The following is a 144,179-nucleotide window of genomic DNA, read 5'->3' on the forward strand; positions in this document are numbered from 1 at the left end:
ATTGCAAACTAGGAGAAAACTGCAATTAAGAACGTGAATGTGAAAGTTTAGAGAAAAAAAAAAGTTAAATTGTACATCCTGATATACACTCACCAGAAATGTGATTATCTGTAAGATGGAACCCAGGAGAATGGGTCTGTTTCCGGACTACCATTCCTCAAGTTCTCCAGAGGAAAGAAGGGGCCTTAAGACTAGGTTCAGACTACGGAATCTCCAGACGGAAAATTTCTGCGAGTATTTTCCGTTCACAAATTCCGAAGTGTGAATTGGTGAACGTAAAATCCATTCACTAGCATAATACATTTTATCAATAAGCAGAATTTCTGACTGCAATTTCAAACCAGTAGTCTGAACCTGCTATAAAAGAGATACATTTTTTTTATAGCACACCCTGTGAACCAATCACTATACTACAGGGAGGGAATGCAAGAGGTACTGTCACTGATTCCAGTAGATCAAATGAACATTTTCTATATCACTCAAAACAGTGCATGACAGAGATTTCAGAGGAATTATCCCTTTATAAAAAAAAAAATATGCAGCCCATAACTAAAGCTACGGCTTAGTGTTCACCCTAAAAAAGTCAACGCAAACCTCAAATGTCTACCCCGTTACCCACAGAAGTACTGGAAAGAGCCTGTACCAAAAGACCCAGAGCATCAAAAAAAAAAAAAAAAATTAAGGCAGTTCTGGGCCTAGGCAGTAACATGCTGATGTTATTTAGGCTGGGGAAAGACAAAAACAATGGTCCTCTCCCACCCTGGTAACATAAGACTGTTGCTGCTATAGAGATTGCTGTTTTCCTGCATGTTGCTTGCTGGGCAGAAGGTATATAATGCATACCCCTGCCCAGCCTGAGCTGTACCCGTAGCTATATAGCTGTGGGCACAGCTCAGCCCCGCTAGGAGTAGGGACTCCCGTCACTATAGTGACAGGCTCCAATATTGTAGTAACTGGTGTCTCTTCGACCCCAGGTGAAAATTCTCTTCACTGAGTTGGTGCTGGGGGGGGGGGGGATGGAGGGTCTTTTAACATCTTTGTTTCCTGTTCTATTTAGGTACAAGGAGGCAATTTCTCTTGTGGGCAGTTATGGTGGACAACTTGTAAAAAACTGTTTATCCTCTTTTTTTTCCTCATCTGAGGAACATAAATCAAAACCATCACCATCATTGTACATCAATCTATCCAGAAAATTTCTGCTGGAAATATCTGAGAACTCAAATTTACCAGAAGTTTGAGCTGGAAGCATTCCTAGGATTAGTAAATCTTGCTTTAAAGGGGTACTCTGGCCCTAAGACATCTTATTCCCTATCCAAAGTATAGGGGATAAGATGTCTGATCGCTGGGGGTCCAGCCGCTGCAGGCTCCATGTCTGAAGCCTCCTCCCATAGACTTGCATTGAGGGGGTGTGATGTCACAAGGGGGCGGAGTCGTGATGTCACAATACTCTGACCCATGAGGCTTCAGACACTTAGCCTCCAGCGTTGCAGCAGCGGAGACAGGTGAGTGCTGCGTGAGAGATTGGGGGGTCCCCAGCGGAGAGACCCCCGTGATCAGACATCTTATCCCATATGCTTTGACAGCGGCAATCTAAAGGGTTAATAGCCAGCCGCAGCGATCGTCACATGCTGGCTATTAGCGGCTGCCCCTGGCTACTGAAAACAGCTGGGAGCTGCAGAGTACGGAGCGGGCTAGAGTCGGGAACCCAATCCATACATCCTGAGTGCCGCCGCGCTTGTCAGGTACGGCCCTGCTTGCCTGAAGCAGGGCTAACAGCCTCATAAAAGTTGCCATTGATTTACCCTTCCTTCATAGTAATGATCCTCTGGAAGAATAAGGCAGGCTCAGACTGCATGTACACAGTCCAGGTTCCCTTTACATTGCACAAAGCCCATATGTAAGCCCTGCCCCATTTCCTCTTTTCCATCTTGGTCTTTCTGTTACTAAAGACTAACAACAGGTAGTGGACAGCAGGCAGGAAGGAAATAAATATACACACATAAATGTACAAATGTGACAAAGGAAAATCATGGCATAGGTATGCTGTACACCAACACACAGTCTCACCTAGACTCTGTGTGCCCTTGTACAGCCTCTCTGCTGTTTGCACAATCAAGCATAAAACCACCTTAAACTTTTGATTAAAAAAATTACCTACATATGATCCCATTCAGCACATCACAATAAAATGAAAGAAAAAGAAATATGCACAAATATTTTATTTTTATATTTAAACATGAACTATCTTGTGTATAAAAAGAATAGAAACTAACTTTAAAATGAAACCTAATCACCAAAAACTGTCTTTTTGCCTTGGAATACTGCAATCTGGGACTGCTCTTTCCGTTTTCTGCTTGCTTCCCATGAAGGGTGTAGAGTCTGCTCTTGTACTTTGTTCTGGTTCTGTTGTTTTACAGCTTTTACATGCTGGGGTTTTCTTGACAAAGTACTTGCTTGAGGGAAAACTAAATTGAAACAAATAAACAGTTATATGCGATTCTATAACAATACTATTAACACATTGCCGACTGTTTACAACAATTTAGCCTTCTTGGCCAGCTTTAAAGGAAAACTGTCAGCCTGCTCACCCACACTAAACCTAATACACTTGGTTATGTGAACAGGAGTCCAATGATGGGTCACTTACTTAAAGGGGTTATCCAGGAAAAAACTTTTTTTTATATAAATCAACTGGCTCCAGAAAGTGAAACAGATTTGTAAATTACTTCTATTAAAAAATCTTAATCCTTTCAGTACTTATGAGCTTCTGAAGTTAAGGTTGTTCTTTTCTGTCTAAGTCCTCTCTGATGACACCTGTCTCGGGAAACGCCCAGTTTAGAAGCAAATCCCCATAGCAAAACTCTTCTAAACTGGGCGTTTCCCGAGACAGATGTCATCAGAGAGCACTTAGACAGAAAAGAACAACCTTAACTTCAGAAGCTCATAAGTACTGAAAGGATTAAGATTTTTTAATAGAAGTAATTTACAAATCTGTTTCACTTTCTGGAGCCAGTTGATATATATAAAAACGTTTTTTCCTGGAATACCCCTTTAAATATGTCCAATAGGTCCCGAGATGTCCCCCAGAAGATCCTCTGCTAAATTCAGTGAATCATGCGAAGGGGCGGTGCTTCACCGGCTTAATTTACATATTGTTTGCCTGTGACTCCACATCCTAGTTAAAGGGGTACCCACACTATCACCCAGTATATTGGGTTTAGTGTGGGTGAACAGGATGACAGTTTTCCTTTAACCCCTTAAGGACGGAGCCCATTTTCACCTCTAGGACGAAGCCCTTTTTTTGCAAATCTGACCACTGTCACTTTAAACATTAATAACTCTGGAATGCTTTTAGTTATCATTCTGATTCTGAGACAGTTTTTTTGTAACATATTCTACTTTAACATAGTGGTAAATTTTGTGGTAACTTACATCCTTTCTTGGTGAAAAATCCCCAAATTTGATGAAAAAATTTAAAATTTTGCATTTTTCTAACTTTGAAGCTCTCTGCTTGTAAGGAAAATGGATATTCCAAATAATTTTTTTTTTGATTCACATATACAATATGTCTACTTTATGTTTGCATCATACAATTGACGAGTTTTTATTTTTGGAAGACACCAGAGGGCTTCAAAGTTCAGCAGCAATTTTCCAATTTTTCACAAAATTTTCAAACTCACAATTTTTCAGGGACCAGTTCAGATATGAAGTGGATTTGAAGGGTCTTCATATTAGAAATACCCCATAAATGAACCCATTATAAAAACTGCATCCCCCAAAGTATTCAAAATGACATTCAGTAAGTGTTTTAACCCTTTAGGTGTTTCACCGGAAAAGCAGCAAAGTGAAGGAGAAAATTCAAAATCTTCATTTTTTACACTTGCATGTTCTTGTAGACCCAATTTTTGAATTTTTACAAGGACTAAAAGGAGAAAATGTATACTTGTATGTGTAACCCAATTTCTCTCAAATAAGCACATACCTCATATATCTATGTAAAGTGTTCGGTGGGCGCAGTAGAGGGCTCAGAAGCGACAAGGGGATTTTGGAGAGTACGTTTTTCTGAAATGGTTTTTGGGGGGCATGTCACATTTAGGAATCCCCTTTGGTGCCAGAACAGCAAAAAAAATGGCATACCATTTTGGAAACTAGACCCCTTGAGGAACATAAGGAATAAAGTGAGCCTTAATACCCCACAGGTGTTTCATGACTTTTGCATATGTAAAAAAAAAATTTTTTTTTCACAAAAATTTTGGTTTTCCCCCAAATTTCACATTTTTTAAAGGGTTAATAGCAGAAAAGACCCCCCAAAATTTGTAACCCCATCTCTTCTGAGTATGGAGGTACCCCAAAAGTGGACCTGAAGTGCACTGCGGACGAACTACAATGCTCAGAAGAGAAGGAGTCATATTTGGCTTTTTGAGAGCAAATTTTGCTCGGGGGGCATGTTGCATTTAGGAAGCCTCTATGGTGCCAGGACAGCAAAAACAAACAAACACATGGCATACTATTTTGGAAACTAGACCGCTCACAGAATGTAATGAGGGGTACAGTGAGCATTTACCCCCCACTGGCGTCTGACAGATCTCTGGAACAGTGGGCTGTGCAAAATTTGGGGCAGTGTACGTGTGTATATGTAGTGTTTTACTCTTTATTTTATGTTAGTGTAGTGTAGTGTTTTTAGGTTACATTCACACTGGAGGTAGATTACACTGAGTCTCCCGCTAGGAGTTTGAACTGCGGCGGAAAATTTGCCGCAGCTCAAACTTGAAGCGGGGAACTCACTGTAATCTGCCGCCAGTGTGAATGTAGCCTGTACATTCACATGGGAGGGGGGTCAAAACTACAACTCCCAGCATGCACTGACAGACCATGCATGCTGGGAGTTGTAGTTTTGCAACAGCTGGAGGCACACTGGTTGGAAAACCTTGAGTTAGGTTCTATGACCTAATTCAGTATTTTCCAACCAGTGTGCTTCCAGCTGTTGCAAAACTACAACTCTCAGCATGTACTGATTGCGAAAGGGCATGCTGGGAGATGTAGTTTTGCAAAGGCTGGAGGCACGCAAGTACAACTCCCAGCATGCCAATACAGCCTTATGCTGTTCCTGAATGCTGGGAGTTGTAGTTTTGCAAGATTTAGAGGGGTTCAGGTTGTAAATCACTGTCCAGTGGTCTCAAAACTGTGGCCCTCCAGATGTTGCAAAACTACAACTTGCAGCATGCCCAGACAGTAAACTGCTGTCTGGGCATGCTGAGAGTTGCAGTTTTGCAACATCTGGAGGGCTACAGTTTGAGACCACTTAGTGATCTACAACCTGAACCCCTCTAAATATTGCAAAACTACAAGTCCCAGCATGCCCACACAGCAAACAGCTGTCTGTGCATGCTGGGAGTTGTAGTTTTGCAACATCTGGAGGGCCACGGTTTAGAGACCACTGTAAACTGTGGCCCTCCGGATTTTGCTAGGCAACAACTCACCTAGCAGGACCCGGATGTATTACTGCCACCGCACGTGGGGGATCTCCGCATGGAAGATCGCGCTCCGGGATCCAGGTAAGGGACCTACGACGCCGACCTTCCCTGGACAGTTCCCCCGTTTTGCCCGGGCACCGATAGGTGGGCAAAGCGGGGGAACCGAACTTTAACCCCCCCCCCCCTCCCCCGGTCTGCTATCGGTCGGTCGCTTGGCCGACCAATAGCAGGGATAGGAGGGGTGGCATCCCCGATCCCTCTTATTTTCCCGGGTCACCAGTGACCCGTATGACCCGGAATCGCGCAGATCGCAGGTCTGAACTGACCTGCGATTTGCGCCCATTGCCCTAATGGGGTCATGCAGTACAAGCAGTCATCCTGGCCCGATCACCGCTACCGGTGACGCGGCGCTCCCGGAACCCCGTACATGCGCTCCAAGTGACATTTCGTTGTCGTGAAGGGGTTAAACATGCACATAAATTGTACTGAACTACGATCAGTTCAAGGATTCTGTTTATTAATCTTCTTGTTGGAATGGACAGCTAGATGTCAGTACTGTGACAGGCCGTGCACTTAGGATACTTATTTAATAGATACCTTTTACAGATCTCCATTCCTCAGAAGGTAACATTACATTAGCTCCTACCTCCATGAGATGCTTTGTCCCGTTTTCATGCATGGGACCCACACTGGGAAGTGCTGTAGTGCAAGCCTTTTTATTTTCTGCTGACTCTGACCTTTTCCATCATTCTTTGCGGCCAGAGACAATATGTCATAAGTCACATGGTCTTCAGGGTGTGTGGCTATGCTGCCGGGGGTAGCAGGGTGAATGGATTTACTAAAGTACTGCTATCCAACCACCCACTGCAGCATAGCCACGCTCTCTGGAGACCATGTGATAAGACTTGCAGTACAGCACTTCCGAGTGAAGGTCCTGTGCATGAAAACAGTACAAAGCAGCTCACAGAGGTAATAGAAGCATATTACACAGTATTATAACTTGGCATCATGGGTTTAAAGGCTGGAATACCCCTTTAACTCACAGGCTGCAAAATCTTTGCACTTTTGAAAAATACCAATAAATCTTGATTTAAAAAGAATCATATTACTGTCACGATCACACCCTATCGGTCCAGCCGAGACACTAGAGAGAGTGTGATGGTGCAAGGGTTAAAGCCGCCAGACCTCTGGGTATCCACTACTAGTCCCAGCAAGTCACCAAATTAACCCTTAGATAAACGTGTTTCACCCGAGCTGCCTTCAGAAAGGTGAGCTCATATATTTAGAGATCAAAGACCAGAGCTGATTAATTAAACATTTAATCTGATAAAAGGTATCACAGTGCTGACTCTATAAAAATACAGGAACAAATTACATACAGTTACAAAAATATGAAAGAATTTAGCAAGGCAAGTTCAGAAAACAAAAGATGAAGTTCTTACAACATTATGATATAGCAGTACCAAGAGAGTGAGTTTCATCTGTTCTCAGGATGGTCTTGTCAGCTTGTTGCACAGCCTTGAACACCTGAGTCTAGCATTGTTAAATATTATATATCTGCTTTTTTGGAGGGAGAGTCCATTCCCCCCTCCCCTCTGATCCTAGGGCCTCTGACTTCAAAGGAGATACAGACAGCCAGACCCCCAATAAAATGCAATACACAAAAGGACACACCATCTGAATGACCTCTCACCCATGTCCTGGACAATCCATCACACACAGTCATAACTTATAATACACATATACAATAAAAACACATGTATGTTTCCATAATCAGGCCTTGGGCCTGACACCTCCCCCTTAAGATGGAGACAGAGAGATCTTGCCTTTCCAGGCTAATAGATCTGTCTCCATTACTCCTCTATTTCTCCCTGACGCGATCATACCAGTACTTCTGCCTGGACTGGGCTGCTGTGAGGTTGTCATGTACCAGCCCAGTCAATGTCTGCATCCTGTCCCTGAATCTCAGAACATACTCCACCACAGAAGTCTAAGGGGCATGTAGCCCCTCTTCCCATTTTCCCCTAACTAAATCTAGGGGTCCCTGCACTTTGCGACCGTGCAATAACTCAAAGGGCGAGAAACCTGTAGACTCTTGGGGTACCTCCCTGAAAGCAAATAACAGATGGGGTAAAAACTTTCCCCAGTCTCTGCCCTCCGATTCTACAAATGTTTTTAGCATTTTTGCAAAGCCCAGACCACAGCTAGACATTCCTTCTCTATGACCGCATAGGCCACTCCTAAATGTCCTGCCAGGGGGGTCTCATGGGCCAACCTCAGCAGCTCTTTCCTGTACTGCCTAGGAACCACTAACTGCCTTTCTCTCTCCTGGGCCCCTAGCATGCCTTTGGAAAGGGACTCCCAGTACAAGATATCATTTTCCCAATATACCCGATGCCCATCTGTGTCAACACCTGTATGTTCAGCACGTTGTCTCAGCCCTTCAAGGGAAGGGTCACTGCGCAGAGCTTCCCGGAAATGCTAATTTCGCTCCCCCCATCTCGTGGTATCAGGGAGCACATTTCCCCCAGGTGAGCTAGCATCTCCACCTTCCTCTGCTGGGGCTTGCAAGTCACACAGCTTGCCCCTTGCATCACCATCCTCCCTTCCTTTTAAAGCTGCAGCCCTGGCATGCTGCTGACGCGTTAACACTTCCACCATTGGTATGCCTCCCTGGGGTTTACCTTCCTCCCCCTCAGTTCCAGACATAACAATACAGGCATCATACACAGGGCTATCACTCCTTCCCTCCTCCTCCTTAGGCTCACAGGATTGGGGCATATCACTTACTGCTGGTCCCTCATCCTTACATGTCACCATGGGTACACCAACCCCTCCCCCTAGCCCATCTCCACTAGGTTTTGGCATTGGCAATTCATTGTCACCACATTTTACAATACACCCCATTTCACTTTTGGAAAACATGACTGGTTCAGTCACAGGTAAACAATTATCAATCCCCTGCACTCCCTCCCAGTTACCACAGTTCACAGTGTCTCCCAAAGTCTCGCACAGTACCTCAGAATGAACAGGGCTCTCTCCTAGCCCATTCGGTGTGCAGGTAGTGTCCTCTGGAGCATAATGACAGAGCATCCGACCCAAATCATTCCCCAGCAGAACATTAACAGGGATGTCCTCAGAGACCCCCACCTCCCACAAACCTTTGCCTGTACCCCAATCCAGGTACACACGGGCCATGGGCACAGCAGGCCGCACACCTCCAATTCCATTTAAAGCCATGGTTCTTGCAGGAATGATGTCCTCTGTATCCACCACTTCAGGCCGCACCAAGGTAAAGGAGGCTCCAGAATCTCGCAAACCCACTGTCACCCGGTCACCCACAGTTACACTCTGCAGGTTATCCGCTCTTTTCTCCACCACTCCGGACACCAGAAGAACGGCTGTGTGTCCTCCAGCTACTGGTGGAGAATTCTTTTTGTTGGGGCAAGTGGCACTCAGGTGCCCAATATTGTTGCATCTGTAACATTGGCGGGTGTCCCCCTGACCCACTGTGGCTCCTGTTGCTTTTGGGAATGATGGCAAGAATTTCTCAGCTGACCTGGTGGTGCTTTGTGGTTGTGTGGCTCCCCTCCAGGTACTTGCTCCAGCTTGTGCAGATCCACGCTTTGCTGCTGGCGCCCGGTTGTTGGCAAAGTCATCTCCTAGTTCTGCTGCTTCCAAGGCTGTCTTGGGCTTGTGGTCCAAAATCCACTCTCTGGCTTCAAAGCTCTGTGTTTGGAGAAACTGATCAAGGACCATCAAGTCCTTCAGGGCCTCATAGGTAGTGACTTGTAGGCCCCCAGTCCATAGCTTGAATGCAGTCCTTAGCTGACCTGCATGTTGAGTGCAGCTTTCTGTGGCGCTTTGTTGCAAAGTCTGAAACTTTTTCCGATAAGTCTCTGGAATCAGATTAAAACTTTTTAGCAGGGCATATTTTATTGCCTCATAGTCTTGGTCACTCTCAGAGGAAAGAGAAGCAAACACATCCAGAGCATTCCCTCGCAGCCGTGGGGTTAGATATCGTCCCCACTGTTCCTTAGGTAGATGGAACTGCCGGCAAACCTTTTCAAATCCCCTCAGGAACACATCCAGATCACCATCCTTTCTCCAACATGGGGAAATGTTCCAAGCGGGGTTTGTGGTCTCCTTGATCCTGAAAAAATTACTAAAGCCCGGGGGCAAAGGAAGCCCAGGGCACAAGATCCCTATTACAGGGAGACTTCCCTAAAACGTAACTTTTAATGGTGCTCTGATAAAATATTTGTGACCAAAAACGTTAAAATCCCATGTCACGGTCCACTGTGTTCTGATAACTGTGAATAAATTCACTAGTATAATTGTATAGGGAACTGCAGTTTCCCTTTATCTAAGTGGGCCGAGACAGATTTAAAACACTATCATTGCCTTGAGGGGGGCAAATGATAGTGTTTTAAATCTGTCTCGGCCCACTTAGATAAAGGGAAACTGCAGTTCCCTATACAATTATACTAGTGAATTTATTCACAGTTATCAGAACACAGTGGACCCTGACATGGGATTTTAACGTTTTTGGTCACAAATATTTTATCAGAGCACCATTAAAAGTTACGTTTTAGGGAAGTCTCCCTGTAATAGGGATCTTGTGCCCTGGGCTTCCTTTGCCCCGGGCTTTAGTAATTTTTTCGTGAAAGTGATCCCTGACTTCCTTTAATGACTAGTTGTGTAAACTCCTTGATCCTGCACATCACTCCGTGCGGATGAAGTATCCCCTCTCAGCCTCAGAACCTCCAGTTCATGCCTTTTCTGGGCCTCTCTTTCTGTGGCTCGTGCCTGGGCCTCTCTTTCTGCGGCTCGTGCCTCTTTCACTGCAGTTTGGTACTGGAGAAACAGTTGGAGTTTCATATTGACATCCACATTCCCAAGGTGTTGTAAGGCAGTCCGCATATAAGAGTCCAAGGCCTCATGGGGAGTACTGTCCTGATGGGGAGTAATGTTATATTCCCCAGGAGATATCAGTCCTTGGATCGCAGTTCCAGCTGCAGGACTTTGCCTCATGTCACTCAGCTCTTCTGCACGGCCATCATACTCCACAAGATCAGCAATAAGTGGTTCCTTGTTCTTTCCTGCAGTAGGGATGTCATTTTCTTGGCACATTAGCTCCAGTGCAGGCTTGGACTGCTTGCGATATGCCTCCATATTTCCGAGATGAGACAGAGGAGGTAAAACAGGAGATGGGGAGGACAGAACTGTCTTGCACTCTTCATGTATGTCTTTTAAACCAGCACCAAGCTCTGTCCTTGGAATTTACACACAAGAATATGTATGCAATTTATTTTAAGTGCTAAGATTTCCTTACAGGTAAAATCCAGCAAGCACTAAAAATCTCTAAATATATCCCGACGCTGCCACCAGTTGTCACGATCACACCCTATCGGTCCAGCCAAGACATAAGAGAGAGTGTGATGGTGCAAGGGTTAAAGCCGCCAGACCTCTGGGTATCCACTACTAGTCCCAGCAAGTCACCAAATTAACCCTTAGATGAACGTGTTTCCTCCAGAGCTGCCTTCAGAAAGGTGAGCTCATATTTAGAGATCAAAGACCAGAGCTGATTAATTAAACATTTAATCTGATAAAAGGTATCACAGTGCTGACTATATAAAAATACAGAAACAAATGACATACAGTTACAAAAATATGAAAGAGTTTAGCAAGGCAAATTCAGAAAACAAAAGATGAAGTTCTTACAGCATGATGATATAGCAGTTCCAAGAGAGTGAGTTTCTGCTGTTCTCAGGATGGTCTTGTCAGCTTGATGCACAGCATTGAACACCCTGAGTCTAGCATTGTTAAATATTGTATATCTGCCTTTTTGGAGGGAGACTCCATTCCCCCTCCCCTCTGATCCCACCAGGGGGGCATCTCTGTTGCTTCAAAGGGCCTCTGACTTCAAAGGAGATACAAACAGACAGCAAGACCCCCAATAAAATGCAATACACAAAAGGACACACCGTCTGAATGACCTCTCACCCATGTCGTGGACAATCCATCACACAGTCATAACTTATAATACACATATACAATAAAAACACATGTACGTTTCCATAATCAGGCCTTGGGCCTGACAATTACAAACCCATATCTGTGCATTTTCAGCAACACCAGGCAAATTGCCACCACCCAGCACTTTACAATCATGCGCACCTTTATGCAATTTTGCAGCAATGTGTAATATTTTGTGCATGACAATTCTGTAGTTGAAAGCCTAAATCAAGCAGAAAGCCTAAATCAAGCAGAGCCTGATACACAGAGCACTTTCTAAAAAAAAAAAAATTCAGGCTGTGCAGAGTTGATATAGGTTACGCATTTTTTTTCATTTTCTTATTTGGGAAAAGAGGAGGGGCTTAACAACATTTTGAAATAAGGAATTATTAATGGCAATTTTTCAATTGCTATTACTGTTCAGTACTATGCAATGGCATAGCGCTGATACGCGTTAATCTATTTGTACCGCCTGCCTGCGGCAGACTATACAAGTTGGTTCCCAGAGAGCAGCACTGAGGAGGGAAAGAGACCTCTGGCCACCATCTTCACTCATCAGACCTAGGTAATTGTGCTGTGGGTAGTCTGGAGAGAGTCCCCACAGCCCTGCAACCGAATTTCCCTTGCTTAGATGCCAAGACCAGCATTGATAACGCAATCAAAAGGGTTAATGGTGGACATCAGCATGACTGCTGATGTTCGCCATTTTTTATAGTCTGAAATATAACGTAAATGCAAGTGACCATACAACTTCTGTCAGTATGACTAAGACTGGGCCTCCAGTCGAAATGCGTCACTCTGCTGTCCACATCATGTAATTGTGTTTTCTTGATGAACATTAATAAAGAAGCATAACCAAGAGCTGCTGCGCTGGACAATTTCCTAACTTTTGTCAGTACCTGAGCTAGCACATACAAATCATATACTTAACCTACCTGTTTTCTTATTTCCGACAGGTGGAAACTTAGATTCTCTGGAAAAAACAAAAACAGCAATTTAGTAGTTGACAAAAAAATATAGCATCTTTATAATGGAGTAGCCATATCGATAAATGGAAGCCTGGACTTAAATGATCATACAGAGTAAAAACATGGGAGATGGGGAAAGAGGAGAGATGAAGAAGTTGTGAGAGAGAGAGAGATGCCATAGCGATGTCGGCCGCCGTTTTGTGCGGTGGTCGACACCTGCTATCTGGTCGGACCCCCGCGATCTCAAACTTATCCCCTATCCTTAGGATAGGGGATAAGTTTTTCACCACTGAACTACCCCTTTAAGTAAATATAATTTTTTAGTAACTATCGTGATGAAAGTTTTATTGGGAATTACTTGGCTACGATGTGAGACTTATGGAACAAATGGCCATTTATGGCCAATCATACTTTGTCATACAGCATTGTCCATTATTGACATCACTTTTTGCTCTTCATCCAACAAAGGGGATAAAAGTCCAAAATGTTGGAAAGAACCTTTACTAATACAAACCTGCATAAACATTGTAACTGCATTAAATAAAAAAAAAATAAAAAAAAAATATATATCTTATTAAATATAATGTATATGATACTCGCATGGCTGTAATCTAAGAACTACCACCATCATCTTTCTGTTTTGCATAGACATGGGAAAATAAATCAGTGTATCTGTATGAGATGGTTTTCTGGTATGCTGCGCTGATTATGAGTATGGAGCTTCTGCATCTTGTGAGGCCAAGTAGTGCATGGGTGGCCAGGGAGTCCCCTACACAGACTGTCCACATGAAAGTTTCACATATTTGCTTTTTAAGCAGAGCCCTTACCTTTTCATAAACGATGACTTCTGTTTAGTTTTAGATAATGATGTGCAAAAGACCGATTCCAGTTTCACATTCTTAGGGCCTGCGCTTGCCTTCTTCTCTTCTGTTCCACTAACTGAGGGTTTTAGATTTGCTTGTGGAAGTTTGTCCTTCATAACATGGTCTTCATGTCTGCTTGATTTTTTCTTTTTTGTTTGTCTTACTTTACCAATAAAAAAGTCATCTTCGCTGCCACTATCACTGTCCTCAAATCCAGATGTCTGCTTTAAAAACCTTTCTTCTGTACTGTCATCAAAATATTCCTTATCTTCTTGGTCTGAGTCTTCCAGATCACTAGAATCGGATTCATTTGTAGATGGCACTTTTTGGTCAGGGATATTTTGTTTAACTTTACTGGTTTTATTTTGCACGGTAGCTTTTTCTGAACTACTCTGTAATACAGTCTTTTCAGTCTGAACTTCTGGAACGGCTTGAGAAACCTGTGCTTGTGGCGTGGCTGGAAAAGGGGACTCTTCATTACTGTGGCTACTAGCTCCAAGGTCTATCTCCTTATCTACCATTTCTACTACAGGACTGTCAATGACTTTATTCTCCAGTTTATTTACCTCAGGTTTGCTTTTCTGCTTTGCTATAACATTTTGCTTATCTACCATTTCTACTACAGGACTGTCAATAACTTTATTCTCCAGTTTATTTACCTCAGGTTTCCTTTTCTGCTTTGCTATAACATTTTGCTTATCTACCATTTCTACTACAGGGCTGTCATTGACTTTATTCTCCAGTTTATTTACCTCAGTTTTCCTTTTCTGCTTTGCTATAACATTAATCTTCGTATCTACCATTTCTAATACAGGACTGTCAAGAACCTTATTCTCCTGTTTTGTTTCCTCTATTTTTCTTTTCTGCTTTGCTTTCCCTTGCTTGGGCTTGTTCTCAGCTTCTTGGTTTATGCTTTTTGCAGGTATGGAGGGTAAAGAAGGTTGTTGTTGTTCAAACCCTTGTATTGCTTGGTTCATTCTGGTCTCTTTAAATTTCTGAACAGCATCTATAAAAAAATAAAAAATATATAAAAAATAAAAAAAACACAAAAAAATTAAGGAATCATAAGGGTTATGCTAAATAAAAAATATGTTGTTTACAGTTAGTCTGTGTTTGTGTAAAGGGAGTAGCCATAATAAATGTGTTGTCTACATCTAACAACACATAATGATATATTTCCCAATTAGGAAAATATATCCTCCATCTAAAGGATAGGAGATAAGTGTCTTATCGCGGGGGAGGCTTCCGAACGCTGGGACCCTTAGCAATATCCTGTACAATGCTCCAACTCTCCTCGTGTATGGTCGACAAGCCACACCATGCATCTTTATGGGAGAGCAGGAGATACACGAGCAAACCAGCTCAGGCACAGGAATCAGTTAAGTGAACTGCCAAGTACTTACCCTTGATATGTTCAGTCACATTTAGGCTCCTCTACATTAACCAAGTGTATGCCATTTAAAAAATATATAAAATGCTCTATTCTACTGCAGATTTTTCCAACCGCAGAAATCTAAAGGGAATACAAAATTAAGAAATATTCCTCCTTCCTATAAAGGATAATCTGTCCAGCTTGAAAAGGGATATACTGATCTTATGCATGTGTGGCATATTTACTGGATATGCCATAAATACCTAATTATTGTGGGTGTTATCCTTACAAATCAAACATTTTGAGGACACCCATGTGTAGAACCAGATACCCACTTGCTTATAAAACTGTTACATATAAGATTTTTAAATCCCAAACAATAAAGAGGTCTGTAAGTATTGGCACCAGAAATCCATAGGAAAATCTGCACGTGTTACATTTTGCTGCTACATTTTATTCCTATAAACTGAAGATCTAAAATCTGCTGTGCAAATCTGCAACAGAAACTGGCATGCTTTATCCCCCTCCATGGACTTACCATAAAGCAAAACAGCTCTAATAAATTGCATAATTCATAAAGGTAATTGAAACATGAAACTGATATTAGAATACAGTTTTAAGTGGAATGATAAGAGACATGCACACATACTTTAAAATGAGCATGAGAAATAACTAAAAAAAAAAAAAAAAAAAAATCTGAAGTGGAGCAAGTAGTACGTGACTGGAAAACTGTGCCGAGGTTATGACCGACAAGGACTAATAGAAAACAAAACAATAAATGGAAAGAAAAATATGAAGATGATACTACGGGAGGCAGAAGAGGGGAAAACGGCCGCGGATGTGCCAAGAGGAGACATTTATGATTATTTGTTTAACAAATGCTTAAACAATTGTGCTCTGGCAAGCTCCTACATACATGTGGGGTTATAAACTTAATAACTGAATATACAATAAAAACACGAATGATGATACAGGAAAAGCTATAATCCTTTTTCTTCATGTCATGGACCCTGCCCCTACATTCTGGTGTTTAAAACGCTGAAAGAGGATATAATCTGTAATCTCATGGCAGGTTAGAAAAAAGATGAAGGAATTCAGAGTTTCTCCCTAGAGCGATTTCTCACATAAAGAGGAGAAATAAAATGAAAAATTATTTTAGCAATCCTAACTCTCTAGTCTGGAAATCTTCAAAATCCAGACTACACTAATCACACTACATTTTGGCCATACGGCTGCCGGATCCGGTGTGGACTGTTTTTAAATTTCCTTGCTGGATCCGTCAGCCGTATGCCCAAAACGTAGTGTGAATGCAACCTTATGTGGATTTTGAAGATTTCCAGACTAGAGAGTTAGGATTACTAAAATTATTTTTCATTTTACTTCTTTTCTGCGCCGCATCCCATTCATTTGAATAAGCCAGCTGGAGTCAGATAGTGATCTGGTCTGCTCATTTTTGCACCATATCAGTTTTTTATAGCAAGACTGAAAACTGCAGACGACCACGGTTTTCAGTCCAGCAACAAAACCAGATACAGTGCAAAAATGTGCCAACCAGAGTCACTATCAGACTAGTCCGGCTCATTTAGATGAATGGGATGCAGTGCAGGTCTAGTAGGGATATGGCAGTGGCCATCTTTCAAATTTCCCTGCCAGATCCAGCAGCCCGATTGTTAGAGTGTAGTGTGAGTGTAGCTTTAAACAAGAAAAAAAATTTCATTCTGGATTAACCATGGAAATTAACTAAGAATCCAGAAATGTCAACTGTATCTATCACTACTCAAGACGGGCCTTAAAACACTATCTTTGGCAAAAATGGTATGTTTAACCACATAGCGTTACCTTTATGAGCCTTAGGATACAGTAATAACATTATATTAGGATACTATTACAGCAATTTTTATCTAAGGAGAGCAAAGAAGACAAAATATTCCAAGGCCAATATTGCAGCCATATAAGAACTACAGGGTCTCCAGCTTACCTTTAATAGCAGATATCTTCTGTTTGATAAGGGGATGAGTGACTAATCTGGTGACGGCTCGATTTTCCACGGTGCTGTCTGCCTATCCATACAAATTTATGATTTTAGTAAAGATGCAAAATGTACACGAATGGTACAAAATTGATATAAAAAAACATGCATCAAATAAAAGCAATGTACTTTATCATTGAGAGATCAGATTAGTACAAGGCAGAAACTTGGAAGGGCTATTTTTTTTAAATGTATTTATTTTTTTAACAAAAGGAACAATTAGGAATCAGTTCTGTAGTGTTTTTTGTTTTGATGGCAAGAACTGTAATACATGCTGTACTATACATGTCTAACAAAATGGAACTGCAGAATAAGGATTAAACAGATAAAACGTCTTTGAAAGCAAGGAAGGTCAAAAATAACTTTAAAAAGAGTACCTATCATGATCTAAACTCTCCCTAATCCCGCCCCCCTATCTTTCCCTGACTGTCACTGACACTATCCCCGTGTTTCTTTTCATTCAAATCCCCCTCTTTCTACCTGATTTATTGTCTTCTTGGCTGCTCATTCAGCCATCCTAGTGTGAGAGAGGAAGGGGGCGTGGTACAGCATAGAGGCTGTGAACACAGCAGCTGGCATCTCTGAATCTTCTCCTCTCTGTTTACAACTGCATGTGCAGAGAGAAGAAAGATCGTAGCTCAAATAGTAAAATGAATGAGGGCATGCAGTAACAAAGAGTCAGGAGTATGCCCTGCTGTGCTATGAGCACAGTGCTGGCTCCTGCCTGTCTGATTCACAGGCAGGTAGCATTGTTGAGCTTGTCTGTGTCCAGGCTGCAGTCTGAGATTTAGGACTCCAGAATGAGTCTGAAATCTATAAAAAAAAAAAAAAAAAAGGCTTGCGGCCAGGACTGGTAGGGAGACTCCTAGTGGTCATTTTTTTCAAAGTGGAAAATTAAATAGAAAGAAGCATATTTTTTTAATAACATGCTATTGGAAAGTTATTCTGCATACAATGATCTATAATATATCAAGTTTTTTGATGAAAGGTACCCTTTAAGATTTAAAGGCTGTATATGACATAGCATAGGTACAAAGCTGCAAGGTAATTTTTCAGCCAATGTTTAATCGCACTGTCTAAAGAGAATTCAGGTCATCTGCTTAAAATAGTAGCAGTCTACAGAATTGACTGTTCTGGATGAGCAACTGTAACTTATACCTTTAAGAAACTTTGAAATTCCCTTTATTGGTCTAAACCGGCCTACACTCCAGCATTGTGTTGGAGGAATCACATCATGAGCTCTATACACGTGCCATGACATGGGGTAAGCCACGATTTTCATATCTGCTGTATTTACTTGGAATCCATGTGATCTTGTATGTAATACATAATCCTTACTGTATATTCCATTCAATAGTTTTTATTGAGTTTTAAAAGAAAGAGCAAACCATACAAATCTGACAGTCGCAGCTGTTAACATATTTTTTTGAAATAGCATATAACAGACACCTTGGAAGGCGCAAAGAAAGTATAACACAAGAAAAAAAAAAAAAAAAAAAACAAGCATTAATCCAATCATAACCCCTTAACAACGAAGGGTGAGGTGGTACTTAATGCACCAGGACGTACATTTACGTCCTATGCATAACCGCGAGCATCGGAGCGATGCTCGCGTCATGCGCGGCAGGTCCCGGCTGCTGATAGCAGCCAGGGACCCGCCCGTAATGGCGGACATCCACGATCGCGTAGATGTCCGCCATTAACCCCTCAGATGCCGTGATCAATACAGATCACGGCATCTGCATCGCGGTACTTTGAACGGATGATCGGATCGCCCGCAGCGCTGCCGCAGCGATCCGATCATCCAGCATGGTGGCCGGAGGTCCCCTCACCTTGCTCCGGCCGACTCCTGGGGTCTTCTGCTCTGGTCTGCGATCGAGCAGACCAGAGCAGAAGATGACCGATAAAGCTGATCAGTGCTATATCCTATACATAGCACTGAACAGTATTAGCAATCGAATGATTGCTATAAATAGTCCCCTATAGGGACTATTAAAGTGTAAAAATAAAAGTCAAAAAAAGTCAAAAATAAAAGTAAAAAAAAAAATGTGAAAAACCCCCTCCCCCAATAAAAACTTAAATTGTCCCATTTTCCCTATTTCAGTCCCAAAAAGTGTAAAAAATAAATATTTTATATACATATTTGGTATCGCCGCGTGCGTAAATATCCCAACTATTAAAATAAAATGTTACTGATACCGTACGGTGAACGTAAAAAAAAAAAAAAAGGTCCAAAATAGCTGCTTTTTTTATAACATTTTATTTAAAAAAGAATTTATTAAAAAAGTAGTAAAAGTTTTATATAAGCAAATATGGTATCAATAAAAATTACAGATCACGGCGCAAAAAATGAGCCCTTATACCGCCGCTTATACGGAAAAAGTTATAGGTCTTCAAAATAGGGGGATTTTAAACGTACTCATTTGGTTTAACAGTTTACGATTTTTTTTAAGCGCAACAGTAATAGAAAAGTATATTACCATGGGTATCATTTTAATTGTATTGACCCAAATAATAAAGAACACTTGTCATTTTTACCGTAAATTGTACGGCGTGAAAACGAAACCTTCCAAAATTTGCAAAATTGCGGTTTTCTTTTTAATTTTTCCACACATAGTATTTTTTTTGGTTGCACCATACATTTTATGGTAAAGTGAGTGATGGCATTACAACGGACAACTGGTCACGCAAAGAACAAGTCTGTAGATGAAAATATAAAAGAGTTATGATTTTTTGAAGGCGAGGAGGAAAAAATGAAAATGTAAAAATAAAATTGTCTGCGTCCTTAAGGCCCAAATGGGCTTCGTCCTTAAGGTGATAATAACAGTATAAGGAATAAATCATAAGTAGCAATATTATCATGCCTATTACCTATGAAAGAGAAAAGGATAAATAAGAAATGGTAAAAGGAGCAATCTTTTTTTTTTTTTGCAGTTACGGTGACCGGATACAGCTGTGAAAACCAGGCAGTCCCGTATCCTAGCCGGACCCGGCCTGTATCTCATTCATTTGAATCAGACTTGCTGGCTGGACTGAAAACCGTAGCATGCCACGGTTTTCAGTCTGGTCAGAAAACCGGAAACGGGGCAAAAATTGGCTGACCAGAGTCACTACCTGACTCCGGTAAGATCATTAAAATCAAGGCGATATGGGCCAGGTCTGGCTGGGATACGGAAGCACCCGGTTTTCACATTTCCCAGCAGGATCCGGTCACCGTAACTGCAAAATGTGGTGTGAATGCACCCTAAGTCTGTTACTAAGCTCCAACTGTAATGTTGCATTTGGGTAGAGGAATCCTTCAATTATCCTTACAGTGAGGAGAGGTGAACATTTATTAGAAAACTTTTTCATGGTGCCAGAGACCAACACTATGTTTTTATTTATTTATATATATATATATATATATATATATATCTGTGCATATAAAAATGTTCATTTCCTAATACAGGCTGAAATGGCAAACTACAAATGTAATGATATCACTCATCTGAAAATGAAGTCTGAGATGGCTTGGGCAGGATCACACTCATTCATTGACTGCCGTCATTACATCACCAGACCCACTCCCTGGAATCACCCAGTTCACATTCAGTAAATAATTTTCTATTTATTATGACTTGGAAATACTGTTTTCTGTAGACAATGGCACCTTATGCTTGGTGTGCTTTTGCACAAACTAGTCTTTAATGGCACAGAGGCTTCTATGGACCCAAACTTCCCATATCCTGTAAATAAACATGAGGCAATGTATTCCGACTGCTGCAGGAGAACAGCATTTTGTGCTTCACTTTTGCACATGAACACATTTAAAAAAAGAAATTGTACCTTTCCAATGAATAGAACAGTAATGGAACGCTGATGAAACCCACTGTGATATGTAGTACATTTCCAGAACTCCATCACACAGCCTGTAAAGTGCTTGTATACCAGGAATTTCTTCCTCACATCTTCCTCTCAGGAATCCATTGTGCAATTCCAAAAGACATCTACTATTATATTATCCCCATGGCATAGGCACAAACGAAGAGTCATCCAGTTGGCTGAACTAACACTTATGACAAGCTTAGCAATTCCCCAGGTATCAAATAAGAAGTAACATTCCGTATTTATAACAAATGTAAACTACGAGAAAAGTGGTAAAATATATGAATCACTTGTTTCTCAGCCAAGACACAGATCAACTACTGAGCTGATCGCTGGTAAGGCAGGAGGTTGCTTTCTCAATGAAGTATACACTTATATAGAATGTGCATTCATAATGTGCTAGTCAAGTTCTTCTTTTAAATCAATTCATAATACCTATAATCATATTATTCATATTACGGTACTTAGTTTACACAAAATGGCCATGGTCTTTAAAATACATAAATGCTTAATATCAACATGGACATATACCAAATGGCCAGTTCATTAGAGAAGACCATATAGTAATAGTTTGGACCTTCTTTGACCTGCAGAACTGCATCAATGACGATGAAAGTGTCCTGATGGAATTTTGGACCACGTGGACAAATGTATGACTGTTTCTGGATGCAAATTAGATCCAAGTGCTGACTCTGAACCGCCAGTTCTACTGTGCCCCAGAAATGCCCTGTAAGATTAGGATCTAGAAGCTGTAAAGGCAGAGAAGGGAAGAAAATAAAATAAAATATATGGCACAGATAGAACTGCAAGGTATACTGAAAATTGGCATAAACATATATAAAGTGATCCCGACTAATATTTCTCGGTTTGGCGCCCAAATTGTGTGGTATGTTTCATGCGCCAGGTTTTGCGACCAAAAACCTGAACAACTCTCCGTTTTACTCGGAAACCAGACAGAAAAAGGGTGCATGACAGTTTAAAGAAATCCCAATAAACTTACTAATGCTCCTAAATAACCTGTGGTGAATTCAAGCTCTCGAAAACCAGACAACTCAAAGCAGTTGTAACAAACAGCAACACCTTGGGAAAAGCACCAAACTAATAAATACAATGGAAAACTACCTGTTGGAAAAAAAATCCACAATGAAAACTAAACTGCACTCTTAGCAGATTACCCCCATTATCTGTTTAGTACTATTCCTTGCATACTTCTTTACTGCTATTTTCTCACATTACTTTACAATTTGACTAATTAATTTTGTTCCGGCTTTCACGGTTTGTTTTTTAAATTTTTAATACTTTTTTTTATAGGTTTTATTGTTTTCAGAGAGCAATAAAAAGGCAAAAACAGATGGAATAATACAACAATATGTATAGTAAACAATTCGAGCAACCCCATGTGAACAACACCCCTACATCCCAACGGTAGACTTGTTGCAGTACAGTCCCATCAGTAGTGTAGTTAAAGGGGTACTCCACTGGGAAACATTTATTTTTAAATGAACTGGTGCCAGAAAGTTAAACAGATTTGTAAATTAATTCTATTTAAAAATCTTAACCCTTTCCGTACTTATCAGCTGCTGTATGTTCCAGAGGAAGTTTTTTTATTTTTGAATTTCCTTTCTGTCTGACCACAGTGCTCTCTGCTGACACCTTTGTCCATTTTAGGAACTGTCCAGAGTAAGAGCAAATCCCCATAGCAAACCTCTCCTGCTCTGGACAGTTTCCGACATGGATAGAGGTGTCAGCAGAGAGCACCATGGTCAGACAGAAAGGAAATTCAAAAAGAAAAGAACTTCCTGTGGAGCATATAGCAGCTGATAAGTACTGGAAGGACTAAGATTTTTTTTAATAGAAGTAATTTACAAATCTGTTTAACTTTCTGGCACCAGTTGATAAAAATAAAAAATAAAGTTTGGAGGAAGGTCAAGCAAGGATCCAGAGAGGGAACATTAAGATGTTTTTAGTTATTATTGTATACCAAGTAATTTGTTCTATATTACTTATTTGTTTATTCAAAATATTTTTACCGTACTCATCAGTATGTACTGCACTGGAAGCGTACCTTTTATTTTATTTATTCCATAAATAAATAGAAAACAACACAAAGTAAAGCAGCAGATTGAATTATTAATACAAAAATACTATTACTACGTGTAAACCCTTAACTAGAGATGAGCGAACTTACAGTAAATTTGATTCGTCACGAACTTCTCAGCTCGGCGGTTGCTGACTTTTCCTGCATTAATTTAGTTCAGCTTTCTGGTGCTCCGGTGGGCTGGAAAAGGTGGATACAGTCCTAGGAAATATTCTCCTAGGACTGTATCCACCTTTTCCAGCCCACGGGAGCACCTGAAAGCTGAACTAATTTATGTAGGATAAGTCAGCAACCGCTGAGCCGAGAAGTTCGTGACGAATCAAATTTACTGCAAGTTCACTCATCTCTACCCTTAACATATATATAAAAAAAAAAATAACAATAATAATTTAAGTCAGTTTGCCAAGCAGGCTTAAAAAATAAAATAATTCTTAACAACTCTGTATGCAGTTCTCCAGCAGGCCTCCTATACAATCTGCATCTCAGAGATGTGTACTTAAAATAGACCTATCACTTCCAGATGTTCTGTATAGTTTTATTTTACTAGAGCAGTATGATGGAAATTATAACTGCTGCACAAGCCCTGGCGTTTTATGTGGTTACTAGAAATGGAAGTCACTCGAGATGGATTGAAACCACAGTTCCCCAAGTAACAATGGGTTTATATAAGGATAAAAAACATTTACAATAAAATTTGGATGTCATTGTTTTAAAAAGTATCTACTACTATAGTCAGACATGTTTTTATGTTTTGCATCTGTATGGAGCAGCCTAAGAGTAGTCCTTAACCCCTTAAGGACCAAGCCCATTTTCACCTCAAGGACCAGGCCAATTTTATTTTTGCGTTTTCGTTTTTTCCTCCTCGCCTTCTAAAATCCATAACTCCTTTATATTTCCATGTACAGACCCATATAAGGGCTTGTTTTTTGCGTGACCAATTGTACTTTGTAATCAAACCTCTCATTTTACCATAAAATGTACGGCGAACCCCCCAAAAATTTTTTTTAGGAAGGAGATTTAAATGAAAACCAAAATGTTGTACATTTTGGAGGGTTTTGTTTTCACACTGTACACTTTACGGTAAAAATGATAGGTGTTCTTTATTCTGTGGGTCAATATGATTAAAATGATACCCATGGCTAGATACTTTTATATTTTTGTACCGCTTAAAAAAAATCTAAAACTTTTTGTACAAAATCAGTAATCTAAAATCGCCCTATTTTGACCACCTATAACTTTTTCATTTTTCCGTATATAGGGCGGTATGAGGGCTCATTTTTTGCGCCGTCATCTGTACTTTTTTTTTAGATACAACATTTGCCTATATAAAACTTTTAGATAATTTTTTTTTTTAATAAAATGTGACAAAAAAAAAAGCAGCATTTGTGGACTTTTTAATTTTTTACGTTTACACCATTCACTGTACGGGATCATTAACCTTATATTTTGATAGTTCGGACATTTATGCACACGGTGATACCAAATATGTTTATTAAAAACAATTTTTTACGCTTTTTGCGGGTAAAATGGGAAAAACTGTCAATTTTCATTTTTATTGGGGGAGGGGATTTTTTACTTTTTTTTACTTTTTATTTTTTAATTTTTCAACTTTTTTTTTTTTTTTTTTACACTTTTTATGTCCCCATAGGTGACTATCTATAGCAATCGTTTGATTGCTAATACTGTGCAGTGCTATGCATAGGACATAGCACTGATCAGTATTATCGGTGATCTTCTGCTCTGGTCTGCTCGATCGCAGACCAGAGCAGAAGACCCCGGGAGACGGCCGGAGCTAGGTAAGGGGACCTCCGGCTGTCATGCTGGATGATCGGATCCCCGCGGCAGCGCTGCGGGCGATCCGATCATCCAATCAAAGTGCCGCAGATGCCGTGATCTGTATTGATCACGGCATCGGAGGGGTTAATGGCGGACATCCGCGCAATGGCGGATGTCGGCCATTACCGGCGGGTCCCCGGCTGCTGCTAGCAGCTGGAACCTGCCATGTATGACGCGAGCACCCTTCCGATGCTCGTGGTCATACACAGGACGTAAATGTACGTCCTGGTGCGGGAAGTCCCGCCACACCAGGACGTACATTTACGTCCGTGGTCGTTAAGGGGTTAAAGGAGTAGGGCAGTGAAACATAACTTCTCCCCTATCGAAAGGATCGCGGTCTGACCCCCGTGATCTTCTGAACGGGGCCCGGCAGTCTGCCGGATACGGCCATTCAACCCCCACAGGAAGCCACGGCAGGCATGCCCTCTCCATGCATCTCTATGGGATACATGGAGGGTCGTGTGGGCTGCCACTCTATGTGGGGGTCAGCATGCCCCCTTCCAGCAGACTGCCGGTGCCCTGTGCAGGAGATTATGGGGGGTCCCAGCCGCCAGACCCCCCACGATCTATAACTTATCCCCTATTGCTTTGGATAGGGGATAAGTTATATTTCACTAAAGAACTCCTTTAAATATTTCTCCACTGTTTGTGGCTTTTTCCACTTGTAATACTGCTTCTAAGCCAGGGTTTTTGTCAACTAAAAACATATGACTTGTTGCAGTCTCGGCTGCATTTACAAACTTCTGCTGGAAACCGGGTTCACATGGCAGAATGTCCATGTAGAATTCTGCAAGAATCTTCCGCACGGACACACTGCAGCAGCAGAGTGCCATAGATTTCAGTGGGATTCTGCTGCTCTGTTCACATGGCAGAATTTCCACGGCCGCAACATCGGCCACAGAAATCCTGATTCCAGTGTTCACAAAAACTTTGAACATTACCCCAAATAAATGCATTGCCAAGCGGTCCTAATCCAATGGAGCTGGCATAGCTTTGCTATAAGGGTACGTTTATATGTAAATAATTCACTGCAGGTTTCAAGCCGAGGGATTTCGCAAGAGGACTTTCCTACCCATTGACTTCCTCAGCGCCAAATCCGCAAGGGGAATTTCAGCTGTTGGCAACTTGCAGCGCATTGTCTCCGTGTGAATGTACCCTAACTGAAAGCCTTTTCACTAGTCAAGGCAGAGCCTAAGGGTATGTTCAAACTGAGGTTTTGATTCTGCCAAAAGATTGAACATGTTCATTCTTTCAGGGGATCAATTTTTGCTGCAAATTTTAAGCTGCTGAATTTCCACAGTGTAAATGGGTCAGTGGAAGACCAATTCACACCAACATTTAAGTTCATGTAATGGAATTCCTAAGCACAATTCAGCTTGCAAAATTCCATAGTGTGAACCACTGTCTAGGCATGCTGGGAGTTGAAGTTTTGCAACAGCTGGAGGTCACAGTTTGGAGACCACTGATCTATATGATCAACATATAAAAATATTTAAAATGTCTACTTAAAAGATGAGCTTAACAGACACTTATTTATCTGAAGTCTTTGCTAAACCTTAGAACCTGACAGTAACTAAAGCTTTCCACTCACTTTCAACAACAGGTTCACTAACTAAATATTGGTTTAAAAAAAAAAAAGTTTAGACATTCTTCACTTTTCAGATCAAAATAAAATGAGAAACAGATCCCTTAGACGGAAACGTCCCAGACATAAAATACAAAAACTTCAACTTGATATTGGTTTGATTTTTGGAAGAGAATTAAGCACAAAATGTTACTTACAATGATGGTATAAATGCATTGAAATAAAACGACTATTTAGATTCACAACACCCTATGAACACTCTGAGTGCTAGGATATGTACACATTGGTTTGAGTATAGATACATGGATAGAGAGAGCATAGACTGCAGCTGGAAAAAAAAAACTTAAAAAGGGAACCTGTCATCACTTTCATGCTGAACCATGAGTGTTTTGGATGCATTCCAAGTGACTGCTCTAGGTTGATGTCCTGAGGCAAATTAGATAATACGTGCATGGAGAAAACAGGCTGACTCTCTCATTGGGTCAAACAGTTCTCTGGTTTATTGTATTGTGTACACACAAGATATATCCTTCAGTGGGGAGTAGCACATTGTGTAAGCATTCTAACTCTGTTAGCAGACTACTTTACTTAAGCATTCCATCATATTTTCTGTGCCAAGCAGGGTGGTCACAGAGGGCGTGAAACAGGATGTAACCACCATTTAAGAAGAATGATCTTCATTTTATATCTATTATCCATAACATGAGTCAGAGGGGCAGTTCCTGGTGGCGTCTCCCCTCCCCACAAGCCTTGACGGATATAACTCACTTTTTTTTAGGAATAGGGAAAGATCTATCAACCAATACTGCTAGTAAAAGCAGAGGCGACTATGAACCGCCACTGTGACTTATGGTTCAGACAGCATAAAGTGATGACAGGTTCCCTTTAAACCTGACAACAGTTAAACATGGGGCACCGTCCTAAAGTAATCTAGAGAACAGGTGTATACAACACAACAATTCTAGGATAAGAGAAGAACTGTAGCTGTCATGGGGTGGTAGGTGATGAACTCTAAAATAAATATTTTATTTGTTACTTTTATTCATAATAAAAAAAAAAGTTCATGTGGACCTTTGGCATCTTTGCATCATTTAACCATCACAGTAGCGCTCGGAGGTCAGAACCCCCGCATTTTCTGCACTTAATTTCCACTAAAATAAATATTGCAATTTTAAAGGGGTACCCCAGGAAATATAATCTAAGAGGTCTTCAACGATCTTTAGAATGGTGGTCCCTAAAAGGCCCCTTTTATTGGGAAAAAACTTAAAATCAGTAACATAAAAACTCTGCAAAGTGCGAGAGATAAACATATTCACACAAAAAGAAAGTTTATAACGTATTTTTATTCTCAGGAGGAGAAAATGAGCTTACGTTATATACTACGAGTTACTGTCATCAAATTCCCTTTATGGGTAAAACACAAACAATATTAAGCATCAGGACAATAAACAGAAGGGGTTTTCTGGCTACTATTGACTATGCAGGCGTGCAAAATATTCACTGAAGAAAGGGATAAAGGGCTGTCGGGTAATCGCTTGCAGCACTGTAGCCTGTACGACACTACCTTTACTAGCATCTTAGAATGCCAGGTATGTGAACTTCACCTTGTTGATAAATGATAATTCAGACTGCAGACACATTTCAATCATCGCTTGAGCAGAGTAATTTAGTTAGATTGTTTGCTATGTGTCAAATTAAAAACATGACAGATACGAACAACCAATTCAATTTCTAGGTTTAACCACTTTGTGGAACTTATGTTTTCATTAAGAATGCTCAATTACAATGACAAGTAAAGAAAAAGACTAGGTAGCTCTACAATATTAAAGTGGACAAAATGAGAACTGGTAAAAAAGGTTGTGTACCCTGTACAACCTCAAGAGAAATTGCAAAAAAGATGACCATTCTCTAGAGAAATTGCGTTCTTACTAGAGAAAAGTCGTCTTCCTTTTTTACAATGACATGTAAACTGATCAGCCACTGAAAAGAGTGCACTATAAAAGGCACTACATGGTCACTTTGAAGGGGGATTCCCACCTCAACTTGCCAAGTTCAGGCTTAAAGGGGTACTCTACCGGAAAACATTTTTCTTTTTTATTTTTTTTTAAATCAACTGGTGCCAGAAAGTTAAACAGCGTTGTAAATTACTTCTATTACAAAATCTTAATCCTACTATCACTGAAATTGATGAAGTATACCAGCCACTTTAGCTAGTTCCAATCCATGTAAACTCTCAAAAAATAGCTAAAATGTAACACTTTATTACAAAATACATCTAAAAGCCCTAGTACAAAAATACCTAGAAAAGCAATACAAAAGATTGGTAAAGTTACAACGATAAGGCACTCATATCATGATATCCTTTAAGGGTCAATCCCACATACTCCCGATGCGTTTCCCCATATATCACATATAGTTACGGTTCATCAGGGGATTAGACAGTGAGAAAGTGAAGATTTCAAATTGTCTACACATAAGATTATTCCATCCTATAAAATGGACATACTACTATGCATAGATCAGCTATAGACAAATAATTATTAGTAATATTGGACAGGACATAGGTAATGTGGCAAACAAAAAGCGAAAAGCAGACAGTTGCTAGTAGTGCAGAGTTCCATTAGTACGGTGCCATTATTCAGAAACTATTTGGGCATACCAGGTATCTCCGAACCTGAATGTGTTGCCTGTTAGAATGAGGTTTAAGGAGTCACAAAGTCCACGTAATTTTGGCTTTTATCCGACAGTAACAAAAATTCCTTTATGGATTGTACAGCCCTCTCCTGTGGGATACTTGTGAAAAGACTCTCAATATCAATGGAGGCTAAAATGCAATTTTCTGGCCAGCTCAGGCCTTCTATAGTGAGTAAAAATTAATTTGTGTCTTTCACTAATGCGGGTTTCTCTGCTAGCAGAGGGTGCAAAATCCAGTCAATAAACTTAGATAGGGGTTCTGTTAGTGACCCCACCCTGGAGACTATTGGTCTCTGCTGCAATACTTGCAAGTCTTGCTGCAATGCGAAGCCAGATGGATTCTCAGGACAAACGCACAGGGAGGGTTAGGTCTGAATGACCGGCTAGACCTGAACGTTTTTTCCTGAGAAAGCCGAAGTTTGCTCGCATACTATGAAGTAGGAGGTTAATCATGCCGAGATATTGCTGCAATGAAAAGTTTTACAAGTGCTGATATTTTCTTGTTTTTAACATTATTGTTTTACATAGAAGAGGTTACGCCGCTTTCCCACTACATAATTACTCCGTTTTCAAAGTTCCGACAGAAAACCGGCAGTTACAAAATCCTATACGGCCGTTAGAAAATCCCATTATATAGTCTATGGGATTTTTCTAATAGCCGTTTTAACCCGTTATAGTCTGTTCTTAATAACGGCTGTTATTTTGTGACGGAAGATAGTAACGGGAGAAATAGTTCATGAACATGAATAGACTATAATGGGATTTTCTAACGGCCATATAGGATTTTGTAACTGCCGCTTTACTGCAGATTTTCTGATGAAACTTCGAAAACGGAGTAATTATGTAGTGTGAAAGGGGCCTTAACACCTACACATTGAAGCATCATAGGTCAGATGGAATTTACCTGGTCATTCACTTCGCGATAGGCGTGGTCTGATGAAGCACCGGAGGTCTGGCGCAAAATGGCTATAACCATGACACTTATTTAATCCTGGCCCGACGTCCACTGCTGGAGATTTTATGCACCACGAATAAAAGAAGTTTGCGCAACACCAATACCATGAGTGCCTTCCGTTACTCTTTTTGTTGCTGGAATTCTGCTTATGCTATAGAGAGAGAGCACCACCATTCAGTGCATTCACCTGTGTTCCCCTGCTCTCAACTGAAGTTTGGATTGTGTGGCTACATAGTGCCTAACGCTGCTGAGTCAGTGCCGATCACTGTTTCTACGTTGGTAGAATTCAGGGGAGTACCCCTTTAAAGGGGTCTTGAGACAGGTGCAGCGCCAAAAGGTAGGAACTGCATCAATCACACATTCATAATAGATCTGGTGGATATGCTCTAAGTTACCAGAAAGGAATAGCCCTTTGAGGACAATAAAAGGGCAAATATATGGTACCTAACAGCCAACCAGGTCTGGCGCACATTTGAACTCTTCCCAGAGCTTCCATTTGAAGCACTGTTCTGGAAGACTTCATAAAAAACACCATATAAATGTGCACGACTAATGGGGTCTACCGCTAACATCCTGCTGGAAAGCTGATCAGATTGGAGGTTGAGTGACACATTTGTAATTTTCTATATATTGTCATAATTTCTAATGTTATTTTACTGTAACATTTGAGACCTTTAAACATTATTTTATTGAATACAAAATCTAAAATCATGTAAAAACAGACAGGTAAGATAAGTGTGTGTTCCTCTACAAACCAAATCATCTTAAATGTAGATCTGAAAATTCTATGAAATGACTATTTTTATCCCTTTTATCCTCCAGGGAAGTAAAAAAGACTGAAATGAACTCCGATCAGTTGCCAAATTACCATAAATTACAGGAATTACATTGCCTACATAGACCTTCTACGTGGCTATCTTTCCGCAGTCTCTTTTCAGCTTGTTAAAACATGTTACAATGCAAAAGTGCATCTGAGGTTATGTCATGTCTAACGTTTCAGAATGCAAAAATGGTTGGCATTTCAAAATCTAAGTCACAAGACTTAAAAGCATATACCTCAGATATACATATTTTCAAGTCAAAACTTTGAAGAAATAACCCCTGGGGAGGATAAGAAATTAATAATAAAAGAAAGATAAAGATGGAGGAAAAGATAATATGTAAGAAAAATAACATTCACTCGTGAAACAGAAAGGAGCATAGAAGGGAATAAGGACAGGTGTAAGAAGAAAGCTAAGTGCATGTGGTTAAATGGAACATAAAAAGAGGACTATAATGTAAATAAGAGGATTTTAATGGAAAAACTATGACAAATATATAATTATCCTACACTACACAAATCCTACACTGCACATATAGCATGAATTATAGGGTAAATTTCCATTCACCATTCTGAAGGCTTCAGTTGAAATCTCCCAGAAAAAATTGCAGTTAATGTCTGTACAGAGCTTTCTATTGGTATTTGCATTATTAATACAGACACTGTAAAGTCAGTTAATGCCAGGCCTTGTGCCAGAAAAAAATAAATAAATAGTCGTCCCCCCTCCCCATTATTCTGCACTCAATACCCCATAATGATGGCGAGAGACCTTGAAATGGCTGTCCACGATGGTCCCCATCCAACTTGAGGATCTGCAGAGAAGAATGGCAGAAAATCCCCTCATCCAGGTTTGCAAACTACAGGCTGCAATCGCTGCCAATAGTGCTTCAACTATGTACTGAATACCCATATTCATGCAAAACTTTAGGCTTTCCATTTTAGAAAAATTAGCAAAGGTTTATAACAGTCTGTAATGAGGGCATTACAGAGTAGAAACCACAAAGAAACATATATGCACTCACTGCCTAGTAGGTGTCGAGACGCTCCGGAGTCCGGGCAACAGGGTCTTCAGTACAGACGCATATCAGGAGCGGTAAGAGGCAACGCCGGCAGTTTTGCACGTCAGAGCGTACTTCTTCCGGCCTCACAGGCGAGGCCCGAAGAAGTACGCACTAACGTGCAAAACTGCCGGCGTTGCCTCTTAGCGCTCCTGATATGCGTCTGTACTGAAGCCCACGTAGCCCGGAACGTCTTGACACTATTAGACAGTGAATGCATATATCTTTCTTTGTGCTTTCTATGATTGATACTTTACCTTAGTATATGCACCCCACAGGTGTCATTATTGCTGGATTATTGAGGATTGCTGCTAGTTCTGCATAAACTTATGTACCAAGGTGGAACCCGAGTTGGAGTATGCTGTGTGTGCTCTCCCTCTTCTGTCTACATTTTTAGGGCATTACAGAGAATTTAGTTTTATTCTGTTTGTTTTTTAAAGGGGTATTCCAGTATATCCTTCCAAAGGATAGGGGATAAGATATATGATCGCAGGAGTTCCACGCGATCTCGGTGCAGCCCCCGGCATTCTGTGTCAGGCGTTGCCTCCAAGACAGGGACGTGACGTCACGGTGACTCCCCCTAGTGACGTGACGCCACACAACGCCACGCCCCTTCATTCATGTCTAACAACATAACAAAATATAAAGACAATTTAAATGGAAACCACACACCAGCCGTATCTAATGTGTATGCTATTCTCCCCTGATGGCCAATGACAGTGAAGAGAAAAACGGAGTATGGTGGGTGTCAACAGCCCGATCCTTTTGTTCTTGAGGAAATAAGCCACCAGTAAAGGAGTCTGGCAGCAGCCTTTTTCCTCTTTTTCCCTATTCAGAACACATGAACGCTCAGCTAAGTGTGAATATTTATGGGAATAAATCAGAAGAAACAGTTGTTCTGCCGACAGGTATATTATATGAATATGGTCAGCTCAAGTAGTTAGTGATTTTTTTTAGAACTGTTAATGCAGCCCCCGACTTCAACTCCTTATCACTACAGAGATTGTTGGCAACTCCCCATGCCTTTTAGTAGCCATAACTATGTTTATATTTTTATCATCAACGTAGCCATATAAGGGCTTGATCCATTTTTTGTACCATAAAATACACTGGGAAAAATTGTGTCGTAAACAGCATAACAACGGTACTACACTGTTTGAGCAATTTCCATTATGTCAATGGATGTTAAGCAAATTGTGCAAGAGGATTTGGCTGTTTTCGGCTTTCCAGCTACCTCAGGCAGCTTTAATACCTATTTTCCCAATTTTTTTTGTGAGTTTCTGTGAAATGTTATCGATCCTTCATCTGATTTCATGTGTCATTTTCTTATTAAGGTGGTTTAAATTCTCTGTTGGCCTTTATTCTTCATATAATAAGTTACTTACGTCTCTTTTAATTGAAAAACTTTACATAATTTTTCTTTTTTTTCTTCTTCCCCCATTTTCTTTATTTCCTTTACATTATGTGTATGTTGTCATGTCACGTTTCTTGTTGCTTCTAATTTCAAAACATTCAACAGGGACATGTTCCTTTCTACTAGTTTTTCTTTATGTAATGTAGGGACTGGAGACTCATTTATACTTGCTTTGGTTTTCTTCATTATAGCACTTGAGGATGGTTTCTTTACAGTATATATTACAATTGATTTGGAAAATGGAAGAGGTGCGAGTTGAGGAACCTCAGCAGCCTGTGTGTCTGACACCCTAGCAAGTGATGATATGCCAACCTGACCATGGTCTTAATAAAGGGGAGGAGTGTTGAACATAAGCAGATCTGCAAATGTTCTCAACTTAAAAGGGGTACTCCGCCCCCAGGCCGCTTATCCCCTATCCCCTATAAAATGTCTGATCAGGGGGGGTCCCGCCACTGTGGATCTCCCGGCTGCACCCGGCATTCGTTGAGAGTGTCGGGTGCAGCGCTGGAGGCACCTGACGTCACGGACACTCCTCCTCAATGCAAGTCTATGGGAGGGGAAGTGACAGCAGTCTCGCCACATCCCATAGACTCGTATTGAGGGGGCGTGGACAGGACATCACAAGCGGGCGTGACTGTGACTTCACAAGCTTCCACCCCGCATCGCCAGTCAACCGGCAGATAGCGAAGTTTGCCCCGTGCAGCGGATGTCTGGGTTGCCGCAGCCAAGATCGCAGGAGTCCCCAGTGGTGGGACCCTTCCTTTGGAAAGAAGATAATATGTCTAGGGGCAAAGTACTCCTTTAAGACTCTTCCTCATGAGAATCACCATGTGAATGCTGTAGATTATAGAATGAACGGAGATGGACACACTAGCCAGAAGCTGGACATGAGTTTTGAGGCAAATCCCTAATCTTTTCCTCCTGTTTACAACTGGTACCTTTCTATATAGCATATGAACTTCTGGCTATTCAAAACCTTTTCCATCTATTTTTGTCTTTTACATGAAGTTCTGTTAGGGTGCTGCCTTTCAATGAATGAACGCCATGTTGCTTTGCACACATCTCAATGTATGCGACTCTCTGCCTGCCTGATTATATAGACAACAACATGGCTGTTCAGGCCTCTCTATTCCCTCTCTGCTCAAATCTCTATAAGTACCGAAAGGAGACAAAGTTACAGAGGGAGCTAGGCTAAATCCTAGAGAGGTTTGTAGCCACTGGACAACCGATATGCAGGATTAACCCTTGATCCTTTTTTTTTTTCCGTTTTACTATAGTTCTATGCATTTTGAAATACAACACTGATGTAATGTCCTATTTTAGGATGGAGACTGATTTATCAGAAGTTTAACCCCTTAAGGACTCAGCCCATTTTGGCCTTAAGGACTCAGACAATTAAATTTTTACGTTTTCGTTTTTTCCTCCTCGCTTTCTAAAAATCATAACTTTTATATTTTCATCGCCAGACTAGTATGAGGGCTTGTTTTTTGCGCGACCAGTTGTCCTTTGGAATGACATAACTCATTATATCATAAAATGTATGGCGCAACCAAAAAACACTATTTTTGTGGGGAAATTAAAAAGAAAAACGCAATTTTGCTAATTTTGGAAGGTTTCGTTTTCACGCCGTACAATTTACGGTAAAAATTACATGTGTTCTTTATTCTGAGGGTCAATACGATTAAAATAATATCCCATTATTACATACTTTTATATTATTGTTGTGCTTAAAAAAAAAATCACAAACTTTTTAACCAAAGTAGTACGTTTATTTTTTTTATTTTTCCGTATAATCGGCGGTATGAGGGCTCATTTTTTGCGCCATGATCTGTACTTTTTTTTAAAACCACATTTGCATATAAAAAAACTTTAAATACATTTTTTATAATTATTTTTTAATAAAATGTATTTAAAAAAGTAGCAATTTTGGACTTTTTTTTTTTTTTTACGTTCACGCTGTTCACCGTACGGGTTCATTAACATTTTATTTTAATAGTTCAGACATTTACACACACGGCGATACCAAATATGTCTATTAAATTAATTTTTTACGCTTTTTGGGGGGTAAAATAGGAAAAAAAAATACTTTTTTATTGGAGGAGGGGATTTTTCACTTTTTTTTTACTTTCACTTTTACATTTTTTTACATTTGAATAGTCCCCATAGGGGACTATTCATAGCAATACCATGATTGCTAATACTGATCTGTTCTATGTATAGGACATAGAACAGATCAGTGTTATCGGTCATCTTATGCTCTGATCTGCTCGATCTCAGGTGAGGGGACCTCCGTGCGGCGTTCTGAATGATCGGATCCCCGCAGCAGCGCTGCGGGCGATCCGATCATTCATTGAAATCGCGTTCTGTCGCAGATGCCGGGATCTGTATTGATCCCGGCATCTGAGGGGTTAATGGCGGACGCCCGCGAGATCGCGGGCGTCGGCCATTGCCGGCGGGTCCCTGGCTGCGATCAACAGCCGGGATCAGCCGCGCATGACACAGGCATCGCTTGGATGCCCGCGGTTATGCACAGGACGTAAATGTACGTCCTGGTGCGTTAAGTACCACCGCACCAGGACGTACATTTACGTCCTGCGTCCTTAAGGGGTTAAAAATTTGTACATCCCAAAAAATTGTCAATAAAATGGCTTACCTTATTAAGTATGCTGTCAAAGTTAATATCTTCCCGTAATGCAGTTTTAGTCACGTCATCTGGTTTTAGCCTCTGTTAGAAGGAAAAAAAGGGAATTAATAAGCAACTCTGCTTATTTGCGACTTTTTCTTTGTTTACATCCCACCGCTCATCTTGATATCTTGCTCACGTAGACGTTTTTTCACTTTTCACTTTCCAGTACACCGTGCTTTATCAGCTGCGACTGTCGCAGATCTAGGAGCATCTGATTAAAAAGCTCCAGGAATCTACACCAGCTTGAACCTTGCTTATGTTTCTTTTTTTCTGACTACCTGATCACGGATCACACTGATTTACATCCCCACCTTGTCTCCCACCCGCCCGTGCCGCACATCTCCCATCAGTCTGCTACCTGTTGCATGACCAACTCCCAGAATGCCCTTACAGTGAGGACATGTTGGGAGTTGTAGTCTTGTAGCAGGTAGCAGGCGGGAGATGTGCGGCGCGGGAGGGTAGGAGACAAGGGGGGGGGGGGGGGTGTAAATCAGTGCCCCCGTCATTAAGTGAGGGTAGCGGGGATAGAATCAGATGGAGCCCGGGCGGCTGCAGAGTGATGTCACTCACCCGCACATCTACCGCACCACGTGACTACAACTCCCAGCATGTCCTTACTGTAAGGGCATGCTGGGAGTTGTAGTGGTGCAGCACGGGAGATGGGCGGGTGACAATAAATGTATTAAACCTAGTTTTCTTTATTTAGTTTAGTTTTTAGTTTGTTGGGTACCGGCTGCCACTAGAGGAAGGATGCCCGATATCATCTGTGTTGCCAGAATTGGTGTTTGATGTCAGGTAGGGGGACCAAAGAATCAAAGATTCCTTGATGCCTTATAGGATTTTCCTATTAAATATAGGCAAAGGACTGCTGCATACATCTGTGAAAACCAATAGTGCGATAGCCGTATCATTCAGCATGTACGCCCCTACACTGAATACAAGCGTGGCTGTAATAAAAGAGCAGAAGGTGGAATTATATTGTCGGGAAGTAAATGAGGTCACTTGGTCCCATGTTTTAGCATTAGTGAATTAATGAGGGAAGAACAATTAGTGACTTGTTACAAAAAACAGGGATAAGACTGGTCCTCCAAGGTGCAATCTGTACTAGAAAAGCTTGCTGTAAGAGTTGGACTCCTTACATAATGTTGACTTCACTGAACAGCAGGTACTGAACTCATGAGGATGAAAATGAATCATTTGCCTCATAAAGGCTTTCAATTTTCCACAGTATTTAAGTTCCTAAATTCTTCCGAAGACAAGACGTGCGAGAGCCTGAGGAGCTTTCCTTGTATGAAACTGTATTATATTCAAGGGGTTTTCCTTCATTATGAATGTAAATAATACTCCTACGTCTATCACATTCTGCTGTCAGAACCTGACATTACACAGAAATGAGGAACTCCATAAAAACTACTTACCTACTTATGTCTTCCTACAGATGTAGCTGATTGTGTTTGTAGGTAATTCCTTCACTCGTGTTTATCAGTGATTGACAAGTTAAGCGCTCTATCAGGGTAATGGATACATGCTACCTTTTGATCTTTTTTTTTATTCCTTTTATTCCAAATTTTGGACCAAAATAAGTCAGTCATTCACCGTGCGGGATAAATAAAATTATTGTTTTATTGTGCAAGTCATTCTTTGTTTTTTTTTTTGTTTTTTTTAAATTTATTTATTTTTTATACTTTTCACTTTTCAACTGTTATGCTGTGTTGCAGCATAGTAGAACTGTCAGGATTCCTGACACTCAGCCTATGCGATCCTTCTGCTGCCATGGCAATTAACAGAACCCCGCAATCTCATTGCTCGTTCACCGTTGGTGAAGAAGGAGAGCCCTTTCCCCCTATCAATCACATAGATGCCATCATGCCAACAAAGATCACAACATCTATGAGTTTAATTCAGGTAGAAAACAGACATGGTGCACATCTACAATCTTGTATAATGATCTGATTGCTTCTCAGCATAATATCAAAAACTAACAGGTTGTTAGTATACATTTTTGATCAAAAAGTACAAGCCCACTCGCCACGTCAAGGCCACCTATTTAGAGTGGGTCCCTAACATCCCTAGCATAAAATGGCGTAGCACTGGGCCGCGACACCAGTGCCCACAGGGGGGGGGGGAACGACCCAATGGCAGAGCGGCCCCAATGCCACTCAAACCAGTCTATGGCCCGCACCTCCCCACAGACCCGGCGCCACGGCAGCAATGGACGCCGCCCAGCACCACACCAGTGTGAACAAGGTGTAAGGGCTCACTTATCATGCTCTCCCAGTCAGACTGGGAGGCTGCTAGGAAAGAAATGGCCCAGGTGTAGCTAACTACTACTTATATAGGGTTGGGCTGAGGGGGTGGGGAAGAGTGCAGACAACATGTTCAAACAAAAAAAAGGAGGGGATAGAAAACACAGTGTGAATTCGGGTAGAAAACAGACATGGTGCACATCTACAATCTTGTATAATGATCCGATTGCTTCTCAGCATAATATCAAAAACTAACAGGTTGTTAGTATACATTTTTGATCAAAATGTATACTAACAACCTGTTAGTTTTTGATATTATGCTGAGAAGCAATTAGATCATTGTGCAAGATTGTAGATGTGCACCATGTCTGTTTTCTACCCGAATTCACATCTATGAGTTTAATGCTGCCAAGTCTGCGATCTCAGTAAGCATAAAGCAGCCTGGGCCAGAGTACCCCTTTAATCCCTTAAGGACGCAGGACGTAAATGTACGTCCTGGTGAGGTGGTACTTAACGCACCAGGACGTACATTTACGTCCTAAGCACAACCGCGGGCATCGGAGCGATGCCCGTGTCATGCGCGGCTGATCCCGGCTGCTGATCGCATCCAGGGACCCGCCGGCAATGGCCGACGCCCGCGATCTCGCGGGCGTCCGCCATTAACCCCTCAGGTGCCGGGATCAATACAGATCCCGGCATCTGTGGCAGTTCGCCATTTAAATGAACGATCGGTTCGCCCGCAGCTGCGGGGATCCGATCATTCATAACGCCGCACGGAGGTCCCCTCTCCTTCCTCCGTGCGGCTCCCGGCGTCTCCTGCTCTGGTCTGTGATCGAGCAGACCAGAGCAGGAGATGACCGATAATACTGATCTGTTCTATGTCCTATACATAGAACAGATCAGTATTAGCAATCATGGTATTGCTATGAATAGTCCCCTATGGGGACTATTCAAGTGTAAAAAAAAATGTAAAAAAATGTAAAAGTAAAAGTAAAAAAAAAAGTGAAAAATCCCCTCCCCCAATAAAAAAGTAAAACGTCCGTTTTTTCCTATTTTACCCCCAAAAAGCGTAAAAAACATTTTTATAGACATATTTGGTATCGCCGCGTGCGTAAATGTCCGAACTATTAAAATAAAATGTTAATGATCCCGTACGGTGAACGGCGTGAACGAAAAAAAAAAAATAAAAGTCCAAAATTCCTACTTTTTTAATACATTTTATAAAAAAAAAAATTATAAAAAATGTATTAAAAGTTTTTTATATGCAAATGTGGTATCAAAAAAAAAGTACAGATCATGGCGCAAAAAATGAGCCCCCATACCGCCACTTATACGGAAAAATAAAAAAGTTAGAGGTCATCAAAATAAAGGGATTATAAACGTACTAATTTGGTTAAAAAGTTTGTGATTTTTTTTAAGCGCAACAATAATATAAAAGTATATAATAATGGGTATCATTTTAATCGTATTGACCCTCAGAATAAAGAACACATGTCATTTTTACCATAAATTGTACGGCGTGAAAACAAAACCTTCCAAAATTAGCAAAATTGCGTTTTTCGTTTTAATTTCCCCACAAAAATAGTTTTTTTGGTTGCGCCATACATTTTATGATATAATGAGTGATGTCATTACAAAGGACAACTGGTCGCGCAAAAAACAAGCCCTCATACTAGTCTGTGGATGAAAATATAAAAGAGTTATGATTTTTAGAAGGCGAGGAGGAAAAAATGAAAACGTAAAAATTAAATTGTCTGAGTCCTTAAGGCCAAAATGGGCTGAGTCCTTAAGGGGTTAAAGGGGTTGTGCGCTGCCCTGCCTTTCGGAGCTCCGCTCGCAGCGTCCGGAAGTTCATTACTCCGAACGCTGTGTGCGGGCTTCCATGTTTGCGGCCGCCCCCTTGTGACGTCACGCCCGCCCCCTAAACGAAAGTCTATGGGAAGGGGGCGCACAACCCCTTTAATTAAATAGGATGAATGTACAGTGATCCCTCAACTTACAATGGCCTAAACATTCAATAGTTTCAACATACAATGGTCTTTTCTGGACCATTGTAACTTGAAACCAGACTCAACATGCAATGTACGGACAGTCCAGTTCTGTGAGACATGTCACAACTGGAGAAACTGACCAATCAGAATGGGCATTTCACTGGTAAATCACCTGTATTACTGAAGTGCATGCACTGACTGGTGTCTGGTAGCGCCCCCTACAGTACAGGGAGGAACTACAAGTTCTGTACTACTCCTTACCTGTGCCTGGGTTAGCTGCTCCCTTGGACACCAAGTAAGGGTGGCTCTATTAAGGACACTGGGGGAGATTTATCAAAACCTGTCCAGAGGAAAAGTTGCTGAGTTGCCCATAGCAACCAATCAGATCACTGCTTTCATTTTACAGAGTCCTTGTTAAAAATGAAAGTAGCAATCTGATTGGTTGCTATGGGCAACTGGGCAAATTTTCCTCTGGACAGGTTTTGATAAATTCCCCCCACTGTGTGTATTTTACAGGACCCTGAAGAAGCTCCTGTCCTCTACATAAACCATTGTTTCCCAACCAGGGAGCCTCCAGCTGTTGCAAAACTACAACTCCCAGCATGCTGGGAGTTGTAGTTTTGCCACAGCTGGAGGCACCCTGGTTGGGAAACACTAACATAGACAGGGATAACAGCTCCCAGCAGATGTTTCTTACATTTATATCTAAGGACTTGTTTTATCTATATTAGTTATCTACTTATTGTTGTTTAATCCTCACTTTTTCCTATTTTTGGATGACATTTTGGGGCTTCAGAACCAATTATCAGTTTTCCATAGAGTTATGGTCTCAATATACAATGGTTTCAACATACAATGGTCATCCTGGAAGCGATTAATATTGTAACTTGAGGGACCACTGTAATTTGGTCATGTATTCTACATTTGGTGTTAATATTGAAGATGTATTCTTCATTTTCAGGTGCTTTCCCTATCCTTTCCTATTAAGAGCAATGTGCGAATGCCTGAACTTTTTTTTTTTTCATTCTAGTTGCTTTGTACAGAGAATGCCAGAAACACTTTTCAAGTCTATAATTTGAGGACGTGGCCAGCTTATAGGAACTAGCTAAAGGGTTATGCTGAGACAATATTGTATAAACAGATTTCTGCAATCTCAGCATTCAGAATATTTGCAAATACAATGACAGGTAAGGGTGCATGCACAGTTTTTTTTTTTTTTTTTCTGCTGGACTAAAAGCTTAAAGGGGTATTTCAGGCAAAAACTTTTTTTTATATATCAACTGGCTCCGGAAAGTTAAACAGATTTGTAAATTACTTCTATTAAAAAATCTTAATCCTTCCTGTAGTTATTAGCTTCTGAAGTTGAGTTGCTGTTTTCTGTCTAACTGCTTTCTGATGACTCACGTCCCGGGAGCTGTGCAGTTCCTATGGGGATATTCTCCCTTCATGCACAGCTCCCGGGACGTGACATCATCATTGAGCAGTTAGACAGAAAACTTCAGAAGCTAATAACTATTGGAAGGATTAAGATTTTTTAATAGAAGTAATTTACAAATCTGTTTAACTTTCTGGAGCCAGTTGATGTATAAAAAAAAGTTTTTGCCTGGAATACCCCTTTAAAGGGGTACTCCAGTGGAAAACCATATTTATTTTTTTATCAACTGGTGCAAAAAAGTTAAAACAGATTTGTAAATAACTTTTATTTTAAAATCATAATCCTTCCAGTACTTATCAGCTGCTGTATATTACAGAGGAAGTTCTTTTTTTCTTGAATTTAATTTCTGTCTGACCACAGTGCTCTCTGCTGACACCTCTGTCCATGTCTGGAACTGTCCAGGGCAGGATAGGTTTGCTAGGGGATTTGCACCTGCTCTGGACAGTTCCTGACATGGACAGAGGTGTCAGCAGAGAGCACTGTGGCCGTGAAAGAAAAGAAATCCAAAAAGAAAATAATTTTCTCTGTGGTATACAGCTGCTAATAAGTACTGGTAGGATTAAGATTTTTTTAATAGAAGTAATTTACAAATCTGTTTAACTTTCGCGCATCAGTTGATTTAAAAAAAAAAAAAAATAGAAAAAAATTTGTTTTCCACCAGAGTACCCCTTTAAGCATAAAGCGGTTTTCAGTTTAGGAAAACAACTGTATAGTCTGAAAATGGCCCGATCAGCTGACTCCAGCCAGCTCTCTGAAGTGAATAGGGTATGACTGTACATCATAGGACTCCGTAACACGAACTCCTAACCCTAGAGGTCTCTATTACCTAGTTTTCCCTGGTGCATCATTTGCAGTCTGCTTGCATCATTTCTGACCTTCTGACATAGGTACACACAATACAAGTTTGTGCACTGTACCAAGTGTAAGAATTTCCTTTAACCCGATAACGACCATGGACGTCTATACTCGTCCAATGGCCGTTACCGGGGTATGACGCGGGCTCCCGACTCGAGCCCGCGTCATACCGGCCAGCCCCCAGCTGATTCCTGTAGCTGGGGGCCGGCGTTAATAGCCGACATGCGGCGATCGCCGCGGCCGGCTATTAACCCTTTAGATCGCCGCTGTCAAAGTTGACAGCGGAGTCTAAAGGTGCCTGTATACAGTCCCTGGTGGTCCAGTGGAGTGTATGGCCCCCCCGCAGTGCGATGGCGGGGGAGCGATCCACTACTGAGGTAGCCTGAGGGCTTACCTCTCCTTCTGCGTCGGCTCCGGTGCTCTGAATGATAAAGCCTGGCAGAGCCAGGCTTTATCAATGTAGCGCAGAGCACGCAGATCATTGTGGTTTTATGAAACCACAATGATCTGTATGAGGAATCTAATGATTCCTCCTAAAAGTCCCCTAAGGGGACTAAAAGTTTAAAAATAATAAAGTTTAAAAAAAGTTTAAATACACAAACATTAACCCCTTCCTTATTAAAAGTTTAAATCACCCCCCTATTCCCAAATTCCATATTAAAAATATGTAACCATAATAAAAATAAACATTTGTGGTATCGCCGCGTGCGTAAATGTCTGAACTATAAAAATATATGATTAATTAAACCGCACGGTCAATGGCGTACACGCAAAAAAATTCCAAAGTCCAAAATAGCGTATTTTTGGTCACTTTTCATACCATAAAAAAAGGAATAAAAAGCGATCAAGAAGTCCAATCAAAATAAAAATGGTACCGATTAAAACTTCAGATCACGGCGCAAAAAATGAGCCCTCAAATCACCCTGTACGTGGAAAAATAAAAAAGTTATAGGGGTAAGAAAAGGACAATTTTAAATGTATAAATTTTCCTGCATGTAGTTATGATTTTTTCCAGACGTACGACGAAATCAAACCTATATAAGTAGGGTATAATTTTAATTGTATGGACCTACAGAATAAAGATAAAGTGTCATTTTTACCGAAAAATGTACTACGTAGAAACGGAAGCCCCCAAAAGTTACGAAATGGTGTTTTTTCTTCAATTTTGTCGCACAATGATTTTTTTTCCGTTTCGCCATAAATGTTTGTGTAAAATGACTGATGTCATTCCAAAGTAGAATTGGTGGCGCAAAAAATAAGCCCTCATATGGATTTTTAGGTACAAAATTGAAAGGGTTATGATTTTTAAAAGGTAAGGAGGAAAAAACGAAAGTGTAAAAACAGAAAAATGCTTGGTCCTTAAGGGGTTAAAATCCAAAAAATTAAAGGGTACTTTGGTGGAAAACATATTTTTTTTTTTAAATCAACTGGTGCCGGAAAGTTACCGTATATACTCGAGTATAAGCAGAGTTTTTCAGCACGATTTTTCGTGCTGAAAACACCCCCCTCGGCTTATACTTGAGTGAACTCTCCACCCGCAGTGGTCTTCAACCTGCGGACCTCCAGAGGTTTCAAAACTACAACTCCCAGCAAGCCCGGGCAGCCATCGGCTGTCCGGGCTTGCAGGGAGTTGTAGTTTTGAAACCTCCGGAGGTCCGCAGGTTGAAGACCACTGCGGCCTTCAACATCATCCAGCCCCCTCTCACCCCCTTTAGTTCTGTACAGTACTCGCCTCCGCTCGGCGCTGGTCCGGTGCTGCAGGACTGTCCGGAGAGGAGGTCGTCCGGTGGGATAGTAGTTCCGGGCTGCTATCTTCACCGGGGAGGCCTCTTCTAAGCGCTTCGGGCCTGGCCCCAGAATAGTCACGTTGCCTTGACAACGACGCAGAGGTACGTTCATTGCCAACGTACTTCTGCGTCATCGTCCAGGCAACGCCTCTATTCCGGGCCCGAAGGGCGGAGAAGAGGCGCCCCCAGTGAAGATAGCAGCCCGGAACCACTATCCCACCGGACGACCTCCTCACCGGACAGCCCTGCAGCACCGGACCAGCGTCAAGCGGAGGCGAGTACTGTACAGAACTAAAGGGGGTGAGAGGGGGCTGGATGATGTCGAAGGCCGCAGTGGTCTTCAACCTGCGGACCTCCGGAGGTTTCAAAACTACAACTCCCAGCAAGCCCGGACAGCCGATGATGAAGGGGGGTGGGGATGATGACAAGGGGATGATGAGGGGGGGGGGGGGGGTGGTATGATGACAAGGGGATGATGACAGCTGATGATGATGAGGGTCTGGATGATGACAGGCGGTGATTATGATGAGGATGTTAATGACGGGTCTGGATGATGACAGGGGGGGGGGAATGATGTATTTCCCACCCTAGGCTTATACTCGAGTCAATAACTTTTCCTGGGATTTTGGGTTGAAATTAGGGGTCTCGGCTTATACTCGGGTCGGCTTATACTCGAGTATATACGGTAAACAGATTTGTAAATGACTTCTATTAAAAAATCTTTACCCCTTCCAGTACATTTTAGCAACTGTATGCTACAGAGGAAATTATTTTCTTTTTGAATTTCTTTTTTGTCTTGTCCACAGTGCTCTCTGCTGACACCTCTGTCCGTATCAGGAACTGTCCAGAGCAGCACAGGTTGCAATGGGGATTTTCTCCTGCTCTGCTCAGCAGAGAGCACTGTGGACAAGCCAAAAAAGAAATTCAAAAAGAAAATTTCCTCTGTAGCATACAGCTGCCAAAAAGTACTGGAAGGGTAAAGATTTTTTAATAGAAGTCATTTACAAATCTGTTTAACTTTCTGGCACCAGTTGATTAAAAAGATAAAATTTTTAAGATTAAAAAAAAAATGTAATAAAAAAATAATAATAAAGTTTTCCACTGGAGTACCCCTTTAATTACCCCTTTAATTAAATGGGCACTGTCACCAACTTTATTTTTTGATATGTTGTAGTACTTATGTACTACAACATATCTCTAATATACTTTTATAATTATTTTTTTTCCATTTAAAAAAGGTTTAATTTACATTTAAAAACCGGCCACTGAAAAAGGACTGATTTTGGAGTGGCAATCAGTCCTTTTTCAGTTAGGCTGCACTCGCTCCCTGCCTGTCAATCAGACAGGCGGTAGCGAGCGCATTGGCTCCCAGGCCACTGGCTGGGAGGCCACTCGTCCCGCACATCGCCGCCGCCGCCTCGTTGCTGCCGCTGTCCCTGCACGCCCGCTGCCGGACTCTGCAGTACCTGCAAGTGTAATGAGGGAACGGGGTATGCGGGGCAGGGGGGAGGAGGAAACGGGCCAGTGCCGTAGCGGGGGGGTGGGGGGGGGGGGGGGGGAACGGGCTAGCAAAAAAAAGGTGGTGGGAGCTACCCTTTAAGGAAATGTTCTTCAACAAGCCATTTTTAAGTCTTGACAATTACATTATGAACAAACCAGAAGCAAATAAAACATAAAAAGTATCTTATTTCCATCTGCAAGCACATTGTACTGATGTACCCATCTGCTATTACAAACCACAAGCCTAACATGGTAATCTAAAATAAAACGACCCCTCTAATTTACCGTACATTAGCGGGCCAGCACATGGATGACATATGAGCTTTATATAGCCCAAGAATTAAAGATCTCATTCTAAATTACAGAAGCAGCATTACCTTCAGGATTCCCTTATTACCAAGTAGAAGAAGCCCACAGCTGAGACATTAAAAACACAGCAGGGTTTTCTGCATATTTATATCCATCCGTCTTCCAGCTTTCTGTAAACAGACTTCATTAAACATTTCCTATCATATAATGCAGCGTTTCCCCAACTAGTGTGCCTCCAGCTGTTGCAAAACTACAATTTTCAACATGCTTGGACAGCAAGGTTGTAGTACAGTGGTCTACAACCTGCGGACCTCCAGATGTTACAAAACTACAACTCCCAGCATGTCCGGACAGCCGTTGGCTGTCCGGGCATGCTGGGAGTTGTAGTTTTGCAACATCTGGAGGTCCGCAGGTTGGAGACCGCTGTTGTAGTAGTTTTGCAACAGCTGGAGGCAGACTGGTTGGGAAACACTTAAAATGAAACACTTAAAACACCACACAAATCTATTCGCGTCCATGGTAACAGGCTACAAATAAATTGTGTAGTTTAATACTGTAAAGATACTTTCTTCTTCATGTCCTACATCTTGCTATCTAAGACATACAAGTCCTTTTTTTTCTGACCAATTTTAATTTTTAATGGCACCTTTCATTTTAACATAAGGTGCAACGTTAAATAAAAAAAATTATAATAATTGTTGGGTTTCATTTTTATTCCATTCACTGTTTGGTAAAACTGATGTGTTATAGATTTATAGAAACTGCTGAGTTGCCCATAGCAACCAATCAGATCGCTTCTTTCATTTCTGAAAAGGCCTGTTAAAAATGAAAGAAGCGATCTGATTGGTTGCTATGGGCAAAATCAGCAACTCTTCCTCTAGACAGGTTTTGATAAATCTTCCCCAGTGTGTGGAGTCCTAACAGGGGCTCCTTCTAGTGTATCTGTACTTCTCGAATCTGACAGAAGACAAAATTGTGGCATGCTCAGGCAGATACCATATGAACAGATATTTACTCGCTTCATATTTGTTTGCTTCATTAAAGGAGATATGCGGCGGAAAAAAACATATCCGCTCCTGTAATGACGTGCCACACCCAGAAAGGAAACAATTCGACACAGGCCCCCCTTCATTCATTTCTATGAGAGAGCGGGAGATGCCAAATTGCTGTACTTGGGGCTCTTCGATGTTGCGATAAAAATGAATGGAGCGTGTGCTGTCTACCGCACATGCTTCTTACTGAGAGCCAGGGTCCCACTCCAAAAATCACGGGGGTCCCAGAAGTTGGACCCCTTGCAAATAGCTACTTATCCCTATCCTGTTGATAGGGGATAATCTAGTTTTCACTGAACAACCCCTTCAAAAAACTACATTTACCATGATCTAGGAAATTTAAATGGAAAATGGAATAATTTATTTTAGTCAGAGTATTGCCTACTTTCTTACATATTAAAAATGCAAATCCTTTCTCAACATGGGGGGAGGGGGCTGGTGGGGTTAAGAAATAAAATTTATTTGAAGTGATTTTTTTTTTTAAACATTACCATTTCAGAGAAATTTTCCAGTTATGGGTCAGAATAGCTCCAATGTGACTGAATAGCCTTTCACAATATAAAAAACAAACATTCAAAGACCAGTGTGGTGGTGATAGTGGGGGGGGGGGGGGGGGGGTGTATACTTCCTATGGGCACCATATCCACATAGACAAATTAAAAAGTGAAAAATTGGTAACAATGTTGTATTTTTGTTTCCAAGCTGCAAAGGCTTGCTTCTGATGAGGATAAACGGATCACATGGAATTTTCCTGTTTGCGTTGAATGAAAAGATCATTTTTTGGTTCTCAGATAAAAGTATGCATCGAAAAGCCTTTATCTTATTGTCCACACGTACATTTTTCCTCCTCTAATAAATGCACACTTTGAAAAGAGAAACGCTCTCAGGCCTGCCAAACCACAATTGTGTATTTTTTGCTCCATGGATAGCTTTTAGTAAACAAAATGTTCCTCTGGCTAAAACCCAATGGTCGAACATGCCAAAGCCGATCCAAAACAATAACAAAAGGCTACAGTTTAACGTGTTACTTTTATTTCACTAATCTACCTAGAGACAGTTAGTCCATCTATACCGAAGATAAATTATAAATCTGGCCTCTTCAGCTCTCAGTACACAACTTTTCCTAATACAAATAAAAGTAAAATGACAAAACATAAAAACAACCCAAAAATCTGCATTCAGAATCACAATAATTATACAGGGATTAGACAAAATAAATACACTGCTCAAAAAAATTAAGGGAACACTAAGATAACACATCCAAGATCTGAATGAATGAACTAATCATATGAAATACTTTCGTTATTACATAGTTGAATGTGCTGACAACAAAATCACACAAAAATTATCAATGGAAATTAAATTTACCAACCCATGGAGGTCTGGATATGGAGTCACTCTCAAAATCAAAGTGGAAAACCACACTACAGGCTGATCCAACTTTGATGTAATGTCCTTAAAACAAGTCAAAATGAGACTCAGTAGTGTGTGTGATCTCCACGTGCCTGTAGGACCTCCCTACAATGTCTGGGCATGCTCCTGATGAGGTGGCGGATGGTCTCCTGAGGGATGTCCTCCCAGACCCGGACTAAAACATCTGCCAACTATTGGACAGTCTGTGGTTCAATATGGCGTTGGTGGATGGAGCGAGACATGATGTCCCAGATGTGCTCAATCGCATTCAAGTCTGGGGAACGGGTGTGCCAGTCCATAGCATCAATACCTTCCTCTTGCAGGAACTGCTGACACACTCCAGCCACATGAGGTCTAGCATTATCTTGCATTAGGATGAACCCAAGGCCAACCGCACCAGCATATGATAAGGGGTCTGATAAGGGGTCTGAGGATCTCATCTTGGTACCTAATGGGAGTCAGGCTACCTCTGGCAAGCACATGGAAGGCTGTGCGGCCTCCCAAAGAAATGCCACCCCACATCATTACTGACCCACCGCCAAACCGGTCATGCTGGAGGATGTTGCAGGCAGCAGAACGTTCTCCATGGAATCTCCAGACTCTGTCACATGTGTTCAGTGTGAACCTGCTTTCATGTGTGAAGAGCACAGGGCGCCAGTAGCAAATATGTCCATCTGTGGTGTTCTCTGTCAAATGCCAAACGCCCTGCATGGTGTTGGGCTGTAAGCACAACCCCCACCTGTGGACATCAGGCTTTCATACCACCCTCATGGAGTCTGTTTCTGACAGTTTGAGTGGACACATGCACATTTGTGGCCTGCTGGAGGTCATTTTGCAGGGCTCTGGCAGTGCTCCTCCTTGCACAAAGGCGGAGGTAGCAGTCCTGCTGCTGGGTTGTTGCCCTCCTACGGCCTCCTCCACGTCTACTGGTAGCGCCTCCATGCTCTGGACACGTCGCTGACAGACACAGCAAACCTTCTCGCCACAGCTCGCATTGATGTACCTTCCTGGATGAGCTGCACTACCTGAGCCACTTGTGTGGGTTGAAGACTCCGTCTCATTCTACCACTAGAGTGAAAGCACTGCCAGCATTCAAAAGTGACCAAAATATCAGACGGGAAGCATAGGAACTGAGAAGTGGTCTGTGGTTACCATCTGCAGAACCACTCCTTTATTGGGGGGGGGGGGGGGGGGTCTTGCTAATTGCCTATAATTTCCACCTGTTGTCTGTTCCATTTGCACAACAGCATGTGAAATTTATTGTCAATCAGTGTTGCTTGGAGTTACATTGTGTTGTTTAAGTGTCCTCTTTATTTTTCTAAAGCTAAATTGAACTCTCACACACTGGTAAACCCCATTTTTATTTATTTCTTGTGCTGTACTACAAATCTGTATTTTAGGGGTGTGATATGAAAGACCTGACAGAATTACACATTGGAACATTTGTTGGTGTACAAATGGTAGGGGTGTCTGACGTCAGGGATGAAGAGCACCTCGAATTGTAGTAAAAAAAAAAAAATACCTTAGCCCCACAAATTACTGCAGAGTTCAATGTATGTTTAAGGGTGCCAGAAACAGTAAGAGAGCACCGCCAGATTTTGGCATACCTATCTGCCAGTACTCTGACGTACACCTAGACATGCTACTCCATGACATACTCCATTGACAGACCGGAAGAGGTTTTCCACCGGAATACCCCTCCTTAGTGTGAATGAGCTCCTAACTAGTGGTACATTACTATGGAAAAATGAAAGCTGCACTGTAATCTGTATTTGTAGGTAACAAAAAGACTTTTCTACTTACAGTCCATGCACACTACAGAAATTATAAGCGGAGAATCTCTAACACTGCACTAGACTTCCGTTGCTTAGTGCACACTATGGAATTTAGGCAGCAGAGCTTTCCGCCACTGAAATTCATCCGCTGAAAGAATAAACATTCTCTTTCAGAGAAACACAGAGAGGAATGTATTGCTGGCTATGGGAACACCAACGTTCGTGCGGTCCTAGCACCAAGGTAGATTGGGGGGATGAAGAATGCAGGTGAGTATAATGGTTTTTCTGTTTTAGTTAACCCAGCTGGTCTAGGCTCCTGAAGAGACTGTATGTCTGTGTGGTACTGTGGCTGCCTGTCACCCAGCTTTCCCAGTCTCCAAAAGAAGTCTCTGTTTAGTTGGGAGACAGGCAGTACACAGTACTTTTCCAGCTTTTAAAGGGGTATTACCATCTCAGCAAGTTATCCCCTATCCATAGAATAGGGTAACATGCTGATCAGTGAGGGTCCACGCACTGGGACCCCACTAATGCACAGTGAAGGGCACATAGCGCTGTGCATGAGTAGCCTTTGTGGGCAATGCAAGTAGCCTTTGTGGGCAATTTGTTCTCTTTGGTGCCACTGAACGTTCTGAGATTGCAAGCGTTCAGCTGCTCCATAAAGAATAAAAAAAAGCGCTGCCTGCTCTTCATTCCAGGGGGACTTATATGCCTGTTCTCTGCACAGGTGGGTGTACCAGCGATCAGACTCATCAATCAGCATGTTATCCCCTATCCTATGGGTAGGAAGGTAATCTCTCCGTCTCACCCCCCACATACTAAAATAACACATACCTGTCACCCAGGGTTCCCAGTCTCCTGTAGAGACCAGGGGAGAGATTCATCAAAACCTTTTAAGAGAAAAAGTTGCTGAGTTGCATATAGCAACCAATCAGATTGCTTCTTTCATTTCTAAAAAGGCCTCTGCAAAATGAAAGAAGCGATCTGATTGGTTGCTATGGGCAACTCAGCAACTTTTCCTCTTAAAAGGTTATGATAAATCTCCCCCTATTTTTTATATATATATATATATATATATATATATATATATATATATATATATAAAGCCCTTTCCCCTAGAATGAGAGGTAACATAATTTTAATAAACAGTTCACATAATATTGATGCCAATTTATCTTTTGCTGTAAAATAATCATTTTGTCATGTAGACAGTACACCTTACAGACTAACATACTGTAGACAGAGGATCTGTCAATAAGTGCGATACACTACTGGAAGTTAAGAGCAGGACTTCACAAGTCCAGGTGTGAAAAGGTCATCCTCAGACCTTCCCAAATTTGAGTGATGGCAGACGCTGTGTAAGGTGTACAGTAAGGAAGGCAAAACAAACAGGTGGGGGGAGAACGCTCCTTTTTCATTGGTAAAGGGTTGATTTGTGAGATGTTATTTGATCCTTCTACATATTTTAGTGAAGGTTTACATGTACTATACTATACACTTACTAGCCCCTTTATACGGTACATCTGTTCAATTGCTTTTTAACACAAATAGCTAATCAGCCAATCACATGGCAGCATTTCAATGCACTTAGGCATGTAGATGTAGTCAAGACAACTTGCTGAAGTCCAAACATCAGCATAAGAATAGGGAAAAAAGGGGCTATAAGTGACTTTGAAAGTGGCATGGTTGTTGGTGCCAAACAGCCTGGTCTAGGAATAAAAAATAAAAAAAACTGCTGATTTACAGGAATTTTGAAGTACAGCTATGTCTAGGGTTTACCAAGAATTATCTGTAAAAAAGAGAAAAGGTCCAGCGGGTTGCAGTTGTGTGTACAAAAATACCTTAAAGGTCAGAGGAGAATGGGCAGTCTGGTTCGAGATGACAGAAAGGCAACAGTAACTCAAATAACCACTTGTTACAACCAAGATATTAAGAATACCATCTCTGAATGCACAATACGTTGAACCTTAAAGGGGTACTCTGGTGAAAACCTTTTTTCTTTTAAATCAACTGTTGCCAAAAAGTTAAACAGATTTGTAAATTACTTCTATTAAAAAATCTTAATCCTTCCTGTACTTATTAGCTGCTGAATACTACAGAGGAAAGTCTCTATTCCCGCTGTGGCATTCAGATAGCAGGGTAAGACTTTGGTGTAAATAACATAAGGAAAGGATCCATCTTTCCTTGTATAAATGGTTCAGTCTGGTGGTGGTGTAATGGTGTGGGGGACAATTTCTTGGCACTCGGCGGCGGCGTTAGTGGGGAAGTTGTGGGAATTGGAGTTTGGGGGATTTACTCGCTTTTCACTCAGAAATTCTGCTTTAAATGAGATATATATATTAGGGATCGATCGATTATCGGTATGGCCGATATTATCGGCCGATAATCACGATTTTGGGCATTATCGGTATAGGCAATTACCTTGCCGATAAGCCGATAATACCCCGCCCCCCGCACCGCGACCGCCCCCCGCATCGCGACCGCCCCCCCCAACCCACCGCACCCCCCACCGTAGTGCTGGGCGGTATACCGGTATGAATTTTTGCCCATACCGCTATACCGGTCGGGCCCCTCCCCCACCCTCCGAGTCAATGAAAAAAAAAATTAAACTTACCTGTAATGGGGGTGGTCCGGGCCAACCATCCTTCCTTCCTGTAGTGTCCTGCAGCATTCCGGGTGGAGGGTGAACCGGTCCGGGCTGTCCTTCTCCGGGGGTCATCTTCTCCACTCCGGGCAGGCTCCGGCCTAGTACGCTGCATAGACGCCGCTACGCCATGACATAGGGTGCGTCGCTGCGCACGGGCGTCACTGCGCAGCGGCGTCTATGCAGCGTACTAGGTCGGAGCCTGCCCGAAGTGGAGAAGAGGACCCCCGGAGAAGAAGGACAGCCCGGACCGGTTCACCATCCTCCCGGAATGCCGCCGGACACTACAGGAAGGAAGATGGATGGCCCGGACCACCCTGACAGGTAGGGGGAGAGAAGCGGGTGGCGGCGGCCTATGGCACCGCAAAAGCCCGCTTTAAATCAATGAACTGCAGCGGTGTCGAGGGGGGATAAATAGCTGATAACTTATACCGGAATATCGGTATAAGTTATCGGCTATCGGCCCAAACCTCCACCGATTATCGGTATCGGCCCTAAAAAAACTATATCGGTCGATCCCTAATTATATTATATATATATATATATATATATATATATATATATATATATATATATATATATATATATATATATATATATATATACACACACACACATACACACACATATACACACATATACACACACACACCCACACGTATATCCCAGAGCTCAGCTTTTCTCCCTCTATATTAACTAAATGCTATATAAATTATATATTAAATAATAATAATAATAATCCTTATGCTCGTAAGCCATAGTGGGATATGGAGGGCTTCAAACTACACTAGACCATGTCCAGAAGGACTTTTCATTAGGACACATCACATAGATGAAGTTCTCAAACACAGGTTTTGACGCTATGCACTGTACATTGTGGAATCTGTCAGTTTACAACAACACAGGGAAATAAACCGTTCACTCAATCTATACATATATAAATATATAAAAAAAACTCAGTGGCCCTCATTTACTATTGCAAACTCGACATGTTTTGTCGGGTTGTGCGCCAGATTCTACGCCAGATTTTGAGCCAGATTTTGTGCCGGAATTTTAAAAAACCCAGAATAACTCTCCATTTTGCTAAGAAACCCCCCCCAAAAGGGGCGTGCCTGATGGGAAAAGGGGTGTGTTCCCGACATCTTCACAAAAAAACTACATATTTACTAAGGTTTCCACATAAAATGTGGTGGAATTGAGCTGAGGAAAACCAGACAGATCAGAGCATCACCTCCAAACAACTAAAGATATTAACATGAAACTTGGCACATGTTACTTATATGTCAACAACAAACATAGGATAGGTAATTTAACCCTTACTCACCCCCATTTGCCAGGGGCAGGGTTTTTGTTTAAAGTCCCATACAAGTCTATGGGAAATATATGTTACTGCATAACTTCCAAACGGCTGGATATATTTCAATAATACTTGGTCACATGTTACTTATATGTCCACTTAAAATATAGGATAGTTAATTTAACCCTTAACTACCCCCATTTGTGAAGGTCAGGGTTTTTGTTTAAAGTCCCATTCAAATCAATGGGAAATGTATGTTCCCACATAACTTCCGTACGGCTGGAGATATTTCAATAATACCTGGTCACATATTACTTATATGTCAAATAAAAAGATATGATAGTTAAATTATCCCTTACCTACACCCTTATATAAAAGATGGGTTTTTGTTTCAAGTCCCATGCAAGTATATGGGACTTCCAGTACCTTACTCCATAAGCTCCGCTCTATATCTCCTAGTGAATGTGTCAATCCGGCTTGCAAGCCACAGCCAATCTCACAAAGACACACCCACATTTTATGTCCCACCCCTTTAATTATCTACCCTTTTTGTGCATCGGTCTGTCTTGCAAATCACAAATCACGGCCAGTCCCACAAAGCCACGTCCCCTTCTATTTTCAGCTTACAAATACCTTCATCACAAATCAGTCCCACCTGAGGACAGGATATGAGAACGGGACATAACGAAGGGATATGAGGTTGAGATAGGACAGGACACGAGGTTGAGATAGGAGGTGGGGATAGGAGGATGGGATATGAGGTCGGAATATGAGGATGGGATCCTAACAAGGATTAGGAAGGAAAAACAGGGCAACGCCGGGTACTCAGCTAGTGAACAATATATGTAATGAAAAGTCACAAAGCACTTAGGCTGGATCAACATCTGTGTATGAGGCTACATTCTGAGTCTTCACTTCAGATTCGGAGCTGGCTGGTGTGCTGCACGATGGGCACTAACAGAGAATGTGAAACCCCACTGAGTATTAAGGAGTTTCCAGCTGCGGTACCTGATTTTTACTAGATTTTAACTGGAAAAATATACTGCAGGTGTCATTTGTTAAACGAAATCTGGGATGGAAGCTCTGAATAGAGCAGATGTAAACACAGCCTTAGATATCAGAGGGGTTGGTATGTTACACTTTTAGCCACTTGCTCATAGGTGGAAATTTATCAATGCTTGCACCAGACATACATTGGATAAAAAAAATTTAACAAAAATTATTTTAAAAAAAGTCACAAATGTTTAGCAAAATAGAGCTTGCACAAAAGTTTTCGATTCCAGAAAACCTGCACGCTAGCCTTAATATATTTCTCCCATATACTATTACTGTTGATGAGCTTTCCAAACACAGGGACTCCAAACACAAACACAGGGCCTTTTCCTCCAGTCACTAAATGCTCTACAGCAGTGGGTTTCCAACTGTTGACCTCCAGATGTTGCAAAACTGCAACTCCCAGCATACCCGGACAACTTTTTACATGTTGAACATCTTGGCAAAACATGAAAGCCCAACTCTCACCAGACTACTACTACGATAGCACTGTTTATAAGAAATGCAATGCAGCCATATCTTTGGCTGCACTTTTTCCTTGGTTTATCAGCCTGAAAATCATTTTATTTTGCAATTAACAACAGTAAGATAGGCATGCCTGGGGTTCCCAATACCCAGCCACTGCCACGCCTATCCTCCCCACGTCAGCGCTCGGACCGCTGTGTAATAGACACACAGAAGTCCTCAGTGCATGTGCAGGGAACTTTACATCTACAGCCTGGTGTGAATTCACAGAGCGAGCGCTCTCTCTTTCTTGCCTCTAGCACTGCGCACAGTTGTCAGGCAGCGGGAGTGAGCGCTCTCTCTGTGAAATCACGCAGGGCTGGTCATGTAAAGTTCCCTGCACGCATATCCAGGAGTGCATGCTCTGAGGACCTCTGCATCTATGACACAGTGGTCCCAACACTGTCATAGGGAGGATAGGCGTGGCAGTGGCGAGGCATTATGAACCCCCAGCCATGCCTATCCGACTGTTGCTGAATGGAAAAAATAAAAGGATTTTCGGGCTGATAAACCAAAGAAAAAGTGCAGCCAAAGATATGGCGGAAATTGCATTTCTTATAAACAGTGCTTTCGTGGTAGTAGTCTGGGGGGTATAAAATTGGTGACAGTTGTGCTTTAACCTTTCGAATATACCTTATAAAAAATGTATGTCTTTTTTATAGAAATCATGGCTTTTATAAAAAGACCATTAGAGGCCCCCATACCATCCAGAACATAATCCTAACATCTGCAGCATTGTCCAGGAAATGTGTACTCCCTCTTATACTGTCTATCAGACTACTGTCTGAAAACAGAAATGAGGGGTTAGAGCAACCTGTAGTAATTGGATGAAAAGACCCAGAACAGCAGACTCAGGAAGTGAATGCATGGGGAGTGAGGGTGGGCTCAGTACGGAGGGATTTGTGAGCCAAGTACAGAAGCTAGACACATAAAAAGACATGTAAAGCATCTGCATGATCTAGTGAGTATTATAAGTATTATTTTTCTGTGCTATAACAGGTACACTTTAAAGTGCCCCTGTCATTTAAAAAGACTTTTCACGTGTGTTCGGATCCGGGTGTTCAGAACCCCAGTGATCTCTAGAACAAGTGGGGAGAAGAGCTCGGCTGAACACTTATCTCCACAGATTGCTAGAGGAGACTGGATCCATAGACTTACTATGCAGTCTGTCTCCTGCAGCGAGATGTTGGGAAAGAAGGGCACAGCTGCGCGCTTCTCCTGACTCATTCTAACAGTGGGGGATCTGAACACAGGGACCATATCTTTTTGACATGCTTAAAGTTTTTTCAAATGGCACTTCAAATCCCCTCTACATGCTGCACATGATATGGCAGCATTCATCGGCTGACAGGTTCACTTTAACCCTTTGCATATTTAAACTTCAACAATTTATAGCCAGAAAATAAAACAAACATTCACAATCCATAAATGCAGAAGAAATAAGGGTACACTACAAGTGCCCACGAGCTGTAGGAAGGCATGTGGCCCTTATCTTCAGACAGTCTTTAGCACATTTTTTATTTTATTCCAAATTGTCCAGATTTTCCTGAGCTCTGGGCACAAAGTGGATAATGACAACATCTTCTAAAAATGCATAAAAGAACTGGCTATAGTAGGAGCATGATGTCAGCATACACTTCTGCTATCCACGAGTATACTAACACAGGAACTTTACTCCTTTTCCTGAGGACTTACAGCAAATACTCCAGCCTTTAAGAGAGTGCATGCATTCCGAAAAGAAATGTACATTTAGCTTGGCAAGTATGTGTGCCAAAATAAGCCAAGATCACAGAAGAAATAGAACAAAAACATGGAAAATGTTGGATTAAAATAACTCAAATGTTCCAGATGATCTGTAAGCGTGCGTTACGAGGAGTGTAACAGATGGCACATGGAAGAAGGGTTATATGGCGCAATAAACACATCTTTTACCTTCATAGTTAGTATTTCTTCGAGAAGTCTTTGTGCTCGTCTTTGATTTTTCAGTACTTGTTCTTCTGTTCCCCTGATAATGTAAATTAATGGCGTAAGCAGGATAAATAGCAAAATAAGGGCTACATGAAGATCTAAGCACCATACAAAATCACTTACACATTGTTTTACTGCTAATAAAGCCAAAAACATACAAACTGAAAACACAAGAGCTGCTGGTAATGTACAATAGTCTTGGCTGTACCTTCTTGTTCTACCTGTCACTACACAATCGGTGTGACTAGGACTAGATGTGATCTTAACTATACTCACTATTATTAACCACTTCTTGATATAAAAAAAATCATATCGGTAACATTTTTATTTAGAGTAGCGTCACCCGTGCCGTATTTTGCTGCTGCGTATTCTCCTACCCATTGGAGTCAATGGGTAGCAAAAATCAGCTGCAGATTTTGCCAGCTATTGACTTCAATGGGTAGGAAGATACACAGGAGCAAATATGCAGCAAAATACGGCATGTTTGACCCTACCCTTAATGTTGCAACTGCATCATTTTTTTTTACTTTACATAGCTTATCGGAGCTTGTATTTTGCTAGACGAGTTGTATTTCTTCAAACAGAAGCAGAGATGGACTCACGGCACTCTATGTGGATGCAATTCAAACTTTATTCCCGGTTAAAGGGGTAGTCCAGTGGTGAAAAACGTATCCCCTATGCTAAGGATAGGGGATAAGTTTGAGATCGCGGGGGGTCCGACCGCTGGGGCCCCCTGCGATCTCTCTGTACGGGGGCCAGGCTCTCCGGCCAGATAGCGGGTGTCGACCTCCGCACAAAGTGGCGGCCGACACCCCCCCTCAATACATCTCTATGGCAGAGCCGGAGATTGCCGAAGGCAGTGCTTCGGCTCTGCCATAGAGTTGTATTGAGGGGGCGTGTCTGCCGCCGCTCGTGCGAAGGTCGACACGCCCCTTTCCGCGGGCTGTCGGGGCTCCGTACAGGAGATCGCAGGGGGCCCCAGCGGTCGCCCCCCCCCCCGCGATCTCAAACCTATCCCCTACCCTTAGGATAGGGGATAAGTTGTTCACCACTGGACTACTCCTTTAAAGGCATTACAAAGACGCCAGGAGGGGGAGAATTAACAGGACTATGTCTGTTTTGCAGCGTGTGCTACTTCCACTGGTCCCTACGTCACTTCTCCATTCTCCACCCATTTAACACAGTATAATCATTGCACCTGCTCAGCCCAGCAGTTAACCCTTAGGTTCTGCTGGACGGTGCCAATCACTGTTGTGTAAAACGCACAATGTGAATGGTTGTTGTACATCAATAATTCTAATTAGAAAATATAATAAAAAATACAAGTAAACATAAAAATAAATAAAAACATCTCTACAAGTAGCAGTGTCCGATGGGTGGTAACATTCGCTAGATTCAGTACATGTCCTGCACTTATACTCACATACATAGATATCACTGCAATCATCCAGTCCCAATTGTCCTAGGGCTTTTTTCTCAGTACAATAGCAGTTTCCTTTTTCAATAGCAGGGAATTCAAATCCCGCCCCTCCCGGGATGCCGTCTATTCGCACAAGCCCCATAAAGGACATGGCTCTTATATCGCCTCCATGGATCTCACGAATATGCTTTATTCATCTCCGAGATCCCTTTCCCATAGTTATAGATATATTATGCTCGGAGAACCTAACATTTAGGGGTCATAAAACATGCCACACAAACACCTGATGGCATAAATAACTGACTTCGTGCGGCACGTAATATGCCGGTCAACACTGAACAATTCACCACCCAGTTGTACTGTCTTACTCGGATACATATAGCTACACCAATTACACGACCCACATCTGAAACTTCCTGTCAGGACACATTTAGTTGACCAGTTCGTTTGTGTGGTATTCACACGTCCCCTAACAGACTTATACCTTAAATTCAAAGTTCTGCGGAAGGATATGAGTGGTTTCTTTCTCACAACATCCCGCAGAACTTCATCCTGTGCCAATAAAAACCAATTCCTGCGAATCACATTTTTCCATACCCGATCCATAGGACTAAATTAAAATTCAAGTGCAGGACATGTACTGAATCTAGCGAATTTTATCACCCATTGGACACTGCTACTTGTAGAGATGTTTTAATTTATTTTTATGTTTATTTGTACTTTTTAATTCTTTTTTCTAATTAGAATTATTGATGTGTAAAACGCACAATGTGAATGGTTGTTGTACAACAGTGATTGGTACTGTCCAGCAGAACCTAATGGTTACTGCTGGGCTGAGCAGATGCAATGATTATACTGTGTTAAATGGGTGGAGAAAGGAAGCAGCACACGCTGCGAAACGGACGTTGTCCCATTACTTCTCCCCCTCTTGACGTCTTTGTAATGCCTTAACAGGGCATAAAGTTTGGATTGCATCTGCATGGAGTGCCATTAGTCCATCTCTACCTCTGTTTGAATTAGGACCCAAAGTCTACTTCTGTTTTGAACCACAGAGCACCGGATTGTTTGATGCACTCATATGAGGTCCGTGTGTTGCTGGACTAGCGTTCACATGACAGGTGTTATATGTTGGGAAACTAGTAGTGCCAACTGTGTTTCTACCTTTGTTACTGGAGTTGTATTTATTGATGGCACCATTTAATGTACTATATCATGTATTAAAAAATGTTAAAAATGCTTGTAGGGTGGAATTAAAAAAGACAACAAATAAAATATCTTTGGGGTTTTGTTTTTATAACATTCACTCTGTAAAAAAAGATATGCTATGTATATTTTGCAGATTAGTATGATTACAGGAATGTAAATTTATATAGCTTTTGCCACTTTTACAACATAAAAACAACCAAAAAATAAAATGCTGTGGCCCATCATTATCTGAGAACCATAACTTTTTCTGACTATTCTACAGATGGACCTGTGCGTGGACTTGTTTTTTTGTGGGGTAAGAATTTTTATACCCTTTGTTTGTGGAGGCGAGCAGCAATTATGGCATTTTTTTTTTCTTTATTGCTTTTTTCCTTAATATGGCATTTACCGCATGTGCTATTTTAACAGTTTAGTTCAGAATTTTATCGACATGATACCAATTATATTTATATTTAAAGGGATTATCCACCATAAGGTGATTTTAGTACGTACCTGGCAGGCAGTAATGGACATGCTTAGGAAGGACCTGCGCTTGTCTTGGTGCTAAATGGCTATGTTGTGAGATAACCATAATACTGTGACTAGATTTTTGTGAACTGGTATTTCCTGTTTGAGTTTTCTTATTTTGCCTACAAATCCCATGTTCCTCCCTCCCACACAGCAGCCACCCCACCCATTGAAACATAAATGAGCTGGTTACTAAGGTCCATCAGATCTGTAGATTTGAAGAGTTGTGTCATAGATCACAAAGGACACATGATAAATTCCTGAAGGTATGGACACCTTGATTGTCCTCTGAATATCATAAACAACATAACCCTAGTTAGATTCTTGCTCCCTTAAGAAGCTAGTGATTCTCTCAGCATTGTACATGCATTGATGGCTGCTCCATTCCCTTCGCCCTTCCCCACTAACCCTTCTCCCATCCTCTCCCCTCCTTTCCATCCAAGTTTTACATGTATTTGTGAATTTTCACATAAGCTTGTTTATCTTATGTACCCAGACACAGATTATGTCGCATTTACTGCTTATTCTGTAATTCTGTGCAAATTGTTAGGTCCTCAGGCTATTGTTTTATGCCTATGTTGGCCTGTTTTTGTATGTTGGTTAATGAAAACCCAATAAAAACTGATTTGAAAAAAAAAAATAAAGAAACATAAATGAGCTGCATCCATTCAAAAGACCTATGGTTTTCAATCTTGGTGCCTACAGCTGTTGCATTAGTTGCAGATTGATCTCTCTCCCACCAAGCGATCGCTCCACCCATTGAAGCAGACAGGCTCCCTGTCATCAGCTGACCAGTGAGTCAGGTCTCGGCCGCATTGCAAGCTGGGAAAAATCTGAGAAAGCAGTCATTTTGTATGCTGATAAAATAAATATATGCAGCTCAGAAACATAAATGAGCTGCATCCATTCAAAAGACCTGTGGTTTTCAATCTTGGTGCCTACAGCTGTTGCATTAGTTGCAGATTGATCTCTCTCCCACCAAGCGATCGCTCCACCCATTGAAGCAGACATCAGCTGACCAGTGAGTCAGGTCTCGGCCGCATTGCCAGCTGGGAAAAATCTGAGACAGCAGTCATTTTGTATGCTGATAAAATAAATATTGGGGTGAAAATCAAAGAAGAATTGTAAGAAAACCGTCACACACAGGTACAGATACTATATTATGAACTACACTAACTTTACAGCCACTGTAGTATAGTCAAATGAAAAAAAGTCCCGGAATACCCCTTTAACTTTTTATATAAGAAAAAGTTTTTAAACTTTTAGTATTGGTGATTATGAATCAGACTCCTGCACTCATCACCTGCAGGCTCTCCAGACTGCTTTAATATACAATTCCCATTGGGAAGAGGCTAAAGGCTATGTCCACCTTTACAAAATTTTTAGTGTCTCAGTATATAAAAAAGGAAGTACTGTAACTTTGTAATTAGTCTTAGTTTTCAGTAATTTTGTACTTTTTTCTACAGTTTCTACATGCATTTCCTTGGTAACAGACAACACAAACTCTGTGTAGTCTGATCCTGCAGTCATATTCCCTTCTTTTTGAACTCTACTATTGGCTAACCTGTCAAATGTACGTTAGCATGAAGTAGGGGGCAAATAGAGTAGAAAGTACAAGACGGCAACATTGCAGGATTACACTTTGCTGTCTTTCCATAGAGACGCAAACAAATACAATAAAGTCTGTCACAAAGCTGTGGAAAAATAATTTATGTCTTTTCATTGCTGATGCTGAAAAAGTCATATGACCCTTTCATTTCCAGGATTTCGGGGGTCCTAAAAAGGTCAGACAACCACCAGGCTGAAAATAGGAAAAAAAAAAGGTACCGTATATACTCGAGTAAAAGCCGAGTTTTTCAGCACTATTTTTCGTGCTGAAAACACCCCCCCTCGGCTTATACTCTAGTGAACTCTCCACCCGCAGTGGTCTTCAACCTGCGGACCTCCAGAGGTTTCAAAACTACAACTCCCAGCAAGCCCGGACAGCCATCGGCTGTCCGGGCTTGCTGGGAGTTGTAGTTTTGAAACCTCTGGAGGTCCGCAGGTTGAAGACCACTGCGGCCTTCGACATCATCCAGCCCCCTCTCACCCCCTTTAGTTCTGTACAGTACTCGCCTCCGCTCGGCGCTGGTCCGGTGCTGCAGGACTGTCCGGTGAGGAGGTCGCCCGGTGGGATAGTGGTTCCGGGCTGCTATCTTCACCAGGGAGGCCTCTTCTAAGCGCTTCGGGCCCGGCCCCAGAATAGTCACGTTGCCTTGACGACGACGCAGAGCTACGTTCATTACCAACGTACTTCTGCGTCATCGTCAAGGCAACGCCTCTATTCTGGGCCCGAAGCGCGGAGAAGAGGCGCCCCCGGTGAGCCCGGAACCACTATCCCACAGGACGACCTCCTCACCGGACAGTCCTACAGCACCGGACCAGCGCCGAGCGGAGGAGAGTATTGTACAGAACTAAAGGGGGTGATAGGGGGCTGGATGATGTCGAAGGCCGCAGTGGTCTTCAACCTGCGGACCTCCAGAGGTTTCAAAACTACAACTCCCAGCAAGCCCGGACAGCCGATGGCTGCCCGGACTTGCTGGGAGTTGTAGTTTTGAAACCTCTGGAGGTCCGCAGGTTGAAGACCACTGAGGGCGGACGATGACAAGAGGATGATGAAGGGGGGTGTGGGATGATGAAGGGGGGTGGGGATGATGACAAGGGGATGATGGAGGGGGGGTGTGGGATGATTACTAGGGGATGATGAAGGGGGGTGGGGATGAGGACAAGGGGATGATGAAGGGGGTGTGTGGGATGATGACAAGGGGATGATGAAGGGGGTGTGTGGGATGATGACAAGGGGATGATGACGGGGGAGGTGTGGGATGATGACAAGGGGATGATGACAGGTGATGATGATGAGGGTTTGGATGATGACAAGCGGTGATGATGATGAGGATGTTAATGACGGGGGTCTGGATGATGACAGGGGGGGGGGATGATGTATTTCCCACCCTAGGCTTATACTCGAGTCAATAACTTTTCCTGGGATTTGGGGTTGAAATTAGGGGCCTCGGCTTATACTCGGGTCGGCTTATACTCGAGTATATACGGTATACTGAAATTCCAAGAGTCAAGGTGAGGTTGCATGTGATGTATTTGCTGTATTTTTTCTGCACTGTAGCGCAGTAGTATAGTTTGTCTGCACTGTAGCACAGTAGTATAGTTTGTCTGCACTGTAGAACCGTAGTATAGTTTGTCTGCACTGAAGAACCGTAGTATAGTTTGTCTGCACTGAAGAACAGTAGTATAGTTTGTCTGCACTGAAGAACAGTAGTATAGTTTGTCTGCACTGTAGCACAGTAGTATAGTTTGTCTGCACTCTAGGGTCTGACTGCTCAGACTCCAAACAATTAAAAGTAGCTTTTTTTTCAAATGACAGGTACAGTGTTTTCGTTATTTGCACAGCCTTCATTATGAAATATTTTAAGATAATTTATTAAAACCCCTTAAAACTGCAGACAGTATAGAAGACGAGGAGAGCAGTGTACAGTATACACACTGGGGGGTCCTAAAGGTTTCATAACCGAGAAATCCTAGTTTGACTTCCCCCGGAGCTGCTATTGTAAGGGTATGTTCACACTAGGTAATTCAAGCTAAATTTCCTCCTCGTGCATTACCATTTGTGTGAATAGGTCTTCCACAGACCAATTCACTTTACTAATACAGCCATTGTTGTGACACTGTTTGCTGTCCTTTATGTTGGAATATCACTAAGCATTTATGCAAGAAAAAACCCAAACATACTATGAAGATTTAAACAGGTTTTATATAACCAATAAATAAAATAAAATATAGAATGACTAACTTTTTGGATTTCAGCTTTGCACTGTGGCGGATTAGTTTGCGAATTGTTAGGGCTTTGACTTTCTTCACATCTTTCCGCATCTTCACCACCTGTGGGAGTAAAGGAATCCCAGACAAGTATCATGAGTAAGCAGCAGTAACTGGACAAACACTTGCTAATGGTGCATTAGAACAGTTCAACAAAAACATTAACAGCATTAACCAATGGACAGTACTAGATATATCAGAACAGCCAACACTGATTCATAATATCATTTACAGAATAGCCTTAGCTAACCAATATCTAAAAATCATATATAATGCAAAAAAGAGGGGGAAGTTTCTAGAACTTCAGCAGTGAATGCTCTTTTAAAAGTAGTTATGAAGTATCACAAAACCAATTTCTCTATCCGTAGGATAGGGATAAGTGTCAGATCCAGTGGGGGTCTGACCGATACTGCGCTGGGCTCTCCCCATGAATTGAGGCATGTCGACCATGGCACAAAGCTGTGGCTGACAGGCCCCATCCATGTATTTCTATGGGAACGGCAGAGGTTTCAGTCGGGTGTCTGCCATATTGCAGTAGTTCAGCGGAGAAAAAAAATTATAGTATTTTTTTTCTTTGCTCAAGTCCTGTAATTTTACCAAACTTAGGATAGGTTCACACGACCGTTTGCATCCAATTCATTAAGGGTCTGATCGACTTTTGTTTTTATTTGGAGTCCGTCAGCGACCCAGTAATTTTACAGGATTTTTGCGGAGAAAAAAAAAAATAAAAAATAAAAAATAGAGCTTGCACTATTTTTTTCTCTTTTAAACTCCCGTTCTTCCGGCCGAATAGTGGAGTCCGACGGCAATGTGAACGAGGCCTTAGACAGCAGAGCTCTACTGAATAGAGCAAATGTGGATCACACTAGGCTATGTGTGGCCACAGAATAGACAGAACTTTTTTACACTAAAAGTAGGAAAATACGTTTTACACAGAAAACAAAGCAGCTTGCAATTCCCACAAATAAATGTAACATGCCGAGGCTCTGGAAAATGTAACTCGTACATATTGTCACTTTTCATAGAACATTCCACGTTTGCTATGGACCAGAATTGGTAGAACAGCCAGAATCCTGTCAGCTAATGACTATGGAACAGTGTGAACACAGACAGATCTATGAAGGAGAGAGCTCTACTGACTGTCGGATTTTTTTCAAAACCTGCAGCAAAACACATGGACAGACATCATTGTACACACAAACCCAGATCATAGGAAAAGATCCAGGGAATTTGTCTAAAATAAACAAAATGACAGTATATTACTCTGTGTGGTGTGGTTTACTTGAAGTGCATCTATCACTTAATATGGGAAAATATGTGTTTTTATTGTCTATGGATACAGAGCATACCTTTATAGAAGCTATTCTTTATTTCTTTGAGAAAACACATGGCTGAGAGTGTCAAATGAGGCGTGGCAGGGGTTTGCTGTGCCCTCGGGCTACAGTTCTTCTCCCGTTACATGATGCCCGCTTCTACTTTGATTAACATATACAGCCTGTCTGATACCGAACCTGCCAGGTTCCCTGTGCATGCGTCACAATAGCAGGCTCTATGCCTCTAGTGACCACTGCACCACCGGAAGCTGGAGCAGGCAAGACCTCATAGTGTAGAGGTGATGTGGCCCAGGGGGCACAACAAACCCTTGGCCAAGCCTCTAGTGACCACTGCACCACCGGAAGCTGGAGCAGGCAAGACATCATAGTGGAGAGGTGATGTGGCCCAGGGGGCACAACAAACCCTTGGCCACGCCTCTAGTGACCACTGCACCACCGGAAGCTGGAGCAGGCAAGACATCATAGCGGAGAGGTGATGTGGCCCAGGGGGCACAACAAACCCTTGGCCATGCCTCTAGTGACCACTGCACCACCGGAAGCTGGAGCAGGCAAGACATCATAATGGAGAGGTGATGTGGCCCAGGGGGCACAACAAACCCTTGGCCACGCCACTTTGACTAAACCCCCCAATTTTTAGATTTATTTTTTTTATAGCAAAAAGGCTCATATAAAAAAGGTATATAATGTATCCATATAAACTAATCTTTTTGACTGTCTCGGCACTTTCATATGCATAGAACATGTGACAGATTCCCTTTAAATAGGTTATAGAACAACAACCTTTACATAGAAGATCTAGGAATCAGACTGTTTCCCATTTGCACAATTCCATTCTTTTTAATTTGTATTAAAAGTGGTTAGCCAGTCTTATCTGGTAACGCTGCTGATCAGCTGAGGCTGATTGGTAAAAGTGCTTAGAGTCGGACCCCCACGAATATTGGGGGCTTATCTTGAGGCTAGGCCATGAATTTTATAAAGCTGGACAATGGGACTGGCCCACTTCCAGCCTTTATGCCTTATTCACAGGGTATGTGATACATTTGTCATCACTGCAGCACGGTATTAAGTGTGTTTACATTCCTGCTTCTCAACTATGACTGATCGTTTGTGTGTCAGACTGCTCGTGCTACCAGTCTGACCTGAGAAGAGGAGCGTCAGGGAGCTTCAACAACGACTATCTGGCTCATCCCTGTACCTCTGTATAGGGCTGTCAGAAGCTGACAAGTCCGCCTTAAAAGGGGGTACTCAGCCCCTTGACATCTTAACCCCGGGGCGGAGTACCCCTTTAAGGATGCTGCCTATTTTGGACTTCAAGATGCATCCCCATTCTTTAGGTGATTTTTTATATTTCTACAAGTGATTCTAAAATTATCCTTTATTTTGGTGGTCAATATTGGTTAATATGTTTTAGGCTGCCTTATTTCAAAATGGAAAAAAAAAAAAAATCTAATTTGCAGAAAGTTTGGAAAATAAAAATTCCAAGGTTTCTACTTCTCTGTCAATGCAAAAAAAAAAAAAAAAAATTACCTTAAAAAGGGGTATTCCAGCCAAATACATCTTATCCCCTATCCTTTGGAGGGAGGGGGGGGGCACTGGGACCCTTCCGCCATCTCTGTGCAGGCCCCTGCACAAAATGATACAGCAAGCTCTGGTGACCGCTGGAATTCCTCACTAGCTGACATGTTGATTTTTTTTTTTTTTTTTAGAAAAAAAGCGCCTTGTGTAGGGAACTGCCCCCTCTAATGAAAGAGCGATCAGACAAAACACATGAGCCCTGTGAAGCCCCTTTGTTACCAATAAACAACATGTATTTAAATAACTAGAAATCAAGTGAGACCTTCCAGATGCCGTCAATCATGGAAATAGAGCTGGAAGTAGGTAGTTATAGCAGCCTTTAAGGCTTACTTCAAGCTACCATGTGTACTTTAAACTGAAGCTACTATAAAGGGGACAAGTAACAGAACACACAAGTAACGCTCATAAGAAGATGGATGGCTTGGTAAAAAATGTTTATTGGCAACACAAGATAAATTCCCACTATGCAGAAATAGAAGAAACCACTCATCAGCTTTTACCATAAAAACGTCTGCACCTTGCCGGGACACCTGCCCAAAGCAGAGCAGTGATGAGGGCTGTCAATAACACTTAGGGGGCGTGATTACAGCACAAACAAATGGGACTAGCAGAGGACACCTTTCAAACTCCGTATAGTCATCATCGCTGCGGGCAGGAAAGTATCCCAAGCATGGTGAGGAAGATTTTGCCATAACTTTGTGTATTCCTAGAAGGACATAAGTGGCCTATGAAGGAAAATACACACTTTTAATTACTGTCGTAATTGCCAAGAAAGAAAGAACGAACAGGTCCGGCAAGTGCAATCCAACATGCCCAAAAATAGGCCAAACCCACCGACTATTTTTCGTTACAGTTTACAGCAACTTCTGGTGTAACATACAGTAAACCAGCTATGGCTGATGGTGGTCATACCCCTCTTGTTAAGCCCCAGACTTATTTCTGATACGTAAATAGTGCAAAAATAACGAGGTTAGCGGGAAAAAAAATGGAAAAAAAATTTCCGCCATACTTTATTTACTAACGCCAAACGTTACTGTGCATCCTGAAGGCCTGAATGATTTTATATAAAACAATTGCATCCCAACATTACTAATAAAACTCTATATAGTATACATATATACACACACACAGTTCTCCTTATATATCATAATGTGTTTCACACATTGGCTCTTTTTAAGTTGCAATAAATTATAAATCTGACATAGGAATACTGGCAATATCTCAGGAAATCGCTTAGTGAAGTCTAAAAAACAAATTACTTGGCAAGATCCTTGGATTTCATTCTGTAAGCTTGGAATCCGGAACACAGACAAGTGTCCCACTAACAGACTCTAAGATATTGCTAAATGAATAAGAGTTCTGCAGATGTCCCTAACATTACCAATAATGTCCAGAAACCAACAGAGTCTCATCCAAATTATAGAAGATTGACAGAATAAAATGGTTTCATGGTCAAATGCATTCACATTATAGATACGAGTCACATTCCAATCATCATTGGGTTTCTAGCTTTGTCTTATATTTTTTGCAACACCGGGAGAATTCACAAGTCCTTTATTCAGCTAGGAAATCTACAGATTGTCCTAAAAGGTCACTGTTGTTTCAAACAACCTGCATCATGTGACCGCTTATGTGATTCCCAACATTTCTGTAAACCACTTTATTTACCAAAAATGAACCCTGACCTTCAGAAAAAAAAAGTTTATTTTAAGGGAAAAAAAAAAAATGTAAAATTTTGACAGACAACTAGTTATTTGACTTTTGTGATCCACGTAGTTGCAGACACAGCAAAATAGATTACAGGAAGTATGGGCAGGGCTTTGCAAGTGCTGTATGTAGGCGGGGGTCAGGCATAAGAGAGAGACTATGTACCTGAAAGCTGTCTCCACTCCACAGGATGCGCACTGTCCATGCAAGGTAAGTCAAGGCTTCCCTATGATCTTGGTAGCATTTCAGTGCTTTGGGTAACCCCTTCATGCTGTGCAGCTTCTTTCATGTCTACTCACATAGCACCTTACAAATCCATTGAAGTAGTAATACAACCCCCACCCCCCGCCACACAAACACGTCATCTACAGTGAATAACCACTCTGAAGTATTAATAATAAATTTGGTTTACATTGAAATCTGCAGCAGAAAATCCTGTGCATCAAATCTGTGTACGTGTGAACGTACCCTTAAAAGGTGTTTTTCCTATATCATGACACTATCCCCTTATGAAAGGATAGAATATAACAAGCTTATAGTTGGGGGTCTCACCACTGTGACCCCCAGCATTCCCAAGAATTGGGACAAAGTTCCCCAGGAAATAATGGTATACAGTCAGCACATTCTCTGTAAGGCCACCTAAAATAGTTCAGTGATCAGCAATGCCTGCAATACAACTTGGACAAGTGTTATAAGTGCTTGTGAGCAATGGATAAGAGGTACTACATTGTCACTATGTTGTCACTTGTGTATACAAGCAAGGTCCATTGTGGGAAAGTGTACACTTGGGTGCGTGGCAACAGGTAACTGGTGTAGACACACTGTGCTACTTACTGTGTTGGCTAGTAGTACCTCCTGGGTTTTTACCCTTTAGTAGAAAGCTGGACTTCACTGTCAGGAGGCACCAGGTTGCTTCCAAGGAGTGGTCCTGACATGGTAACTGCTTGGCCAGACGGGACCAGAGTGAGCCACTGGGTAATCAGGCAAAAAAAGTGTAGCCTGTAGGGTGGGTTGTACACTGGAGAGACAGAATGGTACCAGGGGAAAGATGTAGTCTAGTACAGGCAGATGGTCAAAACAGGCAGTATAGGTTTATACGGTACAGATGGTCAAGACAGGCGGTATAGGTCTGGAATCAGAGTCTAAGAAATACTGTAAGCAAAGAAAAGAAGTCGGCACTACCTTAAGCCCCTGGGTAGAAAGCGATGCAGTCGTGGCAACAGCTGCAGGTCCTCCGATGGTGCTCAGCTTAAAGGGGTATTTCAGATTTGTAAATTACTTCTATTAAAAAAAATATTAATCCTTCCAATAGTTACCAGCTGCTGAAGTTGAGTTGAGTTGACAACAGTGCTCTCTGCTGACACCTGTCTGTCTGTCTCAGGAACTGTCCGGAGCAGAAGAGGTTTGCTATGGGGATTCGCTCCTACTCTGGACAGCTCCCAAGACAGGTGTCATCAGAGAGCAGTTAGACACAAAAGAACAACTCAACTTCAGTAGCTGATAAGTACTGAAAGGATTAAGATTTTTTAATAGAAGTAATTTACTAATCTGTTTAACTTTCTGGAGCCAGTCGATATATAAAAAAAAAAAAAATTTTCCTGGTTAACACCTTTAAGACAGGAAAAGTCCAATATACCAAGTGTTAAAGACAGAACAAGCGCCAACTCTCCGGTGGGTGCAAAGCAGAAATTTCTGTATTCTTGAAACATCAAACAGGAACAGACATTTCTTAAAATCGGGAGAAGGCAGAGGCTGTGTTACTCCATGCAGTGAATACAGGTAACGCCGTTTCACACAACTCGTGTGCTTCTACAGACCTGCCCACTTCCTGCAAGGCGGTGCTGAAGTACTTGGCCCCAGCGACATCAGAAGGACAGACGAGTTACATTAAAACTCCAACATGAAAAAGATACAAAAAAAATAATAGTAATAAAATTACAAAAAAACACAAATCAATCTTATCGTTAAGTCCTAGCAAGATCTTTTGTTTCGGGCCTTGTCGAGAGCAAAAAATCTAAACCGCTCTGATTTCCTATTCAGAAATAGAAAAAGAAAAAAAACTGTATTTGGCAACAATTCATAATTTCACCTGGACCCGTTCAATGGGGAGGAACGGAATTGCCCTCAAACTATTTCTGAAGGGGAGAACGAGCTCTTCTGCTTCTCCTTTAAATTTACTCTGGTGGCTGACACCATGAGAAAAGTGATCCTGAAAAACTGGCCCTTGATCAAAAAAGACCCTAGTTTAGGTCCAGTTTGTCTGAATAGACCAATAATCACTTTTCGTAAAAGTAAAAGTCTTAGGGATGAGGTAGTCCGGAAAAGATTTACAAGTACTAAGTCCGACAACTGGTTGACTGGATCCAGACCGAGCGGCAATCTTAAGTGCGGCTCCTGTAATTGGTGTTCCTATTTTTTACCATGTAAAAATATTTCTCTAGGCGGAGTCTATTTTAAAATTACCGACTTCATTTGTTGCAGATCAAAATTCATAGTTTACAGCATCCAATGTAATTGTGGGTTCTATTACATAGAAAGTACGATTAGACCCCTTTTTACCAGGTTTAGGGAACACATATGGTCCGTTAAGTCTGGAAAAGGTTCACCCAGGTTCATTAATCATGTTAAATCACAACATAACAGAGATACCGCCAGTTTGCGCTTCTTAGGTTTAGAATGTTTTACCAGTAGCAATGGCGAAGACAGGCATAAGAAGTTGTTACAATGAAAAGCCTACATCATCCTTAAAACAAGAGCCCAAGATATGCTAGGATAAGATTGATTTTAGTGTTTTTTTATTACTATAATTTTTTTGTATTTTTTTCATGTTGGAGTTTAATGTAACTCACCTGTCCTGCTGATGTCACCGGTAGGGATCGACCGATATTGATTTTTGTTAGGGCCGATACCGATAATCTGGGACCTTCCAGGCCGATAACTTATACCAATATTCCGGTATAAGTTATCAGCTATCCCCATACACCCCCAACCCCCCCCCCCCCCCGCAGAAGCCGCTGCAGATCAATGATTTAAAGCGGGCACTTCAAATCAATGAACTGCAGCGGCTTTTGCGGGGCCAGAGACCGCTGCCGCCGCCCGCCTCTCTCCCCCAGCCTGTCCTGGGGTCCTCCCTAGTCCAACCACCATCACCACCATTGCCTCCCCCATCCCCAGTTTTTAATTACCTGTTCCCGGGGCCCAGGGTCCACACTACTTCTGGCTCCGGCAGCGTCCTGAGCTGTCACTGTGTGCACTGAAGGTGATGTTGCGTTGAGGATGTCATTCGTCATTGCGCTGCGCAGCACACAGCAATAGCGCAGGACGTCGCAGGAGCCAGAAGTAGCGCGGACCCCGGGAACAAGTAATTATAAAACCGGGGATGGGGGAGGCAATGGGGCAGCGGCGGTCTCTGACGGGGGCGGGGCATTATCAGCATATCAGCAAGGTAATTGCCGATACCGTTAATGTACAAAATCTTGAATATCGGCCGATAATATCGGCCAAACCGATAATCGGTCGATCCCTAGTCACTGGGCCAAGTACTTCAGCACCGCCTTGCAGGAAGTGGGCAGGTCTGTAGAAGCACACGAGTTGTGTGAAACTGCGTTACCTGTATTCACTGCATGAAGTAACACAGCCTCTGCCTTCTACCGATTTTAAGAAACGTCTGCTCCTGTTTGATGTTTCAAGAATAAAGAAATTTCTGCATTTGCACCCACCGGAGAGTTGCCGCTTGTTCTGTCTTGAACACTTCGTTTAGAGTCTAAGAAATGGCACACCTTTTCCTAATGCAGGGAAATAACAAAAACTCTTAAGCAGCAAGGAGATAGCAGAAAAAATAAAAATAAAACGATATATATATATATATATATATAGACAGATATAGGTGAGCTAGAAAACGTAGGGGTAGGATTAGGTATTTGCACACTGGCCCTTTACATTTACAAGAACTTGGGCATGGGTGCCCTAGGAGCCAAAGAGAGAACTGCAACTGAAGGAGAAAAAAATAGCGTTGGCGTCTAATAGGAGTACAGATTTTGAGCCTGCAGTGGGGGTGGTGGGATGCAAATGACATGTCTTTTTTGCGTGTGTTATGAAGAAGAATACATTTTGAAATGGGCATGAAAAATACACTGTATAAACATACTGACGGCCACCATCAGAGCCGCATGCACGGTGCTAGGTACGCACTGTAATACAAGAAGGAGACCAAGCTTATGAAAGGTCCCTGAAGATATTGTGCTATTGAAACGCGTTGGACCCTTAACGTATGGATACTGTAAGAAATCTGGAGCCATCAGCTATGACGGACTATCATGCAGACGCCTGGATTTAATCCACAAAGCATCCATGGATACAGATAAGTGTACATACCAGCACATCTAAATCGGCACATGTATATTATCATCGGGGGATATCTCTTTGAACCGCTAAGGTGGCAGTTATATAAATGTATTCTTGATAGTATGAATCTGCAGATTCAGCCCCTATCACACTGAACCCTCTATTCATAAATGCGGCAAGGTTACATCCTACTACACTGCAATTTATATCCACCACACTAATCTGGATAATGTGATGAGCGGCTATGTATGTCCAAATGTGTAAGCAGTGGAGAATTATACCGCACAGTATGAATATCTATCAAACCACCTGCGAATACATATCAGTACATCAGAAAACCAAGTTATATATATCATAATGGTGGACTCTTTGTTCAATGTGAAGTATAGTTTAAGTATGAACTACTGCTACATATGTTGAATGCAAGTGAAATACCAATACTGCAGAAGTGTGAACTGGTTATAGAAGTGCACCTGACGGGGCTTTCTTATTAACTATATAGGGTGCTTTGATGAATAGATTATCGTGCTGATGTACACAGGAGACTATCTTTGAGTGCTGGACAAAACGTATGATACATGTGAGGACTATCCTGGGATTAATGTGACATCCACATATGCTGAAGTTGGTGGACTGCCATAACTACGAATAGCTACATTGTAGCATGTTGTGGGTGGATCTACCCTTGTATAGTCTATGCACATAGTCACAGTGTGATTGATAGATCCTGTTTGCTCGCACCCCTGATAGGTGATGTGGTGGTAGGGATGCGAATACACAGGAGATAGTTGCTTTAGAGAGAAATTAGAGAGAAATTCCACACAATTGGACTGCTTGGGTGCAGTCATCTGTGTGCAATTTAATCCTATTATACTCTATCTATATTTATATTATATGTTCAGCGGGTCATCTCTTTCTTTCAGTGGTGAGGTGTTAGAGTTGCGCTATAGTAAATTAGCCTCGCTTCGAGTAGAGATGATAAGCGCTGCATATTAGCATCTGTATGGTAGACACTGATGGCGGCTCTTTAATTGTTATTTAATATTACATAATTTTCTACTTTTTCTATTGTTCTCTTATGGACATTTTAGATGTGCACATTAAAAGCTATGTTTTAGAGGTTCCCTTTAGTTTTTTCCTTTGTTTAAACATACCCTTGGACCCCCTCCCCCCACACACACATTATATAATGCCACCAATGGCAGTGAGCAGGAATGGCTTCCAGAAGAACCAGCAGCTCTATAGAGATGGGATTTTTGTGGTCTGTATTAAAAAAAAAAGAAAAAATCCATTGTGTCTTCAATAATTAGAATGACAGGAAAGTTCACATAAGGGATAAGTCCATAGGGTAGTTTTCCCCTCGCCGTATATGAAGTCACATAATAGGACAGTAATGTATTCGAGACTAGAAAAATAAACCTTTTGGGGGTCTCTTTCAAATTGGAACAATTTTATAATCCTAGATGGTTTAGGCAAATAGATTATTGTGTTTGGACATGTCATAGCACCAACATTAAACAAGCAAATATCCAGCCAAATAACTTAAATGGAATGTGCACAAAGCTTTCTAGGCATTAACCCAATGTGAAACTGCAGAGAAAATGAACTTGTGTTACCATGTAACTCAAAATCCAGTTATTTACGGTAAAGCCCTGACAGCCAGGCGAGGAAACCATAGACTTTGCAACAGTGTTTGTCTGGCTCATGAATTCCAGGAATTCCACGAAAAAACTAATATGGTTGGGGGAGAAATTAGAGGCAACAGGTCACCAACCTTTGCACACCTTTTTATTAGGCTGCTTTCACACTGTGAAAAGTACCCGTTATATAACACCCGTTATAAAATACCGGGTGATCGCGGGGTTAAACCGCTATTAGAAAATCCCTAACATACGTTAGAAAATCCCATTATAGTCTATGGGATTTTTCTAATAGCCGTTTTAACCTGTTATCGCCCGTTATTCATAAAGGACATTATTTTGTGACTGGCAATTGAACGGAAGAAATAGTGCATGCACTAATTCTCCCGTTACTATCTCCCGTCATAAAATAACAGGCGATAACAGGTTAAAACGGCTATTAGAAAAATCCCATAGCCTATAATGAGATTTTCTAATAGCGGTTTAACCCCACGATCGCCCACTATTTTATAACGGGTGTTATATAACGGGTACTTTTCACAGTGTGAAAGCAGCCTTAGATGTTGAATAATCCTAAAACACATAAAATAAATAAGTAAATAAATAAAAATGAAGGTTGTGCTTGCTAAAGAACAAACCTTTGAATTCTGTTATTCCATCTGCAAGATATAAGTAAGTTGGAAGACAGATGAAATGAGAAAGTAATACAAGACGGAGAACAAACAGTACAATGTAACAATTCATACTGACAGCCACCCAAAAACACTAATTGTAGGCCATAGACACGACGTCACTATGTAAAGTTACATTACTAGATGTACCGTAATTAAATCATAAACATAGACAATGTAGGTTTTCAATAGCTTCAATAGAACTGCTGCCAAATAGCAATCTTTACACATAACTCCAAAAAAACTAAAACGGCACAAGGAGCCATTTGTTTAAAAAAAATAAAATAAAATAAAAAGAGAAGGAAACTGGACTCTAAGTGCAGCAAGTCTATGTTCTGCCCAACATAGTAGAGCTCTCAGTTAAACTTGTATAGGGAAAAAGCTAAGATCACGGACACCCCAAGCGCCTAATGTGTCATTCTTCGCGAGGTGGTATTTAAAAGGGTACTTTCATTTGAAAAAACATCAATAGTATAAGTGAATAAAGGAAACTTTGTAATATATCTTATTAGACAAAAATGCTTGCCGTTATTAAACCTTCTTCTCCCCCCTCCTGCTGTTAAAGGGAAGTTCCAGTGGAAAAAAAAAAAATTTCTAATCAACTGGTGCAAGAAAGTTTAACAGATTTGTAAATCACTTCTATCTAAAAATAGGGTAGCGAAATCAGCTGCATATTTTGCTACGCATTGCCTGCAATTGGTAAGAAAATATCAAGCAGAAAAATGCAACAAAAAATTACTTCTGTGACCCTACCCTTAAAAGGGGTACTCCGGTGAATCTTTCTGGTGCCAGAAAGTTAAACAGATTTGTAAATGACTTCTATTAAAAAAGCCTTACCCTTCTAGTAATTTTTAGCATCTGTATACTACAGAGGGAATTCTTCCTTTTTTAATTTTTTTGTCTTGTCCACAGTGCTCTCTGCTGACACCTCTGTCCGTGTCAAGAACTGTCGAGAGCAGCATAGGTTTGCAATGGGGATTTTCTCCTGCTCTGGACAGTTCATGATATGGGCATCAGGTGTCAGCAGAGAGCACTGTGGGCAAGACAAAAAATAAATTCAAAAAGAAAAGAATTTCCTCTGTAGCATACAGCTGCTTAAAAGTACTGGAAGGGTAAAGATTTTTTATTTGAAGCCATTTACAAATCTGTTTAACTTTCTGGCACCACTTGCTAAAAAAAAAATAATAATAATGTTTTCCACCAGAGTACCCCTTTAAGGATGCATAGCACTATTGGCTACAATTATATAGAGACAACAGAAAATCCAGTTTGTGCAGCTATCTGGCCCCAAGACTGGATATATAGATGGCTCCTTAGCCATTCCCCCCTGCTATTGGTCGCCAGAGATGGTTGGGAATTCGTGAAGAGCAGTCTTACACAACTTTACTTTAAATATAGATCCCGAGGCTACGTCATTTGGGAGTTATGCAATTTGACCGAGATAGCTGACTTTTTTGCTTTCTGACCATCTTAGCCAATGGGAAACAGGCTGGAGATGGTTGTGAAGCCTTATTTTTCATAGATGGAAAACCCCTTTAAATTTAACAGCTTATCTTGAAGAGACAGGTACATAATAAGTAAGATTTATTTTTATCATAATGTTTGTATGATCAAAGAAAGTTATAATAGGAGACTCTTTTTGGAACCCAAGTACATACTGCCTGCTTTAACCCCTTAAGGACCAAGCCCATTTTCACCTCAAGGACCATGCCAATCTTATTTTTGAGTTTTCGTTTTTTCCTCCTCGCCTTCTAAAATCCATAACTCCTTTATATTTCCATCTACAGACCCATATATGGGCTTGTTTTTTGCGTGACTAATTGTACTCTGTAATGAAACCTCTCATTTTTACCATAAAATGTACGGCGAACCCAAAAAAAACATTTTTAGGGAGAAAATTTTAATGAAAACCACAATTTTGCGCATTTTGGAGGGTTTTGTTTTCACACTATACACTTTACGGTAAAAATTACATGTGTTCTTTATTCTGTGGGTCAATACGATTAAAATGATACCCATGGCTAGATACTTTTATATTTTTGTACCGCTTAAAAAAAGAAACTGAAAACTCTTTGTACAAAATCAGTAATATAAAATCACCCTATTTTGACCACCTATAACTTTTTCATTTTTTCATATATAGGGCAGTATGAGGGCTCATTTTTTGCTTGATACCTTTTTGCTTGATACCTTGATACATTTTTTATTGATACCCCCATTTGCATATATAAAACTTTTAGATAATTTTTTATTAATTTTTTTAAAATAAAATGTGACAAAAAAAGCTGCATTTTTTTACTTAAAATTTTCTACATTTACGCCATTCATCGTACGGGATCATTAACATTATATTTTGATACGGACATTTACGCACGCGCAATACCAAATATGTTTATAAAAAAAAAATGTTTACGCTTTTTGGTGGTAAAATGGGAAAAAAACAGACAATTTTCATTTTTATTGGGGCGGGGATTTTTCGCTTTTTTAAATTTTTCAACTTTTATTTTACAATTTTTATGTCCCCATAGGGGACTATCTATAGCAATCCTTTGATTGCTAATACTGTTAAGTGCTATGTATAGGACACAGCACTGATCAGTATTATCAGTCATCTTCTGCTCTGGTCTGCTCGATCGCAGACCAGAGCAGAAGACCCCGGGAGACAGCCGGAGCCAGATGAGAGGACCTCCGGCTGCCATGCTGGATGATCGGATCGCCGCGGCAGCGCTGTGGGCCATCCGATCATCCATTCAAAGTACCGCACTGCTGCAGATGCAGTGATCTGTACTGATCACGGCATCTGAGGGGTTAATGGCGGACATCCGTGCGATCGCGGATGTCGGCCATTACAGGCGGGTCCCCGGCTGCTACTAGCAGCCGGAACCTGCCGTGTATGACGTGAGCATTGTTCCGATGCTCGCGGTCATACACAGGACGCAAATGTACGTCCTGGTACGGGAAGTCCCGTCAAACCAGGACGTACATTTACGTCCGTGTTCGTTAAGGGGTTCAAGGGGTACTCTAGTGGAATTTTTTTTTCTAATCAACCGGTTCCAGAAAGTCAGAGAGACAGATTTGTAAATGACTTCAATTTAAAAATCTTAATCTTTCCGGTACTTCTTAGCTGCTGAATACAGAGGAAATTCTTTTCTTTTTTGATTTCTTTTCTGTCTGTCCACAGTGCTCTCTGCAGACACCTCTGTCCGTGTCAGGAACTGTCCAGAGCAGGTGAAAATCCCATAACATATGCTGCTCTGGACAGTTCCTAAAATGGACAGAGGTGTCAGCAAAGAGCACTGTGGACAGAATGAAAATAAATCCAAAAAGAAAAGAATTTCATTTGTAGTATTCAGCAGCTAATAAGTACTAGAAGGATTAAGATTTTTTTTTTGATAGAAGTAATTAGCAAATCTGTTTAACTTTTTGGCACCAGTTGATTAAAAGAAAATCCATCGGAGTACCCCTTTAATGGCGAGTCCACTGCTTGTTGACTACAGGGTTAAATGGAAAAAGTAATAGCAGGCGGAGACCTCACATTGTTGTCTGCTTCCTGCTGAAAGCAATATCTCTGATGGCTATTCTGCAAGGTATTCTTACAGAGAAAAAAAAACAGCTTTTTCTAAAAACAGTGCCATACTAGTCTACAGGTCCTGTGAGACACTGCCGTTTAGCCTCATTCACCTCGATAGAGTCAAGCAGCAGTACCAGCCACAACCCTCACACAGGTGTGGTGCTCTTTCTTTTAGAAAGCAGATATTGTTCTCATTCTAAACAACCCTGTTAAATTCCTCCGTACCATAAGATGTAGAGAGCAATCTGAGTCAAGCATATATGGAAGCAGTGCTGACCACAGCCATGAAGTGGTTACTCCGAGTATCAGCCTTTTTTATATCATCCATTGACCACAAGTATTAATGCGCTTGCTCACAGATTTTTCCATGAAGTTTTGCATTGTTGAGCAGGGAGGGCTCTTCTCTTGTGCTGTGGTATCACAGAACTGATGATGTGGCAGTCTAGGAACAGCTGCTGGAAACTCTCCTATGCACACAAAGCAACACAGGCATTTTTTCCTAATCTGCATGGTATGATGAAGAAATATGTTCATATCTAGAAGTCCAAGTCATTCCCATGAATTTAAATCAGTACAGAACATACTTTTCATAGAAAAAAGACTTTGCTAAGGATATATACAATATTTAAAAGGGGTACTCCACCCCTAGACATCTTATCCCCTATCATAAGGATAGGGGATAAGATGTCTGATCATGGGGGTTTTGCTGCTGGGAGCCCTGCAATCTCTGTTCAGCACCCAGCGTTCCTTTAAAACGCTGGGTGCCGGCGGGAGTGGTCGTGAATTCACGACCGCGCCTCCTCATGACGTCAAACCGCACCCCCTCCCATAGACCTGCATTGAGGAGGCATGTGATGTCACGACTCCCGCTCCCAGTGCTCGGAACACAATGTTCCGAAGCAAGGGGCAGTGGAGTACACCTTTAAGTGGTCACTGTTATTTGGGATAACATTTGACATGTTGTCTAGACATGTCAAAAAGTTTAGATCGCATTGGGTCTCAGTCCTGAGATCTGCCGTGATCTGTAGTAACAGCTGGGTGAAGTGTGCAGCAGCGTCCAACTCACTGCCCGCCTGCCACTCAAACCCGACTTATTCACATACGGAATCTAGGTCCAGAGATATTGCAAGCTAAAATTCTGTCTGGAGTGGCAAAACTAGTCAGCTCTAGCACTGCTCGGAAATGCACTGTTCCAATAGACAGCAATACATTATAAAGTAGATTCTGCCAAGAGTATCTTGGGTCTGGAATTTCTGCGGTGGAACGTCTGCCGCAAAAAATTCCGAAGGGTGAATGGTGCAGCAGAATGGGAGGCTGCTGCACTATTTTTCAAGTGGAATTCCGCTCAAAAAACATGTACTGTAGTGTGAACATTAGCTGCATATTCAAAGAGCTGCTATTTCTAAGTGCATCGGAGAGAGATTGCAGGGGATAGCCAGGAGGAAAGATTTTTTTGTTTAAATGTTATCCTCTTTAAAATGGCAAACTTGGTTCAGTGCATGAATGGTTGTGCTTTTATTTCATGTTCCACTCTTTGGAGGTTTGGATGCTGTCAGATCTGTAGACAGTTCTCCTTTCTGCAGCAGGAAATTGCATTTTTGAAATCTGAGATGTTATATTATCTGTTAAACTCAGGCTGGGACTGCTGCAATGCCACTGAGGACCCCTAGAAATGGTAGATGGGTTATGGTAGGTTCTAGAAGTCAGAGTTGTGATTAGAAGACATGTTCCGCAGTCTGTGGTTCTCCATAATTCATTTGCAGCACTCTCAGAATGTAAGGGCAACATGGATATTGGCTCAAGCACAGACGGTGAGAAACCATCAACTCCTATGTCTAATGTATGTAAGACTGCAGCCAAGGACAAAAAAAGATAAAGTGAAGTCTGAAAGGAAGCAGCTGTTGCTGGGTGTATCAATCATATGAAGTGTGGAGCTTAAGGAAAATGGTTTTGTGCGATGTCTCCCTGGGGCTAGAAGAGATAAAATATGTATTCTTAATATTGTTAAGCAAGCATAGCAGGAAGGAGATGTGGATGTTCTTGTCTAGGGACAAATGACCTGGCTTGCAATGAAGTTTCAGAGGTGAAGAAATCTTTTATCACACTTGGTAATGATGTACAGGATTTTGCATCCACTGTTTCATTTTCTGAAGTTCTGCCTGTGCATTTCTGAGGCGCATTAAGGAGTTCAACTTATGGCTTAGTAAATGGTGTCAAGAGCAAGGATTTGGCTTTGTGTCTCATCATAGCTCTACTTGGAATAGAAAGGAACAGTACAAAAAAAGATGGTTTAATTTTTTTCTCAAAGATACGAATGTACTCAGTGAACAATTCCAAGAATTTGCTAAGGAGTATTTAAACTAGGAGGGGGGGGGGTGGAAAAAGAGTGAAAATTCATGAGTCTGCCCCCCGATGGCAGAACATGTCAGTAGCACAGAGGTTAAGAAATGACAAGCTCATTGAACTTGGGTCAATAATTGCATCTGAGAATGTAGATTTAGTGGCTGTTACTGAGACATGGTTTAATGAAAGTAATGACTGGGACATAACCATACCAGGGTACTCTTTATACAGAAGAAACAGAGAAAGCAAGAAAGGAGGAGGAGTGGCCCTATATGTGAAAGATAGCATAAAATCTAACCTAATACAAGTTAGTGAGGCCAACATAGAGTCAGTTTAGTAATCCTGCAGTAACTTGTATAGGTGTGATATATAGACCACCTGGCCAAGTTAAAGAATTTGATGATCTACTAGTTGAGGAAATAGCTAAAATGACAATGAAAGGAGAAGTTATCACTGAGAGTTATCACAAGTTATTACTGAGAGAGTAGTGGATGCATGGAATAGCCTTCCTGCAGAAGTGGTCGCTGCAACTACAGTGAAGGAGTTTAAGCATGCATAGGAAAAGCATAAGGCTATCCTTCATATATGATAGCGCCAGGAACTATTGATAGGATTCAGATTATTGGGCAGACTAGATGGGCCAAATGGTTCTTATCTGCCGACACATTCAATGTTTCTACAATGGGCCCTAATGCAGTCAATGGGGGGATATTTATCAAAGTTGTCTATGTCCCGCATCAATATAGACCAAACTACAGAGGGTTAGTCTGGTCTATTGTGCACCTAAGTTATCAAATGGCGCACGGCTCTTGATAAATTCTGTGCACAGACTGCATGATCTATGATTTAGTCTACATTTAACCCCTTAAGGACAATGGACGTACTCCTACGCCCCCGTTTCCGAGTCCTTAAGGACCGAGGACGTAGGAGTACGTCCTGTCCTTTCCCGGCCCCCTGCCGCTAGCCGGAGGGGAGCCGGTGCCCGATGCCTGCTGAAATCGTTCAGCAGGCATCGCGGCATATCGCCCAGGGGAGTCATTATGCCCCCCCATGTCGGCGATGGCCGCAGATCGCTGGACAATTCAGTCCAGCGATCTGCGGCGATTCCAGGTCAATCGGGTCTCCAGTGACCCGGTGACCCGGAATTACTGGCTGATCGGGGCCGTCAGAGACGGCCCCGAACAGCCAGAGCCTGCAGGGGTGAGGTGGCACTGGTGCCACCTCACGATCGCCCTGATTCGTCGGCCGGATTACCGGCCGACGAATCAGGGCGCCTGCTGCGGGTGTCACTCCCGCACGCGCTCCGCCCCTCTTCCGGAGGACGTGAGCGGGTGCGGGACGTGCACCCCTGGTGCTGGGGACCCCGATCCCCGGCGTTAATGTTGGGATCGGGGCCCCAGGAGCGACGACGGCGGCGGCAGCGGGACTGACCTGTGCGGCGATCAAGCAGCAGCAGGAGGTGAGTGACAGCCTCCTGCTGTTGCTTAGCAACAGCTCCCAGCATGCAAAAAGGGCATGCTGGGAGCTGTAGTTATGCAACAGGAGGAGGCAGACCACCACAACTCCCAGCATGCACTTATGGGCATGCTGGGACTTATGGTTTTGCAACAGCTGGAGGCACATTCTTTCTATGGAAAAATGTACCTTCAGCTGTTGTGTAACTACAACTCCCAGCTTGCACAAACAGCTTAAGTGCATGCTGGGAGTTGTAGTGGTGCATCTGGTGGTTGCATAACTACAACTCCCAGCATGCCCGTTGGCTGTCGGTGACTGCTGAGAGTTGTAGTTTTGCAACAGCTGAAGGCACACTGAGTTAAGTAGCAAACCAGTGTGTCTCCAGCTGTTGCATAACTACAATCGCCAGCATCCCCAGCCAAAGTAGTATGCCTCCCGCTGTTGCATAACTACAACACCCAGCATGCCCTTCCGCTGTCCGTACATGCTGGGGGTTGTAGCTTTTGCAACAGCTGAAGGCACACTGGTTGCAAAAGACTGAGTTTGTTGCCAAACTCAGTGTTTCACAACCTGTGTGTCTCCAGCTGTTGCAAAACTACAACTCCCAGCATGCACTGATAGACCGTACATGCTGGGAGTTGTAGTTTTGCAACAGCTGGATGTTCCCCCCCCCCCAATGTGAATGTACAGGGTACACTCACATGGGCGGAGGATTACAGTAAGTATCCGGCTGCAAGTTTGAGCTGCAGCAAATTTTCTGCTGCAGCTCAAGCTGCCAGCGAGAAACTACTGTGAACCCCCCGCCCGTGCGACTGTACCCTAAAAACACTACACTACCACACAATAAAATAAAAAGTAAAAAAACACTACATATACACATACCCCTACAATAAAAATGAAAAACGTCTGGTACGCCACCGTTTCCAAAACGGAGCCTCCAGCTGTTGCAAAACTACAACTCCCAACATGCACTGATAGACCGTACATGCTGGGAGTTGTAGTTTTGCAACAGCTGGATGTTCCCCCCCCCCCCAATGTGAATGTACAGGGTACACTCACATGGGCGGAGGATTACAGTAAGTATCCGGCTGCAAGTTTGAGCTGAGGCAAATTTTCTGCCGCTGCTCAAACTGCCAGCGAGAAACTACTGTGAACCCCCCGCCCGTGCGACTGTACCCTAAAAACACTACACTACCACAAAAAATAAAATAAAAAGTAAAAAACACTACATATACACATACCCCTACACAGCCCCCCTCCCCTCCCCAATAAAAATGAAAAACGTCTGGTACGCCACTGTTTCCAAAACGGAGCCTCCAGCTGTTGCAAAACAACTACTCCCAGTATTACCAGATAGCCACTGACTGTCCAGGCATGCTGGGACTTTTACAACAGCTGGAGGCACCCTATTTGGGAATCACTGGCGTAGAATACCCCTATGTCCACCCCTATGCAATCCCTAATTTAGGCCTCAAATGCGCATGGCGCTCTCACTTAGGAGCCCTGTCGTATTTCAAGGCAACAGTTTAGGGTCACATATGGGGTATCGCCGTACTCGGGAGAAATTGTGTTACAAATTATGGGGGGTATTTTCTGCTATTACCCTTTTTAAAAATCTAAAATTTTTGGGAAACCAACATTTTAGGTAAAAATTTTTTTTTTTTTTTTTACATATGCAAAAGTTGTGAATCACCTGTGGGGTATTAAGGTTCACATTACCCCTTGTTACGTTCCCCGAGGGGTCTAGTTTCCAAAATGGTATGCCATGTGTTTTTTTTTGCTGTCCTGGCACCATAGGGGCTTCCTAAATGCGGCATGCCCCCAGAGCAAAATTTGCTTTCAAAAAGCCAAATGTGACTCCTTCTCTTCTGAGACCTGTAGTGCGCCAGCAGAGCACTTTTCACCCCCATATGGGGTGTTTTCTGAATCGGGAGAAATTGGGCTTCAAATTTTGGGGGGTATTTTCTGCTATTATCCTTTTTAAAAATGTAACATTTTTGGGAAACCAAGCATTTTAGGTAAAACATTTTTTTTTATTTTTTACATATGCAAAAGTCGTGAATCACCTGTGGGGTATTAAGGTTCACTTTACCCCTTGTTATGTTCCCCGAGGGGTCTAGTTTCCAAAATGGTATGCCATGTGGTTTTTTTTTGCTGTCCTGGCACCATAGGGGCTTCCTAAAGGTGACATGCCCCCCAAAAACCATTTGTCGCTCCTTCCCTTCTGAGCCCTCTACTGCGCCCGCTGAACAATTAACATAGACATATGAGGTATGTGCTTACTCGAGAGAAATTGGGCTACAAATACAAGTAAAAATTTTCTCCTTTTTACCCCTTGCAAAAATTCAAAAATTGGGTTTACAAGAACATGCGAGTGTAAAAAATGAAGATTGTGAATTTTCTCCTTCACTTTTCTGCTATTCCTGTGAAACACCTAAAGGGTTAATACACTTATTGAATGTCATTTTGAATACTTTGGGGGGTGTAGTTTTTATAATGGGGTCATTTATGGGGTATTTCTAATATGAAGACCCTTCAAATCCACTTCAAACCTGAACTGGTCCATGAAAAATAGGGAGTTTGAAAATTTTGTGAAAAATTTCCAAATTGCTGCTGAACTTTGAAGCCCTCTGGTGTCTTCCAAAAGTAAAAACTCATAAATTTTATGATGCAAACATAAAGTAGACATATTGTATATGTCAACCCAAAAATGTTTTATTTTGAATATCCATTTTCCTTACAATCAGAGAGCTTCAAAGTTAGAAAAATGCAAAATTTTCATTTTTTTTTATCAAATTTTGGGATTTTTCACCAAGAAAGGATGCAAGTTACCATAAAATTTTACCACTAAGTTAAAGTAGAATATGTCACGAAAAAACAATCTCGGAATCAGAATGATAACTAAAAGCATTCCAGAGTTATTAATGTTTAAAGTGACAGTGGTCAGAATTGCAAAAAACGCTCTGGTCCTTAAGGTGTAAAATGGCCTGGTCCTTAAGGGGTTAAACCTGCTCCAACATGGTCTGACATTTCGGCGTACTTTCAGCCTATGCGACTTGTCGCTGAAAAGTCGCTTTTGATAAATTCCGCACCAATGCATTTTTCAAAGTCGCAGAAAAGTCGCACATATTTAGACTGCGACTTTCTGTGCGACAAATTTAGACAAGAAAAACCAGTCTAAATCCTTTGATAAATCTCCCCCAATGAGTCAAACAGAGCCACCTGCCCGTGAGAGAAGAGCACTGCTGCACACTTCACAGTGTGCAGTAAATTGTGATCGTAGCTGGTCTCATGGCAAAAGTTTTAGTAAATGACAGTGACACTTCAACTGGTACTATGGAATTTAGTTTTATGACAAATACTTATCTAGTCCATTATTCCAATGTAGACATCAGACCAATGTTTCCCAACCAGGGTGCCTCCAGCTGTTGCAAAACTACTTGTAGTTTTGCAACAGCTGGAGGCGCCCTGGTTGGAAAACCCTGCACCAGACTGTGGAATATACTATTTTACCCATGTCCAGCAGTGTTAAATACCCTACAGGGTTTAAAGGGGTACTCCAGAGGAAAAAAAAAAAAAAGATTTTAAAATCACTTGTAGCCAGAAAGTTATACAGATTAATAAATTACTTCTATTTAAAATCTTAATCCTTTCCGTACTTATCAGCTGCTGTATACTACAGTAGAAGTTGTGAAGTCCTTACCAGTCTGACCACAGTGCTCTCTGCTGACACCTCTGTCCGTGTCAGGAACTGTCCAGTTTAGGAGCAAATTCCGATAAACTTATCTTGCTTTGGACAGTTCCTGACAAGCAGAGAACACTGTGGTCAGACTGGAAAGAGCATAAAGCATCTGTTAGTATTGGAAGGATTAAGATTTTTAAATAGAAGTAATTTACAAATCTGTACATCTTTCTGGCACCAGTTGAGACTTTGGCTGTCCGGGCATGCTAAGAGTTGTAGTTTTGCAACAACTGGAGGCACCCTGGTTAGGAAATACAGACCTATCCTAAGGATAGGTGATCAATTTTGAATTGCTATACAACATCCCTTTAAATATGGATGCTATAAGCAATTCTTTGTTTGGAAACCACAATGTATCCAGTCAAATAGCCAAATTTAGGGGCACCTTAGGTTTTACCAAAGATAAGAAAGGACTCGTCCACTCTGTAGACATTGAGTCATTTCTTCCATAGTGGGTAAGATATGGGCAAACAACTTAAAGGAGAACTCCAGCCAAAACTAACTTATCCCTATCCACAGGATATGTAATAAGTTGCTGACCCCAGGGGTTCCAACCGATGGGACACCATGCGATCTCCGGAAAAGGAACGCCTGTTGTCTACCGGTAGACGTCACGCGCTCTATTCCTTTCTATGGGGGTGCTGGAGATGCCCGAGTGCTGTACTCCCATAGAAATGAACAGCTGTTTGCAGCATGTGCTCCTCAATGATGGCCAGGACCAGTTTCAGAGATCGTGGGGAGGTCCCAGCAGATCAGCTACTTATCCCCTAACCCAAGGATAGGGGGATCAGTTCGATTTGGCTGGAGTTCCCCTTTGAGGCTAGGGTACCACTGTTCCAGTTTTAATAAAACTACCGTATATCCCGGCGTAGACTACTTTTTAACCCCGAATTTTCTTCTGAAAAGTCGGGGGTCGTCTTATACGCCGGGTATTGGGGTCCGGCATAGGAATACTTATGATTATCTGCCCGGGCCGGCTCCTGTGGGCGGCTGCAGGCGGGGGCCGGCCAGAGCATGTACAAACTAATAACTATATACTTAAAAACCAGGGTGTCTCCAGCTGTTGTGAAACTACAAGTCCCAGCATGCCCTGACCGGCAAAGGCTGTCCGGGCATGCTGGTAGTTGTAGTTTCACAACAGCTGGAGGCACCCTGGTTTCTAGTATACATGAATTAGTTTTTACATGCTCTGGCCGGCCCCTGCCTGCAGCCGCACACAGGAGCCGGCCCGGGCAGATAATCATAAGTATTCCTATGCCGGACATCCCTGTGTCCCGAAAAATCTTTTCGAGACAGAAGGATGTCCGCGGGTCATTAACCATTCCCCGGCCGCCGCGCGTCCTCCTCCGGTCCTTCTGCGCTTCTCCACCTCTCTATGGTTGTACGCACGGGACGTCAGTGACGCCCCGTGCGTACAACCATAGAGGCGAAGGAGGACGAGCGCCGGCCTGGGCCTGGTGAGTGACCGGCGGCGCGTCATCTACAGTGTTCCGATCACCGCTCCTCCGGTCCCGGGACTGCTGCTATAGTCCATAGGCCATAGCAGTAGATTGTGACCCCGGGCCGGAGGAGCGGTGACCGGAACACTGTGGGGGGCAGTATACAGACATACAGCCTCCAGCCATACACTCTATATTGCTGGAAGTTGTATGTCAGTGGGGGGAGCTGCCTACTAATGTGGGGGGAGCTGCCTACTATTGTGGGGGAGGGGAGCTGCCGACCTAATGTGGGGGGGGGGGGGAGCTGCCGACCTAATGTGAGGGGGGGGGGAGCTGCCGACCTAATGTGGGGGGGGAGCTGCCGACCTAATGTGGGGGCGGGGGGGGGGGTGGGAGCTGCCGACCTAATGTGAGCAGGGGGGGGGGGGGAGCTGCCGACCTAATGTGAGCGGGGGGGGGGAGCTGCCGACCTAATGTGGGGGGGGGGGGCTGCCGAGCTAATGTGGGGGGGGGGGAGCTGCCGACCTAATGTGGGGGGGGGGGGAGCTGCCGACCTAATGTGGGGGGGGGGGGAGCTGCCGACCTAATGTGGGGGGGGGGGGGGGGAGCTGCCGGCCTAATGTGGGGGGGGGGGGGGGGGAGCTGCCGACCTAATGTGGGAGGGGAGCTGCCGACCTAATGTGGGGGGGGAGCTGCCGACCTAATGTGGGGGGGGGAGCTAACGACCTAATGTGGGGGGGGGGGAAGCTGCCGACCTAATGTGGGGGGGGGGGGAGCTGCCGACCTAATGTGGGGGGGAGGAGCTGCCGACCTAATGTGGGGGGGAGGAGCTGCCGACCTAATGAGGGGGAGCTGCCGACCTAATGAGGGGGAGCTGCCGACCTAATGAGGGGGAGCTGCCGAGCTAATGAGGGGGAGCTGCCTACTATTGTGGGGGAACATGCTGCCTACCTAATGTGGGGGAACTATACTGCCTACTTAATATGGGGGGAGAACTACAAGGTAATGTACATCGCTGTAGGAGGGGTAGTCTTATACGGCAAGTATATCCCAAGCTCTATATTTTCAGTGTAAAAGTTGGGGGTAGTCTTATACGCCCAGTCGTCTTATACACCGGCATATACGGTAGCTAATCCTATGAATGCAAACTTAGTTGTAAAGTACGCAAATCGGTCAGATTTATCAAGTGTATCAGGCTGATTGAAAAGTCTCACATACATGAAGACTGACTAGTCTATATTTAGAACAGTTAGTAGGTGGCTCATTTTAAACCAGAAACATGCACCAAAATGTTAGTGTATTTTGTGGCACATTTAGGTCATGCCTCTTTAATACAGAAGCCATGCCCTCTGTCAGGCCCAGCAGAAGATATATTAATTCCTGACCCTCTACAAGGTCATTAATGAATATATTAAATAGGACAGGACCCAAGACTGACCCCTGTGGTACCCCACTAGTAACAGTCACCCAATCAGAATAAGTACCATTAATAACCATCCTCTGTTTCCTATCACTGAGCCAGTTACTAACCCACCTGCACACATTTTCCCCCAGTCGTCCCAAAGTCAGTCGTCCCAAGTGTGCTCCCATTTAATACATAATCCCAGCCCGGATTTTTCTTCCCCATGTGCATTACCTTACATTTATCAGTGTTGAACCCATCTGCCACTTTCCAGCCCAAAACCTCCAACCTATCCAGATCCATTTTTAACAGTGCACTGTCCTCTATAGTGTTTACCACTTTATAGAGTTTAGTATCATCTGCAAAGATTGCTACTTTACTATTCAACCCCTCTACAAGGTCATTAATGAATATATTAAATAGGTACAGGACCCAAGACTGACCCCTGTGGTACCCCACTAGTAACAGTCACCCATCAGAATAAGTAAAATTAATAACCCCCCTCTGTTTCCTATCACTGAGCCAGTAACTAACCCACCTGCACACATCTTTCCCCCAGCCCAATCCCTCTCATTTCATGCACCAACCTTTTATGGGGCACCGTATCAAATGCTTTGAAAAAATCCAGCGATTCCCCCTGGTCCAGTCTGGAGCTCACCTCCTCATAAAAGCTGATCAGGTTAGTCTGACAGGACCCGGTCCCTCATAAAGCCCTGCTGATATGGAGTCATACATTTATTTGTATCAAGATACTCCAAAATAGCATCCCTTAGAAATCCTTCAAACAATTTACATAAAATGGAGGTTCAAAGGGGTATTACAGGAAAAAACTTTTATATATATATATATATATAATATATATATATATATATATATATATATCTCAACTGGCTACAGAAAGTTAAACAGATTTGTAAATTACTTCTATTAAAAAATCTTAATCCTTTCAATACTTATGAGCTTCTGAAGTTAAGATTGTCCTTTTCTGTCTAAGTGCTCTCTGACACCTATCTCGGGAAACGCCCAGTTTAGAAGAGGTTTGCTATGGGGATTTGCTTCTAAACTGGGCGTTTCCCAAGACAGGTGTCATCAGAGAGGACTTAGACAGAAAAGAACAACCTTAACTTCAGAAGCTCATAAGTACTGAAAGGATTAAGATTTTTTAATAGAAGTAATTTACAAATCTGTTTAACTTTCTGGTAGCCTGTTGATATATATATATAAAAAGTTTTTTCATGGAATACCCCTTTAAACTAACAGGTCTATAATTCCCTGGGTCACCTTTTGACCCCCTTTTTAAATATTGGCAACCACATTTGCCATGTGCCAGTCCTGGGGAACAGTCCCTGTTACTATAGAGTAACTGAATATAAAAAAAAAGGCATCTGTCTATTACATTACTTAAATCCTTTAGAACACGGGGTGAATGCCATCTGGGCCTGGAGATTTGTCTAATTAGATTTTTTGTAGGCGGCACTGTACTTCTTCCTGGGTTAGACAGGTGACCTGTACTGGGGAGTTTACCTTTTCACCACTGTATTTCACCTGGCATTTCATTTTCCTAGGTGAATAAAGTGGAGAAGAATTTGTTTAATATATTTTCCTTTTTCCTGGTCCCCGTTTATAATTTTCTTCCTCGTCATTTTTAAAACGGCCCACACTTTTATTTTTAACCTTTTTGCTATATATATAGTTAAAAAACATTTTGGGTTAGTTTTACCTCTCTTTGGCAATGAGTCTGTCTGTCTCTATTTTTGAGGTCTTTATCTGTTTGTTTTACATATTATACATTTTTCTCTATAGCTTTTTAATGCTTCTTTCACTGCCCTTCTGTTTTAGCAGTTTAAATGCTTTATTTTTGTCGTCATTTATTGCCTCACATTTTTATTCATCCATATTGGTTTTCTTTATTCTGACCATTTTATTCCCATGGTATATACATCTTACAGTGAGAATTTGATATTTTTAAATGTCTCCCATTTAGTGTCAGTATTCCTTGTTTTTGAGGACATATCCCATTTTATATTGTTAAGGGCTTCTCTGAGTTGATCAAACTTTACCTTCCTAAAGTTCATTGTTTTTGTGGCCCTTCGAGAGATTTCCTTATTGAAGAATAAATTATAATGTATTAAATTATGATCACTATTTCCTAGGTGTCCTTCTACTTGCACATTAGTTACTGTCAGGTCTGTTCGTTAATATTAAATATTTCTACCCATAATGCCTCCTCATTATAGTTTCCCTCCCATATATCCTCTCGCAATACAGCCTTCAGACTCAATTTCACATAAAGACAAACTCCTCCCCTTTCCATTTGTCCGATGCTTCCTGAATAGACTATAGCCCTGTATGTTGACCGCCAAGTCACAGCTATTGTCCAACCAAGTCTCTGTTATACCCACTATGTCATAATTTTCCTCAGACATCAACCACTCCTCAAAAGGTGTATGTTTTTCTTCTTTCTATGAAGCCTATCCCTATTAACTATTCTAACCCCTCCCTCCGCTCCACCCCCATGTACATTAATAAGTCCCTCCTCTCTATCTACACTATCTTACCCCTCTACGTTGTAGGTTTGCTCCCCCCCCAGTCCCTAGTTTAAACACTCCTCCACCATTCTAGCCAACTTCTTCCCAAGCACAGCTGCACTGTGGTGCAGCCCTTCCCTACAGTAGAGACGGTATCCGACAGCGAAGTTGTCCCAGATCTCCATGAACCCCCCCACCCCCCTTCCTACACCAGCTTCTGAGCCACTTGTTTACATCCATAACCTCCCGCTGCCTCTCTGGTGTGGCTCGTGGTACAGGTACATTTCAGAAAATATTACCTTGGAGGTCCCTGAAATCATTTTTAAAGGACACTCCAAATAACTCTTAATTTGTCATTGGTGCCAATATGTACTATGACCGCTGGGCCCTCTCCAGCCGCACCCAGCAATGTTTTAACCCGATCCGCGATGTGCCGAACTCAAGTGCCAGGTAGACAACACACTGTTCGGCGATCTCGCTCTTTGTGACAGATCGCCCTGTCTGTCCCCCTAATAATTGAGTCCCCCACTACCGGTACCTGTCTGGCCTGCCCTGCACTCCTCTCTACCTCCTTAGTGGAGCAGACACCCCCCTGGCGGTCTGAGGCAGAGTCCTGCTGCAGTTCTGCTAGCTCTGAAATGGCATCCCTCTCATCTGCCAAACTTGTTGGGGTGTGCCAGATCGCTTCCTCCATCCCACTATCCTGCACCCAACTCTACCCCAGAGAGTACTTGCTCAGTGAGCAGGAGACTCCTCTCCAAGTTGTCAATGCATCTCAGAGTTGCCAGTTGCTCCTCTAGATCCAGGATCTGAGCTTCCAAATTAACAACTCGTAAAACAATATGCCCCCTTAAACTGCTGTTCAAGGATTGCATACATTGTGCAAGATGCACACTGGACTGCCTTTTCCAACATGGAGGCCATACTAGATTTGGGGACTGCAAAAATTAACATAAAACAAACAAATACTTCAACTAAACTCCCTGAATTTAAAGTCCCTTCATTTTAAGTCCCTCTCACTTTTATACTTACACTCACTTGTATACGTCACACTCTTGTATACAGACACACAGTCACTAGCTCAGACAATCGCTTAGTATACTTTCTTTTATAGTTATAGTTATTACACTTATCTCCTCCTTTCTTTTGCCTGTCACTACTCTGTCTTTTCTTATTGGTTGCTTCTCATCCAATCAGGTAGTTGTTGTGATGCAGGCGCGTGTCTGCATCTCAGTGTCTTTTCTATCTGTGTAGTTAGGTTGGCCTGAGAGTTCTCGCCGCGATCTTACAAATGTGATTGGTTTAGTTTGCGCATGCGCACACCATGTTCCTTGGCTTCGTGTACAGTATGTTACTGCCGGTAGGTGCACACACAATAGCAGGAGGATGAGTCAGCAGGATGACACAGCCTTAACGATCCCTGATTAGCCCACGCTTCACAGACTTCAGTGCTAGCAGGTTAGACTGCAATTAACCTGCAGAATGTCAAAGCCAGAGGGGGAAAAAAAATGGAGGCGTTGCTAAGGATACTGAAATAAGCAAAGGAGGCAAGGTTACACAAATGAGGAAGGGTGTATAGGGGCGGAGAAAGAAACAGAGGGCCGAAAACAAGCAAAGGGGCGAATTTTACAAAGACACCACGGCTGCCAAGACTACTGGGAAATGTAGTTCCAAAAGGAAGAGAGACAGGAAGTCACAGCAGAAAGCACAAATGAGCATAACACAATGGGGGAGCTACACAGCAGCGTGTACAGCCCAGGTCAGAACGGTGGGATAAGGTAAGCTACAATATAGAAACACACTTGGGGCACAAAAAACACTGGCCCAGTGGAGTACCCCTTTAAACTCATAAGAAATGTGCTATAAGTTACAGTTCTGGCACCTTTTCTCTGCACGTAGGACACATGAATGTTTAACTATGCCCAACGTTCAACAGTATCGCATGCCCACACATGTTCAGCAATTGAAAGTGTATGGGCACCTTTATTTTTATACTTAAGAGCGCTCTTAGTGGGATGATTAAAAAAAAAAGACAAAAAAAAAACACACATACACCTTTTATTGATTCTACAGCAGTCCTCGCACTTGAGCGCTTCCTCTGTCTCTACTTGACATATAGGAAATACCATCTCCCAGACAACGTTATGGCCATATCAAGTTGTCTCAACCAGTGATTGTGTCAACAAAAGAGGTGGAAGTACTCAGAAATAGGGACCAGCAACACTGTAATGATCAAGGACACAAGCCTGAGTACTAACAGATGTGCCTGTCCATCTTAACTTCATAAATGATCCAAACCGCAGTCAGATGCTACCACACAAGACTTGTGTGACCTTCGTGACATTCTAAATAAGGCCCAGATGAATGACTTAATCAGTACCAAAGAATGGAATACATGCTCCACAAAAATACTCAGATTTTCCAAAGTTTTATAGGCTAAAGGTACATAAGTATATATTCCACACAAGACACACCAGGTGTCTCCTGAATTGGGTGTTACACCAAAATGCGGCCAATATGTTAATCAAATCTTTCTGGAATCTGTCTTCTATCAAACACCTGGAGTAGTATTGCTATAACTTGGGGAGGGGAACTGTCCTCAAAAAAGGATACACCTCTGGCATCCCTGGATTCTGAGGTCCTCAGTTTTTCTACTCTACTTCAAAGCGCCTCCAAATGGTACAATTCTACATAAGGAGGAGATTCAAGGGGGTTGAACATGAACCATAAATACATGAAGGCAAAAGGACAAATTCATTTTACAGAAGAGGCAAAGAGGATCTTTACTATTGAAAGTGAGGCCCCATCCGGCATGAATGAACTGATTTCCCATACATGCTTTTTATAAATCCCATAGTTCTGTACATCACACCCAGACTTTGCCTTTTATCTTGTGCCAAGTGTAACTCTCCCGCTGCTTGGAATTTTTACTCCTTCATTGCACAATTTGTACTTAGTCTTCCTTTCTAATATTAAGATGTTATGTGGCAGTCGTTCCTGCTCCCCACTTACCAACCCACCTGGCTATGTCTGACGTGCGCCCAGTTATGTGTTGCTCACCGTGAGAAACAACACACATAGTGGCTGGGACAATTTTGCAAACAGGTCTTAACCCCTGAATAGTGGAGTCAAATAAAGGGGTTATCCAGGATTAAAAAGTCAGAGGTGATTTCTTTAAAAAAAATAAAAATAGCACCATAACCGTCCTCAGGTTGTTTGTTGTATTACAGCTCAGTGCCATTGAAGTGCAGTGGTGCTGTTTTAGGAAGAAATTAGCTCTATTTTTATATTTCTACCAGCAGATGAACTTACGTGCATTGGGGTCATCCGTAATACATGTTAAAGGTTGGGGGGGATGGAATCAGGCTTGTTGGTCTTCAACATAGCATACAGGTACAGTATGGGGGAGTCAGGAGAAATAAATAATAAATGGGCACTGTCAGATACAAAAACTTTTGATATGTTTTGGTATGCGCTGCGGAATCTGTAGGCGCTATATAAATAAAATATAATGAAATATGTTGTAAAGTATGCAAAACCAATAGGTTTTGCAATTGCTTTCATTAGAAAATTTGTTTTCATACTGAAAAAGCCAGTCAAACAACTGCCCCCCCTGCCTGCTTGGACACATACTAGTCCTGCTGTGTCCGTGCATCATCACCTATGTCATGGACACACTTCCTTGATTGACAGCTGTGAGCGCAGGGCTCAGAGCTGGAGGAAAAATCCTCCCACTGTCAGCTTGTGTCCCGCTACTGTCACTGAGGACAAGCTGGGAATTGTAGTTTTGCTAATGCTAGGGGAGATGTGAGCAGACAGCATACTGAGGGAGGGGGCGGAGACCTGCACAGTGAGGCCACACCCCTTCCCTTTGAGAGGATTTCAGACTAGTGAGCCAAATTAAAAGTGTAATAAAAAATAAATAAAGGTGCTACACAAATAAAAATGTACATGGATGTACATGGTCAGGATTAGGTACGGAGTGATATATTTATAAAAAAATAAAATGTATTGGATCTGACGGGTACGCTCTAAGGGAGGGGGGGGGGGGGGATTAAGATTATGGACGTGGATTTCCCTTCAGATAAATTGGTGTTGACCATTTAACCAAATTGATTCCCAACTTGAGACTCAGGGTCCCACAAATAACACTACATATTTTTCGAGCAGCATTCCACTAGAAAATAGCAGCCACCTATTGTTTTCAATGGGATTCTACGGCACCATTCACACTGTGGAATTTCTGTGGTGGACGTTTTTACTGCAGAAATTGTGGACCCCAGACTACGCCAAAAGAATAAACATGTCCATTCTTTTGGTGGAATAGGCTCTGAAATGCATCGCAGTCTAAGGAGAGTGCAGTTCCGAGCAGTCCTAGCACCAGCTCCACCCGGAACATCTCCAAGCTGATATTCCATAGTGTGAATAAGCCCTTAAAAAGTTTACATTATAATATTTCTGCTGTTAAAGGGGGATTGTAGATTTTTTTTGGGTATGTGCCTCTGATGCCAAGTTATGTATGTGTTTAATGTACATGTAACCTGTCAGGGATGGATCAACTCCTTATTGGATTTTTATGCCCCCCAGGTTCAGCGTACCTCTGCACTATATGTTACTGTTGTCTCAAGCTTTTTCCTGGCTTTCTGTTTGGCTCCAGGCAACAGCTGATCACAGGGGCTTGGCTTCTTCTCGTCTTGCCAGACAAGCCAGTCCCATGATGGTGCGCACAGCTCATTTCTACATCCTGCCTTATCTGCATTCAATGTGTCCTTGAGGTCACATGGTCTCAGCACAGTTTGCAGAAAGTGGGCAGAAACAGTGGGACATACAGATAGGCTGCAGGTCATCAGGGGGTTAGCCTGACAGGCAAGACTAGAAGCAGCCAAGCCCCCTGGGATAAGACTTTGTCTTAAGCAGGACAGTAATCTATAGGGCAGTGGTCTTCAACCTGCGGACCTCCAGATGCTGCAAAACTACAACTCCCAGCATGCCCGGACAGCCGCTGACTGTCCGGGCATGCTGGGAATTGTAGTTTTGCAACATCTGGAGGTCTGCAGGTTGAAGACCACTGATATAGGGCATAAAAATGCTTAACCTTTGAGAGCATGAAAATCCAAAAAAGGGGACGAGCCACCCCTGACAGGTAAGAAAAGTACATTTTTGCTTTTTTCCAGAAACACAGCCAATGCTGTCCTCAAATTGTGTGTGGTATTACTGCTCATTTCCATTTGCTTCAATTGTACTGAGCTGCAAGACCACACACAAACTGATAACTGGAGTGGCGCTGTTTCTGGAAGTAATCAATAGTTTTTCTATCACTTGATGACTCCTTTAATAAATAAATAATAGAGATATATATATATATATATATATATATATATATCTCTCTCTCTATCTCTATCTATCTCAGGAATACTTTGAAACTGTGCTCTTCTGCAGAATAGTGTTTTCTCTAACCTTTCCCAGCATTCCATGCAGTGAAAACAATGAGACAATTACCCTGACTTACTAAGAGTGGAGTCTAGTTTTCTTTGTGGGGGTTTTCCCCTACCACCCCCCCCCCCTACCCCAGACACTTATTTTTCCACAGTATTTACAAATTTGTTTCCTACATTTTGCACTTTTCCCTCCATTATTTATTTATTTATTTATTTTTACAACTGCTCTGAGTTGTCGGGTTTTCCTGATCTCAAATCCACCACATTTTACATGGGAACATTAGTAAATATGTAAGCCACACCCTTTTTCCCGGCAGACATGCTCCTTTTCAGGTTTTCTGAGCATAGATAGTTTGTCGAGTTTGTTGGATTTTTTTGTCGCAATTTCTGGTGCACAAAGCTTGCGACACAATTTGGGCACAAATTTTGTGAAAAAACAGTTGGAATCACTTTAGTAAATGACCCCCAATATGTCATAAGTCACATGGTCTCCAGGGGGCATGGCTATGCTGCAGTGGGTAGGTGTATAGTATTACTTCAGTAAATCCTTTCCACCCTGCTATACACCCACCCTCTGAGGCATAGTGACACCCCCTGGAGACCATGTTACTTATTAAAGGACTTTCCCGCATTGAAAAACTTATCCCCTATCCTAAGGATATCGGATAAGTTTCAGATCGCCGGGGTTCGAATGCTGGGACCCCCCGCGATCTCCCGTGCGGAGCCCCGGCAGTCCGCAGGAAGGGGGCATGTCCACCACCAAAAGCGGCTGCTGACATGCCCCCTCAATACAACTCTATGGGAGAGCCGGAGTGCCGCCTTCAGCAATCTCCGGCTCTGCCATAGCGCTGTATTGAGGGGGAGTGTCAGCCACCGCTTCGTGCGGTGGTCTCCACACGGTATCTGGCCGGAGAGCTGGGGCCCCGTACAGAGAGATCACTAAAGCTGATCAATAAAAGGTATATTTTCTGATGTTTGTGGCTATAAGTCATTAAAGATCTATACATAGTATGGGCACACAGGTGGCAATTCGCAGCCAATGGACGTAGCTAGTGAGAATGTATAATGGGAAGCAATATATCCTTGTGCTCTGTGCCCTCGATGAGGATCAGATAAATGGCTGCACTACTGTGTAAGTGATCCATCATTGTCATTTGCATATTTATCCCTATTTTATTATGCATAAACCTCAGGGGTGTGGAAATTTTATAAAAAGTGTGTCCATGGGACTAAAACAGAGCACAATCTACTTGTCCCTCATGACGATCCACTTGTCCGGACCAATTTTCGCTTTTACATTCTCAGTTTTTCCTCCTCGTCCTATAATAGCCATAACTACCTACTATAATGATACCTTTTAATTTTTCAATAACATTCTCCAAACCAAAAAAAAGAAATATATATATATATATACACATACCGTATATACTCGAGTATAAGCCAACCCGAGTATAAGCCGAGACCCCTAATTTCAACCCAAAATCCCAGGAAAAGTTATTGACTCGAGTATAAGCCTAGGGTGGGAAATACATCATCCCCCCCTGTCATCATCCAGACCCGTCATTAACATACTCATCATCACCGCCTGTCATCATCCAGACCCTCATCATCATCACCTGTCATCATCCCCTTGTCATCATCCCACACATCCCCCCCTTCATCTTCCCCTTGTCATCATCCCCACCCCCCTTCATCATCCCCTTGTAATCATCCCACACCCCCCCCCCTTCATCATCCCCTTGTCATCATCCCCACCCCCCTTCATCATCCCACACCCCCCCTTCATCATCATCCTACACCCCCCCTTCATCATCCTTTTCTCATCATCCGCCCTCAGTGGTCTTCAACCTGCGGACCTCCAGAGGTTTCAAAACTACAACTCCCAGCAAGCCCGGGCAGCCATCGGCTGTCCGGGCTTGCTGGGAGTTGTAGTATTGAAACCTCCGGAGGTCCGCAGGTTGAAGACCACTGCGGCCTTCGACATCATCCAGCCCCCTCTCACCCCCCTTTTAGTTCTGTACAGTACTCACCTCCGCTCGGCGCTGGTCCGGTGCTGCAGGGCTGTCCGGAGAGGAGGTCGTCCGGTGGGATAGTGGTTCTGGGCTGCTATCTTCACTGGGGGCGCCTCTTCTCCGCGCTTCGGGCCCGGAATAGAGGCGTTGCCTTGACGATGACGCAGAAGTACGTTGGTAATGAACGTACCTCTGCGTCGTCGTCAAGGCAACGTGACTATTCTGGGGCCGGGCCCGAAGCGCTTAGAAGAGGCCTCCCCGGTGAAGATAGCAGCCCGGAACCACTATCCCACCGGACCACCTCCTCTCCGGACAGTCCTGCAGCACCGGACCAGCGCCGAGCGGAGGTGAGTACTGTACAGAACTAAAAGGGGGGTGAGAGGGGGCTGGATGATGTCGAAGGCCGCAGTGGTCTTCAACCTGCGGACCTCCGGAGGTTTCAAAACTACAACTCCCAGCAAGCCCGGACCCCTGTAGCTTTGTTAAAAAAAAATGTTTTCACATACCAGGCTGTATGAGGGCTCATTTTTTGCTACATAATCTATTTTTTGTATCGGTACCATTACAATTACGCACGCAGCGATACTAAATGTTTTTTTTTTTTTTTTTATTATGTTTACATGTTTTTATATAGGAAAAGGGGGTGATTTGAACTTCTAACATGAAAGGGGTTAATGTGTGCCCTTTAAACTTTTATTAAAGCGTACCCACCAGATCCAACAAAAATGTGTTTTTTTCATATATCACTCAGTACCTAATCCTGACCATGTACATCTTTTTTTATGTGTCTAGCACCTTTATTTTTTTATTACACTTTTAATTTAGCTCACTAGTGTGAATTCCGCTCAAAGGGAGGTGCGTGGCCTCACTCTGCAGGTCTCCGCCCCCTCCCTCAGTATGCTGTCTGCTCACATCTCCCCTAGCATTAGCAATACTATAACTCCCAGCTTGTCCTCAGTGACAGTAGAGGGACACAAGCTGACAGTGGGAGGATTTTTCCTCTAGTTGTGAGCCCTGCACTCCCAGCTGTCAATCAAGGAAGTGTGTCCATGACATAGGTGATGATGCATGGACACAGCAGGAATAATGTGTGTCCAAGCAGGCAGGGGGACAGTTGTTTGACTGGCTTTCTCAGTATGAAATACTGAACATTTTCCAATGAAAGCAATTGCAAAACCTATTGGTCATACATGCTTTACAACATATCAAAAGTTTTTGTATCAGACAGTGCACAACCTTTACACTTTATTAGACTTTTAGGAGGAATCATTAGATTCCTCATACAGATCAATAGAGTTCTATTGAACTCCACTCATCCGTGTGCTCCGGCTACCTCTATAGTGGATCTCCCACCCGCTATCAGGCTGTGAGGGGGGGGGCATACACCCCACTAGCCCACCAGGGAGCATTCAAATGTCCATTTAGATGCCGCTGTCAGCTTTGACAGCGGCGATCTAAAGGGTTAATAGCCAGCCGTGGCGATCTCCATATGCTGACTATTAGGGGAGGCCCCCAGCTACTGAAAACAGTCGAGGGCCGCAGAGTATGGAGCGGGCAGGAGTCGGGAGCCCACGCCATACAGACTGCTGAGTGCCGCCGTGCTTGTCAGGTTCGGCCCTGCTTGCCTGAAGCAGGGCTAAGGGCTGGAAAAATTCACCAGCCCAGCAACCGGAACTGCATGTCCATTCAGGAATTCCACATCCCTGAACCTTAAGACAGTCTCTCTATAAGAAACTCAGTATGGCCAAGTTCACACTGATGCTAGGCTCTGCTAAAGTAAGCGTCATTGCTTAACATATTGGGAGGAATGGCGCTGAGCAGAGAAAAAAAAAAATAGTAAATGTCCTATTTTGTTCCCTGCTCAACTGCTGTAAAATACCGGACACACGACACAGCCTATTCAGGTCAATGGGATCTGCAGGGACCCAGTGGGGTCCGTCATGAAAAGGGTCTGTATGGCACCAAAAAAGAAGCCTAAACAGGACAGAGTCCAGCAGCGGAGTGAACAACCCTAACCTAATATATGGTATAGGTTGCCTGAGTTGAGGTTATGTGCAGTAACACATAAAATCCAGTGGAATGACAGCATAACCTGAGAAAGTAACCCTCATAGTGCACAAAAGACACATTTATCATTGTAAACACATTAGAATTGCACTAGACAAACCAAACATGAGGTGTATTTTAAAATGGCACAAGGTAAAAAAAAAAATAAAAAAAAAAGCAAGAACTATGATACCACTAAAATGTGTTTATGAGTAGAGCAGAAAAGAGCAGACTATCCCACTGATAAATATATGGCGATAGTGTGCTGCCATCTGCTGTGCATACTTGTTATAGCACCCTGCATTTTATTTTCCTTAACTTGCTACAGGTTCATTAGTGCCTCTCCATTCTTTCAGTATCGTTATGCCCCTGCCATGAAGGATACAAGACCACCTACTAGGGACCCTCAGCATGTCTGTTCAACTACATAAAGAGAGAGGGGGAGATTTATCAAAACTTGTCCAGAGGAAAAGTTGCTGAGTTGCCGATAGCAATTGCTTTAATTTTCAGAAATGAAAGAAGCAATCTCATTGGTTGCCATGAGCAACTCAAACTTTTCCTCTAGACCAGTTTGGATAAATCTCCCCCAGCGAGTATACAAGTGCAGGGAGCTGCTGAAAGGAGAACTCCGGTACGAGATATCTTATCACCTATCTACAGTATAGGGCAGTGGTCTCCAACCTGCGGACCTCCAGATGTTGCAAAACTACAATTCCCAGCATGCCCGGACAGCCGTATAGTTAAAGTTAAAGTTAATAATGATCACCTAACCCCTTCCCTAATAAAAGTTTGAATCACCCCCCTTTTCCCATAAAAACTAAGAAAAACGGTGTAAATAAAAATAAAAAAAATCACATGGTAACGCCACGTGCGTAAATGTCCGAACTATAAAAATATATCGTTAAACTGCACGGTCAATGGCGTACACGCAAAAAAATTCCAAAGTCCAAAATAGTGTATTTTTGGTCACTTTTTATAACAAAAAAAATTAATAAAAAGTGATCAAAAAGTCCGATCAAAACAAAAATGGTACCGCTAAAAACGTCAGATCACGGTGCAAAAAATGAGCCCTCATACGTGGAACAATAAAAAAGTTATAGGAGCCAGAATAGGACAATAGGACATTTTCCTGCATGTAGATATGATTTTTTTTCCGAAGTAATAAAAAATCAAACCTATATAAGTAGGGTATCATTTTAATCGTATGGACCTACAGAATAAAGATATGGTGTCATTTTTTATGAAAAATGTACTGCGTAGAAACAGAAGCCCCCAAAATTTACAAAATGGCGTTTTTTCTTCCATTTCGCCGTAGATTTTTGGGTAAAATGCCTGATGTCATTACAAAGTCGAATTGGTGGCGCAAAAAAATAAATAAATAAATAAATAAATAAAAAATCCATAATTTGGATTTTTAGGTGCAAAATTGAAAGCGTTATGAATTTTAAAACAAGACAAAAGTGGAAAAACGCTATGTCCTTAAGGGGTTAAATAATGGGTCATCATTATAATTTAATGGCATCTCCTTGTACAATTTTGGGAAAACGTTCTAAGGTGGGGTTCACACTGAATCAGTTCAGGTGCTAGGACAGTGCGGACATTCCCGCCCCCATAGAGGGAAAGGTTTGTGGAGCGGATTTCGCCTAAAGAAAGTCCATTGTTTTGGCAGCACAACTTCATTGGTGAAATATCCCCCACAATAATTCCATTGTGTGCAGTGGAATACTATTGCCTGTACTGGAATTTCATAACAGAATTCCACTAGAATATTACCCGTAGTGTGAACCCAGCCTAAGAGTATTTTCACATGAAAATAAACTCCGGGAAATCCACTGCAAGTTTTGTTACAATTTACTGCAATGAGTCCGATCGGCCTTTAATTGGTAGATCTGCAGACTGCTGGCAGACCCAGCGAAGGGAACGGTGGTGAAACTCGCAGCGGAGCCATCAACATGTATTCACACTCCCCTGCGGATTCAAAGTTGTGAATCCACAGTTACAAGGAGATTAAATGTACATAAGAATTGCCTTGCCGATCCGCAGTTGTGGATTTTATAACTTCATACCCGCAGCAGATCCTGTGTGTGAGAACGCGCCCTACAGCAGATTTATCCCCAATATAACAGGTGTTGTGTAATAAAGACAAGCCTTGTGCACATTGCTCTATTTGAGAAGAATACGGCTGTGCAAGAGCAGCTCCCATGAAGCATCCATGCGGATGGCGATTCAGTATTTGCCAACTTCTAAGACTCCTAACGCGACTTATTAAGGCCTTTAAGATGTAGGGTACCATAGTAGCAACTTTGTTAGGTACAAATAATCTCTTTCAGAGGAATGGGGAGGGGGCAGCACATTAATTTTTTTTATTCAATGTGCAATACAAATGACCTGTAAAAGTGTTGGAGTCATTTAAACTAAAGGCTATGGCTAACTATGGAAAAATAATTTCTAATCAAGTTTAATTACATTCTTATTGCTCTAGCCCACTTTTTTAGTTCTAAAACCCTTTAAAAAACATCTGACAGGTGTTACTGCAGCCACTCCTGTGATTATGCAAAGAGGATCACTCTGTGGCTGATGACAGGTGGTGCAAGGGACGGAGTATCGTGACATCACGGCTCCACCCCCTTGTGAGGTCACGCCCCGCCCCCTTAATGCAAGTCTATGGGAGGGGGTTTGGTGGCCTTCATGCCCCCTCCCATAGACTTGCATTGAGGGGGCGGGGCATGATGTCACGAGGGGGCGGAGCCGTGACATTGTGATACTCCGTCCCCTGCACCCCCTGTCATCAGCCACAGAGTGATCCTCGCTCTGTGCAGTTGAAAAACAGGGGTGCTCTAGGAGATAGAGCGGGGGTCCCCAGCTGCGGGATCCCTGCGATCTAACATCTTATCTCCTATCCTTTTGATAGGGGATGAGATAGCACCGGAGTACCCCTTTAAACATGTTGCCAGACATCATGACAGACAGATCAGAGGTTTTATGAACAGGTGATGGGTGGATTACAGTGGGGCAAAAAAGTAGTCAACCACCAATTGTGCAAGTTCTTCCACTTAAAAAGATGAGAGGCCTGTAATTTTCATCATAGGTATACCTCAACTATGAAAGACATAATGAGAAAAAAAAAAAAAAAAACATAAAATCTATTGTCTGTTTTTAAAGAATTTATTAGCAAATTATGGTGGAAAATAAGTATTTGGTCAATAACAAAAGTTCATCTCAATACTTTGTTATATACCCTTTGTTTGCAAAGACAGGCCAGATGTTTTCTGTAAGTCTTCACAAGGTTCTTACACACTGTGTTGCTGGTATTTTGGCCCATTCCTCCATGCAGATCTCCTCTAGAGCAGTGATGTTATGGGGTTGCCGCTGGGCAACACAAGACTCAACTCCCTCCAAAGGTTTTCTATGGGGTTGAGATCTAGAGACTGGCTAGGCCACTCCAGGACCTTGAAATGCTTCTTACAAAGCCACTCCTTCGTTCCCCGGGCGGTGTGTTTGGGATCATTGTCATGCTGAAAGACCCAGCCACGTTTCATTTTCAATGCCCTTGCTGATGGAAGGAGGTTTTCACACAAAATCTCACAATACATGGCCCCATTCATTCTTTCCTTTACACAGATCAGTCGTCCTGGTCCCTTAGTAGAAAAACAGCACCAAAGCATGATATTTCCACCCCCATGCATCACAGTAGGTTTGGTGTTCTTTGGATGCAACACAGCATTCTTTCTCCTCCAAACACGACGAGTTGAGTCTTTACCAAAAAGTTCTACTTTGGTTTCATCTGACCATATGACAGTCTCCCAATTCTCTTCTAGATCATCCAAATGCTCTGTAGCAAGAGTTTCAGACAGGCCCAGACATGTTCTGGCTTAAGCAGGAGGACACATATGAGTTCTTGCATGGAGCCCCAGATCGAGGGAGATTATCAGTGGTCTTGTATGTCTTCCATTTTCTAATAAAATTGCTCCCACAAGTGATTTCTTCACACCAAGCTGCTTGCCTATTGCATTCAGTCTTCCCAGCCTTGTGAAGGTCTACAATTTTGTTTCTGGTGTCCTTCGACAGCTCTTTCATCTTGGGAATAGTGGAGTTTGGAGTGAGACTGTTTGAGGTTGTGGACAGGTGTCTTTTATACTGAATTTCAAACAGGTGCCATTAATACAGGTAACGAGTGGAGGACAGAGGAGACTCTTAAAGAAGAAGTTACAGGTCTGTGAGAGCCAGAAATTTTGTTTGTTTGTAGGTGACCAAATACTTATCACCATAATTTGCAAATAAATTCTTTAAAAATCAGACAATGTGATTTTATAGATTTTCTTCTCATTATGTCTCTCATAGTTGAGGTATACCTATGATGAAAATTACAGGCCTCTCATCTTTTTAAGTGGGAGAACTTGCACAATTGGTGGCTGACTAAATACTTTTTTGCCCCATTGTATATATACACCACTGACTATATAATTCACCCATCACCTGATATTTACTCCCATTATTAAAATTAAGTTCATGCCCACCTGACTAAGCAGTCACATTTCCATCCATCCAGCATGCAGGCACCCTTAGGCTATGTTTACATGGCAGAATTTCTGCATGGAATTCTGCATGAATTTATAGCCAATTCACTTTGATGGAATTCCTGCAGACGAAATGTGAAAGGGACAGCAGAATTCCTTTGAAGTGTATTGGCTATAAATTCAAGCAGAATTTTCATGGAGAATTCCATGCAGAAATTCTGGCATGTGAACATAGCCTTACAAACACAGGGGTGTGGAAATTTTATAAAAAACTACTTGTCCACGGGACTAAAATGGAGCAAAATCTACTTGTCCCTCATGACGAAACACTTGTCCGGGCCAATTTTCGCTTTTACGCTCTGATTTTTTCCTCCTCGCCCTATAATAGCCATAACTACCTACTATAAGGATACCTTTTAATTTTTCAATAGCATTCTCTGAACCAAAAAATATATATATATATATTTTAAGGGAAGTGAAATTGAAATAGCAAAAGATAATTTTGCAGATTTGTTGCTTTTTCTTTTCTGCGCCATTTACCTTGTGGTTGAGGTAACATGTTAGTTTTATACTTTAGGCCTCCTGATTACAGCGATACCAGATTTGTATCGTTTACGTCATGTTTTACTAATTCTGAACTTTTTCAAATTTTTTTAATTGCCATTTTTTAACCCCTGTAGCTTTATTTTTTTCCCGCATACCAGGCTGTATGAGGGCTAATTTTTTGAGCCATAATCTGTTTTTTGTATTGGTACCATTTTGGTATTGATCTGACTTTTTAATCGCTTTTTAACTTTTTTTTCTGGGATATTATAAAAATTGCAAATCTGTGGTTTGGTATTTTTTTACATTTACCGTACGGGACACATAATGTTATATTTTAATAGGTTGTACAATTACGTGCGAAGCGATACCAAATATGTTTATTTTTATTAAGTTTGCATGTTTTTATTACGCTTATAGGAGGAATCATTAGATTTCTCAGACAGATGAATAGATTCTATTGAACTCTATTAATCTGTGTGCTCTGTGATCCATTGATAGAGCTTGGATGGACTAGGCTCTATCAATGAAAGAGCGGGACAGCAGGGAACAGAGGTAAGCCCTCTGGCTACCTCCATAGTGGATCGCCCCCCTGCGATCGCGCTGCGGGGGGGGGGGGGGGGGGGGCGATCCACCCCACTAGCCCACCAGGGAGCATTCACATGTCCCTTTAGACGCCGCTGTCAGCTTTGACAGCGGCGATCTAAAGGGTTAATAGCCAGCTGCGGGGGCTGCAGAGTATGGAGCGGGCAGGAATTCCGATCCCGCTCCATACTCCCCTGTGAGCACCGCAAGCAGTCTCCCCGTGCAGACGCGCCTCCTCCCCTCAGCTCTCCGAAGCTACAGCTTGGGGGGAGTGAAGGCAGAGGACGCAGGTCTGCACGGGGAGCAACAAGCCACGCCCCTCATCTCCCCCCGCACGTCTGCAAAGCAAGAAGCCACGCCCCCTCATCTCCCCCCGCACGTCTGCAAAGCAAGAAGCCACGCCCCCTCATCTCCCCCCCGCACGTCTGCAGAGCAGGGGAGAGAAGACATACACAGCTTCTCATCTCCCCTGCTCTGCTTCGGAGGACACAGGATGCAGAGTATGGAGCGGGCAGGAGTCGGGAGCCCGCTCCATACAGACTGCAGATCGCCACCACACTTGTCAGGTCCGGCCCTGCTTGCCCGAAGCCAGGCTAAGGGCCGGACAAATTCACCTGCCCGGCGCCCAAAACTGCTAGTCCCGGGCGTTGGGCGATAGGAATTCCACATCCCTGAAACAGTCGCAGCATTTCTGACCTGTGTGCAGGCACCCTTACAAACAGTATGAGTATGTGAGTATGAGTAAGGCCGGTATATCCGGTTGAAATATGTCACTTTGGTGATTAAATAAAATAGCTCTTTTTGCACAAGGACCTGCGCTGGACCCTCTATTTATTTGCTGTATTACGTTGGTGCTGGTTCACACTGGTCCGGGCGCATCATTCTGGCATATGGGGTGAGCTGAAGTTTGTAAGGATGAAACTTACAGTCACAGTATTTCTGTCCTCTGTGCTGGCACAAGTTGGAGAATGCCTCCATTGCTCAGAAAAACACATTTTATTTAGATTAACACAGATTACAAAGGAATGGTGCAATGGATTTTCATCAGGTAAAACACAGGATAGTGGAGGTGATGCTGCCGTCAGATTCCCTTCTCCCTATTTTCCTTCTCATTGACATCAATGGGTAGCAAAATCAGCTACAGAAAAATGAAGCAGCAAATACTGCTTTAGGGTCTATTCACACGTACAGTATTCTGCGCAAATTTGATGCGCAGGATTTCAAGCTGTGTTCAGTCATTCAGTTTACATTGACATCTGCAGTAGAAAATTCTGCGCAGAATATTGTACGTGTGAATAGACTATTAGGGTAGTGCTGGGCGGTATACCACTTCATACCGAATACCGAAATTTTGTTCCCTCACGATATGAATTTTTCCCATACCGCAATGCTGGTTGGGCCCCTCCCCCTCGAATGACTTAATTATCAGCCGCAGCGCACTGTCCCCACATCGGGGAACCAATCATATGTGACCCGCGAGCGCTGTTCTGTTTCTCTTCCCACCCCACCCCCCCTGGTTTATCAGCCCAGCGCTGCGCTGTCCCCCACATCGGGGAACTAATCATATGTCACCTCGTCCTCCTGCGAGTTGCGAGCCGCCGGCGCTGGAAATCTGTACTGTACTACATATTCCTTGTGCCCGTGCTGCAAAAATAAACAAAATAAACTTTAACTCACCTTTCTACGATCCCACGTCGTCGCTCCGGTAACGGCCTCACGCTGGGGATGGGAACGTCACAGAGCTGTTAGCCTATCACCGGCCGCAGCGATGTCCCCCCTCGGTCGGTGATAGGCTAAGCGCACTGTCATGTAAGGAGCCGGCCGGCTCCTTACATGACAGTGCGCTCAGCCTATCACCGACCGAGGCGGGGCATCGCTGCGGCCGGTGATAGGCTGATGGATCTGTGATGTTCCCATCCCCAGCGTGAGGAAGGTGAGTTAAAGTTTATTTTTGCAGCCCGGGCACAAGGAATATGTAGTACAGTACAGATTTCCAGCGCCGGCAGCCCGCAACTCACAGGAGGACTAGGTGACATATGATTAGTTTCCCCTATGTTGGGGACAGCGCAGCGCTGGGCTGATAAACCAGGGGGGGGGGGGGGGTTAGAGAAGCAGCGCCCATGCGTCACATGATTTGGGGGGGTGGAAAATACTGTTAAATACCGTGGAAATTCCATAACAAAAATACCGTGATACACATTTTTGGTCATACCACCCAGCTCTACATTAGGGTACTTCACACGAGGGGACCCACAGCGTATTTTACGCTGCAGATCCGCCGATGAAAGGACCCCTGCATAGTGGCTTTACACGTGCCTGCTCGGAGCGGCAATACGCCGCTATGAGCAGACACGATGCGATGTGCGAGTTGCAGCGCGCATGCGCAGTATACCGAAGCATCGCGGAAGCTCTCAGCCTAGGTCATGGAGCTGGGGGAGCGGCCAAGATGTGTGCGAGTACACAGCGCATCCGTGACAACTCGCACATCGCAGTGTCTCTGCTTGTAGCGGCGTATTGCTGCTCGGAGCAGGCACATCTAAAGGCACCATATAGCAGTCCTTCAGCAGCAGATCTGCAGCATAAAATACGCTGTGGATCCGCTCATCTGAACGTACCCTTCTGGTACGTTCATACAAGTAGCTCCACAGCGTATTTTACGCTGCGGATCCACCGCTGAAGGACTGCTATATGGTGCCTTTAGATGTGCCTGCTCGGAGCAGCAATACGCCACTACGAGTAGACACACTGAAGCGATGTGTGAGTCACCGTGCATTCGCGGTGTACTCGCACACATCCCAGCCGCTCCCCCTGCTCCATGACCTAGGCTGAGAGCTGCTGCAATGTGCGAGTATACTGCGAATGCGAATACATCGCAGTGCGTCTGCTCGTAGATGCGTATTGCCGCTCCGAGCAGGCACATGTAAAGGCACCACGTAGCAGTCCTTCAGCGGCAGATCTGCAGCATAAAATACGCTGTGGATCCGCTCATCTGAATGTACACTTAGGTTGTATTCACACATGCGTATTTTCTGCTGCAGCTTTGAGTCAGATTTTTATGCCCATTGAAGTCATATGAAGCAAAATCTGCAGCAGCAGATCTGCAGCAAAAATATGCACATGTGAATGTGTCCTTAGGGTACGTTCACACGGGCAGATCCACAGCGTATTTTACGCCACTGAAGGACCGCTACATGCTGCCTTTAGATGTGTCTGCTCGGAGAGGCAATACGCCGCTACGAGCAGACACATTGAAGTGATGTGTGAGTCGCCACGCATGCGCGGTGTACTCTCACACATCGCGGCCGCTCCCCCTGCTCCATGAGCTAGGTCGAGAGCGGCCATGATGTGCGAGTACACTGCGCATGCGTGGTGACTCGCATATCGCAGTGTCTGCTCCTAGCGGCGTTTTGCCGCTCCGAGCAGGCCCATCTAAAGGCACCATGTAGCGGTCTATCAGTGGCAGATCAGCAATGTAAAATATGCTGTGGACCCACCCGTGTGAACGTACCCTTTGGCTAGGTTCTCACTACGGAATTTCTGGGCAGAATTTCTGCCGGAGATTAAGCCAGCGGCACTAAGACCGCATGGACTGCATTGCCATCCCCATAGACGGCAATGCATTTCTGGGTGGATCTTTTGGGAGATCTGCTCAGAAATGCATTGACATCTATGGGGACGGCAATGCAGCAATGCAGTCCGCGCGGTCCTAGTGCCGCCGTCTTGATCTCCGGCAGAAATTCTGCCCAGAAATTCCACAGTGTGAACCTAGCCTTTCTGCTGCAGATCTGATTCAGCAGATTTAACTGCCCATTAAAGTCAATGGGCAGCAAAATCTGTAGAAGCAAATCTGCAGCAAAAATATGCACGTGTGAACGCACCCTAAAAGCACATTCACATGAGCGGATTTTGCTCCATATTTTAGTGCGGATTTTCAGCTGCTTATTTTCTACAGCTTTAAAAAGCAGCAGTTCAGCTAAGGAAAATCCGCTGTGGTGTAAGTCTTTTTATTTTACTATTGTCTCTGACCTTTCCCAGCATTCCATGCAGCCAGAGACAAAACATCATAAGTCACATGGCTCCAGGGGAGTGGCTATTCTGAAGTATGACATATTGGCCCTGATTTACTATTGTAAACCTGACATGTTTTGTCGAGATGTGTGCCAGAAATAAAAAACCCAACCAACTCTCCATTTTACTGAGAAAACCTGAAAAAAGGGGCGTGTCTGTCAGGGGAAGGGGGCATGGTCACAGAAAAGGGGCGTGTTCCCGACATTTCACAAAAACACAACATCTTTACTAAGGTTTCTACATAAAATGTGGTGGATTTGAGCTGAGGAAAACCAGACAGATGAGAGCATGTGTAAAAAAAGCAAAGTGTAGGGAAAGTGGAAAATGTAGGGAAACCTTAGTAAATACCATGGAAAATAAATTGTAGGGAATTAAAACCCACAAAGAAACCTACACAACACTTAGTAAATCCGGACCACTGTCTCTGGCCCCATGGAATGCTGGGAAAAGTCAGAGACAATAGGAACATAAGACAAATAGAACACAGAAGGAATAGAAGCGGATATACCTTAGGATCATAGGCTCGATGGATGAAAAAAAAAAAACTTGGAATACCCCAATAAAAGATGTCAAGTCACCAGGGTGGCTCTCCATTGGATTGGCTTGGAGGTCGCACCCATAGGCCAGAAATATGTCCATAATTTGGACGTGTTACACACAAGAAGCCACCAGGATGTCATCAGTATTATTCCAGTACAATATTCCATCCGTATATTATGCAGTAAATACTGATGATGGGCCTTGTCTAGGCAGGATATGTAAAACAGGTGGACCCCAGCAATGTTACAAGGAGTGTTCCTAAATTCCCACAACTGTTTTAGATGCGGTGATCAGCACTGATCACTGCTGTTGAAAGGGTATGTTGGGAGTTGTAGTCTACAACAGCTGGAGAGCCACAGGTTGGGGATCGCTGCTGAGAGCTGTAGTCTACAATAGCAGGATAGCCTCAGATTTGGGATAAACACTGCCTTCAGGGTATGCTGGGCCTTGTAGTCTATAACAGATGGAGGGCCACAGGCTGGACATGAGAGCGGCTGGGAGGTGTAGTCTACAACAGCAGGATAGCCTCAGATTGGGGATCAGCCCTAACCTCAGTGCATACTGGGAATTGTAGTCTAGAACACCTGGAAGGCCACAGGTTAGGGATTCACACTGCAGATGAGACAACATACGCGCCATCAAGGCTTCCTATGGAATGATCACCGGTGTGTACGAGACTGAGCACTGACCATGCGCAATCAGTCATAGATCACATACCGCAGCACAGCTCACACCGGCCAATACCGCTCCGGTAACGGATTTCCTGCCTCACCTCATTGTTCAGATTGAGCACAGGAGCCGCAGCGGTCATGTCGCCGAGGACTCGCTATCACTGTCACACGGGAAACAGCAGCAGACTCCCCACACGATGGGTCCTCAATCCTGGGTGCTAAAGGACCTGTGATGACATCATGATCACGTGCCAGTCACATGGGTGGGAGGAGTGAGGCTGGTGCAGGTTGTGTGAGTGGTCCACACCATAGAAAGTAGCGCGGGTGTGTTTCCGGAGTAATGCTCCATAGTCATTACTGTAAAGAAAACCACTGAAAACATCTAGCGGCACAGTCTCCAGCCTGACTCCTCCCACGCCTGTGATCACATGATCGTGACTTTAGGAAGGTCCTTCAACACACTGAGATCGTTACTTCCTTCCTCATAGGGACACACGTGTCTTCCTGTATCACTTTAACAACACTGCGCACATGGCTACGGAAGCCGGAGTGGGATATAAAAGCTTCTCATTGCGTTGTAGATTATGTGATTTCATACAAGAAAAGTGACAGCAGGATGATGATCTGATAGTTAACCCCTTCATGACCAACATACATTTTTCCCACTGTGGGACAAGTTGTACTTTTCACTTGTACTTTGCACTTTATTTTATCATATATTGTATTACGGAGCCCCAAAAATATATATATGGGAGGCAAAATTGAAAAATAATATGGAATTTTGTGGGGTAATTTTTTTCAGAGTTTACAATACAATAGCAAAACTGATATGCAAACTCTACAAAATCTATGGGTTAGTACGATTACAATGATACCAAACTTTGTTTTGTTTAAAGTACCTATCATCAAAAATTTTTTTTTTGATATGTTAGAGCTGATATAGATCAGCTTTGTAATTAGATTTAATAATTTAAAAAAATGCTTCCTTTTATGTGTATTTTCATTTTGAAAATGTGGCCACTAGGGGTCCCCTTGGAGTCCTTGGCCGCAAGCTTTTTCATTGATTTTGGACTCACGCCGGTCTGAGTCCGAAATCGCAGTGCTGGCTGAGCACGTGACCAGCTCAGTGCAGCTCCCCGCCTGTCAATCAGACAGGCGGGAGCACTGTGCTCACATGCTGGGCACTGAACACCGAGGATATGCAGTGCTCTGAACACTGAGGACAAGCAGGCATCTGGGCAGTGAGGACAAGCTGCACTCCGTACACTGAGGACAAGTGGCGCGCCATACACTGAGGACAAGCAGGCATCTGGGCAGTGAGGACAAGCAGGCATCTTTTCACTGTGGACAAGCAGGTGCTATTTCCTCCTCCACGAAGTGAGGGCGGAAGCAATCCCCCCCAGCAGGCTTCAGTGATGTGGAGCCTGCTGGAGCACGCCCACATCCCCCTGCCAGGTGCACACACTAAGTGAGCAAGAAGATAGGTGAGTTAGAGAGCTTTTTAAAGGTGTTCTCCACTGCCCTGACATCACGAGGGGGCGGCTTTGAACACGGAAGCCCGCACACAGCGTTCGGAGTAATAAACTTCCGGACGCTGTGAGTGGAGCTCCGGAAGGCAGGGCAGTGGAGAACCCCTTTAAAGCTCTTTAAAAAAAATGTAATGGCAGGGAAGGTGTTAGGAATTTTATAGTTCAGACAATTAAACATATGAAGATACCAAATATGTTTATTTATTTTTTTACAGTGTTTTATTTGAAAAATGGGGGGGGGGGGTATATTTTTTAAAACATCATTTTTTACACATTTTTAATCCCCCCTCCCCTCCCAGTATGCATTTCGTAAGCCATCAGTAGATTTAAGTGTACGGTACATTATCAGGCATCAGCCAAACCTCCGTCACACCTCAGACAAACCTCCCTCAGCTCTCAGCCAAACCTCCGTCATGCCTCAGATAAACCTGGGTCAAACCTCAGACAAACCTCCATCACACCTCAGACAAACCTCACTTAGCTGTCAGCCAAACCTCCGTCATGCCTCAGACGTCAGCCGGACAGCTGTTAAAATTTTCCAGCCTCCCTACGCTGACTGCGTAGCGGAGGAAAGCAGAGCTTGCGCACTGAGCGGTATGGACAACTGCGCACGTGCAGGGCTACGCTAGAGCTACACTCTTAGCTAAGGCTGCCTATTTTAGCCCTAAGCTGTCAGCGGAGTGCTGCGCATGTGCTCTCAGTTTTCTACGAAATAAGGAAACCTTTACATCAACGGCTGTTCAGCTGACATCTGAGGCATGACGGTGGTTTGTCTGAGGTGTGAAAGGTTTGTCTGAGGTATGACCGAGGTTTGTCTGATGGCTGAGGGAGGTTTGTCTGAGGTGTGACGGAGGTTTGTCTGACGCCTGATGATGTCCTAATATGGACACTGTATAAATGGTTAAATACTGCAGTCAATAGTGATTGCTGCATTTGAATGGACACTTTTAGAATCAAAAACTTTTTATATGTTGTACATCTTGGTAAAACAGTAACCTTTCTAGTATACTCCAGAAAAAAATGTTATCTCCTTTTTATAAAAATCTTGGCTGGTAAAAGAAAGACCACTGGGGTCCCCATAATATCCAAAACATAATCCTGTCTGGCTGAAGCATTATCTTTCTCCAAGCTAAAGCACAGGCAGGACAAAGTCCAGTAAGTGGGGGTGGGACTAGCACTCCTTTGTGCTCACTCCTGTCCTATCACACTGCAGCGTGAAGACAGAAAGGAGGGAATTACAGAGCAGCCTACAGTTATTGGATGAAAAGACCCAACAGAACAGACTTAGGGAGGATGTGAATGCATGGTGAGTGCGGGCGGGCTCAGTGCTTGCCTCAAACATGCACCTTCCAAAGCAAAATGAGTGAGCAGCAGAACAGAGGGATATGTGAGCCAAATACAGGAGCTAGACACATAAAAAAGACATGTAAAGAATCTTCATGACCTAGTGAGCAACATTTTTCTGTCTTATGACAGGTACACTTTAACCTTAAGTTAACCTTAACTTAAGGACTCAGGGTGGACCTGTACACCCAGAGCCCGCTCCCGGTGTTTAAAATGGGGTCACGCCGTGACCCCGCATCACACCGGGTCAGTCCCGGCTGCTAATCATAGCCGGGACCCTGGGCTAACAGCGCGCGGCATCGATCGTTGTGCCGCGCGCTGTTAACCCTTCAGACGCGGCGATCAATGTTGACCGCCGTGTCTGAAAGTGAAACTAAACGCTTCCCGGCAGCTCAGTCGGGCTGATCGGGACATCGCGATAAAATCGCGATGTTCCGATCAGCTGGGACGCAGGCTTGAGCAATCGAGCCCCTATCTCGCTGATCCGTGCAGAGCTATGGCTCTGCAGGGATCAGCATAGGAGATCAGTGTGTGAGAGCACATGCGCAGCACTCCGCTGACAGCTTAGGGCTAAAATAGGCAGCCTTAGGAGTGTAGCTCTAGCGTAGCCCTGTACGTGCGCAGTTGTCCATACCGCTCAGTGCGCAAGCTCTGCTTTCCTCCGCTACGCAGTTAGCGTAGGGAGGCTGGAAAATTTTAACAGCTCTCTTTTTTATGTCGGGGCCATCGCATTAAGTGCTATCCGGCAGCGCAAAATGCTTAAGCTGCTGCCGGATAGCAGCTTAATGTTCCCCGTGTGGTGCAGTAAGTATTACTTACGATGCTCCGGGGTGCCCTCCCGGTCCAGCTATTGGTTTGGTTGTGTGTGAACAGTTTTATGTTCCCTGGTCAGGGAATAGTTAATAGCCTTTTGCTTGCTAGCCAATTGCTCCTAGGGTGTGTCTATTTAAAGTCAGCCCCGTCTAGCCTCTGGACTGGTGATTGACTTCGTTATATCCTGACTTGCTAAGATGCTGGACATGCTGCATGGAGCTCTTGGTGAAACACTCTTTGTTTGAGCTTTTAATCTACTATCTCTGTTTTAGCATGCGCCTTGTATTTTATGGTTTTAGCCAATTGTATGTGGCATGCTCTTAGTAGATTTTAAGCTGTGTTTGTATAGTCTGTTTTAGGATGTGTATATTCTTTCTGCTATGTGTCTGTTTACACTGTGTTTTCTCTTGTATCCGGTTATATGAAGTTTTGTGTTTTATATTTCTGTTTTCCTACTGGGTCAGCTTCTGACCACACTGGGGAGTGTGCCGCTGGCCAGTAGCCTATTTGGATTTATTATTAATGGCTACTTCGTTAGTGGTGTGAAGTGTCCAGTTTGTGTGTCCGGTGTGAACAGTGTCCTATGTTAGATCCCTGTTACCGCTCCATGGGGACTCCGTGTCTACTAGAAGTGTTTGGAGGGATTGCTTTTCCTGTCTTGTGTTCAGTGTGAACAGTGTTCTATAAATATATCCTGTCCATGGGGACTCCGTGTCTACTGGAGGTTTTATGTGGAATATTCCTGTTTAGCGATAGATCCCATTTACCTGTGCATAGGGACTCAGAGGGTATTGTTATTCCTGTGTCTACCGGAAGTTTTTCTAGGGGATTAAGCTTATTCCTGTTTTATTCTTGAGTATGTTCAGACTTATCCATTTTCCTGTCTGGTGTTTTGAACTCTATATGTTTATTAGTTCCTTATTAAGATCTTTGGAGTTCTGTTCATGACTGCTTATCTATAGTGTCCTCTGTTCACGACAACTGAGTCCTCTGTTCATGTCCGCTGATATAGTGTATTCTGTACTAACTCTTTGATCTGTGTCCTCTGATCTTTATACTATAGAGTTCTATGTTCCTGTTATGTTTCTGGTTTGTGACCAACTATTTATTAGTTTGTGTTTTTATTAGGCCCCTGCACTTTAGTTCAGGGAGGGACCGGCACCCAGTTGTCGATCGACCAGTTAGGGTGGATGGGCAAGTAGGCAGGGAGAGCGGTTTTAGGGTCAGTTTAGGGCTCACTCTCCCTGTCCCCTGGTCGGTCCCAATACCATTTTGTTCCTTTTAAAGTCTTAAGTGCCTAGATATTGTGAAAGTCCAGGCAAAAGTACAGACCTGCAGGTGTTGTAGACAAATTCTGTTTTAAACGTATTGGAGCGTATTGTACTCCCCTCATATATGCACTAAGTATATTAGGCAAAGAAGTGCCAGGATGTGCACAGAGGAGTGGCAGAGGCCTAAATTCATCAGGCAGAGGTCGCAGCAGACTAGGGGCGAGTGGCAGCAGGAGTCGCAGCGAGGCCTGAGCTCCCGGGATCAGCTAGCGGTCATGTCTTGACCACCAACCTATCTGCCGTCATCGATTGGTTAACATGGTCATCCACTTCATCACAAGTGACATCTGACACCCCCAGTCAACAATTGGTGGGTTCCTCAGACACAATCCTCAGTTGACATGGCCCAGGATCAGTTACTGTCCTCCCATTGTCTCTGTCCTATGCCGTTCCCTCCCCCACAGAAATATCTTATGCTGTGGGTTCAGCTCCACTATTTAGTGAGGATGATCTAGAGAACAGTCAGCAGCTACTGCCTAGCCAAGAAGTGGAGGAGACATCCGCCGCTTCCTCCACTAGGCGGGAAAGTAGTGATGGGGAGAGTAGTGTGGGAGGTGGTGGTGTGACCTTTCAGGCTCCTGAATCAGACACTGTTGAGGAACCTGGGGAGGGTAACAGTGACGTTGTTACGCCTAGCGCTCCGGGTCCCCGCTCCTCCCCGGAGCGCTCACGGCGCCTTTCTCCCTGCAGCTCCCCGGTCAGCGCTGACCGGGAGCGCTGCCCTGTCATGGCCGTTGGGGATGCGATTCGCACAGCGGGACGCGCCCGCTCGCGAATCGCATCCCAGGTCACTTACCCGTTCCCGTCTCCTGCGGTCATGTGCTGGCGCGCGCGGCTCCGCTCTCTAGGGCGCGCGCGCGCCAGCTCCCTGAGACTTAAAGGGCCAGTGCACCAATGATTGGTGCCTGGCCCAATTAGCTTAATTGGTTCCCATCTGTTTCCTGGCTATATCTAGTCTCCTCCCTTGCACTTCCTTGCCGGATCTTGTTGCCCTAGAGCCTAGTGAAAGCGTTTTTGTGTGTTTATACCCTGTGTACCAGAACTTTGCTATCTCCCCTGACTACGAACCTTGCCGCCTGCCCCCGACCTTCTGCTACGTCCGACTTTGCTTCTGCCTACTCCCTTGTACCTCGCCTATCTTCAGCAGCCAGAGAGGTGAGCCGTTGCTAGTGGATACGACCTGGTCACTACCGCCGCAGCAAGACCATCCCGCTTTGCGGCGGGCTCTGGTGAAAACCAGTAGTGGCTTAGAACCGGTCCACTAGCACGGTCCACGCCAATCCCTCTCTGGCACAGAGGGTCCACTACCTGCCAGCCGGCATCGTGACAGTAGATCCGGCCATGGATCCCGCTGAAGTTCCTCTGCCTGTTGTCGCCGACCTCCCCACACTGGTCGCCCAGCAAGCCCGACAGATTGCCCAACAAGATCACCAGCTGTCGTACTTGACCACCATGACTCAGCAACTCCAGTCGCAGCTACAGCAGATTCAGTCTCAGCTACAGCAGCAGCAACCATCTCCTCCGCCAGCTCCTGCACCTCTTCCGCAGCGAGTGGCCACTCCTAGCCTCCGCCTGTCTTTGCCGGACAAATTTAATGGGGACTCTAAGTTTTGCCGTGGCTTTCTTTCCCAATGTTCCCTGCATCTGGAGATGATGTCGGATCAGTTTCCTACTGAAAGGTCTAAGGTGGCTTTCGTAGTCAGCCTTCTGTCTGGAAAAGCCCTGTCATGGGCCACACCGCTCTGGGACCGTGATGACCCCGTCACTGCCTCTGTACACTCCTTCTTCTCGGAAATTCGAAGTGTCTTTGAGGAACCTGCCCGAGCCTCTTCTGCTGAGACTGCCCTGCTGAACCTGGTCCAGGGTAATTCCTCCGTTGGCGAGTACGCCATACAATTCCGTACTCTTGCTTCTGAACTTTCCTGGAATAATGAGGCTCTCTGCGCGACCTTTAAAAAAGGCCTATCCAGCAACATTAAAGATGTTCTGGCCGCACGAGAGACTCCTGCTAGCCTGCATGAACTCATTCATCTAGCCACTCGCATTGACATGCGTTTTTCTGAGAGGCATCAAGAGCTCCGCCAGGAAAAAGACTTAGATCTCTGGCCACCTCTCCCACAGTCTCCACTGCAATCTGCGCCTAGGCCTCCCGCCGAGGAGGCCATGCAAGTGGATCGGTCTCGCCTGACCCTGGAAGAGAGGAATCGCCGTAAGGAAGAGAATCTTTGTTTGTACTGTGCCAGTACTGAACATTTTCTGGTGGATTGCCCAATCCGTCCTCCACGTCTGGGAAACGCACGCTCACACTCAGCTCTCGTGGGTGTGGCGTCTCTTGATGCCAAGTCGGCTTCTCCACGTCTCACGGTACCTGTTCGGATTTCCACTTCAGCCAGCTCTCCCCTCTCAGCCGTGGCCTGTCTGGACTCTGGAGCTTCTGGGAATTTTATTCGGGAGTCCTTTGTGAATAAATTCCATATTCCGGTGACCCGTCTTGTCAAGCCACTCCGCATCTCCGCGGTCAACGGAGCCAGGTTGGACTGTACCATACGTTTCCGCACGGAGCCCCTTCTTATGAGCATCGGATCTCATCACGAGAGGATTCAACTTTTGGTCCTCCCCAATTGCACCTCGGAAATTCTCCTTGGACTTCCCTGGCTTCAACTTCATTCCCCAACCCTGGATTGGTCCACTGGGGAGATCAAGAGTTGGGGGTCCTCTTGTGCCAAGAACTGTCTAAAACCGGTTCCCAGTAACCCTTGCCGTAACTCTGTGGTTCCTCCTGTATCCGGTCCCCCTAAGGTCATTAAGGACTCTGCCTGCCACAGGAAATGCCCCTCCCCCCCTCCCAGGCAAGCTTCTGTGTCCCCTCATGGCCCTCGTCCTGGTGTCACACTGCCCCGTGCCAGGTCTCGCCCTCTGCCCTCTCTCCCCATTCCTACTCCTGCGGTTCTGCCTGCCGTTGAGGAATCCCTCCTTCCTTTCCCGGTGTCCTCATCCCAGGGGAGGCAGTTACCCGATAAAGAGAAGGGGAGACCTAAGGGGGGGGGTACTGTTACGCCTAGCGCTCCGGGTCCCCGCTCCTCCCCGGAGCGCTCACGGCGCCTTTCTCCCTGCAGCTCCCCGGTCAGCGCTGACCGGGAGCGCTGCCCTGTCATGGCCGTTGGGGATGCGATTCGCACAGCGGGACGCGCCCGCTCGCGAATCGCATCCCAGGTCACTTACCCGTTCCCGTCTCCTGCGGTCATGTGCTGGCGCGCGCGGCTCCGCTCTCTAGGGCGCGCGCGCGCCAGCTCCCTGAGACTTAAAGGGCCAGTGCACCAATGATTGGTGCCTGGCCCAATTAGCTTAATTGGTTCCCATCTGTTTCCTGGCTATATCTAGTCTCCTCCCTTGCACTTCCTTGCCGGATCTTGTTGCCCTAGAGCCTAGTGAAAGCGTTTTTGTGTGTTTATACCCTGTGTACCAGAACTTTGCTATCTCCCCTGACTACGAACCTTGCCGCCTGCCCCCGACCTTCTGCTACGTCCGACTTTGCTTCTGCCTACTCCCTTGTACCTCGCCTATCTTCAGCAGCCAGAGAGGTGAGCCGTTGCTAGTGGATACGACCTGGTCACTACCGCCGCAGCAAGACCATCCCGCTTTGCGGCGGGCTCTGGTGAAAACCAGTAGTGGCTTAGAACCGGTCCACTAGCACGGTCCACGCCAATCCCTCTCTGGCACAGAGGGTCCACTACCTGCCAGCCGGCATCGTGACAGACGTGTAGCCTCAACTCGATGATGATGAAGCCGATCGCATTTGGGAGCCGGTTGCAGAAGGGGCTTCATCATCATCAGGAGAAGAGGGTTGCAGGTTGCCCGTGAGGCAGCAGCTGAGCCAGCAAGATGGTAGACCACCTGCTTCGCAGCAGCCTACCTTCCCAGGAGGTAGTGGAACAGGGGTTCCTGGAATCGGTGGCAGTAGCAATTAATCAGTGCGGAATGTTGGTGGGATAATCAGCTACTCGGCGGTGTGGCAGTTTTTAATCAAGCATCCGGAGGATGTTAACCTGGCCACATGCAAGGTATGTCGGCAGAAGGTGAAGCGTGGCCAGGATCCCAATTTTGACACCACGGCCCTGCGTCAACATATGAAGTGTCACCATAAAGCGGCCTGGGAGAACTGTGGCTCTGCTCCATGGTTCAGCCAGCCAAAGCTCCACCACCTCAGCCGAAGGGAGCTGTGTGTCATACCTATCTTCTGTCGCTCCAGATGCTCATGCTTGTTACACCTGCGCTCCAGCTGGACACGCTGTCCGTGAGCGCTCTCTGCTTATGTCCCCGCTGCCGGTGGGGCTGAGAATCGCATCATGGGACACGCCCGCATGCAAATCCCAGCCTCTCACTCACCTCCCTCATCTTCCACCTTTCCGTGTCCTCGCAGTTCCGGCGCACGTGCCCCCGCCTCCTAGGGTGCGCATGTTCCGGAGCTCTTACTCTTAAAGGGCCAGTGCTCATTTAATCAAGTGTCTTCACCTGCACCCAGTCCTTAAATATCAGCTCCTTCCTTGGTTCTCTGCCTGATCTTTGGTTAACTTGTGCCATAGTGAAAGTCTGTGTCCCTGTTACCATGTACCTGTTCCTTGCTACCTTATCTCCCCTGCACCTGTGTTACCTTTTCTGACCTACTGCCATCTTGCCACATTTTGCCAGTCTCCTTCTGTGCCACGCCACCTCCCAGCTACCTGTGTGGACGAGTCATGCCAGGGGTAGCGACCTGGTGCCGCCTGCCACAGCAAGACCATCCCGCTTTGTGGCGGGCTCTGGTGAAAACCAGTGGCACATTGGATTCCGCTCCCTGGCACTGCTCAAGTCATCATCCACACAGGCCCAGAGGATCCACCACCTGCCGTGACCCTTTACACTGCTTCTCCTACTTCGAGTCATTCCGCCAGCAATCCATTGGCGAAGCCATGTCCAAGAGACAACAATATGCGCCCACTCATCCAACGGCGCAGAAGCTGAATATGCTCCTGTCCAAGTTGCCTGTACTGCAGTCCCTCCCTTTTCAAGTGGTGGACTCTTCACTTTTCAGAGAACTGATGGCTTGTGCTAAGCCGAATTGGAGAGTCCCAAGCTGTCATTTCTTTGCATAGAAGGCAGTACCAGCCCTGCACAATTTTTAGGAACAGAAGGTGGGCCAGTCCTTGAGCCTGTCCGTGTGTACCAAAGTGTACAGCAGCACCGACATGTAGAGCTGTAACTACGGTCAGGGACAATACATGTCCTTCACGGCCCACTGGGTAAATGTGGTTTCTGCACAGCCACAACAGCAACTTGAACAGGTCACGCCGCTTCCGCCTCCACACTCTCAGACCATTGGTCCTGTGACAGTGTTTGACTCTGTCTTCTTATCCTCCACCATGCCCTCAGCCTCCACTGCACGGAAAAGTCTCAGTGCCCTTCCAGCACACCATGTGTGTAGGGCACGGCAGTGTCACGCTGTTCTTCACATGGTTTGCCTTTGTGAACGAAGTTACACAAGGGAGAAACTGCTAAAAGTAATTCATTAAGAAATTGAATCATGGCTTACTCCATGAATACTGGAAATGGGAACCATGGCGACCGATAACGGGAAGAACATCTTGTCTGCGCTGCGACAAGGAGGCCTGAGCCATTTGGCCTGCATGACACACGTGTTCAGTCTGGTTGTCAAGTGGTTCCTGAAGTATTCCCCCATCTGCAAGACATCTCAACAATGGGAAGGAAACTTTGCATGCACTTCAGCCACTCGTACACCGCAAAGCACACCCTCCTTGAGCTGTAGCGTCAAAACGATATCCGCCAACATCTGATTTGCAACGTTTCCACTCATTGGAATTTCACCCTCCATATGTTGGACCGACTGTAAGAACACGGAAAGGCCTTCACCGATTTCATGATGATCCAAGCGGATAGGGGGACTCCCCTGTGTAACTTCAATGTCAACCAATGTCGGCTCATACGTCACACCTGCTGTCTGCTCAGGAAGCCACATTATTTTCCAGTCGGCGGGATGAACAACGTCATTCATTTACTACAAAACGTGTTGGAAATGATGGCTGGTCAGGGCACTGGAGACGTGGCGCCTACATCTCATGGCCACATGAGCCCTGTGGGGGCTGAACTGAAGGAGGAGGGGGAGGGCCACAGTGGAGTACAGTTTAAATTTTGCAGGATGGGTGGGTTTTCTAGTCATCTGACAGGAGAGGAGGAACAGGAGCCGCCAGAGGAGCTAGAGCAGAGGTCCTCAACTGGCAGACCGCAGAGGCCAGTTGCCTGGACCCCTGCCGCACAACAGATTCCGGCAAACAGCTGTGCAGCACACTGCTGCACGGTTCCTACAATTGCCAGTGTAGTGAAGGCAAACTAACAAGCGGAGCACCACCACACAGAAGGAGAGGAGGGGTAAAGTCCCTCCTCTCAACAGCGCTGCTCCACGGAGATAGAGAGGAGGGGGGAAATCCCTCCTCTCAACAGCACTGCGCGATGCCGATGGAGGGGGGAAATCCCTCCTCTCAACAGTGCTGTGCAATGCCGATGGAGGGGAGGTGGAAATCCCTCTCAACAGTGCTGCTCCACGGAGATAGAGGGGGGAAATCCCTTCTCTCGACAGCATGGAAAATGCTAATGAAGGGGAAGAGGAAAATCCTTCCCCTCCAATGCACTCCTCTAGCCTGTATATCTGCAGCTGAATAGGAGGAACGCTTCTTCTTAGGAGGGAGGCAGGCGCTGTCTGAGAGAGCTACACTGGCTTTACCGGAATGTGCCACTGTGGAAAGACACCACATACCACAGAGGTGTTCCTGTGTAGTCTGTGTACCTTTCTCAGGATTTGTGGCCTCAGAAGCACCCGGCAGCAGTAGCTACAGCCAGGTACAATAATACAGTGCCACTCAGATGAAGGTAAATCATTAGTTTTACCACATGCCTCAAAGACAAGTACCCCATGATTTCATTGTATGGCTGCTGGTTCCAGTTGGGGGGAGCGCAAACCGGGCGCTCCCGTATCCCAGCCAGACTCGGTCCATATCTAATTCATTTCAATGAGCCGACCAGAGTCAAACTGCGACTCCGGTTGGCACATTTTTGGCCTGTATCCGGTTTTCTGATGGACCGAAAAAATGTGTTATGCCACGGTTTTAGGTCCAGTCAGAAAACCGGATAGGGGGCAAAAATGTGCCGACTGGAGTCATCGCTTGACTCCAGTCGGCTCATTGAAATGAATTAGATACGAACCGGGTCCTGGCTGGGATACGGTAGCGCCTGGTTTTCGCTCCCCTTAACCAGATCCAGCAGCCATAGAGTGAAATCATGTTGTGAACCCAGCCTAAGTTCACACTGCCTATCCATTGGCATCCCACCCAAAAAAACAATGCCAATATATACTGTGGCATACTGTCCAGTCATCTTGACCCATATGTAGTCACCTGGGGGGAGATCTATAATACCCTGTGCAGAGGAAAAGCGGAGCAGTTGCCCATAGCAACCAATCTGATAACTTCTTATCTAATCTGATTGGTTTCTATGGACAACTGTTCCAAGGCAACCATACCACACTCAGCAAAGTTCAGTGCACAATCCCTTTTCTAATTAGTAGAGCTCATGCACAAAATTTTGCTGAGCAACGGCAACAATGTGGCCCAAAATGATCTGTGTCTTCCCACGCTGGAGCTGAAGACCTTAGGGGTTTGATGTACGCTTTAATGATCAACATCCGCAATCACACTGATGCCAGTTATTTAACCCTTTAAATTTTGTAATCAATAAAGATTGTGGCATTTAAATGACTAAATAACACGTCCTAGCAGAGAGCCAATGAAACTGATAGATCAGTATAAGTTATCCGCTTGCTAATAAAAGTCACTTATGAGGACTTGAAAAGTGTAGGGGAAAAAAAGTCTTCTTAATTAACCCCTTAAAGGGTAGCTCCCACCATCCATTTTTTCCCCCCTCTCTGTCCCTGCCTATTTCCCATCTATCCCTAACCTCCTCCCTGCCTAATTTTTTTTTTACTATATAAAAAATGCAGTTTTGTCTGCCTGGTAGTGTGCTCACTACCAGGCAGACTTCCCCAGCAGGCGTGACGGCACTGATACCTGCTGGGGCTGACTTACGCCCTTAGTTCATCTACACAGGGTGCCTCCAGCTGTTTTCCCCACTACAACTCCCAGCTTGCCCTGACATCTATTGGCTGTCAGAGCATGCTGGGAGTTGTAGTGGGGAAAAACTGGAGGCACCCTGTGTTAAAAACAATACATGGCAGCGGCGCAACCCGAACCCCGCTACCCCTCCCTTGAACCCCGCCACCCCTCCCCTGAACCCCTGAACCCCTCAGCCCAATTGAGTTTATTTTTGTTTGTTCCACAAAACTTCTGCTGCTCAGAATTGTGTGACAGAGTGCAATTTAAGGTTTAATCCCTGGATTTTTTTTTGGGGTGCTACACTGTTGCGTCCTGCTGCTGTTCAGAAATTCATGATTGTTCAGTGGACTGTAGTGCATTTGCACCATTTTGTACCTGTTAATCTGTCAAGGGGCTGGCTGCATACTGTGCAAGTCCAAACAATACTATTCACTGGCTGTTTTTTTTTTTATTTTAAACAGTTTTTTCTGCGTATAGTTATGCATATATAACTGCCCTCATCAGTGCATACCGCATAGGTACATGCAAGTATTTTACCATTTAGTACCTGTTAAGCTGTCAAGGTGCTCCATACCGTCATAGTCCAAACAATAGTATCCACCGGCTGGTGTTTTACAAAAATACAGAGTTTTTTCTGCTAATAGGCATATTACTGCCCTCATCAGTGTATACCGCATACGTACATCCAAGTATTGTACCATTTAGTACCTGTTAAGCTGTCAAGGTGCTCCATACCGTCATAGTCCAAACAATAGTATTCACCGGCTGGTGTATTACAAAAATACAGAGTTTTTTCTGCTAATAGTCAGGCATATTACTGCCCTCATCAGTGCATACCGCATAGGTACATCCAAGTATTGTACCATTTAGTACCTGTTAAGCTGTCAATGTGCTCCATACCGTCATAGTCCAAACAATAGTACCCACCGGCTGGTGTTTTACAAAAATACAGAGTTTGTTCTGCTAATAGGCCCTCATTAGTGCATACCGCATAGGTACATCCAAGTATTGTACCATTTAGTACCTGTTAATCTGTCAAGGTGCTCCAAACCGTCAAAGTACAAACAATAGTATCCACCGGCTGGTGTTTTACAAAAATACAGAGTTTTTTCTGCTAATAGTTAGGCATATTACTGCCCTCATCAGTGTATACCGCATAGGTACATCCAAGTATTGTACCATCTAGTACCTGTTAATCTGTCAAGGGCCTACATACTGTTCAAGGACAGCCGTAAGTAATCACCTGCTGCTGTTCTAGACAAATACTGTTTACAAGAGTAGTGTAGCGTATTGTAATCATAAACGCAGTATGTCAGGCAGAGAAGTGCCAGGACGTGCACAGAGTGGCAGAGGCTTAAATACTTCAGGCAGAGTTGGTAGCAGACTTGGGGCGAGTAGCAGCAAGAGTCGCAGCGAGAGACCTGAGCTCCCGTTATCAGCCAGCGGTCGTGTCTCCACCAGCAACCCATCTGCCGTTATCGATTGGTTAACACGCTCATCCACATCATCACAAGTGACATCTGACACCCCCAGTCAACAGTCGGTGGGTTCCTCAGACACAACCCTCAGTTGGCATGGCCCGGGAGCAGTCCCTGTCCTCCCATTGCCTTTGTCCTATGCTGTTCCCTCTCCTAAAGAAGTATCTTATGCTGTGCGTTCAGCTCCACAATTTACTGAGAACGATCCAATAGAGGAGAGTCAGCAGCTACTGGACAGCCAAGAAGGGGAGGAGACATGCGCCGCTTGCTCCGCTAGGCAGCCAAGTAGTGATGCGGAGAGTGACGTGGGAGGTGGTGTTGCAAGTGTTCAGGGTCCTGAAGCAGACACTAAGTGTAAGTTAATTAAGTTAATAAGTAAGTGAATTCTCACCCTATCCGCCAGCCCCCTTACATTCCAGACTAATACCGTCATTCAAGTATCAGGAGAGATAAAATAAAAAAAAGAAAAGAAAACCCCCCTCACCCCTTCTGCCATCCCCCCTCCCTCCTTTGAAGTGTGCTGTACCTTGATAGACTCATAACATGCCCAGTGTGAGGAAATCCAAACACAGTCTATTTCTGTATACTTCAGAGCTGATATCCATAAACAGCTCCACTGCACATGAGTCAGTAGTTCTGTGTGATTGGACCAAACTAGCTATTCTTTGCTCATCACGTGCAACAATGAACCTTGGGTTGGGTGACCACGATTCTGTTGATGGCTTACCAGTTATCCATCCTTGGACCACTTTTGTAAGGTACTAACCATTGCACTCTGGGAGCACTCTACAAGACTTGCCATTTTGGCATGTTCTCATCCAATCATCTTTCCAGTCAGTCACTCATATTCTTGCCCTTTTTTTTTAATACTTCATCTTCAAGTACTCACCATTCACTTGATGCCTAATATATCCCACCCCTGGACATTATAATGAGATAATCAATGCTATTCACTTCACTTGTCTGTGATTTTAATACTATGGCTGCTAGCGGTTTGTATATGTAATTTACAAGTAGGACATTAGGTGGAGCTCTTATACAGGGTGAAAGGTTTTGTATTTTTTTATCACTCATACAGAAGCCACACAATATATAAACAGTTTGTATAAAATGCCTGAGCTCTGCATCAATGTGCAAATATTAACTTTTCAGAATAATGTTCCATGCTATTTTTTTGCCCAATTTAAGCCTAGGTATATTCACCTTTAGTATGTGGCTGCCAGGTCTGGCTGTGTGCGGCACTCTTAATGAGGGTCGGCATCCTGCTGAATGGCTATCCTGGGCTGAATGGATATCTTGGGCTTTCAGCAGGCAGTATATCTCACAGGAAAAGAAACATGAATATAACTGTATTACTTCCTTTGTATAATTAAGCAAGTAAATAAATGTTCACAGGAGGTAGAAAAATATATATGTATTACAAGGATAGATTTTCTGTGAAATAGGCCAATTCTGTCAGAACCTGTTTGACTTGTGCTTCTTCTGAACGATTTCTAATCCTCTGGATGTTTGTAGTTTATAATTAAGTGAACTGAGGCATTGATTACTGAGTATTTACTGTGGGTAATGCCGTATTGGATGCATTCTAGGAATACACCGCCATTATTAGCAAAGTACAGAACAGCTTATTTCCAGCAGAGAGAACATTATATTTTGTCAAATTGAACACAAAATCTGGAGTTTAAAATGGTAAAACAGAATTATCTTAACCCCCTTCAGGACACAGGGCATACAGGTACGCCCTGATGTCCTGGTAGTTAAGGACACAGGGCGTACCTGTATGCCTGTCTGAATTTTGGCAGGCATCCCGAATTTCGGCAGGCATCCTGAGACCCTCTATGTCGGCGACGAATTCACACCGGCGATCTGCGGTGATTCCGGTCATACGGGACCCGATGACACAGAATTAGAAGGTGATCGGTGGTGTACTATACACCGCCAATCACCTCCTGTAGCTAGGGGGAAGTGGCGATCTTGTCACCTCCCCAGGAGCGGGTTAATGTCCCCTTCTCTCAGCTCTGCTTGCTCACCAAGCTCAGTCAGCCAGGGACCCCCCCTCTGATGAGATATGTGCACCTCAGGGCTGAAAGAAAGCTGTGTAGTGCAGGGTGAGCTTCAGTGTACAGGTAGGAGGTAAAAAAAAAAAATTAAGAAAAAAAAATCCCTCCCCCCGACCTCAAGGGTCTGCCTCAGATTTTGCAGCGCAACCTGGGCCCTATTAGGGCTTCAGGGCACTGCATTTGGCCCCCTTTATTTATTTATTTATTTATTTTTTTATATTGGTGTGTGATTTATAATCACACACCGTTATATATGTTACACCAAGCACATACACTACACAATGCAGCATGTCCCCCCCGAGGTGATCCCGCCTATGACCGGCTTCACAAAGTGAGACTGGTCATCAATCATTTTGAGGCAAAATTTTTGGAGGCCCATGTACCCCTCAGGGAGCTATCGGTAGATGAGTCTCTTATCAGTTTTAAGGGAAGACTCATTTTCAGCCAGTATATTCCCTCCAAGCAGGCGCAGTATGGCGTGAAACTCTACAAACTTTGCGAGAGTACCTCCGGGTACACTTGCAAGTTTAGAGTATATGAGGGATGGGATTCCCGTATTGAACCCCCAGAATGTCCCCCCACTCTGGGTGTTAGCGGGAAACTCGTTTGGGACCTTGTGCATCCATAGCTGAATAAGGGTTACCACGTGTACGAGGAAAAATTTCATACCAGCATCCCTCTGTTCATATCCCTTGCCGACAGATCCACGTCCATTTGTGGGACCGTGCGGAAGAACCAAAGAGGCCTCCCTCTAAATCTGATCAAGACACCTATGCCCAAGGGTGACTCCCGTGCCCATACCCATGAAAACCTGTTGCTGGTCAGGTATACGGATAAGAGGGATGTCCTTATGCTGTCCACAATTCATGGTAACGGCAGCTGACCTGTCCCTGTGTGAAGTACCACAACAATGGTCCTCAAGCTTGATTGTATTCTGGACTACAATCAGTATATGGGGGGAGTTGATCTCTTTGATCAAGTCCTCAAGCCATACATGGCAGTGAAAACAAGGGTATGGTACAAAAAAGTTGCGGTCTACTTGGTACTGGTTGCCATGTACAACTTTTTGTACTGTCCCAGTACGCTGGCAGCAAAGGGACAAGTGTTCGAGTTCCAAGGAGAAGTCTTAAAGGTCCTGATCTTTGGCATCCGGGAAAGAGTAGGCCAGAGTTTCCAAGGAACTGGAAATATAGGTGCCAGGATTGTCCCAGGCCAGCACTTTCCAGGTGAAGTCCCCCACATTGGAAGGAAGGGATGATCTCAATCCCTCCCCAAAAAAATGCAGAGTGTGTCACACGAGGGGGAAACGGAAGGACACCACCACTCAATGTGACACTTGCCCCTATCATCCGGGCCTCTGCATTAAAAACTGCTTCAGGGAGTATCACACTTCAATGCAGTACAAAATTTTCCCTTTTCATTTTAATTTTCCATAATTTTACCCCAATGTACCAAGTCCAGAGTACATTCCAAATTATAAAAATTTGAACCCCGTAAACCACAAAATTACTCCACAAATACACGTCAACATGGTCCCCATGGCTGACACTTCTTCATTCACCTGATTTCACATCCCTGCACATACCTTCTCAGACTTCTCCTCCCTAACCCAACTCAACTCGAACTGGGTTGACCGTGTACATAACGGATATCGCGATCTGGTGTGGGGATTGGGGGACTCGGAATCGGGACCGGCACGGGATGGTGAGTACATCGCTTTTAGTGTGCGCTGTGGATCTTGCTCTTCTTTTTCTCCTCCCTCTCTCCTCTCATCACTCTCTCTTTTCTCCTGCCCCCCTCTGCCTATCCCTTTCCTAGCCCTCTCTACCTTTTCTCTACTTCCTCTCTTTCCTCCTTTTCCTTCTTCTACCCTTCCTTCTCTGATTCTCCTCCTTCTCTCTTCTCTCCCACCCCTCCCTCATTTCCCTCGTGTAGATGATGTATTTCGCGCTGGATTAAAGTGCACTCTGCTTATTCTTTGCTTATAAGCGGTTAAACTGTTGATTACAGCTCGGTGGCATGAATATTGTACATCAGTATTATTATACTAGCTTGAGTAGCTGCTGAACTGCTTGTTCATTGTGTGTGTCTATGAAAACTTTATAAAAAATTTTTTGAAAAAAAAATAAACACAAAATTACCCAAAAAAATGTTTCATAAAAAAAAAACCTGACAAGACCTCTGTTTTTTTTTTATTTTTTAAATGGGTCATGGGTCACTGAGTCACTATAATCGGGGACTTTTTTATGTTGCCTCAAATGCACAGTGCTCTCTCTCCACCTGAGTGAAGTGCGCATTTGAAGCAACAGGTTAGGGACGACCACACACATCACATTCCCAGAATGATGATTAAGAGCATAGGGTTTGGGGTGGGCATATTTTTTAGTTTTGGATATGTTCTGGGTATTCTGGGAACATAACTTATTTCTATTTTATCATTTTACGGCCCACTGTACCCCACTTTAGTAACTTAGTGTACCCCATGTAACGCTCCATTAGGGGGGTCCCGCTCTTCTGGCTCCATGTAAATGCTCAAGGCCCCTTACTGCGCTCCTGCTCTTCCGAGACCTGATGTGCACCCGCAGAGCAGTTTACGTCCTAATATGAGGTACGTCCTTATGCCAAAGAAATGTATTTACAAATTTACGGTGACATTTTCTCCTATCACCACTTGTGAAAATGAAAATTTTGGGGTAACCCCAGCAATTTAGTGTAAAAAATAAAATTTTTCCTTTTCACATCCCACTTTAATGAACATTTATCAAACTCCTGTGCGGTGTTAAGGCTCAATGTACCCCTTGTTACATTCCTTGAGGCGTTTAGTTTCCAAAATAGTATGCCATGTTTTTTTTTTCCTTTTGCTGTTCTGGCACCATAGGGGCTTCCTAAATGCAGCATGCCCCCAAAAACCATTTCATCAAAATTTGCTTTCCAAAAGCCAAATGGGACTCCTCTTCTGAGCATTGTAGAGCGCCCGCAGTGCACTTGACGTCCACACATTGGGTATTTTCATACTCAGAATATATATATATATATATATATATATTTTTTTTTGTAAGGATTCCTCCTTGGGGATAGCTCCGGGATCGTCCTGGACACTGCCACGGGACATGTTTCCACTCAATAAACCAGCAGACAACGGTTGTTCATGCAAGCCTGGCACCTTGCCAGCTTTATTTAGACAGGTTGCAGGGGAAAAAGAAACATAATGCAGGAACAAAATAAAATCCTAGACCGTCTGGTCATTGACTACACATATCAGCATGCCCTGACTACTAACTGGTGAGCTACCCTCAGCCAGTTAAACATATGACTCATACAACCTGCTACTCACAGTTAACACCACTTCTTGGACCACTCACAACTCCAGCTGTGTGCTTCCTCAACAGGGTCTGAGTGTCTCCCCCTACAGCGACATGCTGTTTCCCAGGGAGAGCCCCAACTATTCTGTTTCCTTTCCTTTTAAACACACTTCCCCTTCCTGATACCTCATTAGTCAGGCCACAGGTGGAGCATTCTCCAGAGTTAGCAAGGGAAATACACCCTTTCCTTGCCACACTGCCACTATATATATATATATATATTTTTTTTTTTTTCATAAATGTTTTTTTTTTTTTTTTTGCTTTTCTGGCACCATATGGCTTTCTAAATGTGACATGCCCCCCAAAAAATCATTCCAGAAAAACTCACTCTCCAAAATCCCATTGTTGCTCCTTCCCTTCTGAGCCCTCTACTGCGCCCACCGAACACATACATACACATATGAGGTATTTCCTTACTGGAGAGAAATTGTGTTACACATTTTGGGGGGCTTTTTCTCCTTTTACCCCTCGTGAAATTTCAAAAACTGGGTCTACAAGAACATGCAAGTGTAAAAAAATGAAAATTTTGAATTTTCTTCTTCACTTTGCTGCTATTCCTGTGAAACACCTAAAGAGTTAACACACTTTCTGAATGTCATTTTGAATACTTTGAGGGGTGCAGTTTTTATAGTGGTGTCATTTATGGAATATTTCTAATAAGAAGGCCCTTTAAATCCACTTCAAACTGAACTTGTCCCTGAAAAATTTAGATTTTGAAAATTTTGCAAAAAATTGGAAAATTGTTGCTGAAATTTTAAGCCCTCTGATTTCTTTCAAAATTAAAAACATGTCAACTTTATGATGCAAACATAAAGTAGACATATTGTATATGTGAATCAATATATCATTTATTTGGTATGTCTATTTTACTTATAAGCAGAGAGTTTCAAAGTTCAAAAGATGCAAAATTTGGGGATTTTTCATAGAATTTTGGGATTTTTCACCAAGAAAGGCTGGAAGTAACGCTGAAGATTTACCACTAAAGTAGAATATGTCATGAAAAAACACTTCAGAGCAGAATGGCAGAAAAGCTTAAAATCCTTCAAACCTTATGGTATTATCCTCAAGAAGACTGGAGGCTGTAATTGCTGCCAAAGATGCTTTAACTAAGTACTGAGTAAAGGGTCTGAATACTTTTATTGAGCAAGAATTTTGTTTTTATTTTAGCACAAGGCTGCACCATAAAAAATGTGAACAAAAAGAAAGTGTCTTTCAGAATGCATTGTATTCCACATGTGAACATATCCTTAGAGAATTTCATAAACCTCTCCATTGTTTATAGTCAAATCCAGCTTTTTCTTCTTTTTCTCGCCTTTTAATCTCTTCAGGACACAGGGCGTATGGATACGCCCTGCATTCCGAGTCCTTAAAGGGGTATTCCGCCCCTAGACATCTTATCCCCTATCCAAAGGATAGGGGATAAGATGTCAGATCACCAGGGTCCCGCTGCTGGGGACCCCTGGGATCCCCGCTGTGGCACCGCGCTATCATTACTGCGCAGAGCGAGTTCGCTCTGCACGTAATGATGGGCAGTACAGGGGCCGGAGCATCGTTACGTCACGGCTCCGCCCCTCGTGATGTCACGGCCCGCCCCTTTCAATACAAGTCTATGGGAGGGGGCGTGGCGGTCGTCACGCCCCCTCCCATAGACTTGCATTAAGGGGACGGGCCGGGATGTCACAAGGGGCGGTGCCATGACGTCACGCTGCTCCGTCCCCCGTATTGCCCGTCATTATGCACAGAGTGAACTCGCTCTGTGCTGTAATGATAGCGCGGTGCCGCAGTGGGGATCCCAGGGGTACCGCGGGACCGCGGCGATCTGACATCTTATCCCCTATCCTTTGGATAGGGGATAAGATGTCTAGGGGCGGAGTACCCCGTTAAGGACCGAGGGCGTATCCATACGCCCGTGGGAAATCCGGTCCCCACCGCTAGCCGGTTGGGGACCGAAGCCGGATGCCTGCTGAAATCATTCAGCAGGCACCCTGGCACATTGCCCAGGGGGGTCCTGAGACAACCACCCCCCCCCCCCCCATGTCGGCGATCGGAGAAAATCGCATGTCAATTCAGACATGCTATTTTCTCCAATTCCGAGCTGATCGGGTCTCTGGTGACCCGATCACTCGGAAAATAGGGCTGATCGGAGTTGTCAGCAACAGCCCCGATCAGCCTAAAGGATAGGAGTGAGGTCGCAAAGGTGCGATCTACTCCTATCCCCTGGCATTAGTCAGAACGGAGTTCTGACCAATGGCAGCGCAGGACAGGGGGTTGGCAACCCCCTGTTCTGCCTGCCCCTGGATGTCGAGGGGCTCTGGGAAGAAGATGGAGGCCGTACCTGCAGGAGAAGATGCCTGGGGACCCGGGATCTTCGCTGGAGCCTACTGGATCCTGATCAGGTAGGGAATCGACAGTGTGTGTGTGTGTGGGGGGGGGGGAATTGAAAGTGAAAGTAAATCTATCTTTACTGTGGCAACCACTAGGGGGGCCAAACTGCAACAATGAAACATGCTGGGAGTTGTAGTTTTGCAACATCTGGAGGGTCACAGTTTGGAGACCACAGTTACAGTGGTGCCCAAACAGTAGCCCTCCAGATGTTGCCAAACTACAACTCTCAGCATGCCTGGGAGTTGTAGTTCTGTAACATATGTCCCTTCAGATTTAGCAATTTTCATGACATTTTTGAAAATTGCTGCTCTACTTTGAAGCCCTCTAATTTTTTCAAAAAGCAAAAGTATGTCCATTTTATCATGCCAACATAAAGTGGACATATTGTGTTTGTGAAGAAAAATAAAATTTATTTGGAATATCCATTTTCCTTACAATTAGAGAGCTTCAAAGTTAGAAAAATGCTAAATTTTCAAAATTTTTATGAAATTTGGGGATTTTTCACCAAAAAAGGATGCAATTAACGCCCAAAATTTACCACCAAAATAAAGTACAATATGTCCCGAAAAAACAATCTCAGAATCAGAATATTCGGTAAAAGCGTTTTTGCGTTATTAATCCGTAAAATGACGGTGGTCATAATTGCGAAAAAGGGCTCAGTCCTTAAGGTTAAAAAGGGCTGCGTCCTTAAGGGGTTAAGAGCCAAAACCCTTTTATATTTCCATCCACAGACCCATATGAGGGCCTGTTTTTTTGCGCAACCAATTGTACTCTGTAATGACTCCTTTTTGCGGGACAATGTATGGTGCAGCCACACAAAAATCAATTTTTTACACTTTTTAAGTCTTTGTAGGACGATTTATTGCAATATTTTGATTGCAAATACTGATCACTGCTATGCATAGGCGTGATCGCTGATGTCCACCATAACCAGCAGGTCCTCAGCTACTGATGGCTTCATAACCGGGACGGGACTCAGGATGTACATGTACTTCCTGGTGCACCAAGTTCCAGATGGCCAGGGTGTACAGGTATATCCTGTGTCTCCAACAGGTTAAACACGTTCTATGTTTACAATTGCTGACCTCACCAGATATTGTACCACATACTATATTTTTTTTCAATACCTTCTATGTGTTCACTTCAGTGTTGAGGTAGACACTTTTGTCTCTTTCCCACTAGATATGCAGGGGGGATCCCTGGTATGGGAAGCCGACTAAAGCTTCTGAAGCTGCAGCGTCTTCCCTTCTTCCTGTGAGATGAAAACAAATTAAAGGGGTACTCCACTGCTTAGCATTTGTCACGCCCCCTCCCATAGACTTGCATTTAGGGGGTGACGTCATGAGGGGGTGGCTCCCGGTGGCGGCTCGAGCGTTTGGAACAGTTTGCTCCAAACGCTAAGCAGCGGAGAACCCCTTTTAAATTGCAGTCTCCTTTTCTAGTGCAGCTTTATGTGGATATTATGTGGATATTAAATGCTCTGTCGTGTATTAAATGGTAAAATGTGGGCAAATCACATAAATGTCATTTGCCCACTTTATGTGAACATTTGTTCACCAGTTCTGTGATGGGAAGGGGTCACTTTATGACAACATAAAATGTTAAAAAAAATTTCTGTTATGTTTGATGATTCCAATTTTTTTTCAAATGTTACATGAGAAAATGTGTCTTTTTTTTTTTTATAACTTTTTTAGAACTCGCGGCAGTATTTTAGTCAGACATCTTAATGATTTCCAGCCTGTCTTAAGCCAAACTCTTTTGGCATATGGCTGGTGTTAGGGGCCCTATGCATACAGTATGCATCTGAAGCTTTCCTGTTGCACCTTTACTAAACTTAGCTTACAAACATAATATGAACAGAGGCTTTTTAGCATTTTTTATAACAAATCTAATCTCATTTGATCTGGGTAATGTTAGGGCAGTGGTGTAAAGTGATCTGCATTCTAGGAAACAATAAGTTAAGTAATAACATCTGGGTTACATCTGCCGAAAAGGAACACAGTCTAATAAAAACAAGGGATTTCTTTTTATAGCAAACTTTTTTTTTGTAAAGAAACAAATGGAGGTTTCCAGTTGAAAAGACCTATTGTGGGAGAGAAATCACCACATGCAGCATTATGTGAAGGTGAAACAGTTTGTAGTTGCCATGTATTATGAAGAATGTCCGTCATCTCCATGTTTCTACTTCAGTGTATGCTATCATCATATTCTGCCGAACAGTAAAAGCCAACGAAAATGGTCAAAAACCTTTTGGACTGATAGCTGTAAATCAGTACAAGTAGCAAACTAAAGAACCTTAAATGAAAAATCAGGCTGGCAAGAAAAGCAACCACCAGATGGCTGTGGATGTACTGTGTGAAATACTGTTAGGAATCACGGCAGGTGGACAGCGGTAGGTGGAAGCTCTGGGCCTGTGTGGAAGGAGACTTGAGCCGTGCCAGGGAGCGGGGTCTAAGGTGCCACTGGTTTTCACCAGAGCCCGCCGCAAAGCGTGATGGTCTTACTGCGGCAGGTGGCACCCAGGTCGCTACCCTTGTCACGACTCATCCACACAGGTAGCTGGGGGGTGGCGTGGCACAGAAGAAGACTGACAGGACATGGCTGGCAGGAGGTGGCGGGATGGCAGAAGGTCAGGGCAGGAACACAGGTACAGGAAAGGACAGAAGCTAGGAACAGATACACAGTAACTGGAATACAGGACTTCACTAAGGCTAAGACAACTAAAGATCCAGCACAGGGAACAGGGAGGAGCAGATACTTATGGACAAGGGAGAGGTGCAGACATTTTAATTAATTGGTACTGGCCCTTTAAGAAACAGAGCTCCGACACACACGTGCGCCCTAGGGGGCGAAGGAATGCACGCTGGAGCTGCGGGGACACCAGGAAGCAGAGACATAAGAAGGTGAGTGACTCACTGAGACTCGCATGCGGGTGCTTCCCGCGATGCGAATCTCAGCCCTGCCGGCAGCGGGGACAGGGTACGCTAATGGCCGGAGAGTCCGGCCAGAGTGCCACTGTAACAAATACATTTAGATGAACACTTTAATTTGAATAAATGTTTGCTATCAGACTGAAGTTATGAGTTTTGTAATTTTCACAATTTAACAAAACAGCTTATTTTTGTGTAAAAATATTCGTAAATGTATCCACCACTAGGGGTCATAATAGTAGAGGACACTAACCTGTCCCTTGTTTACAGCAGTTTGTGTCTCACCCTGTACAACGTGACCTAAATATAGTACATGATGTGCAGGCGGGATCTGCAGCTCTGTGCAGTTTCTTTGCTCTCCCCCAACAGGTTAATTTGCATACAGAGAGCAAGCGTCTGCAGCATGCGCAGAGCATCAGTGCGGCACCCAGAGATAGAAAAGAGGATTACGACTGTTGTACGGGCTCACAGGGGAACTCACCTGGTTACCAAGATGCCCCCATACACACACACACATGACACAACTGTACACTTCCCCAAAAGGACTACTACCCTCAGATTGGCCTGGACTATTTTACTATCCTCCTTGTGAGCACCACACTGCTGGGGAACATATACTAATCTAGTCTATTCTAGGCATGCTTATAGACCAGCGTATGTGGTAGTCTCCTGTCTATTGTGCTCCTAATACATCAAAGGTCTCATAGCCCTTGATAAATTCTGTGCTCAGACTTCAGGGTCTACAGCTTAAACTGCATTTAGACCTGCTCCAACATGGTCTGACATTTCAGTGTATTTTGGGCAGATGCGACTTGTCGCACAAAAGTCGCACTTGATAAATTCAGCACCAATGCATTTTCCAATGCATTTCCGTCTAAAATAGACTTGCATGCATCATATTCTAAAAATTCAGCAAAAGTTGCACATATTTAGACTGCGACTTTCTGTGCGACAAATTTAGACAGGAAAAACCAGTCTAAATCCTTTGATAAATCTCCCCCAATGTCTTTGATCATAGAAGAAGTCCCCAGTGGTCACTGGATGAACTGCACTGTAGTAATTGCTCTCAGATTTGTTGTTATCCATGTGTGGTTTAACCCCTTAATGACGCAGGGCGTACCTGTATGCCCTGAGTTTGCTCCTGTTCTATAACGTGGGGCCACAGCCGGGACCCTTAGCTAATAGCACATGGCACTGATCGCGGTGCCGCACCTTATTAACCCTTTAGACGCGGCATTCAAAGTTGATCGCCGCATCTAAAGTGAAAAGTTAAATACTGCTGGTTAGCTCAGTGGGCTGTTCGGGACCGCCGCGGCATCCCGAACAGCTGCAGGACACAAGGAGGGTCCCTACCTTCCTCTTGTGAGTCCGATCGCCGAATGACTGCTCAGTGCCAGATCTAGGCATGAGCAGTCAAGCGGCAGAATCCTCAATCAATGTTATCCTATGAGATAATAAAGATCGATGTAAATGATCAGTGGGTGCAGTGTTATAGCCCACACTGCAAAAAAAAAAAAAAAAAAAGGGAAAAAAAAAGATAATTTAACCCCTTCCCTAATAAAAGTTTGAATCACCCCCCTTTTCCCATAAAAAAAAAAACACACTGTGTAAATAAAAATAAAAATAACACGACGCAAACAGGGCGGTATGCAGAAAAATAAAAAAGTTATAGGGGTCAGAAGATGACAATTTTAAACGTATAAATTTTCCTGCATGTAGTTATGATTTTTTCCAGAAGTACGACAAAATCAAACCTATATAAGTAGGGTATCAATTTAATCGTATGGACCTACAGAATAAAGATAAGGTGTCTTTTTTACCGAAAATGTACTGCGTAGAAACGGAAGCCACCAAAAGTTACAAAATGTCATTTTTTCTTCAGTTTTGTCGCACAATGATTCTTTTTTTCATTTCACCATAGATTAAAATGACTGATGTCATTACAAAGTAGAATTGGTGGTGCAAAAATAGGCCATCATATGGATTTTTAGGTGCAAAATTTAAAGAATTATGAAGAAGGTAAGGAGGAAAACAACTAAGTGCAAAAATGGAAAAACCCTGAGTCCTTAAAGGGGTACTCCGCCCCTAGATGTTACGCCGAGCGCTCCGGGTCCCCGCTCCTCCCCGGAGCGCTCGCTACACTCTCTCCGCTGCAGCGCTCCGGTCAGATCCACTGACCCGGGGCGCTGCGATTCTGCTTCCAGCCGGGATGCGATTCGCGATGCGGGTAGCGCCCGCTCGCGATGCGCACCCCGGCTCCCGTACCTGACTCGCTCTCCCTCGGTCCTGTCCCGGCGCGCGCGGCCCCGCTCCCTAGGGCGCGCGCGCGCCGGGTCTTTGCGATTTAAAGGGCCACTGCGCCGCTGATTGGCGCAGTGATTCCAATTAGTGTCTTCACCTGTGCACTTCCCTATATCACCTCACTTCCCCTGCACTTCCCTGCCGGATCTTGTTGCCATTGTGCCAGTGAAAGCGTTCCTTGTATGTTCCTAGCCTGTGTTCCAGACCTCCTGCCGTTGCCCCTGACTACGATCCTTGCTGCCTGCCCCGACCTTCTGCTACGTCCGACCTTGCTTCTGTCTACTCCCTTGTACCGCGCCTATCTTCAGCAGCCAGAGAGGTTGAGCCGTTGCTAGTGGATACGACCTGGTCACTACCGCCGCAGCAAGACCATCCCGCTTTGCGGCGGGCTCTGGTGAAAACCAGTAGTGACTTAGAACCGATCCACTAGCACGGTCCACGCCAATCCCTCTCTGGCACAGAGGATCCACTACCCGCCAGCCGGCATCGTGACAGTAGATCCGGCCATGGATCCCGCTGAAGTTCCTCTGCCAGTTGTCGCTGACCTCACCACGGTGGTCGCCCAGCAGTCACAACAGATAGCGCAACAAGGCCAACAGCTGTCTCAACTGACCGTTATGCTACAACAGTTACTACCACAGCTTCAGCAGTCATCTCCTCCGCCAGCTCCTGCACCTCCTCCGCAGCGAGTGGCCGCTCCTGGGCTACGCCTATCCTTGCCGGATAAATTTGATGGGGACTCTAAGTTTTGCCGTGGCTTTCTTTCCCAATGTTCCCTGCATCTGGAGATGATGTCGGACCTGTTTCCCTCTGAAAGGTCTAAGGTGGCTTTCGTAGTCAGCCTTCTGTCCGGAAAAGCCCTGTCATGGGCCACACCGCTCTGGGACCGCAATGACCCCGTCACTGCCTCTGTACACTCCTTCTTCTCGGAAATCCGAAGTGTCTTTGAGGAACCTGCCCGAGCCTCTTCTGCTGAGACTGCCCTGTTGAACCTGGTCCAGGGTAATTCTTCCGTTGGCGAGTATGCCGTACAATTCCGTACTCTTGCTTCAGAATTGTCCTGGAATAATGAGGCCCTCTGCGCGACCTTTAAAAAAGGCCTATCCAGCAACATTAAAGATGTTCTGGCCGCACGAGAAATTCCTGCTAATCTACATGAACTTATTCACCTAGCCACTCGCATTGACATGCGTTTTTCCGAAAGGCGTCAGGAGCTCCGCCAAGATATGGACTCTGTTCGCACGAGGCGTTTCTTCTCCTCGGCTCCTCTCTCCTCTGGTCCCCTGCAATCTGTTCCTGTGCCTCCCGCCGTGGAGGCTATGCAGGTCGACCGGTCTCGCCTGACACCTCAAGAGAGGACACGACGCCGCATGGAGAACCTCTGCCTGTACTGTGCTAGTACCGAACACTTCCTGAGGGATTGTCCTATCCGTCCTCCCCGCCTGGAAAGACGTACGCTGACTCCGCACAAAGGTGAGACAGTCCTTGATGTCTACTCTGCTTCTCCACGTCTTACTGTGCCTGTGCGGATGTCTGCCTCTGCCTTCTCCTTCTCTACCGTGGCCTTCTTGGACTCTGGATCTGCAGGAAATTTTATTTTGGCCTCTCTCGTCAACAGGTTCAACATCCCAGTGACCAGTCTCGCCAGACCCCTTTACATCAATTGTGTAAACAATGAAAGATTGGACTGTACCATACGCTTCCGCACGGAGCCCCTTCTAATGAGCATCGGATCTCATCACGAGAGGATTGAACTTTTGGTCCTCCCCAATTGCACCTCGGAAATTCTCCTTGGACTTCCCTGGCTTCAACTCCATTCCCCAACCCTGGATTGGTCCACTGGGGAGATCAAGAGTTGGGGGCCCTCTTGTTCCAAGGACTGTCTAAGACCGGTTCCCAGTAACCCTTGCCGTGACTCTGTGGTTCCCTCAGTAACCGGTCTCCCTAAGGCCTATATGGACTTCGCGGATGTTTTCTGCAAAAAACAAGCTGAGACTCTACCTCCTCACAGGCCTTATGATTGCCCTATCGACCTCCTCCCGGGTACTACTCCACCCCGGGGCAGAATTTATCCTCTCTCTGCCCCAGAGACTCTTGCCATGTCTGAGTATGTCCAGGAAAATTTAAAAAAGGGCTTTATCCGTAAATCCTCCTCTCCTGCCGGAGCTGGATTTTTCTTTGTGTCCAAAAAAGATGGCTCCCTACGTCCTTGCATTGACTACCGCGGTCTTAATAAAATCACGGTTAAGAACCGCTACCCCCTACCCCTCATCTCTGAACTCTTTGATCGCCTCCAAGGTGCCCACATCTTTACTAAATTGGACTTAAGAGGCGCCTATAACCTCATCCGCATCAGAGAGGGGGATGAGTGGAAAACGGCGTTTAACACCAGAGATGGACACTTTGAGTATCTGGTCATGCCCTTTGGCCTGTGCAACGCCCCTGCTGTCTTCCAAGACTTTGTCAATGAAATTTTTCGTGATCTGCTATACTCCTGTGTTGTTGTATATCTGGACGATATCCTAATTTTCTCTGCCAATCTAGAAGAACACCGCCAGCATGTCCGTATGGTTCTTCAGAGACTTCGTGACAATCAACTCTATGCCAAAATTGAGAAATGTCTGTTTGAATGCCAATCTCTTCCTTTTCTAGGATATTTGGTCTCTGGCCAGGGACTACAAATGGATCCAGACAAACTCTCTGCCGTCTTAGATTGGCCACGCCCCTCCGGACTCCGTGCTATCCAACGCTTTTTGGGGTTCGCCAATTATTACAGGCAATTTATTCCACATTTTTCTACCGTTGTGGCTCCTATCGTGGCTTTAACCAAAAAAAATGCCGATCCCAAGTCGTGGCCTCCTCAAGCGGAAGACGCCTTTAAACGACTCAAGTCTGCCTTTTCTTCGGCTCCCGTGCTCTCCAGACCTGACCCTTCCAAACCCTTCCTATTGGAGGTTGATGCCTCCTCAGTGGGAGCTGGAGCTGTTCTTTTACAAAAAAATTCTTCCGGGCATGCTGTCACTTGTGGTTTTTTTTCTAGGACCTTCTCTCCGGCGGAGAGGAACTACTCCATCGGGGATCGAGAGCTTCTAGCCATTAAATTAGCACTTGAGGAATGGAGGCATCTGCTGGAGGGATCAAGATTTCCAGTTATTATTTACACCGACCACAAGAACCTCTCCTACCTCCAGTCTGCCCAACGGCTGAATCCTCGCCAGGCCCGGTGGTCTCTGTTCTTTGCCCGATTTAATTTTGAGATTCACTTTCGTCCTGCCGATAAGAACATTAGGGCCGATGCTCTCTCTCGTTCCTCGGATGCCTCAGAAGTTGAACTCTCTCCGCAACACATCATTCCACCTGACTGCCTGATCTCCACTTCTCCAGCCTCCATCAGGCAAACTCCTCCAGGAAAGACCTTTGTTTCTCCACGCCAACGCCTCGGAATCCTCAAATGGGGTCACTCCTCCCATCTCGCTGGTCATGTGGGCATCAAGAAATCTGTGCAACTCATCTCCCGCTTCTATTGGTGGCCGACTCTGGAGACGGATGTTGTGGACTTTGTGCGAGCCTGCACTATCTGTGCCCGGGATAAGACTCCTCGCCAGAAGCCCGCTGGTTTTCTTCATCCCCTGCCTGTCCCCGAACAGCCTTGGTCTCTGATTGGTATGGATTTTATTACTGATTTACCCCCTTCCCGTGGCAACACTGTTATTTGGGTGGTCGTTGATCGATTCTCCAAAATGGCACATT

General features: G+C 43.8%; 1 protein-coding gene and 1 long non-coding RNA gene across 3 annotated transcripts; one reads left to right on the plus strand and one right to left on the minus strand.

The window, feature by feature from the left end:
- Positions 1-2,171: 2,171 nt before the first annotated feature.
- On the minus strand, positions 2,172-113,307 carry SRFBP1 (serum response factor binding protein 1). The gene is made up of 8 exons (XM_056537353.1): positions 112,839-113,307; positions 64,541-64,629; positions 57,525-57,597; positions 35,702-35,773; positions 16,674-16,755; positions 13,288-14,329; positions 12,428-12,465; positions 2,172-2,465 (listed from the first exon to the last, which is right to left on the minus strand). Exons 1-8 carry the CDS (start codon positions 112,875-112,877, stop codon positions 2,287-2,289), a joined length of 1,614 nt encoding a protein of 537 aa, XP_056393328.1. The 5' UTR covers positions 112,878-113,307; the 3' UTR covers positions 2,172-2,286.
- LOC130287513 (uncharacterized) lies at positions 40,428-65,817 on the plus strand. Of its 2 annotated transcripts, none has more exons than XR_008847432.1 (3): positions 40,428-40,472; positions 41,002-41,158; positions 65,592-65,817. It is a non-coding gene; the product is annotated as an uncharacterized LOC130287513 (long non-coding RNA). The 2 variants fall into 2 exon arrangements; XR_008847431.1 differs by lacking the exon at positions 65,592-65,817 and adding an exon at positions 62,457-62,515.
- Positions 113,308-144,179: the final 30,872 nt, after the last annotated feature.

This window comes from Hyla sarda, chromosome 1, assembly GCF_029499605.1.
Source record: "Hyla sarda isolate aHylSar1 chromosome 1, aHylSar1.hap1, whole genome shotgun sequence".
In the NCBI taxonomy this organism is placed as follows: domain Eukaryota; kingdom Metazoa; phylum Chordata; class Amphibia; order Anura; family Hylidae; genus Hyla; species Hyla sarda.

What these genes read in the sequence shown, in the direction of transcription:
- SRFBP1 (XM_056537353.1), bottom strand. Translation starts at nt 112,877, where the DNA reads ATGACCGCTGCGGCTCCTGTGCTCAATCTGAACAATGAG. An exon ending in TGCTCAATCTGAACAATGAG is followed by an intron (nt 64,630 to 112,838) that starts GTGAGGCAGGAA and finishes TTACTCCCACAG; the next exon opens with GTGGTGAAGATGCGGAAAGA. An exon ending in AAGAAATACTAACTATGAAG is followed by an intron (nt 35,774 to 57,524) that starts GTAAAAGATGTG and finishes TCCTTCTAACAG; the next exon opens with AGGCTAAAACCAGATGACGT.